Genomic DNA, 144179 nt, shown 5'->3' on the forward strand with positions numbered 1-144179 from the left:
CCACTTATTTGTTGGTTTATTTGAAAGAGAGTGGGAGAGAGAGAAAGAGTGAAGAAAGGAGAGCAAGTGATCTCTCATTTGTTGGCTCACTACCCAGCGTCTGCACAGCCAGAAGCTGGGAATGCAGTCCAGGTCAGTCATAGGGATGGCAGGAGCCTGATTCTGCTTGAGGCATCACTGATGCCTTCCAGGGTCTGCGTTCAGCCAGAAACTGAAGTCACTGAGCTGTAGCCAGAGTTTGAACCCAGATACCCTGAAAGGTGATATGGATGCTCAACCCCCAAGCCAAAGCCTGTCCCCTTGTTATTGAATCTTTAAGCTGGAAGTTCTCTTTATGTTAATTGGTATCATTTTTAACGAGGGAAATTGCAGTCAGTCTATCTAGAAGGGTGAGTACAGGTGGCCAGAGTCCTCTTCTTCCCTATTTCTCAATATCAAAGCTATGCTTTGAAGCCTGCAGAAATTGGCAAGTCAGTGTCCTGTGTTACAGGTGTTCCTCTGGTGTACCTCAGAGACGCACATCTCATAGGGACACGAGAATTCTGAGTCTTCCTGCGGACCGCTGGGGGAATATTTCCTGGGGTTCTGCGTTTGAATACGTGTTTTCTGGTGATGCTGGAACACCCTTCCAGAAACTGGGGCAAGTTACATGTGTCCAGTATATTTTAAGTGGTCGAAAGTATCGCCTGAGTAATACTGTCATCACCATGACATAGGATCCAATTCACTGTGTGTTTGAGGAGTAGGTATCATGCACTCGACAGTGAGAATCTAACAGAGGAAAAAAAAAAATCACTGAGCTTCCACAGTGCCCAAAGATGTTGGTAGATCCCATCTGCCCACATTACAGGACTCAAAGTCATGACTCTCCGTCCATCACATGGGCAGTTTCAGTTGTCAGTGGTTAAATGAACACGTGCCAGGCTGTAAACTCCGCGAAAGCTTAAGCCATCTCTCTCTTCACCATTGCTCTTAAAGCTTAGCCTAGTTTGTAGCACTTGACAGGTATCCCACAGATGTTGACTGAAACGTCGCAGATGCATTAGCTGCGACTCTGTGTGTGTGTTGATGGTGGTGTGGAATTATTGTCCTGTTCAACAGGTGAGGAATAGCTGCTGAAACCGGGATTCCTTGCAGTCCGGATCCTCCTGCCGAGATGCGTTCCTTTCCCGGGGTTGCACCTGTCTCCGTAAGCGACAGCACCCACGGAAGAGCAGCGCGGCAGACGCACAGGTTGAGTCCCGCCTCCGCAACGGGTGGAAGCAAAACGACAGGAGGATGGGCTCAGGTATCCTGCTGTGAATCTAACACAAAGAGGAAGGCGAACTGGGACGGCGATGGCAGGGCTGCGGGTGGGTGGGTGGGATACAAAGGCGACGAAGGCTGTGGAGCCTGGAGTCTAACGGAGACGCGTCCTCGGTCCCCGCTGTGGGTCCAGGAGGCTCGATGAGCGACAGGTGGCGGCCCCGGGGTCTCAGTCCCACCTTCCCAGGTGAGGCGTCCACCTGCGACCGAGGTCCCCTCCAGCAACTTATCCTCTCTTTGAGGCAGGGAGGAAAGAGAACCATCTTTGCGGGAAAAGGGGCTTAGCTCGGGAGAGATTTCCACACAGCCAGCTTGGGCCCTAGCGCCAGCCCTGTGAAACGCGGCTGGTTACCTCCATCGGACCCAGCCCGCCCCGAGACACGATCTATTTCCCCAGCAGCGAAATCCTCGGCGGCGCTGAGACGCCGGCTCTCCGGCAAACAGCAGAACCCAAGGAGGAAAGAGAGGCTATTTTGGGTGTGGGAAGGAGGAGGCAGCAGGGGCGGCGCCGGCGGGCTGGGCGCGGGTGCGCGGGGAAAGCCTCCAGCTCGGGCTGCCACGGCAACCGCGTCCAGGCAACGCGCCCGGAAGGCGCTCGGGCGGCGCGCGACGGCTCGCTTCCTCCTCCCCCTCCACCCCGCCGGCGAGCCGCGAGCCTCGAACCGCTGATTGGGCGGCGCTCCCCGCGGCGCGGGCCCGCAGCCGGGCGCCCCGCACAGCCCCGCGCCTGCGGCCGCCGCACCCAGCCGCGCGCGCCGGCGAGGACATGGGCTGCCGCGGCGCGCCCGCCCCCCGCGCCGGTGAGTGCCAGGTCGGACCGCCGCTGACCTCAGGGGGCAGGCACGCGTGGGGTGGGAGGAGAAAGAGAAGGGGAGAGACAGACAGACAGCGCTGCGTGTGACCCGTGTGACGTGGTGGAAGGCGAGAAGGGTTAACCGCATGCTGACGCCGAGAGATGAAGTTGGGCATGGCATTTTCGCGGGGGCTGCATGCTCGCGGACCCCGCAACAGCTCCTCCCCGCCCCCCGCGCCCACCTCCTGGGCACTGCCTGGGGTGAGGAGAGCTGGCGCGGTGCACGCGCTGCCCTCGGCGTTGCCCTCGGCGTCGGGGCGAGCCAGCCATCCCTGCAGCCAGAGCTAAGTGACCTTGGGCAGGTGAGCCGTTCTGCGCCTCGCAGCCCCTTCGCTTTTTTCCCCTCGCTGGTTTGGAAGGAGGGGCTTGGGTGTTTTTGCAGCTCCCAGGTGCTGTGGTGTCTTATTCTGTGCTTATTCTGCAAGCTGAGGAAGAGCCTCCGGGCTCATCGTGTTCTGCAGGGTATGGGGATACAGGCTTAACCGTGTGTATTCTGCCAGGACTTCCCATTTATTAGTTCTCAGAGCGCCGAAAACAGGGTTCACGTTTTCATGCCAGGCTGTGGAGGTGGGTTCAGAAAGTGGCTTCTTTAAACACACAGACTAAAACCCCTGAGTTTGCCTGCAAGTCAGGAACACACAGAGTGAGTACTTCTCCCCTGCAGTTAATTGATAGAAAACTTTGTGTTTGAACAGGTGAAATCAAAACCCAATAGTGGCAGGTAGCAGCAAGTTAAGTGAGTCATAGCCTCAGAATGTGTGTGTGTGTCTGTGTGTGTGTGTGTGTGCATGTGTGCACACACACACAGACGCCTCTCTCGGCTTAGAATCTGTGTGTGCTAGTGTTGGAAATTCTTTCATCTGGGTAACCCAACTTAAAGCTCAGATGTTTTGCATCCTCACAAGTGGCCTTCTCTGAAATGCAGGGTAAGCCTGTACTCTTCGGATAAGAGGTAGGTTTGGGGGCAGGAAATATGGTCTTCGGGAAGGACCATCCCTACGATGTGCAGTTTAGGTCTGCTTTCAGAACCTATCTGGGTGTGCATGCAAGTGTGTGTGTGTGTGTGTAAGGGGGCTGTTCCTAAGACCCAGTAGGCTGTAGCACCTCTTCTATTTTTGTCACTGGCTGATACTAAAAAAGACAGTCTCTTCCATATTCTGTGTGCACCAGCTTCCCTCTTCTCCCAAGGGAGGGGGAAGGAAGACAGTGTGCCGTCTTCCCAGAGCGTCTCCTTGCCCCTTCTGACTTTCTGCATCCAGTCTACCCTTGACATGCATTCTGATCTCACGTGTTTGAGAATGTGAGCTGGGACTTCTCCGTGTTAATGAATAAGCTTCTGCAAGGTTGTTTGCTTCGGGGGGGTTCATACTCTTTAATGATTTACATGTTAGAAATCTGACTGCCTACAGTCAGTGAATTCCTTTCTGCTCAGGAATTCAACCATGAAACCCTATACACCTGCTAAGGAGCCACACCTGGTTGAACTTGAATCCTCCTTAAGAACTGTTCAGCCCTGCGCCTTTGCCACCACTCACCTGCACCGAGTCCCACCTGGGTCTCAGTGGAGTTTGCATCCTGCAGCCATACTTGTGTGTTTTCCTGTTTTCGTGCCTGAGCCCAGCTCCTCTTTCTCCTGTAGCACCAGCAGCTTTCCTCAGATCACCCTCTGCCGTGCTCTCCCATCGGAGCCATGCGCATTGTGCCTTGGCACCTTAGTGCCAAACCCTCCACCGACGGGTCTGTGTCGCCAGCCGGGTCTCCCCGAGAAGGTCGTGCTGCCTGCTCGTGCCTCCATCCTTCTTGCCTGATTTTCTGGCTCAGCACTTCCCAAACTTGGAGGCTGCTCAGAATCTCCTGGAACATTTTGAAAAACAAGGCTTTGTAGACTCTCAAATACACTAAATTAGAATTGTCAGGCTGGTTGAGTCCTAAAAAAAAAAAAATGCTCATTTTAAAAACAAACCCAAAAAAGAGGAGGAGGAGAGGTGGAGGAGGGAGGACGACAAGAGAAAACAGAGCTCTGTGGATGATTCGGATACACACCCAGGGCTGGGAATCACTTCACTTGATGCTACCGAGAAGTACCAAACAGCCGTCCAAAAATGTGAGCCACTGGCTTCCTTCTCTTCTCTGCCTTGTCTCCTGCCTGTGACTTTGGGGGTCTATGTTGGGACTTTTTCACTCATCAACCTTGAAATCCCTCAACATCAAAAGCTTCTTGGTTCCGTTTCCACTTCATTTCAGCTGCTGGTTTTCTGGGTTTGGTGCTGTCTTGGGAATTTTCTCATTTTCAAGATCTGGAACTTGGACTTCTGCCTATTTTGCAGTTAATGTCTGCCGACTGCACCTGCTTGTAGCCATCATTGAGGACTGTGTCTGGTTAATCACTGGCTGTCTCAATTCCTGAGTTCCCATTCTTCACTCGAAGTGTGTGGGTTGCCACTCCAATTCTGCTGCGTGAACTGCTGCAATCCTTCCTCCTAATGTTATTGGGCTTTTTATATTCTGGTCTTCAGTTACCTCCCCATCCCCCAGCAGCTTGCCAGGTTATCTGGGAGAAAGTCATAAAGCTCTCTGGATTGGTTCCACTGCAGATTTATGCCTCCTCTAATTTCATCTAGGTCATGCTCTCCTATGGAGTATAAGAAAGAAAGTTCACTTTTTATTAACTCTGCCTTTAGACACATTGTCTAATTGTTCCATTGTTTAAACATCTAGTTGGTTCTCTTTCAGGATGTAGCCTTTTGTCATTGATGAGATCAAGAATGTCCCCGTTTGAGCTTTCTGTTCTTCACTCAGTATAATTTCTTAGCATACCTTGCTCCCTATTGCCAACTACTTTCCTCCACTTTTTGTTTGCTGTTTCTCAAAGGAACTTGATATCTGCGAGTCCCTTCTTTGAGATTAATCCACAGACACCGTTCTGTTCAGCTTCTGGACTTCTTCCTTCCTTTATGCCTCTTCTCCTCTCTCTTTTTTTAAAGATCTGTTTCTCTTTTTGTTTGGAAGTCAGAGTGACAGAGAGAGGAGAGACAGAGAGATCTTCTCATTGTTTCACTCCCCAAATGGCTGCAACAGCCAGAACTGGACTGATTGAAAGTAAGGAGCCAGGAGCTTGTTCTGAGTCTCCCACATGGGTGCAGGGTCCCAAGGACTTGAGCCAATCCTTTCCCAGGCAGTGAGCAGCCAGGACTTGAACAGTATGGAGTGGCTGGTACCATAGGCAGAGGCTTAACCTACTAGCCAGGACACTGACCCCTACCACACTTCTTGCCTCTTTAGGGAGCATGCTCTACCCATGATTCCCTGTCTCTGGTTTTCTTGGTTCCATCTTACTCTGCCCTCACTCCACCGTGTGTTAGAAGACCATTCTCATACAAGACAGTGCTGGAATTCTGGTTCTGCTCAGAAGCACTTTCTGCCATGGTGATATTTCCTGTCTGCCCTGTACTCCTGGGGTAGTCAGCCACCACATGTAACTTTTGAATTCATGAAATCTGGCTAGTGTGTTTATTTAAATAGAATTTCAGGCATCCCATGGGGCCGTTGGCTACCTGTCTGGGGCAACACAGCTCCAGACCCTCCTACTTTGTGGAATAGTTGTGGGGATTCTCTTCTCTCCTTTGCCTGCCTACCCACTCTCTCTGGCTTCATCCCATCTTTCTGTTGCACCTGCCTCCTCATGGACTCTGCCAGAGGTGTCATGGCCACATATCTGAACCTCTGCTGTACCCTGCGCTCTCTGATCCTAACCCTGTGTCTGATGCTTCCTGAGCCAGTCCCTTCCCTGCACCTGCTCTCTGGGTTCTTGGTGGGCCTCAGCGGTCTCCTTTTCCCTCCTGGCCTCAAGTCAGTGGGGATTCCCTGAAGGCCTTGGTCTCTTCCTCTCCTGGCCTTCTCTCTTCTCCCTCCCACCCTCACCCTTATCTCAAGGCGACAGTAATAAAAAGGAGGTGGTAGGGGTCACTTTTCTCACTAGTGCATTGTTCTTGCAGTAAGGCAAAGAGCTTTTGTTTTTCAAGATTGATTGATTGAAAGTCAGAGTTAGACAGGGGCCTTCCATTTGTTTGTTGGTTCATGCCAGATGGCCTAAATGGCCCGGGATGGACCATGCCAACGCCAGGAGCTTCATCGAGTCTTCCTTGCACTTGGGCCATCTTCTGCTGCATTTCCCAGGTGCATTAGCAGGGAGCTGGATGGGAAGTGACACAGCTAGGACTTGAACGGGCACCACTATGGGATGCCAATGTCACGGGTGTGGCTTTCTTGCAATAGGGTGAAGTTAGTGCGACTGAAGTCAGGTCCTGCTCGTTGAGGAACCCTGGGCTCGCATCCTTGAGCCTTGCTTTGAATCCTATTTTGCTTAGGCGTTCAGATGTCTGTACACCATCCATGATATCTGCCCTGACCTCTCTCCCAAATTCTGTTCAAATCTGAATTCCCAGAAGCCTGTCTGCTTTGTCTCTGTGTTGTCATTCTGGCTTCCTTAATTCTTTCCCTACTTCCCCTCTTACCCTGTTAACTTTCCATTTGGGAAGGATTCCAATATGTAGACAGGCTGTGAGAGTAATTTAAATTACTCCAACATGCTTTGCAACCAAACTCTGTGAATGTGAACTTTTTTTTTTTATCACACTTGCATTATCTTTCTCAGTCCTTCACATTCTTTTTCTTCTGCATGAGTTTTGCCTTCCCAAACACATACATAAGAATATATGTATACTCACAGGTGCACATAGGAATGTTCTGATTTTCCCTGAGTCATTTCAGAGTTAGTTGTGGATCAGATGCATTTGTTTCCTTTTTCAAAAGAACATTTGCTTTATAACAAGTGTGTAAATTGGTTATTTAATATTGATTCTGTATGATTATCTAGTATGTCTTATTTCAAGGTAAATGATTTTCCTGAAAATGTCTTTTTTTTTTTGAGAGAGAGAAATGTATGTGTGTGTGTGGAGGGGATGTTACACACACACATACCATATACACACATGTAAAAACATCATTTTAGTTTGGGATCCAGTCCAGTACCTGATGCCATGCCTCTTTCCTCTCCTTTAACCTGGTGGTCCCCCTAACAGTTCCCTGGTCCCCCTTCATCACCTTGACACTTACCAGGGTTCCTGGCTGGCTCTTTCATAGAATACCCTTCAACTTGAGCTTATCTGATGACGCTTCTCATGCATGTGGGCATTCCTGGATGATTTTAGGTGTGTCATCTTTTCCCCCTGAGACAGGGCCTTGCACCCTTGGATTGCCCCTTTTATTTATACCTCTATATCCGGTTGTCCAAGGAGGGCTGGGTTGCTCCCTGCGCAATCTCCATCTCTTCTGTGACTCCAGTCTCTCTTGCTTGGGCTGTTGTGGAGTGCAGGTCTCCATGCTCGGCCTTAGCCTGCCTCCCAGCAGCCACATGTGTGCCTGGTGGTTGTCACTAGTGGAGATCCTGCTCTGTGCCACCCTTGCTCATGCCGTCCTGTTTACTTGACTCATTGCTTTGATGATCCGATGCTCGTTCCTTCTGCCTTGCCCCAGTGGTGGTGCCTGGTTGGTGGCACTCAGGCAGCACTGGTGAGCCACTCCACTCGTGTTTGGTGACTTGCTAGGTCCTCTTAGTGAGTTGAAGCTCTTGCAGTATGGGACCCAGCCCTTGTTCAGGACTGCAGATGCTCAACAGGTATTGGTTTTGACTGCTCTAATTTATTGGATTAAATCATAAGCGATGGTGCAGGTGGCCTTAGTTGAATCTTTGATGGTGGGCGGAAGGCCCATCATATCCTACCTCGAGTGTCAGCTGGGTGTTGCCTCAAAATAGTTATCTCCCAGTAAAGTATTGGATACCTTGCAAAGATAGTAGGTGGCATAAATGATTTTTCCCTGATGATATGTTTTTGTTTTTTATTTTTTTCTTTATTTTTCACAATCTTTACATAGTTAATTAGGGCAAAAAGGTTCAAGGGTTACAGGAAAGTGTCTAAGACTATAATTTCCACATTGTTTTTTTTTTCCTGTATCTGAGTAAAGGGGGAGGTAAAGGGAGAAGCCCCACCCAGTCTCCCACCCATCCCAGGTCCCTGATGTGGGGCATGCTCCGAGAGTCTTGCTCAGGTGGCTTTGATAGTTCAGCAGTTATGAATTGCTGCCATTCTTGCCATTCCAAGCACAATGAAGTTGTTGCAGAATCTGTTGACTGGCATAGTCTACCTTAGAGCCTCCGTTTGCCCCGTTTTTCACTGCCAACATATGGCTGGGGTAGTTGATTGATTTGTTCTGTGCTTTGTTGTGATGCCAGGTATCTGAAGGTTCTGATAGACTGCCATATCCTCCATTTTCCCTGATGACATTTTAATTTTGTTACATGTGTCCAAAGAAAGAGCATATTTGATTAAAAAAAAAAGCAGAGAAAACTAACACAACATAATAAAAATGGCCCATCTAGTTCTTCACACCTTAAATGAGCAGTGGAATGTGAGAGACGTTTCTCAGCCATGTTCCTCCGTGTGGAGCCTCCAGCCACCTGTCTCCTCTCACCCCTCCGCTCCACCTCAGCACTGCCTCTTCTTCCTCCGTTCGCTCTTTCTCACCCTCTCTCTTCCCTCTGCCCATTCCTCTCCTTGGCTAAGCAGTTTTTTTTAAAGATTTATTTATTTTTATTGCAAAGTCAGATATACAGAGAGGAGGAGAGACAGAAAGGAAGACCTTCCTTCTGATGATTCACTCCCCAAGTGAGCGCAACAGCCGATGCTATGCCAATCCGAAGCCAGGAGCCAAGAACTTATTCTGGGTCTCCCACGTGGGTGCAATGTCCCAAGGCTTTGGGCTGTCCTCGACTCCTTTCCCAGGCCACAAGCAGGGAGCTGGATGGGAAGTGGGGCTGCCGGGATTAGAACCGGATCCCATATGGGATCCTGGGCGTGTTTAAGGCGAGGACTTGAGCCGCTAGGCCACGCTGCCAGGCCCTAAGCATTTTCATTAATGAATTAATTATTGTTTGAAAGACGGTGAGACAAACAGAAATAGGGAAATAGATTTTCTAACCTCTGGCTCACTTGTGAGTTATCTGTACCAACCAGTGACTGGGCCGGGGCCAGGCAGAAGCCGTAAACCAGCAGCTCGACCGGAGTCTCCCAGTTCTTGAGCTGTCACCTGGTGCTTCCCAGGGTGCATGTCAACCAGAAGTGGAGGTGAGCCGAGACTCTGCTATGGAATGCACAGGTGGCACGCCAGGTCTTACTGCTATACCCTATGCCTGACCCTGCCTGTTGCTTTCTTATTAATTCTTATATTTTCTTCCCTCTCTCTGTATTATGTAGTTTTTGCCTTACTGGGTGTGGTTTTAGGTTCTGTGAGTTTTTAATACAAATGTGGATGATTTTCTAAAAAGGAGAACACTCAGTTGTGTTTTGTTCCTTTGCTGCTTTTCTACCATGGCTCAGTGATCCCAGGTATTTAAAAAATGAAGGTAGCCGTGATGATTCAATGGCTTATCAGATCATCGTTTGCTTGTTTCTGGCCTGCTGGGAGAAATGCCTGGGAGTGTGCCGGTTGAAAAACCCTGAAAGGCCTGCCTTTTTCAGTCTCTGCCAGAGCCACACTGGAACTTGAGGACACAAACCGGATTATGGGATATAGAATTGTGGGGTGACTGGGCTCCACAGGATCCCAGCTCAAGATATATCTACACTTGTGGACCGCCCCCCCCCACCCTTTGGGTTGCCCCCACCCTGGGAGAAGCAGGTCCAGAGCTGAAGGCAGCCGAGGGTCTCTGCTGATGTGTGTCTCTGTGTGGCTTCGCTGAGCAGTGTGTTTATGTGGGAGAGAAAGTGTGGGGGTTGCTTCCGTGCTTTGGAATTGTGCACGTTGGTTAACCAGGAAGATGCTGTTCGGAAACCCCTGGTGCCTTCAGCTTGCTTTCTGTGTTCGGCACAGATTTAGTTTTTCTTCTCTGCATACCGCCCCCCCCCCCCCGCGCTTTTAAGCATCTCTGAACCAGCTTGCTCTCTGTAAATAGTTATACAGTGAATGAGCTGAACGCACCTCATTCCCCCAGATCAGAGGAGCTCTCGGAGATTCCCAGGTGAAGCAGACAGGTGCAGGCCCCTCCCTCTGGGCATCTGCTGCAAGCTGCGCCTTTGCTCCTGGGCTGCGCTCTCAGAGGCACATCCATGGCGACGGGGGAAGGCAGAAGTCCCAGGTAGCATGGCGTCATCAGCGACAGCACTGCCTGCCCCTCCTCTCCGTGAACCCTGGTGCCTTTGAGGGTGTGGGTAGAACGTTCTGTAGGTAGAGAGTTTACATCAGCTTTTAATAATATTTTTTTTTTCTGTTCAAGCGATTGCATTTGGCAGCTTCCCTTTTTAACATTTGGTAATGTGTCTTCTCTAATGCTCGAAAGAGAAGTTGCCAAATATAGCTGTTGATCATACCAGAACACCCTCGGAGTCAGAGTCAGTGACTTTTTTTTTTTTTTGGTGAGGGTACATGCACACGTGAGCAGCTTGTCCCCTGCAGAGTGACCTGAAGCAGTCTGCTCACAGCTGGAAGGCCCCCTTGAGTCAGCTGGGAGGATGTCACTTGGGCAGAACAGCTCAATAATTAAAACGATGGGTCTTCCCACATGAGCAAAACAAAAAGGCAAGCGAACAAACATTTATGAACCTCTGCGAGGAAGCACTATGCTCAGCTTAAAGGCGTTACAGATTCCTGTAGGGGATGGTCGTTGCTGCCCCAAACCAGCTCTGTTGGAGAGAAATAATCCTTGCAAAATTCAAATAACAATAGGAGACTTAAATAGCATTTCAAAATAGTTGTTAATAATAGAACAAAAACCAATCTGTTTCTGCAAGGGTTTGCCATTAAAATGTTAACATTATTCCAAACTTTAGGGAGTGGATTAAAGCAATGCCAGTGGCCACTTCTGGGGTTTCTAGGATCTGTCTCCAAATCCATCTGGAAACGACAGAAGTCACGTGTGTTTGATGGATTTCCTGGGCCCCTTCAGTTATATAGTGAAGACTGCACTGCCAGGAAGGCCACCATTTAAAACATTCTGAAGTTCATCTGTGTGAATCAGAAACACAGTTAGTGGCAGGTGGTTGATGCAGTGGTGAAGATGCCACTTGGAATTCCAGCATCCTGTGTCCAAGTGCCTGGGGTGGAGTCCTGGCTCTACTCCTGGTTCTGGCCTCCTGCTAATGCAGATACTGGAAAGCAGCAGGTGATGGTTCAAGCAGGGTAGGTTGTTGCCACCCACATGGGAGACCCAGATTGGGATCCTGGCTTCTGGCTTGGAACTGGTCTGGCCTCAGATTTGTTGTGGGCATCTCAGAAAGTTGAAGCACAGGTAGATCTCTGCCTGTCTCTGCCTCTCTGCTCATCAGTTAAAACAAAACAACAAAACATAGTCACCCTAACCTTTCCTACCCTCAGCACAGTTTTCTTCTGCAAAGTGAAATTAGAACCATTTTGACAAATTGCATTGCAAGTCTCCATTGTGGGACCTGGTAGATGGACTCACTCACTTTCCCTGGAGCCCAAGGCATGTGGGATGCTTGCTGGTGGCTCCTCTGACCTGCACCATTACAGCATAGATCCAATTCTCTGGGGAGCAGGGAATCCAGGTGTCAGTCACAGTTCTGATGCAGCCGCTCATCTTAATTCTCACAAGAGAGCAAGCCAGGGGGAAAAACTGACGGCAGACTCAGTTTAGCTGAACCTTACGGGCTTCTAAACCCCAAGGTTTGCTTTTTGGTTTTGGTAGCTCTGCATGAGTAGCCTCTGTGTATGTGTGTGTGTGTTTGCTGTTCATTCTTTTAAAAATATGTTTATTTAAATCTTTGTCATTGTGAAAAGAGCATGCTCTACTAAAGTAGTTTGGAAAGCAGATGAAAAGGACACCAAATATCACTGTTTACCATTTGATTTATTTCTTTCCACTGCCTTGAAAAATAATACTGTGAGAGCACTTCCGGTGTTGGCAGTGTTGGCTAGAATCCCTGCCTCAAGCTCTCTGGATGATTGAGGGCTTTCTGGGTCGCTAGGGTTATTCCTGATGGAAAAAATCAGAGTGTTGAGTGGGTAAGCTTTGTCCATCCTTGGCCTTCTGTACAGCTACAAGGACAGACATTCTGTATGAACATGCCTGTTGTCTCAGAGGCCACATAAAGCCCTAATTAGGATGTCCTCAAGTCATCATCACAACTATTTATATCACTGAATATGTTAGCTCAGTGTATTTCTCCCAAGAATGTGAAGGATAAATTACTTCTTAAGGAGACAGAAGTGGCTAGTGCCATGGTTCAGCAGGCAAATCCTCCCCTTTCAAGTGCCAGAATCCCATAGGGGCACTGGTTCACGTCCTGGCTGTTCCACTTCCCATCCAGCTCTCTGCTTGTGGCCTGGAAAAGAACGACCCAAGAGCTTGGGCCCCTACATGTGCTGTGGAAAACCAGGAGGAAGCTCCTGGCTCCTGGCTTCAGAGTGGCCCAGCTCTGGCCATTGTGGCCACTTGGGGAGTGAACCAGCAAATGGAAGATCATTCCATCTGTGTGTCTCTTTCTTTCTGTAAGTCTGCATTTCAAATTAAAAAAAAAAATCTTAAATTTTTTAAAAAGAAGAGACAGGACTTGGTATTTGGTGCTGTTTTAATTTCCGTGGCATACACTGAGCTTTGTTGTGAGTTTGTAGAAGACTCCTGCTGTCAGTGGTGGGTCTGCCTTTGGCCTTACCAATCTGGAGCCATTGGCTTTGGTAATTAGGCATTCTGGACTCAGCTGCACAGCTGCCTTCTTCCCCCTTCTGCAAAAAAAAAAAAAAAAAAGCCACCAAATAGTTTAACCAGAATCTACACTGAGGAGGTAATTCCAACAATTGGACACAAGAACATTGTATGGGAAGAGAGACACAAGGGAGGGAGAAACAAGGCTAAAAGTAAGTCCAGGCACACACCCTTACATGGAGTAGAGGACCGGAGGGGCAGTTAGGAAAATGGGAGAGAAGCAGTTCATTGGTTTCTGTGGTTGTCTTGCCCTTGCCCTGTCCTTGGTCCCCTGTTCTGTCCATGTCGGTTGGTCAGAGTCAGGCAGACTTCTCACTGTGTTGGGGGGAGCAGGATGTGGCAAAAATGGCAGTCACAGTGGTCAAGGATAACTGAAAATTTTGCAGGGTCATGAAACTTAGAAAGTTTTCACACAGCCTCAGTTGAGGTGTCATTGAACAAATCTCTGGGGTCCAGGTCTAAATTGTAGTCTGTTTGGTCCCTCCAACACATCTTTTTAATTTTTCAAACCTTAATGATATAGCTCGTATGTTTATGTTGCATGTGACTTGATAGTCTTTTAAACCATTATTTGAAATAGCTAGGGATACTCTTAAATGGACATACCAGGTCCTAAGGAACTGTCTTTGAACTCTTGTGCTCTTAACTCATAGCTATTTGTGCAAATGGTATTTAGCTAAGATCCCATGTGAAGTATGGATGAAATGGGGGAGATGAGTCACTGTTGCCGTGATTTCCAGTTCTGTGGTGCTAAAGCAGGGCGCGATGGACATCTTTGCATGCCCTGGAGACGTAAAAATTTGGGTCTTCTTCAAATTCTTTTGATCTCCTGGTTCTCATATATTTTATCTTTTTCTTTTTAATTGTGGTTTTCTTTCTTAATGATATTATGGAAAAATTAAGTTTAATATATAACACATTATACATTCAGTTGGTGGTCGCTGCATTACTTTATCTGATTCCCCTCACCCAATCCCGACTTCCCACTTTGAGATAAATATTTAGAGTTTATTATTTCCGTGTTTGTCTTTAGGTAGATTCAGCATATTATTTGGTGTATTGTGATTATTATTATCATTTTGTTTGCGAGGCACAGATTTACCATCTGCTGGGTCCTTCCCCAGATGCCTGCAACAGCTGGGGCTGGGGCAGGTGGATGCCAGGAGCTGGGAACTCCATCCAGGTCTCTTACATGTGTGATATGGGCCCAAGTGTGAGCGCCAGCATCTGCTGCCTTCTAGCATGTGCTGGGCTTGTGAAGAGAGCCACTGTGCAGCCCAGGCACTCCAGTGTGGGATGCAGGATCCCAAGCAGTGCCAAACCTGTTAGGCCAAATGCTCAACACGATGTGGAATATTTTAATTCTGAAAATAGTATCATATTTTGCTCATATCCTTCTTCCGTTTGCTTCTTTCCTTTAATATATGTGTGAGCTTCATTCACATTGGGACTTTGGAATTCTTTTATTTATTTTCATTTTATTTCAAAGTGAGAGAGACAGAGATGGAGAGAAAGAGAGAGAGAGAGAGAGAGAGAGAGAGAGAGAGGTCTTCCATCTGCTGATTCATTCTCCTCATGCCAAAACAGCCACAGCAGGCCAGGCTGAGGCCGGGGTAGGACTTCCAGCTAGGTCTTCCACATGGATACCCAGGATTCAAGTATTGGGCTATTATTTGCTGCCTACCAGGTGTGTGTTAGCAGGAAGATATGTGAAAAGTGGAGTAACCAGGACACTCTGATGAGGATGTAGGCATCCCAGGTGGCTGCTTAACTTGGACTTGGAATTCTGTTTTATTTATCTTCAGCACTGTTTATTCATTTATTATGTGAATTTATCACACAGCTGATTCCTTCACTTGCCTGATTATTCCCTTCTGCCCTCCACAAAACACTTTTTGATTATCAGAAACAGTATTTCCTTCATTATTATTGTAAATATTTCCTTGTGAGCCCATTTAGAAAGTTCCTATTTCTTAGTAAGAGAATTATTGGTTCATGGAGTTTGTGTATCTTCAGCATTATTAGATAGTGAATATTTCTTTTCAAAATGATGTCATTTTCACAGTTCCAGCTGGCTTTTCCATTGCTCTGTGCATATTTTTGGCCAATACTTAATCTCATCAAACTATCTTTATACCAGTCTGATGGACATCAACAATATCTTTTGTGATTTTTCTCCTAGGACAAATTAGGTTTGCTTTATAATTTGCCTTCACAGACCAAAACAGGGTCAATGTTATGAAAAAAAAGAAACCTTTTGAAGTTCTTATGCTTCCTTCAATATCCTTTTGAGATTTTCTAACCAAAACAACCACTTGGAAATTTGTTCAGTGACTTAAAAGTTATATTAACAAATAAATGTTCAGTTCCCAGTGAAAACAGCTGGTGCTGGTGTGGCGTGGTGTCAGTATGCCAGCTGACTACAGTTACCTGCTGAGTATAGGTGACAGGTGGTAGGTCGATCTCTGGTGCTGTGGTCTGATGGCTAAGGGCACATCCCAGGTCACAGCCTTACCTGGGGGAGAGCAGCACGTGAAGTGTGTACACTAGGAGTTGGGGGTCATGGGGACCATCTTACAAGTCTGCCTTTCCGCAACAGGTACCATGTTGTGACCCTCATGTGGGTCTAGGTACATTGTCAGGGCAGTCAGAGATGGCCAGGCTTCGGAGGGCTGACTTGCCCAAGTCCAGTTCCCCTGAGAGGACTATTTCCAGTGTATTAGCTTGAAACATGCAAAGAGGCTGGCAGATGGAGTGCCTGTGTTTGTTGATTCCTTCATGACCTTCCTTTCTATACATCCACATAAGCAGGTAAACGACAGCCAAGCTGATGATATACCCAGGGCAAGAGGGATGGGCAAGGGCATCTGAATGGCTAGTGTTGGGGGCATGAGTGCCACCACCTCCATCTCTCTGCTTCTCCCAAAACTTGGGTTCTTGGAAATACATTTGTGTCTTCATAATCTGTTGTATCTAGATGAACCATGTGGACCATCCCCCCCTCATTCTGCGATCAGAATCTAATCTGGTTGATTAAATGCAACATTGGGAAATGACTTTAATTCATTCATTTAGCCTTGACATTCACTCATCCAGCAAACACGTTGATCAGCCAGTGCGCTCCAGGTGTTCGGGATACAGAATGAGCTTAAACCAATGCAGTGATGCCGTGCTCCATGTCACTTCTAGGAGCACTATTTTTGTCTTCTTACAGTTCAATTGGTTTTAACCTTTAAAAAAAAAGATTTGTTTATTTGAAAGGCAGAGCAGCAGAGAGGGAGGGACACAGAGAGCTCTTCCATCTGCTGGCTCACTTCCTACATGCTTGCTGCATTGGGGTTGGCCCTAGAACCTGAACTCTCTGGGGGTCTCCTTTAGGATTGGCTGGCGACCACATACTTGGGCAGTTCTCTGTTGCGTTCCCAGGCTCACTAGCTGGGAGCTGGATCAGAAGCAGAGCACCAGGGACTTGGAACCAGCATTCTGATCTAGGTTAGGGAACATCTCACATGCAAGCTCAACGTGCTGTGCCACAGCACGGGTCTCTCAATCCTTCATGAGTCCTTGTATTTCAGTGTTAAGGGTTTTACCTAAACTTGAGTTTTGAATGCATTTGGCAGTCCACACCATCTGCTCTCTGTACTACATGAATGGTTTTGTAGAATAAAGAAAAAAGATATGAGAGGCCCAAAAGTTGAACAATTATTAGGAACAGTAGCATGCTATACAGGCGATAAAAACAGCAGTGTCTCCCCTCACCTATTAACATGATGTTCCCAAAGTATGTGTTTTTATTGTTTTAAAAAAGGAAAAGTGAATGTGTCCTAGAGCAAAAGATCTTTAAAAAAATGGAAATAGTTACGGGCCCTGTGTGGTAGCCTAGTGGTTAAATCCTTGCCTTGCATGCACTGGGATCCTATATAAGTGCTGTTTCATATCCCAGATGCTCTACTTCTCATCCAGTTCCCTGCTTGTGATGTGGGAAAGCAGTCGAGGACGGCCCAAAGCCTTCAGATCTTGTACCCACATGGGAGACCCAGAAGAGGCTCCTGGCTCCCAGCTTTGGATTGGCTCACCTCCAGCCATTGTGGCCACTTGGGTAGTGAACCTTCTCTCTGTCTCTCCTTCTCTCTGCAAATCTGCCTTTCCAATCAAAATAAATACATCTTTTTTTTTTTTAAAGAAAAATGGATGTAGTTACAGCATTCAGCAAAATCTGAGTGTTGATTGCATTTTATCTTTTATGTCTTCAGATGGAACCTAACTTTAAAATGTGACTTCAATCACACAAAGCAATTTGCTTCAGCTTACAAAAAGCTGCTTTTTGAATGTTCCAAATTTCTCCGAACAAAATATGTGTGTGACAGAGTTTTCCTTGCATACGTATGATCTGGTCTCAGAGAGCCAAGGATGGCTTGAGTGCAGCTGTAAGCTCGGCTGTTGGGGCGGCCAGCTGCGTGCAAGCCTTGGGGTACCTGCCCGATGCTTTTCCCACGGGACTCAGACAGTAAGCACTAAAATATCTCCTTATATAAAGGACAGAGAATGCTGGTTGGCAGAAAGTTTTATAGAAAGGTTTATTTTTAAATATTTACATGGTTTTATTTGAGAGGTGCATACTGAGAGAGAGAAATAACAGGATGTACATCCTCTGACTAAACCAAAAAAGCCAGTGGGGAGCTGGGACCTCTGTCTAGGTCTCCCTTGGGGGTGGCAGACACTCAACTTCTTGAGGCATCACCGCTGCCTCCGAGTGTCCTGGGGAGCAGGCAGCTGGGGTCGGGAGCTGGAAGTGGACATCCGGCGTGGGGATTCCAGTCTGGGACACAGCATCCCAGCTGCCTGTCATCTTCACTGTTAGGCTAAATATGCACCCCAGATAAAGATTTTGTTTTTAAAGTGGGCATATTTCCTATTAGGTGTGTATGTAGGAACATTAAGAAATAGAAAGGAAGCAGGTCTTCCCGAAGGGTAGCTTGCCTTCCCACCACATTGAATCTGGCCCTTCCCGCCCGGGAGCGAGTCTGTGACCCTCAGCCCGAGTTGGAGACAGCGAGAGAGCGGCCCCCAGCTAGGTTTCCAGACACACCTTCAGCTACTCTCCTACTTTTCACTCTATTTTTAACCACTGTAGAAGGAAATAAGATTTTTTTTTAGAACCATCAAATTACAACCACTTTATTCATAAGAGCTTTGGCTGCCTTTTTTTTTTTTTTAAATTCTGACACCCAGCAGAATATATCAACACTGTATTTTAATAGTGAAACTTTGTTTTTATGTGACTGGCATTCAGTTTCCTGTTTGTCAGTTTATTAAATTCGTATTGTTTTGCATTAAAATCAGTAAGTAAAATACCCAGTGTCCCGCAAGGATTAGTTGTCTCCTGTTTTACTTAAAATATTCATATGTATATGTGAGTATATCTACTTCCTGTCTGCCTCTCCCTTCTTCGCTGAGTTTTCATTTAGATGCTATTTCCTTTAACTAGCATGAGAAACTGACAGTCCGGTTGGTATGTTGTATGTCTTGAGCAGCGTGATTTACTTTTTTAAAACACTTACTTCAGTTTTTCTTTCTCTGCATTGCCTGTCTGTTGCTTCTTAACTCACCCATTTTAAACTAATCAAGTAGAGGTGGTTTATTATAACAATGACTCATGGTACTATCGAAATCAAAATGGCCTGCAACACAGACCAGCTTAATGAAGCCGTAGGCCCGCTTGCCCATTAACAGCATTGGATGATCGGATTTGTAAATTTGTGGGCGTGACAGCCTCAGGGTGGTAAGCCAGCCACAATGGGAAAATTCGGAAACCATGCTTGAGAAGTTATTGAATCTGGTGACTTATTTATTAATCAGTCCTTATTCATTTGTGATATAGATGTACTTCAAAAAGTTCATGAACAGATAGAAGATAGATTTTATTTCGGGGAAAATATTTTTGAAACCCAGACATAGTTTCTTTGTAATATGCTCTTTCTGTCATTCTGTGGCAAGCCCCTCAGAGAGTGCCTCTGCTCTGGCCGAGAATCATGACCTGGGAAACCAAGGGGACTGACGGACGAGCAGGTCCACGTGCGTTCTGAAAGGGCACCGCCTCCGAGCAGGTGTCGGTGCGTGTGGTGAACTCACGCTGTGGGAGCTGTAGGAGGCTCCTGCCGGAGAGCATGTGCAGACCCGATACCCGGAGTACTTGCTGCTCAGTAACCATCTCACGCAGTCATTGGACTGTAGGCTTCCTTTTTTTTTTTTTTATTATTTTTTCATTGGAAAGGCAGATATACAGAGAGGAGAGACAGAGAGGAAGATCTTCCATCCGATGATTCACTCCCCAAGTGAGCGCAACGGGCCGACACTATGCCGATCCGAAGCCAGGAGCCTCTTCTGGGTCTCCCACGCGGGTGCAGGGTCCCAAAGCTTTGGGCTGTCCTCAACCGCCTTCCCAGGCCACAGGCAGGGAGCTGGAAGGGAAGCGGGGCTGCCGGGATAGAACCGGCGCCCATATGGGATCCTGGGCGTGCAAGGCGAGGACCTTTAACCACTTGCGCCACCGCGCCGGGCCCTGTAGGCTTCCCTTTGAGAAAGTCAAGGCAGGTGGGCTTCTGTCGCTCAAGGAGAGCAGTAACAGATGCTGACTCACTCCCCTGATAGTCACAGCGGCCAGGTGTGGACCAGGACAAAGCCTCTAGCCAGGAGCTCCACTCCGGTCTCTTGTGTAGGTGACAGAGGCCCAAGCATTCGGGCCATCCTCCTCTGCTTTCCCAGGCGTGTCTGCAGGGAGCTGGATCATAAGTAGAACAGCTGGAACTCAAACCTATGCCCCACGTGGGTGCTTGTGTCTGCTTTCGAGGCTTAACCTGAAGCAGCAGAACCCACTGCACCACTGTAATCACCCCGGAATAAAGGTTCTTTAGAACGTCTCAACTTGAGCTGTCTGACAGCTTTACAACTGCTAAGATTCTAAATGATAGCGTGCCCCATCCTGGCTTCCTGTTATTGATCAGACATCAGACATCTCTTTGGTGCTGAAACACTTGTTGGTTTACCATGCTTGTGTGGCATGAACTTTCTCCTCCCCCAACCCACAAAATGTAATCTCTTTGAAATTTGAAGCTCTTTGTCTAGGAAGGTGAAATGTTCATATGTTGCAACTCTAAAAATAAAGCACTGATAAGATGGTGCCAACACAACGGTAGCAGTGAGAAGCGGCCTGGGGCTTCAGTGGCTAGGTCAGGACTGATGGCTGAATCTGATCCAGGTTGCCAGGCGAGGGGTGTTTTAAATCAATCAACAGCAGTACTGAGAAACCCAAAGAAACCAAGTATTTTTAAAAGCCTGCAATATTTGTTAAAAGATTTATTTATTTTATTACAAAGTCAGATATATATAGAGGAGGAGAGACAGAGAGAAAGGTCTTCCATCCATGATTCACTCCCCAAGTGGCCATAATGGCCGGAACTACACTGATCTGAAGCCAGGAACCAGGAGCTTCCCCTGAGTCTTCCACATGGATGCAGGGTCACAAGAGTTTGGGCTGTCCTCCATTGCCTTCCCAGGCCACAAGCAGGGAGCTGCATGGGAAGTGGGGCCACTGGGATTAGAACCGGCACCCATATGGGATCCCAGCATATTCAAGATGAGGATCTTAGTCACTAGGCTACTGCGCTGGGCCCAAAATCCTGCAGTATTATTCAGATTTCTAACCAGTGGTGGCAATCGAATCCTTCTATGCAAAAATGTAACTGATTGAAAAGTGAGTGACTATATTTTATAATTCAGTTCTTTTAAAGAAGAATTTATTTTTTATTAGAAAGGCAGATTTACAGAGAGGAGAAACAGAAAGATCTTCATCCACTGGTTCACTCACCAAGTGTCTACAACGTCCAGAGCTGAGCTTTTTTGAAGCCAGGCACCAGGAGCCTCTTACGGGTCTCCCACGTGGGTGCAGAGTCCCAAGGCTTTGGGCTGTCCTTTACTGCTTGCTCAGGCCACAAGCAGGGAGCTGGATGGGAAGTGGAGCTGCTGGGGTTAGAACTGGTGCTCATATGGGATCCTGGCACTTGCAAGGTGAGGGTTTTAGCCACTGAACCATCACATTGAGCTCATAATCAAGTTTTAATGAAAACCATGTTTCTGATTTCTCTTGTGTATACATGGGTTCTTCCCAGTCACAGCCCCACTGATCAAGTTTTTTTTTTTTAAATTTGTTACTGTTATTGAAGATGGATTTAGAAATACTTTCTAGCTTTGCTGTAGACTTTGCTAAATTTCCTGAGATCAGATTGACTCAGGTTGTTCCCTGCAGAAATGGGAGATGGAATAAGCCACATAAAGGAAGTATTTTATTTTTTTTCCCCGCCAGGATTTATTTGTTTATTTTAAAGGTAGAGTTACCAACAAAGAGTTTTCTACGCACTGGTTCTCCCCCAAATGGTCACAATATCTGGGGCTAGACCCAGATGTGAAATAATAAGCCAGGAGCGTTGATTCCTCATATTAGCCGCCCATGTGGGTACAGAGGCCCATGCACTTGGCCTATCTGCTGCTTTCCCAAGGCGCTTTAGCAGGGAGCTGGGTGGGAAGTGGAGCAGCAGGGAACTCGAATCGGCACACCTTTCAGACACTGGCATCGCAAGTAGCAGCTTAGCCCACTATGCCACAATGCCAGTACTTGTACTTCGTCTCTATAAAAAATGCTTTTCCAAGCTTGAGTGTACATTCAGGGAGGGAACTTCGGGGAATGCCGATGAGCAAGCTGTACTGATTTTCTGTATCAAGATTTAATAGTATTAACTTTAGAAGCACTTTGATTTTGTCGTGTCTCTATTTTTTAATTTATATTTGGAAACATTTGCTTTTTTATGTCATGTAGAAGACATAAGACATTTAATAATCTGATAGATCAGCATGTCCATAAAACTTATGAACCACTTTAGTAACTTAATAAGCTTTTGAGGTCAAGTTCTAGATACTAGCTGTTAAATAATTGAATGCGTGTTTTTTCAACAGATGTGAATTATTAAAAAGAAAATGGCCCAACGGAGCACTGTATTTCCTTCTCTTGTCACCGAGGAAAGGTATAATATATGGAAAATATGCATCTAAGGTATACTTTTCTTTTCCACCAATCCTGTGCGGGCTGCTAGAGGCGAGGGAGGGAGAGTGTGATGGTCATTTGAAAGGAACCCTTGTGGCGGTCGCATTGTCAAAAATGGCTTTGTTCAAGGGCAGGCAGTGTCATTGGGGCCCCCTCTCCCAGCTTCCAGTCTGTAGAACACCACAGCCCATTCAGTGACCTCAAGACGTAGAGATGTCAGGTGTGGCCACGTAGGACATTGACCATAACGGTGAAAGTCCAGCTTCTAGAGGCTTGAGGGTAGTGTATTGTTAACTGTTTGAAGTAACCAGCTGCAAACCAAGTTGCCCTCAGGCCAGAATTGGTTCTTGGAAGGCAGTGCTTTTCCTCCGTGATCTTGCAAACTCTCAAGAATCAGGCAAAAAAAATTAAAAAATAAGTAAATAAAATCAGACACCTGTCCCTACAAGTCTGGATTTCCTGGCTCTTTCTGAAACATAAGATGATGTGGCAAAATGGACTTGCGTTCTCATGTGGTCACTGAAGAGTGTCCTTTAGCGGGACAGTGCCCTTCCCAGTTCTCCAAAGTCGCCCATCAAACACCAGTCATTTCTGTCAGCTGCAGGGTCCTGTCCATGTAGGAGCTTGCAGCACTGCTTCTGGGCTGCGGGGAGGGGCATGCCGTGGCATACTGCTAGAAAGCCTGATGTTGCTTACACTGGGGGAGACATTTGTGGGCCCTATTCTCGCTATAGAACCTGCCTCCAGAACTCTTAAGGGAATATTAAGAGAATGGACACAGTTATTTAAAAGCTACTGTCTGGTTCTTTTGGGTAGAAACCCTGAACCACACCCCCTTAGCTGATAGGGACAGCTCATTTGTATTTTCCTGTCTGGGGTGTCTTGCATTTGAAAAAAAAAGAACTACTCTTGTTCCCAGGGAACAGTCCCCAGCCCTCATGTGATCCCCTCCCGCAGGCGAGTTAGAACCATGCCCCGACACAGCCAGTCGCTGAGCGTGGCACCCTACTCATCCGTGAGCCTCGTGGAGCAGCTGGAAGACAGGATCCTGTGCCATGAGAAGACGACGGCCGCGCTCGTGGAGCACGCCTTCCGCATCAAAGACGACATCGTCAACAGCTTGCAAAAGATGCAGAACAAGGGGGGAGGCGACCGCCTGGCCAGGCTGTTCTTGGAGGAGCACATCAGGAACATCACCGCCATAGTGAAGCAGCTGAACCGGGATATCGAGGTAAGGGGAGTGTGAGGTGAGGCCGCTGTGCTGCTCTGCAGCCTGGCCGGAGCCGCCCCAGGTCTGACTGCCCCCTGCCAGACAGGAGCACGCTCAGCCCCAGCCTGCCTGTCTCATTTCTTCCTAACGAAGGCCAAGGCAACGATTTGCACAAAGATCCCAGTTAAGTTTATTTCAGTATTCGGTAGCAGTTACTTTTGATGTTATTTATGGCTCAATCTAAATTTGCGTTGCTGATGATTAAAATCATTTTGCTTTGTTTGGCTCTCGGCGGAGAACAAGAGAGAGCAAGGGGGAGAGGGAGCTACTCAAATAGTTTCCTCTAAAACCCTTCAGGTCTTTGAAGATAGCCGTTAGATCAATTACCAGGTCAGTCTTTGCTTCTTTGGATGAAATGTTTCTAGGTCATAATGATGGCGTGTAACACGGTTTGTCATTCAAGCAATTTAGAAACTGAATCGCTTCTCAGACTCCTCTGTTATTGCCCTATTTTCCCCTGAAATGGGTCTGATCTAAGGCTAATATTATCTATTTTTGGAATCTGTCACTTGGCTGTTCCTGGCTGAGCACTCCCAGGGAGCGCACGTTCTAGTTCAGAAAGCTTTCACTGCTCTGGGGCCCACGTTCTCCCACCCTGCCGTATTAATGTCTTCCATGTGTGGTTATTAGATATACAGATTAAAGATAGATATTATGGAAAACCTTCGTTTCTCATCGTGGGGCGTATGTCAAAATGCTTCTTGAAATTAAGTTGCCTTTTTTTTAATCCACTGTCAGATTTGAATTGTTTAGAAGATTGAATTGTTTAAAGGCAGAATAACAGAAAGAAGGAGGGAGAGAGGAAATCTGGCAAAGAAGGAGGGGAGGGGAAGGGAAAAGGAAAGAGAGAAAGGACATTGAGAGAGGGGGCTCTCATTTAGTGGTTCATGGTTCACTCTCCAAATGCTTGCAGCAGCCCAGGACTGGGTCAGGTTGAAGCCAGGAGCCAGCAGCTCCATCCAGATCTGCAAAAGAGGCACCAGGGCTTCCGGTATTTGAGGCAGCACCTGCTGCTTTGCAGGTGCATTGGCAGGAAGCTAGGTCAGAAGAAGAGTAAAGAGGACTCGAACCTGGCACTCTGATATGGGATGCCAGCATCTCAAGTAACAACTTACCTCACTGTGCTGTAACACCCGCTGTTTGAATTCATTATTTTTTTAAATGTTATCTTTTAAAGATGTATTTATTTATTTGTAAGGAAAGAAAGAGACTGAGAGAAATGTTCCATAGTACTGTTTCATCCTGCTAAATGGCCACAATGACTGTGGCTGGGGCTTGGACTGGCCAGGTCCAAGCCTGGCATCTGGACCTCCATCTGGATCTCCCACATGGATGGCAGGGACCCACTCTTCGGGCTGTCACCTCCTGTTTTCCCCGGGTGCGTGAGCAGGGAGTTGGATCAGAAACAGAGGAACAGGTACTTCGGTAACTCCAGCATGGGATGTCAGTATGATTGATCTGCCCACCACAGTATCAGCTCCTGGACAGAGTTATCGAGATATAATTTGAGTACTAGAAAAATCCACTCATTGTAAGTGTACAGTTAAATCACCTTTTAGTAATTTGTAGAATTGTGTACCATCATCAACAAAAGTTAGTTTGGGGATGTTACTCCCCCCTTCCTGTTCCCCAGTTGACTGTATGCAGGCAGTCCCTACTTGTACTCCTGCAAGGCAGTGGCTCATCTACTTTCTGTCTTGGTCACTTGTTCTGTTTTGTTCCTCTCATGTAGATGGAACTGGTCCATATGGGGTCTTTTGTACCTGGAATCTTTTACTTGTCATTCAGCCAGGTGCCAGCATGTATCAGAGATCTGTAGTTGATGGTTTTCCGTTCATTAATTGTTGAATGTTTGGATGTTTTTCAGTAGTTAGCTATTATCAGTAAAGCTGCTCTCAATGTTTGTGGACAAGCCTTTGATTTGGAAACACATTTTTTTTTAAAAGATTTATTTTTATTATTTTTTATTGGAAAGGCAGATATACAGAGAGGAGATACAGAGAGGAAGATCTTCTGTCCGATGATTCACTCCCCAAGTGAGTGCAACGGGCCGATACTATGCCGATCCGAAGCCAGGAACCTCTTCCGGGTCTCCCACGCGGGTGCAGGGTCCCAAAGCTTTGGGCCGTCCTCGACTGCTTTCCCAGGCCACAGGCAGGGAGCTGGAAGGGAAGCGGGGCTGCCGGGATTAGAACCGGCGCCCATATGGGATCCTGGGCGTGCAAGGCGAGGACCTTAACCACTTGCGCCACCGCGCCGGGCCCAAGGGAAACACATTTTTATTTCTTTCAGGTAAATTAATAAGATTGGAATTGCTGGGTCATGTAGTAAACTTCTGTTTGAGTGGCTCTACCATTTTACAAGGCCATCAGCAATACGGAAGGCTTCCAGATTCCCCCACGCTTGCCATTACCTATCTTTTGGCTTATTGTCATTCTAGCTGATGTGTAGTGGCATCTGTATAATTATTGGTTGTTTGTATGTATTTTTTTTTTTGGTGAAATGTATATTCAAGTCTTTTGCCCATTTTTGTTACAAATTACATTTTTTCTTGGTGGTAAATTATTATTTTAATCGCTTTTAAGTAGGTAATTCAGTAACGTTAAGTACACTTACAATGTTGTACATTCATCACTATTGACTATGTCCAAAACTCATTGATCATCCTCAGTAGAAATTCTATTCCCATCAAATAATAACTCGCAGTCCCCCTCGTCATCTCTATTCTGTTTTCCTTCTCTCTGAGTTTGCACGTTCTAGCTCCCTGTTGTAAGCAGAATTATACAGCATTTGTTCCTTTGCATTGGACTTATTTCACTAGTGTGTTTTTAAAGTTCCTCCAGGTTGTAGTTTTTATCAGCACCCATTTTTCAATTGGGTTATTGCTGTTATTCATTTAGGTTATTTGTCTTACTAATGAGAGCTTTGCAAGCTTATTAGGAGGTTTAGATACGAGACCCTTATCACATACGTGATTAGTAAATATCTTTTTCCCAGTAAGTGGTTTCCATTTTCATTTTCCTCGTGCTGTCTTTTGAAGCACAAATGTTTTTCATTTCAGTGAAATTCAGCATCGACTTTTTTCTTTTACAGGTGATAGTTTTGGTCTTTTGTTTTGAGAATCGCTTATTAGCTCCAGTCACAGAGATTTTCTTCAAAATGTTTAGTTTTTATGTTTAACTCCATGTTCTACCATATGTTAGTTTTTTGTAGATGGTGTGGTGTGGGAGGAGGTGGTCTAAGATTTTATTTTTCTCGTTTGATATCCAAGGAAAATATGCCCTTTCCCCATTTGTCCCTTTGTAGAAAATCAGTTGGCTGAATTGCAAGGATTTATTTTTGGATTCCACTGGTGTGCGTGGTTTCCCTTATGCCAGTGCCGTGGTGTTTTGCTTTCTGGTTTGATGGTGCGTTTGACATCGGAGCATGTGAACACTCCTACTTTGTTCTTCTCAATATTGGTTAGGTTCTTTTCTTGTATATAATGTAAAATCTAATAGTAAAATCAAAATAAAAATTTTTTCTTGGCGTAAAACTTAAGATTAGCTTGTAAGTTTATATCACAAAGTTTGTTGTGGTTTTGAAAGATTGCTCTTTATGCATACATGGCGGTGAGGCTTGCATTTAAAAAATACTTAGTCTTTGAGTGTTTTAAAGAACCAACTTGGGTTTTATTAATTTTTAATATATTTCTGTTTCATTGATTTCAACTTTCTATTACTCCTTTTTTTTCTGCTTGCATTGTGCTTAATTTTTTCTTTTTCTAATTTCTTAAGATGGAAACCTAGGCAATTGATTTGAATCTTTCCCTTTTTATGTTAATGTTGTTGAATGCAATGCAGTGTACCCTTTGCACTGAACAAATTTGGTTTATTGTGCTTTTGTTTTCATTCATTCAGAACATTTTAAAATAGCCTCTGTGATTTCTGTTTTGGGCCCTGTGCTATTTAGAGACACATTGTTTATTTTCCAGATGTTTGCAGTGCCTTGTTTGAGTCCATGTGAAAACATACTTTGTGTATTTTTAATCTGTTCTGATGTTTTGAGATTGTGTTGTGGCTTCCTGCATTTTTACTGATTTTCTCTCTTGTTCTAACAGTTCAGACTTGTATTGCCTGTTTTTCCTTTCAATACTGTCATTTTTTGCTTCATGTATTCGTCACTGTTTTGGTTCATGTTTATAATTACATATAGTTTTCTGATGTATTGATCTTTTAACATAAAATGTTTTTGTCTCATAAGAATTCCTGTTTTAATGGCTATTTTGTTTGACATCAGTATAGTTACTCAAACCCCCTTATGATTACCATTTGCATAGCTCATGTCTTTTAAAAAATATTTATTTTGGGGCAGGTACCATGGTGTAATTTGCCTGTAGTGCCTGTATCTCATGTGGGTGCCAGTTCATATGCTGGCTGCTCTACTTCCAGTCCAGCTCTCTGCTCATGGCCTGAGAAAGCAGCAGAAGATGGATCAAGTCTTTGGATCTCTGCACCTATGTGGGAAACTTGGAGGAAACTCCTGGCTCTTTGGATCGGCTCAGATCTAGCAGGTGCAGCCATCTGGGGAGCAGACCAATGGATGGAGAATACCTTTGTCTCTCCTCTCTGTATAACTCTACCTTTCAAATAAAAATAAATAAACCTTAAGAAAAAATAGTTTGTTTATTTGAAAGAGTGACAGAGGGGGAGAAGGAGAGGCAGCGAGGGAGAGGTTTTCCACTTGCTTGTGCACTCCTCAAATGCTGAAAACAGCCAGAGCTGGGTCAGGCTGAAACCAGAAACCAGAAGTTTCTAATGAGCTTCCATGTGGGTACAGGGACACAGGGGCTTGAGTCATCCTCTGCTGCTTTCCTAGGTGCATAACTGGGAGTTGGATCAGAAGTGGAGCAGCAGCTTGTACATGAGCTAACAACCATATGGAATGCTGGTGCTACAGGCGGTGGCTTTTCCCAGCATGCCGCAACACTTCCCCCTTCTTGGTAAATATTACCACCTTGGTGGCTTGTGGTTCTATCTAGTCTTATGGTTACCAACTTTAGCTATTCTTTGGGTTTTCTCACATGTTTACTAGCGGGAGCGTTCGCCTAGTGTTGCACCCCGATGGTAGTACCTTTATCTTCCAGGTCCTGACGTGATGAGTTTAAAGTCAAGGGCTATGTGCTTGTTCTTAAGGGGAGTACAGTGGATCTTTGCTGCAATGGAAAATGGTGGCATCCATTTCCACTTCTTGCTCACTAAATGTTTTCTTTCCTTTTTGATTTATCTTTCTTCCATAGCATAAAGACAGGGTAGGGCATTGATTGGAGTCCCTTATCAGTCATTACACTTTTTATTTATTGAAAAGGCATAGAGTGAGAGAGACAGAGATCTTCCATCTGCTGATTTACTCCCTAAGTGCCCATCACTGCCAGGGCTGGGCCAGGCTGGAGGTAGGAGCTGGGAACTGCATCTGGATCTCCCACATGGACGGCAGAGCCCACAGTACCCGTAGCATCGTTTACTGTCCTGCAAAGTGCACGTTAGCAGGAAGCTGGATGGGAAGCCGTGCTGGGAAGCAAACCCAGGCACACCGATGTGGGATATAGGCTTTCCAGCAGCAACTTAACCAGTGCCAAGAGCCTGATCTTTATCACCCTTTTAGCTAAAAAGGGTTAGGATTCATTACTCAGGCTAGAGCATGGAGGCTCCAGTCCTGGAATTTAAATATTATGCAGGGACTAGAAATGACCCAAGTACCTGCAGTGCTTGGTGCTAAGTGCCTGTAGTCACTGTGCCTGTGGGAGACTGTCAGCTTTGTGTCTTTCTTAGTCTGGGTCCCTGCCTGGATCCCTGTGGAATGCCTGTACCTCTCTTCCATGTCCCTCTAATAGATCCCATGCCCAACTAAGTTACTTAGAGTCAAGTTCAACTGTGTGCAGGACATCCAGTGGCAGTAGAGGGCGTAGAAGGCTTCCCAGAAGGCTGTGGATAATTGTTGTTGGGAAGGTGATATCTGAATTTGAATAGTCTTTTCTGGTTTTGTGTTTGGGTGCCTAAAGCAGTTTTACCCTGGAATGTGAATAACGCAGAAACCTCAAATTCAGAGCTACACAGAATGGAAGGAGACCCACTCAAACATTTCTGTTTTGAGAAGGGAGGGAGACTGGCTGGGAGGTGGATGGCTCAGCTATGCCCAGAGTGAGAGCAGAGACTGGATCAAAGTGATGGGCATCTGGGATTCCCAGTTTCCATGCTCTTAAGCAGTGACAAAAACACGTGTGATCAACGACATTACAAACACTTCCCTGTTTCCTGTTAGGACATGATGTCCCTGTCTCCACTGTTCACCTGCAGCATCTCCCTTTGGCTGCTCAGCTCAGCTTTGGCTGCTCTGGTGGGTTTCAGAGACTGAAGAAAGGAGCTAGACTTGTCTAATGTGACCATCCCCCTCAGGCCAAAGTGGTGCATAACTCTACCCTTTAACACTTGACTGTTTTCTGGGCTGGTGTCATGGGCTGAATTACCACCTTTGACGCTGCTGTCCTGGCTGCTCCACTTCTGCTCCTGCTTCCTGCTGATGTGCCTGGGAAAGCAGTGGAAATGGCCTCCATCCTTGGGCCCCTGCACCCACATGGGAGACCCAAATGAAGCTCCTGTTTCCTGGTTGGGGCCTGACTTGGCTGTGGTTATTCTGGCCATTTGGGCAGTCAATCAGCAGCTGGAAGATCTCTCTCTCTCTCTCTCTCTCTCTCTCTCTATGTATCAGTCTCTCTCTTTGTAGTTCTGCCTTTCAAATAAATAAATGAATCTTACAAGAAAGAAAATGGACAATTTTTTTGCCATTGTAAGAGTTGGCAGTTGTACAACTCAGGGGTTTTCTCTCTGGTAGTTAGTGGCTGAGTGCTACGAAGATCTAAATAATAATTTGAGGCTGCAACCCAGCCCTTGCTGCTGCCTATATAGCTCCTAAACCCTAGGAAGCCTCCAGACTGCTTCCTCTTTGCCTCTAGTTGAATGCCCTCGCCTGTGGTGTGTTCTGAACACCCAGCTGTCACCATGGCATTGACTGAATAGGACCAGCACTGTTTCTTGACAAGTTCACTTCCCCAGGTGGAGTGTGAGCTTTTTATAAAGCTGGGAAACTTTGTGATCTTTGCATAGTTCAGTACAGGGTCACAGTGTCTGGAGCACAAGGCAGTGGGTGCCAGTCTGTCCCACTGTGCTGCTTCACCACCTTACCTGTCAAAGCATGGAAGTTTATTTCTCACAGTCTCAGAGGTGGGAAGTCCAAGACTGGGGTGCCAGCCTTGGGGACCCAATATATGTGTATGTGTGTGTGTGTGTGGGGCGGGTCTTGGTGCTGCATCCTCAGGTGACAGGAGTCACAAGGGACCTACATTGTGCCCTCCCAGGAGGCAGTGACCCTGGCCTGGCTCACCCCTCTCCGAAGACCCTCCACCTTCATGCCATCACTACAGCAGTTTGGTTTCAGCAGGAGTTTTGCAGAGGGGTCCCCCTTGTTCAAAGCACAGCAAATGGTTGTGAAGCCAGTGTCTGCCTGTTTTAGAATAGAGCCATTGAATAGCACTGCTGTTGGCAAAGAGGGCTGGAAGAGACCCTGAGGCACGTGGACAGAGGACATCCTTTTGAGCAGGTCCAGTGAACAACGTGAGATCCTAGCACCTGCTAGGGGGCTACACCCAAGAGGCTAGACTCCCCCAAAGGCTCCTTTCCCTTTTCTGCTTGGTCTCTTGGGAGTTCTCAAACTTTCATTGTATACACCCGACTCTCGAGTGTGGCAGGGTGTGTGATTCAGCAGGTCTCTTCTCCCTCTGTGTTTTTAACCCCTTGGGAAGAACTTGTTCATGAAACTAGGTATTTCCAGCTTTGGTCCCCCTGGGTGTTCCTCTGCCTCATTATCCCTTTGATGAGCACACACTTGAACTAGGTTAGTAATTAGGGTTATTAGCAAATGTACCTAGGAGTCCAGTCATCAATCATTTAGGGTTTTGCTACTTATTTTTTCTCCATATACAGGCTTTTGAATTATTTACAATGCAGTGAGTTTTAAAGCAATTGCAATTTTGCTGTTTTTCCAACATCTGAAACCCATTTTATGTAATGATTATTCTTGCCTTAACTAGACAGTCCTCTTCTCCGTGTATTTTTGGAGCATGCACATTTTGCCAATGAAAAGATGGTGTCTTGTAAAAGAAGGAAAGCAGTAAAAATCTAATTTTGGCAAAAAAAAATTTACTTTGGATGTTTGAGTGTCTACTTTTTTTATAGCTGGTAATAAGTATAGATCTTGTTAAAGTAACAGCAAAGAAGTCAAATTTAAGATTCTACCATGAAACTCTAATTATATGAATTTATGTATCACGAACAGAATACTTGTAGCCAACATCAGGGAAGTTAGGAAACTTCATGAGATACCAGAGTGGCTATATTGTAGCGAATGTGGCTTAAACATCAGAAATTTATTCTCCACACTTATAGAGACCCAGAAGTCTAAGTTCCAGGCCCTACTGTCTGGTCTGTGTGTGGCTAGCAGAGAGAAGCCAGCAAAAGCAAGGCCTGTGTCCTCCTTCAAAACAATTTTACATCAAAAGTTTGTGTGTGTGTGTGTGTAAAAGACAAAGCAAGAGCAAGAGAGAGAGAGAACGCGCCCCAGCCAGCCAGAAGGCTAGGCCAAAGTGGCCAGGAGCCAGGAATCCAATCCAGGTCTCCCATATAGACGGCAGGATCCAGTTCCTTGGGCCGGGAGCATTGCATTCCAGATTGGCAGTGACAGGAAGCTGGAATTGGGAGCCAGAGCTGGGACTCCACCCCAGTAACTTCAGGAATAACCAGGGGGTGTCTTTACCACCAGGCCAGCATCCACGCCCCCTCCTCTCCTTATGCACGCTGATTCCATTCTGAAGGCTCCTCCCTTAGGACCTAATCCCCTCTCCTCCGAAAGATCTCAGCTAGGCTTCACCCCAAGGAGTTAGGATTGCTGATGATGAATTTTAGGGGAACGCAAACCTGGATTCATAACAATAACATGTGACAATCTTTTTAAGTGCTAACAGGAAGTCTTTCGTTCTAACTCACATACAAATTGGGAGGGTAAGTAATTAGACAGGTGATGATTGCATATGTAAAGCAAAGGGGTGTGATGATATTTCCATTGTATTTCCATGAAGTGAAAGCTGCATTTTGGCTAGATTCTTCCTGAATTTCTCCTGTAAATTGACTGACTTTTCATTGTGTGTGTGTGTGTTTTTTTTACTATAGGTCTATACTTGTTTCTTTGTTCGCTCAGTAAAATTTTCTGGATATTGATTTTGTGAGAATCATTCCTGCAGATAATTTTGTATTAGAAACCTAAAGCTCATGCCTTTCTCAAGCTACAAAGCTCACTTTCAGTTCCTGATAAAGCTAGTCAAATTGTTTATATTTTATAAATAGTTATTTATTTGAAAGGCAGAATGACAGAGCAAGGGAGCAAGATTCTATCCACTGGTTCACTCCCAAAATGGCCCCAGTGGATGGTACTGGGCCAGACTGACGCCTGGGCCTGGGACTCTATCCAGATTGCTCACAAGGGTGACCAAAATGCAGATGCTTGGGTCATTGTCTGCTGTCTCCAGGGTGTGCATTAGCTGGACGCGTGCGTGAGTGAATGTGGAAGCTGGACTCGATCCCGGGCATTCTCACATCCTAAGTGGTGGATTACCTCACTGTGCCACAGCGTCTGCCCCTAAGTAAGGCAAAAGTGTGCCTCTGGACACAGTCATATATGGGAAAAAGTTACATGAATTGTCAAATCATTTACTTGTGTGATCCTCAAAAACTAGAACTCTTAATTTTTCCATCTTTAGCACCTACTGCAATGTCCAGCACTTAAGAGGAACTCCCTAAGTGTTCAAGCTCTAAAGTCATCGAGCCTTCCAGAACCCTGTAATTATTGCCCATAGTTTTAAGCGCTGATTCCAGTATCAGCAAAGATGACTTTTCTGTACTGGTACACAGTAGGTGCTTGATAAATGTTGTGTGGAAGAATCTGTTGTTTTAGTACATCGCCACCAATGGCTATTCCATTAGTCTTTTGCCTTGTGATGTGGAATATGTCATCAATTATTTATTCCTTAGAAACTTTCCACAAATTATCATTATCAATTTAGAAGAGGTAATGTAGTTAACTATGAATTATACATGTGTGGATTATCCATACTGACTTTGACTTAAAGATATCATCAGTATCTGGTGGGCGGCTCTCCGTGTTCCTCCAGTTTGATGGCTTGGGATGCAGTTTGCACCCCCCCATCCCCTTGGACATGAGGTTTTTGCAGAACCAGGGAGCAGTGTTTGCCCTGTGGCTGGCTAGAATCTGTAAACCTACTGCAGGTGTCCACATTCCTAGACCTCATAATGTCTCGCTGGTTTGGCGTGTTAGTGTTAACCTATGAATTATGGGAAATTATAGCACACCTTCATCTAATTGAGTGGACTGCACAGTCTTTTTAATTTAATAGTTTGAAAATGACTACTCAAGAGTTTCCTGAACGCAATGAAGGCAGTGTTGGGTTTTCTCATGCCAAAAAGGGGCATAGATAATGATGTACGTGTAGACTTGGACTGACAGACAGGTGCTCTGCTTCAGTGGGCAACCAACACTGCCAATGAATGGGAAGTTCTGGTACCTGCACTTTGTGTGTGTTACCTGAAAGGGAATTTCAACCTGGCTGAGTGGTCTGCATCCTTTGGCGCAGGCGCAGAGAGAGTCTGATGATTTTCATTCACGTTTGTTTTAACTTACTCCCTTGACCTCAGAGGGAGAAGACTGTGAACTGATTGAAATTTTGAACTGTTGATAGTGGATTTTCAAGGTAAATTAACACACTGATGTTCTGTCCCATCTCCTGTACATTTTAGCTGCTCTGTCTTTGAGGGCTTGATAGCCTAGGGATACCAGCGAGCGATAGTCTGTGAGCTTGCAAAACTAGTTCCTTTAACATGGAGCTAACTAGATCAAACCCCTAGTTTGCCACTGAGAGGAACCAGGATCCTAGGAGTGAGCCAGGCACACAAGGCATCTGTTTCGGCCCTACTTCACATTCTAGTGGGGGTGGGTATAAATAGTAAACCCTAAGTAATCAACGGAATGGTAGCTCACTGTGTCACGTGCTCAGATAAGCGAATGTGGTGCAGTTACTAAGGTGACAAGAATCAAGACTGCAGTGGCAGAAGAATTCAGCCAAGCTACGGTAGATGAGACACATAGGGAGAACATTCCAGATGGAAGAAAATTCCAGGGCTGTAAGCAGAAAGTAGTTTGGTGTAGATGAGAAGGATCATCAGTGGACTGCTGAGTCAGCCCGGAGAGCCATGCTGAGAGGATTGGAGTTTGAACGTGGGACACTTCCAGACCTGTTTGTATTTCAGAAAGGATCACATCAACTCCTGCATGGAGAAGGAATTGTCAGGAAGTAAGAGTGGAAGCAGGGAGGCCACCTGGCAGCCAGGGAAGATTTGCTGGTGGCTTGGATGGGGCGAGGGGTGGGGACTATAGGTAGAGATGGGCATGGATTGCAGATTCACTTTGGGATAAAACTGACAATTAAAAAAAATCTTTTAAAAAAGTAGTTATTTAATTGAAAGATAGAGGGAGACAAAGAATGAGTGAAAAATCTTTCATCTGCTGGTTCACTCCCCACGTGGCCACGACAGCCAGGTCTGGAACAGGCTGAAGCCAATAACTCCATCCTGGTCTCCCTTGTGGGTAGCAGGGGCTGAAACACGTAGGTCATCTTTCCTGCCCCTTGAGGCCCGTTAGCAGGGAGCTGGAAGGAAAGCAGTGCAGCCAGGACTTGAATCAATGTAGCAGTATGGGATGCCAGTGTCATGAGCTGTTGCATTTTAATCACTGCACCAAATGCTTGTTTCTCCAGGGAGTATTGAGCTGGGTGGGGAAATGTAAAGTTAGGCAGGATCCCCACCTCTACTGGGCCCTCCGCTGCTGCAGTTGAGCCTTTGCCTAGGTGCTAGTTGATGTGCACTTCCATTTCCAAATCCTTCTATGTAGGAAGGGTTAGAAACAGAGAGGAACACCTTCTTTCTTGGTCTTTGCTCAGCAATGCTGGCCTGTCTAGGTGAGTTGGAGTCCCCAGGGTGCGGATTCCATGACGTAGTTCACCGAGGTTCAGGCTGTGGTCCCTAGTGTATGTTGTGTTTTGAAGAGAGGGTCTTTACAGATAGACTGGCCTGTGCTGTGGCGTGTTGGGTAAAGCCATCATTGCCTTGGATGTTAACATCCCAAATGAGTGCTGGTTTGTTTCCTGGCTGCTCTGTTTTTCATCTAACTTCCTGAAATGGCCTGGGAAAGCAGCAGAGGATGGCTTAAGTTCCTGAGCTCCTGCATCTACCTGGCAGACCCAGAAGAAATTATTTTTCTTCTTTGAGATTTGTTTATTTTTATTGGAAAGTCAGATCTACAGAGAGGAGGAGAGACAGAGAAGATCTTCTGTCCACTGATCCACTCCCCAAGTGGCCGCAATGGCCAGAACTGAGCCAATGCAAAGCAGGAGCTTCCTTCAGGTTTCCCACGTGGGTGCAGGGTCCCAAGGCTTTGGGCCATCCTTGACTACCTTCTCAGGCCACAAGCAGGGAGCTGGATGGGAAGCGGGGTTGCTGCTACAAAAACTGGTGTCCATATGGGATCCTGGCACATGCAAAGTGAGGACTTTAGCCACTAGGCTGTCACGCCAGGCCCCTGGAAGAAACTTTTAGCTTCTGGCTTTGGATTGTAGCCATTAGTCATTTAGGAAATGAATTAGCAGATGGCAGATCTCTCTCTCTTTGTTGCTCCCTCTTTCTGTCTCTCCCTCTCTCTTGCTTACTGTAACTCTGCCTTTCAAACAAATGAATGCTCCATTAAGAAAAGGTGAAGACTTGGAGCATCACACTTCTCAGTGCACGTGAAGTATGTTTGCAGTGTGAACTTGAGCTGCCCTGCAGCCTTTGCTGCTACAGTGGAGCCTCCTGAGGGTGTGTTGGTGCTCTGCACATAGTAGGTGCTCAAGAAATAGTCTTCTGAGTTGACAGTAATGTCATGATGTCCTTAAGAATGTAATCTCTCTTCTTTTAAAGCTTTATTTATTTTTATTTGAAAGGAATCTTTACAGAGTGGAGAGACACACAGAGAGGTTTCTCATCTGCTAGTTCATGCCCCAAATAGTCATGATGGCTGGAGCCGAGCTGATCCAAAGCCAGGAGCCAGGAGCGTCCTTTAGGTTTTCCACACAAATGCAGGATCCCAAGAACTGGGTCATCCTCTGTTGCTTTTTCAGGCTCTAAACAGGGAGCTGGATGAGAAGCAGAGCAGCTGGGATGTGAACCAGTGTCCATATGGGATGCTGGTGCTAGCGGGTAGAAGAATAGCTTGTTGAATCAGAGTGTTGGCCCAAAGAGATAATCTTACAAGTAAGCACATTATGTGACAGATTGTTCTGCAACAACACATTGGGAAGCAGTGCCAACCTTACAGAGGGGTTATTTGTTCAAAAGCTTCATTCTGGAATTCCTTCAATGGGAAGCTTCTGTTTTCACATGGCTTTTGAGTAATGTGAACACTATGTTAAGGCCAGATATAATTCTTTTCTGTATTCTGCAGAGCACTTCTAATACAGTGCATTATCCATCCGCGTAAGAATTGTGAAAGTTAAATGGAGTTATTTCTAGCACAGAATTAAAAAAATCGTGTTTTTTCTTGGTTATAAAAGTAATGAATGCCCATTGTTGGCAACACAAAAAAGAAAAGTAAGCCATAATCCCACTCTAGAGATAAGTAAAACAGTCATATCCTAGTGTTTTATGAGGCTCTTAATACATAGCCAGAGTCCTGCTGTGTGTTTATTTTATGCCCACTCTTTCTGCTTAATATTAAATTGTACACATTTTCCTTTGTTTTAAAAAGTCCTCCATGATTGTCTTAACGTTGGTGTAATAATACACCTTATAAAATACTTGGTCTGTGTCTCGTACTCTGAGGGGATCCTTGTGCAAAAATTTTTTTGGGTCTTCTTATTATTTTCCTTAAGATTAATTCCCAGAACTAGAGTTCCTTGGCCAAGGGTTATGAGCACTGGAAATATATTTTGTTGCATCTCTCTCCAGAATTGTAGTAGAATATGCTGGCTGCCTTTTGATTTTGACATATTCTTCTTATTATAAATAAAAAATATTTGGTTCTTGAATAAGTGAAATGCTATGTTTTTCTTTTCCTAAAAAAAAAAAAGCCTAGACCATTTTTTAAAGAGTGGTTTTAGATTCACTGTTGAGCTGAAAGTACAGAGAGTTCTCCTACACCCCCTCCCTCACACACAGCCTCCCCCTCTCGCAACATCTTGAGTCGAGTGGTTCATGATAATGGTATGATTTTTATTTCCTGTTTTTTTTTTTTTTTTTTTTGCTTACCAGCAAGGTCGAACCTTTAAAACATGTTACTTTATTATTTTTAGCACCTCTTTTGCAAGTTGCTTTCCACTTGCCTTGCTTAGTGATTGAAAAACAGCTCAGATAAAGAAGGGTTGGCTATAGCCATTGCTGTTTCTTGACTACCTAGTGAGGTCTTACTCCAGGAGTAGTCTGCAGGCTGTACACATTTACACGCCTGGGCTTATGTCCCAGCTTTGATTTTATGGGGACGGGGCTTGGGGATTTGTGTCACAGCCTAACTGCAGATAGCTTTAAAAATCTGTGATTGACACCGTGGCGTGGTATGGTATATCTCCTTCCTGCAGTTCTGGCATCACATATGAGTGCTGGTTAGTGTCCCAGCTGCTCCGCTTCCAATCCAGCTCCCTGCTTACGGCCTGAGAAATCAGCTGAGAATGTCTCATGTTCTTTGGGCCCCTGTATCCATGCGGGAGATCAGGAAGAAGCTCCTGATTCCTGGCTTCAACTCTAGTTGTCGCAGCCACTTGGGGAAAGATCTAGCAGATGGAAGGTCTCTCTGTCTCTCCTCTTAACTCTGCCTTTTAAATAAAAATAAAAATCTAAAAGCAAATTATTTAAAAATCAAGGTGACAGATTCGCTGGTCTGCTCATCCTGCAAATGGCTGTGACAGCCAGGGTTTGGCAAGGTGGAAGCCAGGAGCCTGGAACTCTGTCCCATCTCCCAGATGGATGGCAGAGACTTAAGCACTGAAGTGCTCATCCGATGTGTCCCAGGCGTATTTGCAGGGAGCCGGATCAAAAGCAGAGCAGTCGGAACTCGGACAACCACTCTAATGTAAGGTGCAGGGTTTTTAGGAGGCAGCTTAACCCACCGTGCCAGAGTACCTGCACCAGCTAGGAAATATTTATGCACATAAGCAGTGGTTGGAAACCACTGGTCCTTTGCCTGGTTATGTAAAGATTGGAGCCATTTCTTACAGGGAGTATAAATGTTTCTTTGTATTACATGTAGTGAATAGGTGTGACTTCCTATTTGGAGAGCTGGCTCGTTCACCAGCTTCTTTTCAGAGTGGGAGAGTGCTAGCGCCAGATTAGTCAGAGCTGAAGTTCCCTTGCGGGAGTCTGCTTAGATGACTAACATTTTGTCATTCACAGGTGATTGTAGCTGGTTAGCGTTCTTCTTCACAGAGCAGGTTCATTCAGAAAAAGCTAGAAATGACAGCAAGTAACAGAGAGATCTGGGGATTCCAGAATTCTTCAGGTGTAATAGAATTTTTAAAAAAATGTTTGTTTGAAAGGCAGAGTTAAAGAGGGAAAGGCAGAGGCAAAGACAGAGATGTTTGATCTGCTGGTTTATTCACTAAATGATTGTAGCAGCCAGGGCTGGGCTAGGCTGAAGCCAGGAGCCAGGAGTTTTCTCTGGGTTTCCCATGTGGGTGGCGAGCACACAAGCACTTGGGCCACCTTCCATTGCTAGCAGAGCAGTTGGGACACAGACTGCCACTCATGTGGATTGCCAGCACTCCAGGCGTTGGCTTTGTCCACAATGCCAAAAGTACCGGCCCCTGTAAGAGATTTTTCACTGTCACTGTTATGCTGCTTGTAACACCAACCAATTTTACAATGACAAAAACCAGAACACTAAAATCCCTAATTTTTGCTGCTTACAAGTTTGAAAATCCTAACAGCTACATGTAAGCATACTTTTTTCTGTAGGTATGTCATACTTACAAAAAAAAAAAAAAAAGCGAAGATAAAGGAGAAAGATAGTTAAAAGATAGTTAAGAAGAGTACCAAAGAATTTAGGCAAGTATAATTATGTTGTTTCTAATTGGGATTTCTGCTTATGTGCCAATGGGCCTACACAATGTCAGTGGTTGAGGAGCCGTCTGATTTCTAGAAATTAATTGTAACAGGCAGGTCTATTCCAGAATGAATCCTCAAGAAACTCCTAGACTAGTGCAGGAGGTAATGACTCTCTTCCCATTCCTAGTACCACCTGCCCGAAGGCCTAGATGGGATGGGGCTGGAGACACAGCCAGCAGAGTCCCATCCCCGGCCAGCTGTATGGTGAGGACATAGGCCCCCCTGCCCAAGGAGGGACTGTGGCAGGCAGCCTCACTGTCCTCACTGTGTCTGGGCTTGGTCCATGAAGAGGACAAAATGCGATGAGGGTGCCTCCTAGTGCCTGCACACTGGCCCTGCACCCTCACTAACTACAGCTCCAGCCCACACGTTCTTTCCACCATCAAGACTCAGGACTGGTCTGCAAGAGACTCCAGAGTGCGGAGGCAGACAAGGCTTATCACACATGAGGAAGGCCCAGGAGAAGTTGTACAGCCTCAGATCAGGCATCAGTGAAATACGAAACAAAATAAAACAAAGCCTAAATATGTTGGAAATCCAGTTACAGCATCAAAGACCTTTCTTGAACTTTAAGTTTTAAGTCTGAGAAGAATTAGAGGTGATTCTTTGTTTGTAAGGCAAAGCAGGCAAAGGGAAGGACATCAGAAAGAAAGTGCCTTGGTGCAGGGATCCACGGCCTCCAGCAAATAGATCACCAGAGCTCTGGAAGGAGAGGAGGTAGAGGAGAAATGTTAGTTACATAGAAGAAGGAATTGTACCTGAGTTGGAAAAGAATCTGAAACTGTGGAATGAAATCATAATGAAAGTCAAGACCCCTTAATAGCCTTTCATCATTATAACGAAATAGCCAAGGTTGGGTACGCATAGAGAATGGAGGGTTGCTTAGCTCATGCTTTGGAGTTTCAAGGGGATCACACTGTTGTCACCTTGGCTCTGGTAAAGGTCTTGTGGTGGACGTGGCACCTGTCAGGAGGGAGAGATCACATGATTAGACAGCAGGCTCTACAGTTCCATTCAAGCACACGCGCCCGTTGACCTAAGCCCCTCTCCGTGGGCCCACAGTATCTCCCAATATTGCCCCTCCGGGAGCCAGTCTTACAGGACATGGCCCTTGAAGGAACAAACCACATCCAAAGATGGAGAAAAGAAAAATCTTCCAGGCTTGTAGACACTATTAGCTAAGGTACTTCTAGAGGAAGAAGCCCCAGACTTAGCCAGAGCTAAGGAGAGGAAAGGTCTTTTTTTTTTTTTTTTGCTAATTCTTTCTTCTACCCATTTCCCACTTGCCCATTCATGGCAGACTCAGAGGATCTTCCTTCCAAAGTATCTGTCCCAGGAAAATGCAAGAGAAAGAACTCTAGCTAAAATGCAATGCATCTGGACACAGCTCCGAGTTAGCAGTAACAACAAAATAAAACCAAAAAAACAAGGATGCAGAGATCCTTAGAGAAACGACAGTAGAATCTCATGGAAGTGTATAATGATCAATGCCTGGAGCTACGTGACAAAAGTGTTAAGAAAGGAAAACTATTGAAATGCAGGAAATGTGCAAGCACGTTTTTATTAATAGTCCATCCGGAATTCTTGCTGTAGTTTCAGCAAATGCAATTGGGGGTTGGGGATGAGAGAAGGGCAAAAGGGGAAAACAGTCAAATTCTTCCAGATAAGTCGCCTGAGACTGAAGGGTGATGTGGGCAGGTATGAAGGGTGCTGAGCAAAAACAGAGCCGGAAGCAGTCAGGCACATGTGTGGAGCTCATGGAATGACGACGAACTCTCCCGCCTCCTCTAGGATCTGAAGGGAAGAAAAAGGTCGAACTGGTTGGACTGAGCAAAAGGAGAGGGCGCAAAGATGACCAAGAGCAAAATCGACTGTCGACATAAAATAAGCTGCAAGGATAGCATAGAGGGACAGAGCCCTGTAGTGTTCTGGGAGAGAACTTGTCACTGGAGCCTGCTTCCCTGGGTTCAAGTCCCAGCTCTGGCATTTGTGAACTTAGAGCAAGACACTTAACTGTTGAGAGCTTGGGGATAACAGTACCTCCCTCAAAGGGTGTTACGAGGATTGACTGAGTCAAGGTGCCCAAAATGCGGGGAACAGGGCTGTGTCCAAATTAGACAGCAAGCAGGGCTGTGTCTTAGTATTTACTTATTTATTTTTAGTTAAGCATTTATTTCAAAAAATGAATCATGTTTGCAGTGTAGAGTAAGTCTACAGTATTGCCATGCAGAGTTAATCATAACGGGATAACACTGTCTGGAAACAAGCTGCCTTCCCTGTTTATATTTCCTTGTTTCTGGATATAATTGGTGACATGTACTGTTTAAGCATGCAACTTTTTTTTAAAAATAATTTTTTAAATTATATTTTTGACAATCTTTACATACTTAATTAGGGTAAAAAGGTTCAAGGGCTATAGGAAAGTGGGTAAGACTATTATTTCCATATTGTTTCCTTCATGTTTAAAGGGGGGTATTAAGGGAGAAGGCCCACCCAATTTCCCACCTTCCCCAGGTCCCGGATGTAGGGTATGCTCCGAGGTTCTTGCTCAAGTGGTTTTGATATTGCCACAGTTAAGAACTGCTGCCAATCTTGCCACTCCAAGCACTATGAGGTCTTTGAAAAATCCACTGGTTGACATGGTCCATCATAGAGTCTCTGTTTGCCCCGTATTTCGTTGCCAACATATAGCTGAGATGATTGATTGACCAGTTCTGTCTTCTCTCTTTTCTTGATTTGGGTTCTGAGTCCAGCATTTCGATTGGAGAGATCCCCAAAGAAACTTTGTTTGAGGTTTCTCAAACCAGATTCTTGTATGTACTAGCAAGCACAGTGCCTGGCACAGTCCATCGCCCTGATCAGCTGGTGGTTGCAATTGCTGGGTTGGTTCTGTTTCCAGCCCCAAGTTCCACTGGAACCAATGGGTGTTGCAGTCCAGCCTGGTTCTGCCCAGCACATACTCGGCCCTCACATAAACCAGTGGGAGCTGCAGCCTAGTTGGAGCGACCCGCAACAACCCCCACCAGGCCCGCCCCCTACCCTGGTTTGCCAGTATGTGCAGCAGTAGTCCAGTCTGTCCCACACCCCATTCCACCCCAGCTGCTGTCCTAGTTTTATGCCCTCCTGTGGAAGTGGTAACCCAAGAGGGAGGAGCCCACTATTTCCCTCCCAGGCCTCTCCCACTCCCAGATTATACTCTCTCCAGGTAGTTCTGTGGTTTGACTTGACAGAACTAGCCCCGAGTGCCAGCTTCTGCCAGCTCAAGCATGCAACTTTTTAAATAGTAAAATCTACAACAGATTCCTGGGCATAACAAAAATATCTTGAAAATATATGGCCATTTGAGGTATAAAATAACAAGAGTAATAGGATTGCAAAACTATTGAAGGTTTATAAATGGTCAAAAATAGTTATGCTTTTCTGAGTGTCTAATTATACGTTAGTGCAAACACAAAATGCTCTCAAAGCTAATGGCTGCACATCTCACAGATTCCTCAAGAGGTGCAGAGAGGGTCGTGTGACCTGAACCCCCATTCTCGGTTAATCCCTCCCAAGCTATCGCCCACGCCTCCTGACTTGCTCTCTGTAAAGTGTCCTCTGGCAGGTGTTTGGCTGAGTGCGTCCTCAGGCGGGTCCTTTTTGCTTTCTAAGTTCATCCAACGGTTGTGCTGTTTCAGCAAGGCTCCTAGTGTTGGCTGTGTATTGAGCATCACCTCCCTGGGGTGTTAGGAGAACGGGTTCACACTGCTCAGCCCTAACTAGCTTCCACTTCTCCCAGGCTACTCTCACAGGTGCTCACTCCAGTGTACTTGTCAATGGATATGCCAGGAGCTATGATGAATATGGTTGTCAGTAGCTTTTTCTGATTTTGTTTTTTCTTTTGAATCATCTAGTGGAAGAAACTGGGTTGTTTTCATGATAACTGGATCATTCCACACTAAATCAAGTCGAGCTGGACTGCTTTCATTTTTGCTGAGTAATTGACTAAATCCTGGGGACAAGTTTTCTCGGGGAAGGGGGGGGGCGGATTCCTTTGAACCACAATGCACTCCCTGGCGTTAACTTCATCACCACAATGCACTCCCTGGCGTTAACGTCATCTCTGTTTTGGTTGGAGTGCTTGATTTGGGATTGGAAGGCAGTAAAGGCAATGAAAACCCCATGAAAGCCCTTTCGCCTTATTATTGATAAAACAACAGCTGTATTGGTATCAGGTAAGGTACAACTTGACCTTAAAAGCACTTAACAGGATAAGCAATGTTATATAATAGAACTAGCACTATATACCATAAATTGGGTTGCAACAAATACATGGATCAGATACTAAATAGATCAAATAAAAGGTGTTAAAATGTCAAGAACTCTTGGTGGAACTCTTTATGCTTTGCAAATTCAAAATCCCCCCATCGCAGCTGGAAAGGTCTTACAGACTCAGGAAAATGTGATCTAGAGAAAGTAAGAGAAAAGTCTAATAGGCAGTATTTTCCCTTTTGTTCCTCAGACAAAAAATTCATATATTTGTGTGTCTAAGGAATTAAATTCACAGGCAGGTGTTTCTCATTGCAGTGAGGTGCCCACAGTGGCGTGCTTGGGTTCCATATCAGGCGTTGGCTTCTGACACCAGCTTCCTGCTGGTATAGATGCTGAGAGGCAGCGGGGCAGGCTGAAGTCATTGGGTCATTGCCACCCACATGGGGAACCTCACTACTGGCTCCTCCTTTTGGCATTTGGGGAATGAACCAGCAAATGGGGTCCCTCTCTCTCTGCCTCTCAGATGAATAAATTTTTTTTATAAAATCTATTTCATTTTATTGGAAAGTCAGATATACAGAGAGAAGGAGAGACAGAGAGGAAGATCTTCCATCTGATGATTCACTCCCCAAGTGGCCGCAGTAGACAGAGCTGAGCTGAGCCAAAGCCGGGAGCTTGGAGCTTCCTCAGGGTCTCCCATAGGGGTGCAGGGTCCCAAGACCTTGGGCCGTCCTCAACTGCTTTCCCAGGCCACAAGCAGGGAGCTGGATGGGAAATGGGGGTGCCGGGATTAGAACTGGAGCTTGGAGCCTGGAGCTTGCAAAATGAGGACTTTAGTTGCTAGACTACTGCATTGGGCCTTCATATAAATAAATTTTCAAAAAAATGGATCAATCATAAGCCTCAAATGTGAACATATTTAAAAAATTAAATTTCTGATAGGCTATGGTTTTTATCATAGGCAAATGCATTTGTAAGTAAATAATCTGATGCCAGAAAACGAAACTGCTTGAAAATAAAACATAATTTTAAGTAGTTCTTTGGATACCTAGATATTCTTAGTGTAAAAAGGAACTAAAAAATAAATATAAAAATAAGAAGACAGGCCTGGCGCGGTATACGTATATCATATCATGTATGTGTGCAGTCCCCATGTTCAAGTGTCTGCTGGTTCCAATTGCAGCTTCCTCCTAGTGCACTTTGAGAGTCTGCAGGAAGGGCTCTGGTGCTGGGGTCCCTGCCGCTCACATGGCAGATGTGAACGGAGTTGGGCGCTCCTGGCTTCAGTCTGGTCCAACCCCAGCTATTACAGCCATTTGGTGGTAAACCAGCACGTGGAAGGGCTGTCTCTCTGTCTTTCAAATACATTTAAAAGGGAGGAATGGAGTCTTCATTGTTAAGGAAGAAACAACAAAGAAAAATGAACTGTGTGTGTAGTTGGTAAATTAAGAGGCTTGGTTGGGGAGTGTTCTCCCTCCCTCCCTGTCTCTCTTGCTCCCCCTGTCTCCCCTTCTATCCTCCCCTCCCTGCTCTCTCCCTGTCTCTCAGCACCCTGAGTTTTTTGTACGTGGGTTTGTCAGATGACTTACAGTGGAGCCTCTGTGTGGAGGTATGTGTGAAGCGCTCTGTTCTGGCGTTTGTGGCTGCAGTGAATTCTGAGCTCCCCCCTCTTGGGTGTCTTGTGTTGCTCAGGTACTCCAGGAGCAGATCCGGGCCAGGGACAACATTAGCTACGGAACTAATTCTGCCTTAAAGACCTTGGAGATGCGGCAGCTCTCAGGTTTGGGAGATCTTCGAGGAAGAGTGGCAAGGTAGGTGTGTGTGGGGGCTGTGCTCGCCTGCAGCTGCAGTGACAGATTTGCCAATGAGCTTGGTTTGTTTCTCTCACACGTGACTTCTCAAAAGATCGCATCGTACCCCATGCATTGGCACAATCATTATGTGCTAGTTAGAAATAGGGTAAGATAAACCTGTAACACACAAAGGAGCAACAACAAAAAAAGTGTATCTTTTAAGCTCAAAATTTTAAATCCTTTTTTCAAAGATTTATTTATATTTATTAGAAACAGGTATACGGAGAAAGAGAGACAGAGAGGAAGATCTTCCATCCACTGATTCACTCCCCAAGTGGCTATAATGACTGGAGCTGAGCAAATCCGAAGCCAGGAGCCAGGAGCTTCTTCTGGGTCTCCCCTCGAGGGTGCAGGGTTCCAAGGCTTTTGGGCCACCCTCTACTGCTTTCCCAGGCCTCAAGCAGGGAGCTGGATGGAAGCAGAGCGACTGGGATTAGAACCGACCCCATATGGGATCCTGGTGCAAGGCGAAGACTTTAGTTACTAGGCTACCGGGCCAGGCCTGCTTAAACTTTATTTAAAATAACAAGAACAATTTCTGGTTTGTTTGATTGTTTGTTTTGGAAATCAGAGTGGCAAAGGGGCTAAGCTAGACTGAAGCCAGGAGACTGGAACTCCATCTGGGTCTCTCTGTGGATGGCAGGACCTAAGCACTTGGGGTCATTTTTCCCCTGCTTTCCCAGGCTCATTAGCAGGGAGCTGGATCAGAAGCAGAGCATCCTGGGCTTCAACTGGTGCTCTGGTAGGAGATCCCAGCATTACAGGCAGCAGTTCAACCTGATGCAGCAGAGTGCTGCATGTTATGGGCTTATGGCCCCATCAGCTCCATTTTGGCAAAGGATATATTCATGAAGCGGAAAAAGAAATTTCTTGCCTTTTTTTTTTTTAAATGGTATCTATTCCTCGCTTTGTGCATATAAACTGGGCAGGAGAAGTCAACACTGCCATGATTTTTTTTTGTGTTTCTGTGCTTGGAGCAGGTGGTGGGAGAGCTCACTCAGCTGACCCCAGTCATTTGGTAGGGAGCATCATGTTTATTGAATCCAGGGATGCACCGTTGGAACTTAAATTACCCATGTGTTTCCATGTAAATCATCTTTATTATGCTTTCTAGGAGCACTGGTTTGAGATAGATAGGCAATTTAAAAAAATCTTTTACCCCAGATGATATACAAAATGCTTTTCTATCTCCCCAAGGCGTGTTGTGCAGGCAGGCATCACTGCTTAGCCCTGGGGGCTTGTGTGACATGGACAGTCTCAGGGCCAGCCCCCAACTGCTGGGTTATCCGCATGGCCGTGAGACCCCCGTGTCCTCATGCATGTTCCTGTGGAAGAGCACTGTGCAAAGACAGGGTTGAGGATTATTTCTGTGTGGATGCGACAGAGATGTTCCAAAGCATTTGTGGGCCTCTTCTGCCCTCTGCTGCTACTTTCAGCCAAGCACGTGAAGATGCTGCTGGAGAATAGGCTCTTGGGGAGGCCTTGTATTCTTTGGGGAGTGAATGTGTGAGCAAGAACTGGGACTCACGGCCCCCGAGCAGAGAGGAATAGCTTTACAGTGTGTCTGCACACACCCACGAAGGGCCGTGAGTGCTGAGGCTGTGTTTGGGTTTACTGGCTAAGGACTGGTCTTGTAGGACTGAATGGACCACTCTCCTGTGATTTCCTATCTTCATCAGATGAATTCTGGTGTCCAACCCATGACCCTCAGGGATGGATGCTTGCCTCCTGCCCACTGTCTTCCCTCACACTGTGTCTTTCAGCAGGGAGCAGCTGTGTGTCATTTCCTGACTTGACTGTGCTATTCCATCACATGCTGTTCTTAGATCCCACGTGCTTTTGCTCCTTGCTTTCCAACTTCCTGTCAAATCTTTTTTTTTCCTTAAAAATTTTGATTTATTTGAAAGGCAGAGTCAAAAAGGGAGAATGAGCAAGAATCTTTCATCCATGGGTTCACTCCCCACATGGCCACAACACCAGAGTTGACCAGGCCAAAGTCAGGAGCCTATGCAATATCTACAAGAGCACTCAAGAATAGGGTGTGGGCTGGGCTGGACCACAAAATCCACTGTCTCATATGAACACTGAAACAGAGGGGACAAGTTATGCCAGGTAAGGGCCTAGCACCAGTTAGCACATGAGAGATCAGGTCTGGGAGTGGGCCTAGTGCGAGAACTAGGGTAACTTCCCTGTTGGGCCGTAGCTCCCACTGGTGGGCATGTGATTCAGGCCTGGGTGTTGGGCAGGCCAGGCAAGGCAGCTCTACCAGTTGGCACATGTGTGGGTTGGTTCTGGGTGGTGGCGAAATGGGCAGGGCCAGGCCAGCCTTTGCTCACTGGCACGTGCAGGAGCCAGACTGGAGTGAGAGTCATACTGGACTAGGCTATCAGACCTACTGGTTTGCATGAGCCAGAAATTGGGGCAGATCAGACAGGGCTAGGCTGTAGCATTCACCAGTGAGAGTTGTGGCCAGCGGTGGACCAGGCCAGGTCAGGCTGCAGCATCTGAGGGCAAAGGCAAAGATGGGGGATGGGTAGTGCCAGGCTGCGTCAGAGCAACTCCTGGCACATGCAAGATCTGTGGCTAGAAACAGGCCTGGTTGGGCAGCTAAGGGGATGTCCTGGCTGGATTGTAGTTCCCACTGGTGCAGGAGCTGGAATGGGGGCAGTGATCTGGCCAGGACATGACTGCAATATCCCTTGGCATGGGAGTGGATTCGGTTTAGAGTATGCCAGACTGGGTTAGGCTCCAGCACCCACTGGTTCTGGTGAGAGCCAGGGAGGATATAGGATAGGCTAGACTAGGTCTTGGCACATGCTAAACCATGTATGAGCTATGTCTGGGCATGGACCAGGTATGGCTGGGCTGTAGCACCCAACAGTAAGAACTGGAATGGATGTGGGCCCCTTGGGCAAGGTTACTGTTCCTGCCAGGACAGGAGTTGACTAAGTCAGCCTGGGCCAAGGATCCACTGATGTGCGTGAAATCTGCCTCTGGAAGGAGACCTGATAGAGTAGCTTGGGGAACACCTTTGTCAGGATGCAGTCCCTGAAGGTGAGAGCAAAAAGCAAGGCTGGGAATAGTCCAGACCAGGCCAGGTTAGGGTACCCCTGGCATACGTGTGGCTCAGGTCTGGGGGCAGGCCAGCCTGGGCCAGTTTGTAACACCTACTGGCCTATCTGAGAACCAGGATGGATACAGGATGGGCCGGGTTGGGCTACAACAACAGCCAGTTTGAATTAGGGCCAGGACTGGAGGCTGGATGGGCTAGGCTGTATCACATGCCAGCATGAACTGGAACTGGGAGCAGTCCTGGCTGAGCCAGGCTGCAAAACCCACTGGTGGATGCTAGGTGAGGCACAGCTCTTACCAGCACATGTAAGTCCCAGGGTGAATCCGGTAGGGGGACTGTAGGGACTCCTCTACTGGACCATTGCTCCCACAGGTGAACATGTGAACTGGGACTGGGGACAGACCAGGCCAGGCAGGACTACAACACCTGTTGACCTACATGTGAGCTGGGTTCGTTGACCTACATGTTGACCTGCATGTGAGCTTAGTCCATTGGAGCCTTTAGAGGACATCTAGCACCACAGTAGAGAATGGAGGGCAGAATAAATTGGACAACTACCCCAGCCAAACACTGAGCCAGGCTGGGCTACGTGAGCATATGAACTGGTACATGCATGAGCCAGGCTGGCTGGCTGCGCTTTGCTGCAGCATCAGCTGGCAAGTTCTGGGACTAGGGATAAGACTTGTCAGACTAGACCGTAGAACCAACTAGAAAGTACAAGATCCTAGGCCAGGAATGGGCCCAGTAGGGAAATTGTAGGCACCTCTCTGAAGGGCTGTAACTCTTCACTTGTAAACATGAAAACCAGGGCTGGAGGCAGGCCTGGCTAGATAGGAGGTGGCATCTGCTGGCATGAGTATGGGCTGGATAATAGGGTTGGTTGGGTTGAGCTAGGCTCCAATGCCCATTGATGTGTATGAGAGCTGAATGGGATGTGGGACAGACTGGACCCAGACAGACAGACGGTCTGCTGCACATACTGGCAAACACAGGAAACAGGGCTGGGAGTGGACCTAGTGGGAGTTACTGGGTGTCACTCCAACTGGGCTCAGTTTCTGCTAATGTATGGGTGGACTAAACGTATGTGGGCAGGATTGGGCTAGGGCACAGCATCCATTGGTTTGCATAAGAGATGGGGCTGGAGACAGAATTGACCCAGCAACTGCAACCACCAGTGTGTCTGTAGGCTAATGTGGGCAATGGGCTGAGCAAGCACATGCAAGAGTCAGGTCTGGGGTCACCTCAGATGAGATTTTTTGGGGGATCCCCTCAACTGAATCACTGGACTCAGAACTCTAAACCATGGGGAAAAATGCAGAATCTGTGGTGTGACTGTGGAGTGCATGTGTCAGATCAGACCTCCTCAGGGGCTGTGATGGAGGAGTGGATGGAATAGCCAGATGCACGTGGAAGATATGGCAGCCCGTTGGAGCCTGTAGAGGACATCTAGTACCACAGTAGAGGATAGAGGGCAGAACAAATTGGACAACTACCCCAACCAAGCATTGACAGCAAATATCTGTGCAAATGGAGACTCTATCAGCTAATGGACCTTGGAAGGATTTCCTCATTCTTCAATTGGCAAGACTGACAGCATTTCAGATCTATTGAAACCACTTGAGCAGAACCTTTGGAGCAAGCTCATATCAGGACCCTGGGATGACATCAGGTGGCTGTCCCCTATCCCCAGGTACTGATATGGTTAGGATGCTGGGTATGGCTTTCCCTTTCTCTTCCTCTTCCTCTTTCCCCCAGATACAGGAAGAAAGAAAAGGAAATTTAGAAACAGTGGTCTCATCCACTTTCTCCTAACCCTCAACCTTCCCACCCTAATCAGTAGTCCACATGAGCATGCATCCTTCTCAACTATGTAAACGTCATTGAAAATAAAGTTAAGAACAAAAATAAAATAAAACAAACAAACAAAACAGTCAGGAGCCTAGAACTCTACCTGGGTCTCCTGTGTGGATAGTAGAGTCCCAAGCACTTGGGACACATCTGCTTTCCCAGGTGCATTGGTAGGGAGCTATAAGTAGAGCAGCTGGTCTTGAATTGGTGCACATATGGGCTGTCAATGTTTCTGGGAGTGGCAGGGTAACCCACTGAGCCACGATGCTGGCCTCCTTGTTCATCTTTTGATCAGTTCAAATGCCACACCTCTGGGAGTTGTTCTGAACATCCCCATCCACCAAGCCTCTCTGCTCTGTGGTGTCTACCAAGATGGAACCAAAGACATAGAAGACAGTACCTGCCTCCGCCCAAGCCCGAGCATAGGCCGGAAGGTCCAGAGGGCTGGGCTGAGTAGGGTCCACAGCTCCTGAGAAGAGGTCCACATGGCACCCATCACCCACCTTCTGGCCACCAGAGACACTGCAGTCCTGGTAGCACTCCGCATGTCCTCGAAAAAGCATGCCCCAGGGAGTCAAACTTAACCACTGTGATGTCATCAAGTTCACCAGATCTGCCACAAAGAAGTAGGAAACAGCAACCCTCTTGTGTTCCTTGTGGATGTCCAGGCCGGAAACCAGCTGGGAAGAAAATCTGCGAGATTGACCTAGCCAAGGTCAACAACACACTGATAGGCCTCGAGGTGGGGAAAAGGCATGTGCTCACCTGGCTCCTGCTCGTGATGCGGTGAGTGTGACCAGCAAAATTGGGAACATTTCAACTGAGTCCAGCTGGCTAATTCTAAATATATCCCCCCCACCACCACAACAAAAAAGAAGAGAAAAAAAATCACTGTCACAGGACCAAAAAAAAAAAAAAGCTATAGTTCCTATAGTTCTTATTTGTGGAATTTAGGTTTCAGACAAACCCCAGCTGGTTCAGAGCAGCTGGGGGCTGGGAGTTCAGCGGTACAGGCAGAGTGGGGCGCTCAGGAGAGCTTTAAGGATCTTTCCAGCCACTTTAGTTGCAGATGGCTTTAAGGGAGGGGCTGAGGGGACCGCCTGGCAGAGAGCGATGGTCAACCAGCCAACTCAGGGGCAACGGCAGCGACACGAGCTTCATGGTGTTGATTCTGGTTCAGACGGAGAAATGGTCTTAAAATACTTCTAGGAACCTTACATTGTTCCTTCTCTGCCACAATCCTCTGTGCTTTGTTTCCTGGCTATATTTGTCTTTCCCCTGGAACGCTAAGGAGGTTTTGACTGTTGTGAATTCCCATGGAATAAAAATCCTCCAGCGAAGTTCTTGCTTGCCTTCATTGATTATGCAATTGTATTGGAAGAATATGAACTTTCAAAGTGATACTCCTAAATGACTAAGATGTCATATGATTTTATATTTTGTTTAATATCTTTGTGGAGTCATTTGTGATATAATTAATAGGAAGCAGTTCCTCAGTCTTCCTCTTAGATGCAGCTTTGAAGGGCAAAGCCAGGTTCTCCACTGGGGAACACATTTATCACATGGAGTGTAGGATACACTAAACAAGACTTGATCAGGCAAATTTCCCATTACATCTTAAAGGAGAGTTCAAGGAGGGTATCTTCCTTGTTCCTTTTCGGAATTTGCCCAAGACTCAGTAGCTGCTCCTTCCTGTGTCTGTGTGCTGAGGCAGGTGCGCAGGTTTCCTGGTACGTGTGTATTGGAAATCGTACGAGGAGCCGTTCAAGGATGGCCCAGAAGGCCAGTGATGACGCCTGCCCTCCTTCGTCTCCATTTTCTTGTGTCCGTATGAACCACTTTAATGAAGTAGAATTCCCAAACTATGTAAGTCATCAAAGTGTACAATGCAGGTGTTTTTTAGTATATTCACAGTTTGTAAGCCATTGCTGCAGCATATTCTAAAGTTTACAAAAATATTGTCATTTCAGTTTGAAATAGGGGAGGGAAGAGGCAGACAGATGGACAGGAAGATATCTTCTGATCTGTGTTCACCCTTCAACTGCCTACAACAGTCAAGGTGCAACCAGGCCAAAGCCAGGAAGTGGGAGCTCCATTTAGGTCTCCCCCGTGGGTGACAGGGAGCCAATTGCATGAGCCATCACTTGCTGCGGCCCTGGAGACACATCACCATGAAGCTGGAATGGGAAACAGAGCTGGGTCTTAAATGCAGGCACTCTACTATGGGACGTGGGCACCCTTTACCACACACACACACACACACACACACACACACACACCTTGGATATATTTTTTAAAGATTTATTTATTTTTATTGGAAAGTCAGATTTACAGAGAGAAGGAGAGACAGAGAGGAAGATCTGCCCACTGGTTCATTCTCCAAGTGTCCGCAATGACCAGAGCTGAGCTGATCTAGAGCCAGGAGCTTCTTTTGGGTCTCCCAAGGTGTACAGGGACTCAAGGCTTTGGACTGTCTTCTACTGTTTCGCCAGCCTGCGAGTAGGGAGCTGGATCAGAAGCGGAATAGCTCAGACATGAACTGGCGCCTGTATGGGATCCCAGCGTGTGCAAGGTGACAATTTAGCCACTGAACCGTTGTGCCAGCCCCCTATATATATTTTTTTTAATCTTTGTGACTTTATACCTGTTTTATTCATCTGGTATAATCTATATGTTTTCATTAGGGAATCAATATAAGAACATGTGTTCAGTCAACTATGGTTAACTGAAAGACCAAGAACTTTTGAAATGTGCACCATTTTAATACGTAGTGATTAGCTAGCTGATTGGCTGAATCTTACAAATTATTAGAGAGGCCACCAAACACTGGCACAGTGTCCAGCCTTTATTCATGACTGATAAACTAGAGATCAGTAGCACTTAATTTTTCCCTGCATTTTGGAGATATGCATTCTCATCTTTTTAATCAACATGCTGTTTTTGATAGTGAATTGCGAATAGTTTGTGCAGTTTGAGCGTAAGGGTATTTTCAGTATCTTTGTCATTAGGGAAGGGCTCATAAGCTTCTCTCAGACCTTGGTGCATATCTGCTCCTTAAGGAGTACATTCTTAATGCTTCCAGAAAAGTATAGATTGGAGATTGGTCAAAAGTGTAACTGGCACAGGCGTCCCCTTCCCATGTGTGGTTACAGCAAGTTCTTTAGCAAATTCCCAACTAATCTTTTGAGCCCTTTTGTCTCAATCAGTGGAATCATAAACAAGGGCAGGTGTCAGATGTAATCACCATCACTAAAAGGAAAATATACACATTAGCTGAATAACATTTTCATCACAGTGGCATGAGAATTTTTTTTTTTAAATTCTAGACAGTGTGGCATTTGTTTGGAGAGAGAAAGTTTTTACTATGTCCTACGTTTGTGTAATAGTATTTGACACACCCTAGACACTCTATAAATATTTATGAATGAGTGAGTTGTGGACCGGGGCTGCAGCTGCTGCCTCCCTCTGCATGCTACCTTGTAGACAGTGACTCTATCCCGGGTCCCTAGCTAGGGCCTCCTCATAACCCAGCCTCATTTCTAGTTCATTCCATAAAATTACAATGCACTCTTTGTACATAGCTATTAACTGAAAATTTTGCTTGTATAACTGTTTTATTTTTATTATGAAAGAATCACATATCTTCCTTGTAGACAACTTGCACAACTCAGTAAAGGATGAAAAATGAAATTGACAGTGATCCAGGGATGGCCAGAATGTTCTGTGTTCCCTTGTAAAATTGTACTGACTGTACGCATCAAGGTTCAGATACAGAGAGAACACTGAAGGAAAAAAAAAGTGTCTAATCATTCTGGAAGAATCCATGTATACAACCTCTTTAACCTTGCCACCAGTCGTCCATGGTTCTCCCATGTTTGTGAACATCAGCTACTTCCTTTGAATGTCTGTCAACAAAAGAAAAGGAAAGGAAAAGAAAAGAAAGAAAGAAGGGAAGGAAGAAAGTGCAAACAAACAAAATGAATGTCTGGCCATCTCTTATGCCAGGCAAAATTTGAAGTCTGCCATTTTTTCTTGGTCCCTTCCGTAGTGTATCTGTACTGCTAGGTGGATGTCTACATATCAGCGGTCTTTTGCAAGCAGGTACCAGCATATGGGGTGTGTCCACCTGAAGCCAGACCTGAGTTGTTCTCCCTTGGTCCTCCTGGTCATCAGGAACTCTTCCAGAAGGCATGGATTCCTGTAGAAGTCATAGGTCGGGGTTAGAGGGCAGGCTCAGTAGCAGGAGTAGAGGTCTCGGAAGCCCAGGCCCCTATGCCATACCTGTGCCAGGGAGCCTGCCCAAACCAGGGAGCCTGCCCATCCTTTTGCCATGAAGAGCGGTGATGCTCATCTACCCACCTTTATGACATGGTGTGTTCATAGTGGCCTGTCCCAATGTCCCCTGCACAGTCATTATGTACTGGAACCCAGCAGTCAACAGCTGCATTGCAAAGTTGGAAATGATTGTGTTGGAATAGGGCCTGACTCTTTCAAATTCCTAGGAGCCCATTCTTTCATTCTGCTATGGGCCATCATACACAGCTCATCTGCTGCGCACACTCTGAACACGACTGGATCTACTGAGCTGCAAGACCCACGGGCAGAGACACCTTTGCCACAGCCCAGGTTGGCTGCAGTGCCATCCACCTGCACCTCGGATCCCCACTCAAAGCATCCAGCCTTACCAGTGATTTGATAAAAAGGACTAAATATTTTTAACTATGGCAAAAGCTGCTTCTTAGATCCTGGGAAGCCTCTGACTTTGAAGGGTGCAGGGTGATGCAGAGCCATAGGGCTAAACCAGCCCAGTAGATGTGCTTTTCTGGAACTGGGCTCACCATGTGCACACCATTCTTGTAGACATTGTGGAACCTTGGATTCTCTGATGGTTCATCTAATCTTAATTAAGCATCATCCCTGTGTGTTAGCTTAGACACCACAATGAGGGCAGCTGTCGGAACCCATTCCTGCCTGTTAAAAAGAACAGTGGATAGCACAGTTTCCTTGCGGGGTGCTTTGCATTTCCTGGCAAGTCAGGGAACATCTGTGCATGTCGGTAAACTTTAATGAGAAAGGGCTCTGTTCTTTGCCTGGACAGATGTGATGCCAGCATAGCCCGACTCTCTGCTGAGCACAAGTCGACCTATGAGGGGCTCCAGCACTTGAACAAAGAGCAGCAGGCTGCCAAGCATATCCTGGAAACGAAAATCAAAGACGCGGAAGGGCAGGTAGGACACGTTGCGGGTAGATTTCAAGAACAGGTAACTTGCTGTTAGCTAAGATGGCGTGCTGTTGGTCATTTCTTGAGGGAGAAGGCAGCTGGGGGTTCTGCCACCCAGAAACCCTTCTTTCTTCTGTTGTACTACAGTGGCCCTTGCCGTGTCTGATAACCAAGACACCTAGAGTTTCCCACACAGTCCTACTTGTAAAGACTGTTTCTTTTCGAGAGCAATTTAGTGTGTTCCAGAAAGTCTGAATTATATGTCCCAAACTGCCTCTGGCGTGTGTAAGTGATCCAACCTTCTGTGATGTACCACTCACGCCAACTTTTGGTTCAGGATATGGTCACTGTGTTCACTGGGGCTCACCACAAGCCAATTAAAATACATACACAAGTCCATTCTAAGCGACATACTTTCCTTTGGAGCTGACACATGTCATGTCAGAATCATTTCCTATCATCACTGTTTCAGAAAAAGCAGACTTTCCACAGAGGGTTAGTTTTGTTTATTTTAAATTTTACTAAGCAGATAAGGGAGACAGGCAATTAGAAGAAAGAAGTGGGAATGACCACATTCTATACATTTTATTTGCTAGTGACCTACTTGATGCAGAGTTAAATCTGAAACCTTAATGGATTTTTTAAAAGCTTAATTGGAAAGTGAGATATACAGAGAAAGAAAAAAAAAAAACAGAAAGAGATCTTCCCTCTACCAATCTACTTCCCAAATGCCGAAAGTTAGCAAAGTACTGGATTTGGCTGAAGCCGGCAGCCTGCATCTCCATCTGGGTCTCCCGTGTGGGTCAGAGGGACCCAGCTACCCGAGCCGTCACTGCCTGCCAGGGACCACGTTATCAGGAAGCTGGGATTGGAAGCTGAGCCAGGGCTGCATCCGAGGCACTGTGAGATGGGGTGTAGGTGACCCATTGTGTTGAATGCTTCCCTCCCCATGCCCTTTGATGGATTTTGTAAGCAGTAAAGTTTTATTTTCTCTGTCTAGCAGCCACATTCTGGGAGACATGTCCAGGTTGGGAGGACCGTGTTTTCAGGCTTAGGTAGAAGTAATGGCTGAGCAGGAACTGGGCTTACCTCTCCAAGGACCATAAAGTCAAATGATCAGTGTAGGATGGCTATTTTGACAGTGCTGTTGGCCTTGGCCTTTGAGGGATGTGTGAGCAAGAGAATGGAGTTGACAAGATGAGATTTCCACTTGAGGAAATCAGATGGAATTGAATGCCACGGGTAGCATATAGCCATCTTAATGTTTTCTAAAATTACATTAGGAGAGATCAGATACAATGCTCAACAGCAGGGTCTCTTTTTCCAGATCTCTCAGCTTTTGAACAGAGTGGATTTGTCAATATCAGAGCAAAGCACCAAACTGAAAATGTCCCACAGAGATAGCAACCACCAGCTCCAGCTCCTGGATACTAAGTAAGTAAATCAGTAATTCATTAAATGAACCCACTGTTTCTAATTTGTTACAGTTTGTTCTAGTTGATGCTCTGTGAGTTGTTTTCCTGTTGGTTTTTGTTTATTGTAAAGTGCAACCAACAATGGGAGCAGGAAGGCAAGTGTATTACCACTTGTCCATCATATTTGCCGATTTCAGAGACTGCATGGTTATTGAGTGCTGGCTAGGGGGCCTGTGGAGAAAGTTATGGAACAAAAAATGGAGTGTTCCTGGAGTTGACAGTCTATGGCTTTGATGACCATTGATCAAGCCATGAAATAAAAAAAAAAGTACCTGTGAGGGCAGGAGCTGTGGTGTAGTGTGTTAAGCTACAGCCCGATACACTGGCATTCTCTGTGAACACTGCTCCATTTCGGATCCAGCTCCCTGCTAATATGCCTGGAAGAGAAACAGAGGATAAACAGAGAACCTGGGCCCCTGCCACCCATGTGGGAGACCTGGATGGAGTTCCAGGCCCTGGCTTTGGCTTGTCCAGCCCTGCCTGTTGTCGTCTGGGGAGAAGCCCAGGGAATGTAAGATCTCTCTATATATATCTCCTCTCTTTTTTTTTAAGATTTATTTATTTATTGGAAAGTCAGATATGCAGCGAGGAGGAGAGACAGAGAGGAAGATGATTCACTCCCCAAGTGAGCGCAACGGCCGATGCTGTGCCAATCCGAAGCCAGGATCCAGGAACCTCTTCCAGGTCTCCCACATGGGTGCAGGGTCCCAAGGCTTTGGGCCGTCCTCGATTGCTTTCCCAGGCTACAAGCAGGGAACTGAATGGGAAGTGGAGTTGCCGGGTTTAGAACTGGCACCCATATGGGATCCTGGCACATGCAAGGTGAGGACTTTCACCACTATGCTATCGCTCTGGACCCTACCTTAAACAAAAAAGATTTATTTATTTTTATTTGAAAGGCATTTTTAAAGAGAGAGAAAAAGAGTCAGAGAGAGAGACCTTCCATCCATTGGTTCACTCCCCGAAATGGCCACAATGACTGGAGCTAGACTGATCCAAAACCAGGAGCCACGAGCTTCTTCTGGATTTCCCACAGAGGCCCAAGAACATTGGCCATCTTCAACTACTTTCCCAGGCATCTTCAACTACTTTCCCAGGCAGGGAGCTGGATCATAAATGGAGCACCTGGGATTCCAAATTGAATGCTAGCACTGCGGGTGTGGTTTAACCTACTATGCCAAAGTACTGGCCCTAGCACACTGACTTTTTAATTCCATTTGTTGTAAACTTTCTGAAGTCTCCTATATTGTTATTATTAATGGTGGTGAGTGCATTTTGATGGAAAAATACTTGGCTGTAGTCAGCTGAGTCACGGTCCCCTAACCATCTCCACATCCTGATCTCTGGAATCTGTTCATGTATCATTGTATATGGCAAGGGAGACCTTGTAGGTGTGATGGAATTAAAGATTTTGTGATGCATAAGTTATTCTAGGTTTTCCAAGTAAGCTTGATGTGATTATTAGAGTCTTTCTAGAGGGAGGCAACAGGGGGCACCGTCAAGAGTGAAGGCCGTGTGAGAGCACCAGCCTCCCATGAGAGCATTGGTCCGAGTCCTGGCTGCCCCACATCTGATGCGCCTGGACAAGCAGTGGACAGTGGCCCATTGCACCCAGGTGGGAGACCTGGAAGAAGTTCCAGCCTCCTGATTTTGTAAAGCTCCTGCTGTTTTGGCCATTTGAGGGGTGAATGAGTGGATAGAAGATCTCTATCTAAGAAGTTGCGTTCCTGGTTCCTGGCTTTAGCCTGGCCCAGTCTAGGCTGCTCCAGACATTTAGGGAGTGGACCAGTAGAGGGGAGATCTCTCTTTCTCTTTAAATCTGCCTTTAAAATACATAAAACAAATGTCAAAAAAGGACACAATCTAGTCCTTACACTGATGTAGAGCTAGATTTCACTTTATCCACGTGGTCTGGAATAAAAACTCACATGGTTAATTTATCTTAGGATCATGCTGCTCTGTGGTTGCCTGATGTGCACGGGAGAGCTGATTCAGTCCTCAGTCTTCCCATCCTCCCACCGAGAACGTTCAAAGAATACACAGTTAACTCTCACCGAACACACCAGGAAAAAAGCTATATAAGCACCAGTCAAAAGAAGCAGCAAATAGCAGAATCAGATGTTAAAAGTCTGCTCTAAGTGTAAGCATTATCAGATACCAGAAGTGTGCACGTGTGTGCACATGTGTACCAACACAGGCTTTCAAAGGATAACTGAAAGCAAAATATAATGGAAAGCAAGAGCCATGGATGTGTGTGTGTGTGTGTGTGAGAGGGAGAGACAGAGAGGTGTTAAACAACAGATCATATGCAGCTGAAGAGAGGATTAGTGAATTGGGAGAGAGACCTGAAGAAGTTAGCCCAGTTTACTACAGGAGACAGTCATAGGATGGGAAAGAAAGATGTGGGTTGCAGAAGTTTCGAGAGGCACATTAATGCTCCCTGTCCAGGACCAAAAGGCATCTGCACTCTGATTTCTGGAACATGTGCTGTGTGGACTTTGCAGAGATGATTACAGTTCTAGACCTTGAGATGGGGAGTGGAGGGATAGTCAGCTGGGGCCCGTCGGGTCATGCGTGCTTCTTACAGTGGAGTTGTTCCCAGCTGAGGTCGGAGGGATGACTGAGAGGAGGGATCAGGGAGACACCTCAGTGGCCGTATGGTGGACTTCGGGGAGTACATGAAAGAGAGCTTTTGTAAGACTGGAGGGGAGAACAATGGGGAGGGGAGGGAACGTGGGGAAGAGGAGGCACTCTAGTACCTGTTAAATGGTGTCCTAAAATAAATTTAGAAAGGGGGGGAGCCCAGCGCGGTGGCCTAGCAACTAAAGTCCTTGCTTTGAATGCACCAGGATCCCATATGGGCGCCGGTTCTAATCCCAGCAGCCCCACTTCCCATCCAGCTCCCTGCCTGTGGCCTGGGAAAGCAGTTGAGGACAACCCAAAGCCTTGGGACCCTGCACCCATGTGGGAGACCCAGAAGAGCTCCTGGCTCCTGGCTTTGGGTCGGTTCAGCTCCGGCCATTGCTGTTGCTTGGGGAGTGAATCATCAGATTGAAGATCTTCCTCTCTGTCTCTCCTCCTCTCTGTATATCTGACTTTCCAATAAAAATAAAATAAATCTTGAAATAAAAAAGAAGAGAGATTGAAAGTATAAGAAGGACTAGAGCTGTACTTGCTGGCTTTGAAACCATGAGCCAAGCCTCGCAAGGATCTCGGCCCTGCCACGGCCTGCTGGTTTTCTAGGGTTGCTTACCAAATGGGTGGCTTAGGATAACAGAAATGTAGTCTCACATGTTTGGAGACCAGAGGTCTGGTGTTAATGCCCTGAAGGAGTTTTTGTCTGACAAGCTCTGGGGGAGGTCTTTCCTGGCTTCCTCCAGCTCCTGGTGGCCCCAGGCATCTATCTCCTCTTCTCCCTGTGGTCTTGTGGTCTTGCCTAAGGACTGCCGTCGTTTTATTGAGAGTTTGCCCAAATCCTCCAGCAACATGATTTCTTCTTGAGATCCTAACTATGATGGCTGCAAAGATGCTTTCCCCAAACACAATCACATTCAGATGTTCTAGAAGTGAGGATGTGGATGTAGCGTTCAGCTTGCTGCAAGCAGCACAGAAATGCCCGTGGTCAGCAGGGTCATTGGGCTGTGGGTTATGCTGCCAGCAAGTGGGAACAGAGGTGGGAAGGTGGATTATGCCCCCAGAGCCCCCAGTGAAGATGCAACTGAGCTGACGCCCTGATTCTGGCTTTGTAAGACCCTGATCACGGCTGAACCTCAATTTCTGACTTAAACAATTGTGAGATAATGAATGAATTATTATTATAATTGAGGCAATTTTTGATAATAAAAATAGAAAACAAATATGAGAGGTGAGAGTAAGAAAGCCTAACCCATGCTAATCAGAACTCAATAAGGAGCTAATAGAGGGAATGGGAGGGAAGCAATATGAGGAGATAATGATGCATATGGGATTGATGAGAGACAACACCCCATGTATTCTAACAGAGTAAGCAATAAAATACATTTAGTGACATCAGAGTTAAACTGCAGAATATCAGACATCGAAGCTTTTCCAGTATAGACAGAAGATTGTTAATTTCTCAGTAGTATTAGGGCTGCCAAAAGAAGATAGTTTAAGGATTTAAAAAAATTTTTTTTTCATTTATTTGAAAGAGAGAGAGAGAGCTCTTCCATTCCCTGGTTCACTTTCCAAATGCTTACAGCAGCTGGAGCTGAGCCAGGCCAGGACCAGGAGCCTGGAACTCTCCAGCGTGAGTAACAGTGTCCAAACTAATTGAGCCATCCCGAGATCTTCCCAAAGTGTGTGGCTGTAACTTGATACGGGATGCCGGCGTCCCAGTGCTAGTGCTTTGCTGTACCACTGCCCCAGAGCTGTGTAACACCTTCAGAGGCTGAGGCAGAGTCATCATTGACCCAGGAGCAAAACGAAGACATTTACACAAGTAAGAACTGTCAGTTTACTAGAAAACCTTCACCACAGGTATTTTTAATAGATTTCAGGGAAGAGGGAAATAATGCAAGAGCAAGCTCTGAGCTCAGTAAAGAATACAGTGAACCTTGGACAGATCTAAACTATAGGAGAGTCTAAACTGTAGAGTACAAAGACATCGTAAAACCGAAATATGGGCCAAAAACAACAAGTAAATTAGGACGGAGGTTTGTGAAACTAACTAGTAGTCTTTGGAGGGCAAAAGGGTATTGAATCACTTTAGATAGATCAGTTAAGTGTGAATAGTATGATTTCTATTACCAAAAAAAAAAAGTGTGAAAGCAGCTAAAGTCCTTGTCTTGAATACGCTGGGATCCCATTCGGGCGCCAGTTCTAATCCCAGCAGTCCCACTTCCCATCCAGCTCCCTGCTTGTGGCGGGAAAGCAGTCGAGGACGGACCAAGGCTTTGGGACCCTGCACCCACGTGGGAGACCTGGGGAAGTTCCTGGATCCTGGCTTCAGATTGTCGCAGCACCGGCCGGTACAGTCACTTGGGGAGTGAATCATCAGAGGGAAGATCTTCCTCTCTGTCTCTCCTCCTCTCTGTAGATCTGACTTTCCAATAAGAATAAATCTTAAAAAAAAATTGCACTGGGCAAAAATTCATATCAGTCTTGCACAAGTGTTGGCAAAGATTCAGGGAATGGGGGGTGTTTACACAACTGACGACAGGGTGAAGTGTGCAACCACCTTGGCAAATAGTCTGGTAGTTTTTGGTTCAGTCGTGTGTTCTCATATCCAATAGACTCTCCTTCATCTGTGAGCAAGACACGCTTGCATATGGCAGTATTTTCATAACAGTGTTGTTTCAAATAACAAGGATGCTAACCTCAGACAGATACAAATTGGCACCAACACAAGAATGGGTAAATGATGGTGTACTGATACAGTGACTCAGAATTGAAGGTGAATTAGCCAGTTATACACACCAGAATAGGTGACTTTCATGGACATCATGTTCAGTGATAAAAGCAGCCGGAGAAAACTCACTTTGGACTGCTGTTCCATTTATGTAACATTTAAAAACACACAACACTGAAAACTAGGTTGTTTTGGAACTCAAACCAAATGGGGTAAAATTAAAAGAAATAGTGCATTCCGGCTATTTCTTGGGAATGAGGTGGGGTGACTGGGGAGTAAACTTGGGGCTGCTAGGGGACTAGTAATATTCTATATGTTAATCTGGCTGGATCAGTTAGGGTACTGACTAGCTTCGGTGCTGCGGCTCCCACATAATGGTGCTAGGGTCAGGAGTCCTAAGTAGGTGACACAGCTCTGACTGATGGCTCACTGTTTTCTGGGTTATTCTAGACCTTGCCCTTGGGTCAGTGAGAGTGGTGAGGGCAGAAGCTTGTGTATAAATGTGTTGCCTTTGTCACATCCATGCATTTCTCATTGTCCTACTAATTGTGTGGCTGCACTTAGCAGCCAGGGAGGCAGGGAAATATGTCTGACTAGGTGACGGTGCACCTGCTTGATCTGAGGGCTTCTCAGCAAGACAGAAGAGAGGAGACAGCAAAAGGCAGTTCATAGCTCCATCATAAGGAATGTTTATGGTCTTACTATTAAAGTCACACCATCTGTGTTAGGTTGTTCATAACTTTTATACACATCATAATAAAACAATTTTTTAAAAAGATTCATCTATTTTTATTGCAAAGTCAGATATACGGAGAAGAGGAGACACAGAGAGGAAGCTCTTCCATCCCTTGATTCACTCCCCAAGCTACCATGGTTTTGAGCCAATCTGAAGCCAGGAGCCTGGAGCCTCTTCCTGGTCTCCCACATGGGTGCAGGTTCCCAAGGCTTTGGGCCGTCTCCAACCGCTTTCTCAGACCACACGTAGGGTGTTGGATGGGAAGTGGGGCTGCTGGGATACAAACCAGTACCCATATGGGATCCCAGTGTGTGCAAGGTGAGGACTTTAGCCGCTAGGCTTCCCTGCTAGGCCCCACATTAAAACAATTTTAAGTAATTAAGGGAAGCAGAATTATGGAATAGTCATGTTAAACAACTTGTGAAATATTTAGAAGAGTTCTTAAAAATTTTTTTTTCCTTTTGATTTAAGTTAGGAACTATCCATAATGAGTCAAGAGAAATTTGTGGATCATTCTTTATCATTATTTGAGAGGCAGAGGCGCAGAGAAAGAGACAAAAAGAACTCCCACCTGCTGGTTCACTCCCCCAAATACCTGCCAAACTTGAGGCTGGGCCAGGCTAACGTTGGGAGCTCAGAACTCTATCCAGGTCGCCTATGTGGGTGACAAGGACCCAGCTGCTTCTGTCTCGTAGGACCCATATTGACAAAGTTGGCATTGGGACCGAGAGCCAGCAATCAAGAGCAGGCACTGAGAGCGGATGCGGGCATCATACCCACAAGGCTGCACTGCTGGGTCCAGTCTGTTGAGATAAAGGGAGCCAGGCTGCAGTGCCGGGAGATAAGAGGAAAAGGAGGAAGAGTTGAGGGAGGCGGGGGAGCCTGGAAGAGCAGATCCCTAGGTGGGAACACCGTGGACTCCGGGCACTGCAAAGATGAGCACCTGAGCAGCTGTCACCCTGTGTGATCTCAAGGACCATCGTGCCAGCTCCCCAAGGTGGGAGGTGTCATCGGTGTATCCGTCCAACTGTCCCTCCTTCCCAACCTCGTGCCCAGTGCGGTTCAGGTGGAGTTGGTGTGTAATCAGGAACCCGATAATCATTGCACTTTATGGGCATTTTATCATGTGTCAGTGGAAAAGAAAAAACAGAGGAGGAATCTGATACCTAAAGAGTCTGATTGTTTCATGTCATTTAAAAAGTATTTTGTGTATAATTTGCTAATTTTCTCTTCCAGATTTAAAGGTACAGTTGAGGAACTCAGTAATCAGATTTTGTCTGCACGGAGTTGGTTGCAACAGGAACAAGAACGAATAGAAAAAGAGCTTTTGCAGAAAATTGACCAGCTTTCCTTGGTTGTGAAAGAAACCAGTGTAGGTATTGAGATTTAGTAATAGTTGAGTAATGTTATCCAGTTGAAGCCTCCACTGTTTGACCAATGCCTGGTGACTTACCAATGACCTATTTGGCATCACTTAAACCATTTGGTGGTTTCCTGTGTTAGAATCCTCTCTGACGTTTTATATTCTTTTTAAAGAGATAGAGCATTCTGGTTTGTTTTTGGTTTACAAAGGCCAAGTGGCAAATTCAGTGCTTTCTGTTAAGATGACTTTACATTGTATACCTGCCTATCTCAAAGCTGATAATAACCGGCTTGGTCCCAGTTTCCTCTGGCTTCATGCTGCAGTCTTGCTTCTCACCAGTGTTAACCAGATCTCTCCCCAAGACCCCTCCACTGCAGGATAACCATAGAGGGCGGTGTCACACGGCACCTGCAAGCCCAATCCACCACGTTCTGTCCACTCTGCCTTTTTCCTCCCCCCGCCCCACCCTGCCTGTCTCTCCCAGAGCCTCGGTGTGCAGAACTGCTCAACAGCCGCATAAAGAATGCCTTCCCTATACGGTATGCAAAGTGGCAAGCAGATTTTTACTGGTTTGGGTTAGTTAGCATGACCGTTTCCTTCCCCTTTCTCTTTTCCTGCACTGCTTCTTCCTGTGGGACTTTAACCTTTCTTTCTTTATTTATTTTGCATTTCTGACTGTTCTCTCCAGGTGCAAAGCTGCTGAATTGTAGAACTGGCGTTGATAGCTGTCAGGAGACTCCAAAGCTTGCCTGTTGACGCAGATCTCATGCAAACCAGCCATGGGAGAGAACATGTTTAATGTTCCCGCTGTTTTCTTTTAGTATTTTCCCATATTTTCATCATACTTACTGACTGATCGACTTTGATTCATGTTAATTCACTTGCAGGCTTTGGGGTCTCTGTGTCCACTCTATTTGTACATGTAGATGGGCTTAGTAGTTAATAGCAAGCCCTAGGATAGTGGTGGGTTTAAGAAGACAAGTTTCACATGGAGGAAGGCAGAGGGTAGGTAATGCAGAACTAATGTGATGTCTTTTCAGGCCTCAATGACCTGGGATGCTTTTTGTTTGACTTTTTTTTTTTTTTGCCAATCTAAAGAGGTACCCTCAACTTCCTCATTTAAGGTAGCTGCTAGAGCACCAGCCACTGGGTCTAAATTTTAGGACCTAAAGGCAAAATAGGAAGGAGAAAGCATATTTCTCATCTGTCTCTTGGCTTTTGTTTAAAGCTGCCACAAGTTCACCCTCACATCTCATTGGCAAGAATTTAGTCACTCGGCCACATCAGACTCTGGAGACGGTGGCAAAGTGTCCTTTATTCTGGGTGACTTCAGACTAAGCGGAGAGCTGGAGCTGTGTGAGAGAAGAAAGGAAGAGGGGGCGTGGGGATGGGCCATGGCAGCTGCCGTGTGATTGCGCTCCCTGTAGGTTGTGGCTCGGTGATGTCAGAGCTCAGACACACGCAACACGTGTTCTCTTTGAAGTAACCTGGTGCAATTCTCTTCCTGGATCCCAGGGAGCCAGCGAGAAGGACATGGAGAAGAAGCTCAGCCAGATGTCAGCCAGGCTAGACAGAATAGAAGAGAGCCAGAAGAAGACTCTGGATGGGCAGAGAACAAAGCAGGAAGAGGAGAAGGTGCATGGGCGAATCAACAAGCTGGAGATGCAGATGAGTGAGGACATGAAGGAAATGAAGGCGGAAGTTCATGCTGGTAGGCTCCAAACAAAACACTCATGTGGCATCTTTTCTATTTGGTTCCTGGACCTATTAATTGCTATCTCCCCACTACTTCCTACAAACCTGGCTAATGGTAGTAACAGGGAAATCTCCTTAGTTGGTTTTCGAAGTAGCTGTGCTCTAGTGAATCCACTTTCTTTTTTTTAAATTTAGGTACGTTGAAGAGCCACCTAGAGGGACGGGGAAACAAACTAAGATTTCTTAACTTGCATTTGCTGCACATTTTCCTTAGTGCCAATCTTTTTAAAATTTTTAATAATTTTTAAAATCATTTGAGGGACTGACATGGTGGCATACAGGCTAATCCTCTACCTGTGGTGCTGGCATCCCCCATGGGCGCTGTTTCTAGTCCTGGCTGTTCCACTTCAGATCCAGCTCCCTGTTTATGGCCTGGGAAAGCAGTATAGGATAGCCTAAGGCTTGGGCCCTTGAACCCACATGGGAGGCCTGGAAGAAGCTACTGGCTCCTGGCTTCGGATTGGCTGAGCTCCAACCATTGTGGCCATTTGGGGGAGTGAACCAGGATATGGAAGCTCTCTCTTTCTCTGTCTCTTCCTCTCATCCTCTCGACAACTCTTTCAAGTAAAACAATAAATATTTTAAAAGCATATTTGAAAGGTAAAGAGGCATACAGAGAGTGTCAGAAAGATATACTGAGAGGGTTCTGATCAGATACACACGGAGACTAGGACTGGGCTGGGTCTTCCAGCAATATCTTATGTACTTGAGCTATGGCCACCTTCCCCCGGGGCCCATGATAGCCTGGAGCTTGATCAAGAGCTGGGAACTGAACATGGGTACTGCCGAGTGCAACATGGGAATCTAAACCACTAGGCCAGACCCCTGCTGTGTGGCAGAGCAGGTCAGGGCCCATGCCACGCTGTTTCACGGGCACACGTAGTCTCTGAGGGGCTTTTAGAGGAGTTACATGATCCTGTTTGGGTGCCATCCTGGCAATGAATGATTTCCATCTACTTGGACTTCAGCAGGGTCATTCATTTACTCACTCAGAGGAGCGTAGGAGAGCTGACCTCCAGTTCTGAATGGCCGGGGTGAAAGAAGGGATTGTATTTAGGCTCCAAGAGCAGGAACGCAGAGCTGACACCAAGAAGGGGAAGTTACCCGCAGACAGATGGAGCTTGCTGCGGGGCCAGCGTGTCTGTCTGCCAATGGGTTCTGAACCACACTGGTGTGTGCGTGAGCTTGGGAGCTCTTTGGACCTGGAGTCGGCAAGTGCAGGCTGGCTGAGTGACATCAGGAAGACCAGCGTGTCATGTGAGAAGAGGGACTGCGTTATCTGCCAGCTCCTCCTTATCCTGGGACTCCATGAGTTTCCCTTTGTGGAGCTGTTCTATTTTGGCCACATGGAAAGAAAAGTAGCTATTTAAATCTCAAGAATAATTTTTTTGTTACTACTGAAAGTTGATTTTTTTTTTAAAAAAAAAGTAGGAACTGTAATTAAACTTAAGAATTGGGGAACTTACAAAAATGAATTTTCCTTCTGGTGTTTTGTGGGGTTATCAAATATGACATTTGACTACTTCAGTGATGCTTGTAACATTTCCTATGTAAATTTCTCATTAGTGATTCAACATACCACTGAAATGGTTAATATTTAATTTCTAATAAGACATGTAAATTTATTTTGTAAAATTAAAAGTGACTTTTATTGTGGCCGGTGCCACGGCATAGTAGATTAAGTTTCTGCGTCTGGTTCTGGCATCTCATATAGACGCCAGTTCATGTCCCAGTTGTTCTACCTCAATTCAGCTCCCTGGCTGTGGCCTGGAAAAGCAGCAGAGGATGGCCCAAGTTTGGGGGCTCCTGCACCCACGTGGGAAACATGGCCATTGTGGCCATTGGGGAGCAAACCCGCTGAGGGAGGATCTCTCTCTTCTCTAACTCTGCCTTCAAATGAAAATAAAACTCATTTTTACAAATGTGTCTTTTAATACAACGAAAATACATTTCCCAGTGAATTATCAATTACAAAAAGTTTAAAGTAAATGTTCGGAAATTTACTTTTCAAAGTAAAATTTTTCTTCTCTTTCCCAGAGGTCATTGTATATTTGTTTCTATACAAACAGGACATTTATGTACTTTTTCAAGGGAAAGCACATGCCATATGTGCTGACTTATGACCTGTTAATTTTTAATAATAATAATATGTGCTATCTTTTCACATTGGCAAAACATTTTTTTTCAGAGTTTGTTTGATTTGAAAGGGAGAGAGAGACAGAAACCTGTTATGTGCTGATTCACTCCTTGCGTGTCTGCAGTAGCCAGGGCAGAGGCCAGTCAAGAACAGAATTCCAGAACTCAGTGCAGGTCTCCCCTCTGAGTGGTTGGGACTCAAGCACCTGTCACCTGCTGCCTCCCAGGATGCTCCGGTATGGGAGCAGGGCAGGACTCCAAGCCAGATGTCCCGGTATGGGATGCGAGTGTCCCAAGTGGCTTCGTCAGTGCTGTGCTGCATGGCTGTCCCAAAAACATTATTTTTAATGAATCATTTTATACCATTTTTTTTTGAAGAATGGTTCCATAATGGAAATATTCTGAGAGGAAAAACTCTAAAATTTAGTAATGAAGATGAGACTATTTTTAGAAACCAGGAAACTTTTTTAAATTTAGAGAAGTGGTAGGAATGGTCCAAAAATTCATGATTTATTTTAGTTCATGAAATTTTAATAATTCGTGCAGTCATTGGCATTTTGGAAATATGGCTAAATAGCTTCCCATTCTCCCTATCATGGACCTTGGTAACATCCATTTTATTTTCTATCTCTATATATTCAACTTTTTTTAAAATTCCACAAATGAGATCGCGGAGTTTTTCTTTCCATGTCTGGCTTATTCCAGTTAGCACAGTGTGTTGTGGATTTATCCTGGCTGTGGTCAAGTGACAGGATCTTCTTCCATCAGGCTGAACATCTTGTGTGCTGCAGAATGGGTCTGTAGTTGGACTTCTCGGTGGCTGTCTCTGTGTTGGTGACGTCATTCCTGCAGTGATGCCCATGGCTTGGCTCCATGCTTGGCCCCTGTGAATAATGTTCTAGTGAACGTGGCAGTGCAGATAACGGTTCTAGGACACGGGTGATTCCAACATCAGCTGGGTGTAGACCTTAGCAGCGGGCTGGCTGGATGACGGGGTAGTTCTAGTTTGGATGTCCTTAGGATCCTCCCTGCTGGTTTGCAGTGGGTCTTCCTTTCCACAGCTCTGCCGGAAGTGTGCCGGGGCTTCCTGTTCTTCTCATCCCACCAGCCATCCTGACAGGTGGGGTCTGGGGTCAGAGCTCACGGCCCACGTGACTTGCCTTGCCTCTAGGATCAAAGATACAGAGCACTTTTCCGAGTGCTTCGGGCTGTAATCCCGAATCAGACAGCGTCTTTAGTTATCATGTTTCCCTATGTAATATTTCATTGTGTATTAGATGCCAAGTTTTAGTGACCCTGCCTTTTTTTTTTAAAAAAAGATTTATTTATTGACTTATTTGAAAGGCAAATTTGGGTAGGGAAAGAAAGAGAGAGAGGAATCTTCCAGTTCCTGGCTCACTCCCTGAAGAGCCACACTGGCCAAGGCTGAAGCTAGAGTCTGGAACTCCATCTGGGTCTCCAGTGTGGCCGACGGGGCCCAGACACTTGGGCCATCTTCACCTGCTTTCCCAGGGGCATTAGCAAGAAGCTGGATTAGAAGTGGGGCATCCAGCTCTTGAACTGGCAGCTGTACGGGATGCTGGCACTGTAGATTGCAGCTTAACTTGCTATGCTGAAACACTGGTCAGACCTTGACCTTTTTGTAGATTAGTTTGGTTGTTTTGGACATAATCCAGGTTGCACACTTTGGGTAGAAGTGCCATAGAACAGATGACCCGTCCTTCTAGGGGGTCTTTATCAGCAGGTGCATGCTGTTGCCTTCCCCCATTAGCTATGGTTAGTGTGGCATCTGCTAGGTTCCATCATTGGAATAGTTCCCCTCACTCCCTTGTCAGTAGAATCCTGTGGAATTACTGAACTCTGTCATTTCCCATCACACTTTTTAGCATCTGTTGATCATTTGTGCCAACATTGACTTGAAGCTATGGAATCTCCTATGGCATTTTTTTTTTTTAATTAACACTTGTGAAATTTGCCTCTCCCTAAAGGGTTTACAGCCATCTATGAAAGCATAGGATCCCTCAGGCAAGTTCTCGAGACCAAGATGAAGCTGGACAAGGACCAGCTCCAGAAGCAAATCCAGCAGATGCAGAAGCCGGAAGCTCCCGTGTGAAGGAGCAGGGACAAGGACCTGGGGGCGGGGCGGGGGGTGGGTGATGTCTGCCAGCGGGGCTAGGAGCAAGAGACCTCTGTGGCCAGGCCGTTGCTACATTCAGCACTGTTCACCCAGGGCGTGCATGCGCCAAGAAATGTGTTTTCATGGGTCTAAATGTTTCCTTCCCCGCCAACCCCGGTCTTGAAACGAATCTCTCTTGAAACGTTAAATACATGGTCTGCCACTTTATCCCACCTCTCTAAATGCAGTGCCACCCTCTTCCCCCAGGTGAAAAACAAAAAGGCTTTTGTCTCCTTCGTTTTATGAATGAAAAGACTTCACCGTTTTTCTCTGATGCTCCACATTCTAGCCAAGACCAGTTGCTGTTGTTTTTTTTTTTTAATGTCCTGATGATGCTTTTTTTTTTTTAAATTAAGAAATGAATGAGTGGTCACAGGTGTGTGTCACTCCTCACCCTAAATGAAGAGAACGTGCCAAGGGAGTCCAATTCAACTTGGAGTCCGTGTTTCGGTTTCACTCTTGTATGTGCGTGTCTTATATTGATTATCTTTCTGTATCTCTTTTTTGTCTTTTGTAAGGGGAAGAGATTTAACTCTTGGGGAAGAAACTCTATCATTTATATAATGAAAATAGTTTAAAATTGATAATTGCCATAATACTTGCAAATTCAACAGAAACTTAAGACGCTTAGATAAAGCAAGGCACAACATCGGACCACAGATCAGGTTTTAATATTTAAAACTATTTTTGAATTATCCACAGCCTATATAGTGATAGCCATACAATTAGTGATGAATTGCACAATTTCTTATTCATCAATCAGAATGTACGAATTTTTTGGCTTGAAGGTCTTTCTAAATGTTTCCCAAATTGGCACCAAGTGCTAGGTTTCTATCCACCTGTTAGAACTGTACCCTTGTGCCTTGGTTTTGTCATGTCAGTGCACTGCACCCTACAAGAGCTTTGCAGACAAAATAAGCAGCATGATAATGCATCAGAACTATGATGTAAAAATGGGATCCTATGTATTTTTTTAAATGTTCTTCAGATTTTATCACTGTTAAGACATGTTCGGTATTAATGGAATAGAAATTCCTACTTTTGTATGGGATTAAGACTCAAATTGATACTGCATTTATAACACTGTCAACAGATTTTCATCTTGCACCACTTTGTAGATAACGGGTGTTTTATTTTCAGTCTCTATATCTGCTTAGTCTTGAAAATTGGCGACAGAGCTGCGTGTTCATCTGTGTGTGTAATAACCCATAGCAAGGTGCACTGTGTTAAATTGAGAGGTTACCCTAGGACAAAGAATAGGAATATTTAAAAATTTCAAAAGACTTTTTAAAAAAATTTGCTTGTTTGCCAAGGACTCAGGAAAAAAAAAACATTTTCTATTTTTAGGATAAATCATAAATAGAATATAGAACTGGCAATTACTGTTTACCCATACAAAATATGCTGCTGAAGTGCACAATATTTTACCATCCATCGCTTGATAAATAAGAAAAATTTTGTTTTTTAAATTGGGACATGCAAGGTTATGTAAGGAATATGGCATCCAACATGTTTTCCTTATTTCATTCCAGAGCTTTTCATCTCCATATAGTGAGGCTACTTAGATTAAACAAACAGACAAACAGAAGCTGAGGCTGTTTGGCTGTCTGAAAGTGAATTGCTTTTTGTGGTAGCGTGAACCACGTGTCTTGTAGTTCTCCCCGTGTATGCACAGGCTCAGCGCAGTGGGCCACGCCCCTCCGGCGTCTTGCTCTGAGGTCTCCGAGGCGGAAGGATCAGCACACCCGGGCAGAGGCACACAGGCGACAGGGCCTGATGCAAAGCAGGGGATGCTTGGCTGTGGGCTGGGTTTCTCAGGTGCTTCTGACCTTACCAGGCCCCTGCCGTGAGCTACCGTGAGCTACCACCAGAGGGCTCCACTTGGCTACTTGTTGGATTTGCCTGGGGCAATTAGATGCTGAGCTGTGGTGGGACCTGTGGAATCAGGGTCTCGCAGAAGGTCGAGGGAGGCCCGCCCAGGTGACCCCATGAGCAGCTCAGATGGGGACCCGCCACGCTCCAGAAATCTCACCAAAGCTTAAATGAGAATCCGCTTCCCTGTTTTTTCCTTTCCCAGAAATTTGCAATAAAAAGAATAAAATTTCCAAACCAATGTGGTGTATGATTTTTAAGTGGAAACTTAATGAGATCAAAGGCAGTAGGAAAGGCTTCCCTTGGCCTCTGCGTAAACCCGCTGGCGGTTGTGATAGAAAGCGCTGGTGTCCCTGTGGGCGCTCTGGTGTCTGGGGTTTCCCTGGGAGCTGCCCCGCCGTTGATCTCGGGGGTGGCAGGGCTGTCTGCAATGTGCCAGCTGAACATGTCTAGCCATGTGTTGTGTGCCTGTTCCCCGTGGTTGTGAACTCCTGTCATTTTAAAAGTGACTTGTTCAGTCCTGTTCACTTCCCTGTTTTGCAGATAGGAAAACAGAATCCTAAAGGTTAAGCTGTTGATGACCTAGAGGTTAAGCAGTTTGCCCCTGTGTCTACAGCACATAAATTGGAGTTACGATTCAAACCGGGCAGCCTACAGTCCACAGTCTCGGGGTCCCCCTGAGCACTACACTATGACTCAACGCCCTTCCCCTCCTCATGTAACTGACCAGCTAGGCCAGCAGCCCAAGCCCTGTCTCCGCAGAACCCAGCTTATATTTCTGCTGTCTGCTTCCTTTTGCCTTATTTTTTTTTTAAGATTTGTTTTATTTATTTGAAAGGTAGTATGTCAGAGAGAAGTATCTTCCATCTGTTGGATCATCCCCAAATGTCTAGAGCAGGTGGGGCTAGGTCGGGCCAGAGCCAGGGACTCTGCTGGATCTGCCACTTGGGGGACAGAATCCCAAGCATTTGTGTCATCTGCTGCTGCTTTCCCAGGCGTATCAGCAGGGAGCTGCGAATGAAACAGAACAGCCAGGACTTACACTGGCCCTGTGGTCCTGGGATGCTGGCATCACATAAGTGGTTTAATTTGCTGTGCCACTATGCCAGTCCCTTCCTTTTTTTTTTTTTAATATTTTAATTCTTTGGGAGGCAGAGTTAGAGAGAGGAGGAGGAGAAAGAAACTGAGGGAGGAGAGAGAGCTTTCATCTGTTGGTTCGCTCTCCAACAGCCAGAGTTGGGTCAGGCTGAAACCAGGAGCTTCATCTGGGTCTCCCATGGGGGTGGAGGGGCCTAAACATTTGAGCCCTCTTCCTCTGCTTTCCCAGGCACATCAGCAGGGAGCGTGATCAGCAGTGGAGCAGCAGAGACTTGAGCCAGTGTCCCTAGGGGGCGCCTGTAGCACAGGTAGCAGCTTAATCCACTATGCCACAGTGCAGGCCCCTACTTTTTGTCTTGTAATGTCCCAGGTCTCAGTACCTAAAGGGACAGTCTTCCTGGCTTCACCCGGGTCACATGACTTCCTTTGGTTATATCCTTGGAGGCGGAAGAGGTCCGTCGATGTCACGGGATTGTAGGGTCACATGACCACCTGCCCTCAGTGCTTGCGCTGCCTGAGGTTTGGGCCGTGGCTCGGTCCTCTGAGAGACGAGTTGTGTTGGGTAGGTAGAGAGCACGGCGGAAAAGCTGGCTCCACCCAAACTGTGACCATCCTCTAGGCGTGCAGGCTGAAAGCAAACAGGGAGAATGGGGCAGCACCCGCCACGCCCCGGAAACCCGGTGAGAACTGCGATGTTCCCGATCCTGCCCTCCTCGGTATGACTTTCGCGTGACTCCTGGCTTTTCTCAGCTGCAATTTATATTCTGAAAGATTTCTTTTGCTCATTTAAAAGACTGGATTAAAGCAGGAGAGATCTTTTATTCACGAGTTCACTCTTTAGATGGCTGCAATGGGCTGGGCTGAGCTAGGGACTCGGAATTCTGTCTGTCTGTCCCACTTGGGAGCAGGGACCTGTGTGTTTGAGCCACCTTCCACTGCTCTTCCAGGTGCTTTCGCAGGAGCTGCATTAAAGTCTAGCCAGTGTCTATATGGGATGCCCACATCGGTAACAGCAGCCTAACTTGTACTACGCGTCACCATCCCCCTGTCATCATCATTGAAAAGGGATGTGGAGGGGAGATACGGGTGATGTGCCCCAGGATGTGTGTAACAGCTATCTATATTCGAGTCCACAGCGGTCCACTGTCGGCTGGGGCCACATGGGAGAAGTGGCTCTAACATCCAAAGGAAGTGCTAGTCCAGCCTGAGCCACAGGAGGGCAGTAGAGACTAGTTGGATAGAAACGAGACCAGACCGGGGACCATCCTGGAACACCAGGATGCCACGCTGGCTGGTTAGAACTGGTGCAGGCAGGGGCAGCCCCAGGCCAGGGCCGGGAAGGGGCAGGGTCTCCTGGAAGGGCCTTCCCTGAGAGGTTAGGCAGGTGGGATCAGAGGTAGCGGAAACGACAGCTCCAGGTCAGAAGGGGGCAAGGCTGATGTGGTACCGGGGGGTGTACAACTCCAAGTGGAGAAATGACAGCCACAGCAGATAGTGCCATGGCCTACGTGGCCAGCTGGCCTCTGAGACAAACTGGGAGCTCCCGTGGAGGCCAAGTGCACTGATTCAAGAGTGTGCCTTGTGTGCCCCTGACCATCACCTCCAAAATGAGGAAGAAATGCAGCTGACTAGAGCCTCACGGGATGGTGGCATTAAAAAAAATAAGAAGAAAACTCACTCCTTTAAAACTGTCCTTCAGTTACTCTGATTTTATGTGACAAGAGATGCCTTCCACCTGCTGGTCCACTCTCTAAATGCCCACATATGCCAGGGCTGAGCCAGGCCTGCGCGAGGAGGCTGAGATTCAGCGTGGTCTCTCCTAGGTGGGTGGCACTGATGCCAGCCACGTGAGCCATCCTCTGCTGCCTCCCAGGGTGCACGTTAGCAGGAAGCCAGCACTGGACCCCAGGCATTCTGAAGTGGCATGCGTCAGTCCTAGGTGGCATCTCAATCACGGTGGCCACCTCCCACCCCTGAGCAGGCGCTGAACATGTATCCTAGTTGGCACTTCTCATTCTGTTTTCTTATGGTCCCACTGATCTCAGAAATTCCATTTTGTGTCCTACAGGAACCCTAGAGGTCAAGGACCTTTCCAGGCATCCAGATTCGCCTGTTAAAATTCTAGCTGGATCTCTACAGGGTCAGTTGCTGGAGTTACTCCCAGTTGTCCCTTCCTGCAGGCAGCTGTCCCCTCGTGGGGTCTGTGGGTCTGTGCTGGACTTGGTTCTCATGGAGAGAACAGCAGAAGTGATGATTCTTTGCTTCTGAAATGAGATTATAAAAAGACCGTGGCTTCCTTTTCGCTCTCTTTCTCATCACGTTCACGGGTGAAAGCCAGCGGCCCATGCTGTAAGCCACCTGCAGAGAAGCCACTGGTGTGGTTCAACTCGGAGACCCTCCACACGGTCGCTCCAAAGGAACTGACCCTGTCCATTCATCCCATGGGCATGAGCTTAGAAGTGGCTCCTCCTGCCCAAATGAAGTGTAAGCAGGGACTCTGGCAGACCTGTGTACACACGTGTTCTTGGCAGCATGATGCCCACTAGCTTGAAATCCATTAACGGATGAATGGGGGCAACATGCAGCACGCACATGTAATGAACTATGATCCAGCCTTGGAAAGGAAGGCAGTTCTGGTGCCTGCTGCCACTCAGATAGACCTTGAAGACATCATCGGGGTAAAATAGGCCAGCGATAAAGGGGCAAATACTGCGTGACTCTTTACCTGAGATGCCCAAAACAGATGTATAGAAACAATCACTTGGTTTCTAGGGGCTGGGGAGTAGCAGGTGGGGAGTGAGTGCCTCCTGGAAACAGGAAAGGTGTGAAAGCTGTGGAGGCTGGAGGTGCTGGTGGCCCAACTCAACACATGGGAGGCCATGAGCTGTACGCACTTAAAAATGGTGATAATGGAAGATTTGTCTGACCTCCACTCCCCACCCGTGACACACCCACGAGGGGTGAGAAAAGGAAATCCCTCCACCCGCACCCCAGTCCCGAGCTGAGCCTTCTGGTGAGGCTGCGGCTCCAGAAGCCTGGCTGGTACCTCCTGACGGCCTCACCCTTGTTCCAATCTCTGACTCACAGATAGCAACAAATGCTTGTTTGCTTTAACTGAGTCTCCTGTAGGGTAATCCATGATATGAGGCGATAGATATTAGGACTGGGAACCCCAGAAGATTATGTAGTAAAAGGTCATTTTGGGGTGTGCCCTAGGTTACACAAGCAGGAAATGACTGTGAGGAAACACACTATACAGCGGCGTGTCACAGCTGGCATTTCCAAGGCTTCTAATCTGCTATGCACTGCTTTTCCACTGTATGCACAGAGAGAAGTTCATGACTATTCAAGATCATCCAGTGAGGTCACGGAGGAACGAGGATGGGCATCCAGTCCAAAGCTGGGGCTGCCGTCTGGCTTTGGGATAAGAAAATGGATGCCCGAGACAGGAAGGGGTTGGCTGGACTGCTGACCCACAGCTCTTTGAAGCAGAATGCTGTGTAGGCCCCCCACTTCTCCAAGGGCAGTCAGCGCAGCCTTGGCATTGCCTGGGAAATGGGTGGGAATGCAGATTCCCAGGCCCCACCTGCCCTCCTAAGCCCCAAGCTCTGAGCTTGGGCTCAGCCATCTGTTGTTAAAGGCAACACGTCTTGCAGCTGATTCCAAGGCAGGGCAGGATTAGAGCGTTGTCAATCTGTGTTGCACCATCTAACGCAGTAACGTTTAGTCATGTGAGACCTTGGTGTTTTTTTTTTTTTTCTCCAAACAGGTCAGAGGTCTTTATTTATTTTTGGCTTTTTTATTTTATTCTTATTTATTTGCAAAGCAGAGCAACACACACAAATATACAGAGAGGAGGAGAGACAGAGAGGAAGATTTCCCATCCGTTGTTTTACTCTCCAACTGGCCTCAACGGCCAGAGCTGCACTGATCTGAAGCCAGGAGCCTCTTCTGGGTCTCCCACGTGGGTGCAGGGGCCCAAGACTTTGGCCCTTCCTTTACTGCTTTCCCGGGCTACAAGCAGGGAGCTGGAAGGGAAGTGGGGCCATCGGGATTAGAACTGGCACCCATATGGGATCCCGGTGTGTGCAAGGCGAGGACTTTACCATGCCAGGCCCGCAGCCAGGAATTCTACTCAGGTCTCTACATGGATGGCAGGGAGCCAAGCACTTGAGCCATCGTGTGTTGCCTTCCAAGGTGTGCATTAGTAGGAAGCTGGATCAGAATTCTAGGCTCTCTGACTTGGGATGCAGGTAGCCCGGGGAGCAGCTTCACTCGCTGCACCACAATGCCTGCCCCTCTCTTACTTATTTTGGGATCCCTGGTTTGCCATAAACTCTTAGGGGTCTAGTTCCCAGTGGACTGGGTGGCCCTCCATCCATTCTCGCATGGTGTAGCTCTAGGGGTGGAGCAGCCTGGAGCTGCAGCGGAGCCAGGTACCTTTGTCTTTGGCCTGCTTCTGTTTCTGGGCATCTTCCTTCTCGTACTCTGAGAAGCAGTTCTGGCTGCCGGAGTACTCGCCGTGCTCTGCTTTTGCGTTGACTCACTTGGCATGGGCTCTCCCCTTCATGCATCCGCATCCGTGCCAATAGCATGCTCGCATCTCCTCCAGCCTTGTCACTGTGCATGCCGAGGGCATTCGTGTGTGAAGATGGCCTGGTCTCTTGATGGATCTGCAAGCAGGGAGAACGTTCTGTTTTCCAGAAGGCCCAGGGAACATGTGTTAGGTTCCTTTTCTCTTTCCCTTCATGTTCCTCGTTTTGGTAAAATACAGGAAGATGGTGGTTCCAGACCAAAGTACATGTGGTATTAGAATTGAGATATAAGCCAATCAGAGGAAATCCAGTTTTAGGGGCTGGTATTGAGGCATGATATATACAGCCATATGGGTACCAGTGTGGGTGCTGACTGCTCCACTTCTGATACAGCTCCCTGTTAATGTGCCTGGGAAAACAATGGAAGATGAGCCATGTGTTTGGGCTCCTTCCATCCATGTGGAAAACCCAGCTGAAGCTCTGGGGCGCCCAGCCCTGGCCATTGTTGCTCTCTGGAAAGTGAACCAGCAGATGGAAGATTTCCTCTCTCTCTCATTCTCTCTGTAACTGCAACCAATTTTCCAAACAAATCTTAAAAACAAACAAAAAGAAAAAGGAATTTTGCAAGTTGTGCTCCTAAATTGCAGTAACCACATTTCAGGTGCTCAGTGGCATGTGGGAAGTGACTTTAGTATTGTCCTGTGTGGTTGTGTAACATTTCTGTGCTGTCAGGCAGTTCTCCTGGGGAGCAGGCATTTGGCCTGGCAACTGAGCTGCTGGTGAGGCGCCCTCACCCCATTGGGAGAGCCTGGGTTCACGTCCCAGTTCGGTTCTTCCATCTCACTTCTCGCTGTTGTGCTTCTGGGGAGGCACCAGGTGCTGGCTCAGGTCCCTGGCATCCACATGCAAGAGCTGAGCTGTGCTCCCTGCTCTTGGCTTTGCCCATGGCTGAGCTGGCCGCTGCAGGCATTTGGGGGAGCCGGGTCAATGGAGAGAGCTCTGTCTGTCTCCGTCCTTTTGTCCCTCAACAGACAATAAATACAATCCTGTCGGGCTGTTAACTTCCTCCCGTTTGAATTCCAGGCCTGTCAACAACCTTGTGTCTTCATCCATGAGCCTCAAATGAGCTTTGAACTCACAACTTCCTTCCAGCTTGGTCCCTCTCATAGATGCCTTCCCAGGCCTGTACTGATAACATGCTGTCCCTAAGCGAGGTGTGTAAGCTCCAGAGATCTGCTGTACAGCCCTGTACCTATTGTCAACAATCATGTATTGTGCACTTCAAATTTGTTAAGAGTGTAGATTTCATGCTGTGTGTCCTTCCACAATAAAATGCAATTTTCAAAAAGTTTTTTTTTTTTTTAATTGTATCTGTCAGTTCTGGTCAGTAGATAAAAGTGCCTGGAAGATTGTGTGGAGAAGATTCCAGACTCTACAGGAAGAACCAGGGTGTGTTAACCCTGGGGAGGACAGTGGCCTGTGTGCTGAGTGGCTGCCAGGAGTGCCCCTGGGTGTGCTAGGTGAGCAGGAGGCCTGGCAAGGGGTTGCTGGCAGGGCCCTGGACTGGTCCTGAGGCTCCCTGGCAGGCCTTGTTAAAGGTGAGGCAGAAAAAGGCACTCACCCTGGGAAGTTTAGAGGCCCCCAAACTCTGTCATTAAAATTGTATACAATAAGTTTTTAAGGATTTATTTTTATTTTTATTGGAAAGGCAGATATACAGAGAGGAGGAAAGAGAGGAAGATCTTCCATCTGTTGATTCACTTCCCAAGTGACCGCAATGGCCGGAGCTGCGCTGAGCCTAAATCAGGAGCCAACTTTTTCTGGATCTCCCATGTAGGTGCAGGGTCCCAAGGCTTTGGGCTGTCCTTGACTGCTTTTTCAGGCCACAGGCAGGGAGCTGGATGGGAAGTGGGGCCGCCGGGATTAGAACCTGTGCCTATGTGGATGGGAGCCCAGTGTGTGTAAGGTGAGGACTTTTGCCGCTAGGTTACCACACTGGGCTCAATTGTATACAATAATTTAAGACAATTATTTATTTATCTGAAGGGGAGAAAGAAAGAGACCAAGGTCTCCGATCCATTGGTTCACTCCCCAGCTTCCCACAACAGTCAGAGCTGGACCAGGGCAGAGCCAGAAGGGACCCGTGTCCTTGAGCCATTATCAGTTGCTTTTGGGAGTGTACAGGAAAAGGAAGCTGGTGTTAGAAACAAAGCTGGATCTCAGATCAGGGACTCCAATATGGGTTACAGCCCCCTTTTAATCACTCTACTAAATGCTTGCCATTATTTGGTATAAAGATGAAAAGAAAAAGATTAGTACCAAGTATGCCTGAGGCAGGTGGGCCTTTTACGCAGCCATTACGGTGGTGCTGTGGATACCCATGTCCTGTATTGGAGGGCCTGGGTTCAAGTCTCTGCTCTGCTTCTGTTCCAGCTTCCTGCTGGTGCATACCCGGGAAGCAGCTGCTGAAGGGCCCTGCCACCCCCGTGGAGTTCCTGGCTCCTAGCTTCAGCACAGCCCCAACTCTGGTGAGCATTTGATGGAGTGAACCAGTGGATGGAAGATCTCCAACTGTCCCTCTGCTTTTCAAATAGAAAAACATTTGCAAAGTTCACAGCAAGCAATGTGGTACAGCAGATTGGTTCACTGCTTGGGATGAGTGCTGATCTGAGCCTGAGCTACCTGGCTTCCAACCGAGTTTCCTGCTAACAGATCCTTAAAGGCAGGGGTTCAGGCCCCTGCTACCCAGGTGGGGAGTGCAGATAAGCTTCTGCTTTTCACCTGTCCAGCTCTGGCTGTTGTGGACACTCAGGGGGGTGAGCCAGTGCATGGAAGAGACCTCTGTTTTTCTTTCTCTTTCCTTCGCTCACTTATTCCTTCAAGTTGATGGAAAAAAAACAACAACACATTTTTTTAGGAATGTGAAAAATTGCATGATGAATCAAATATCAAATCCCGAGGGACAGACCTGACTGTTGTGTTGGTCTTAACGCTATTTTTTTGGAAATGAGGTTCAAGAAATAATACATATGCCTCTACCAGGTCTTGATATGCAATCTTGTGTAAAAGCTGGAGAGCTTCTTTATCATAATTTTCTGGGGGAGAGTAATTTTAAATTTTGAAAACCTTATCCTAAAACATTCACGTTGATAACAGAGGTTTTAGCTGTCCGTTCCTTCTATTTCACGTGTGGGTGGCTGCTTTACTCCCCTGGTCCAGATGTGTCCTCACCCCGACCTGGACGACGTGCGGGGCTGAGTTCAGGGCAAGGCTTCTCAGATTGCTTTAGGTGATCTCGCCTCTGTTTCTAGCCCTAACTGCCACGTTGTGTTGCATTTTCAAACTCGTGACTCAGTTCTTTTTGGAATCAAGTTGGGCCACAAATACAGCAAAGATCCGACTCTCCCAGGATCTGTCAGGCATCCCGTGATTTGTGCGGGAGGAGAGGAAGGGGAGCGCATGTGCGGGGAGGCTGCCTGGGATCCCACTGGATCCCACTGGATCCCACTGGATCCCGCCTTTGCTGCCACCATCTGGAAGCAGCGGAAACGTGCAGGGAAACAGCTTCACTGGCTAAGGCAGGAAATGGATTCTTACACAGGTTACAAGTGGGCTTTTCAGGGATGTACACACCGTGGTGTGAGAAACAGGTTAGAAGTGCAGCATCAACACCCACCCCTGAACAACCGGACAGTATCCTGCCTGTATGGGGTTTTCATTCTGGCAAAGCGGGGGAAGGTAAGCATGTAAGCGAATAGCAGGTTTGGTGGTAAGAGCTCTGGGATGAGCTGGCAAGGGCCAGGACAGGAGGCAGAGTCAGAACTGACGAAGGCTGTGCCAAGCAGGTGTCTTCTGAGCCAAGACTGAATGGAGAGGATGGTGGGGTGGGGGGCAGAGCCAGACTGCTGGCTGGGAGAACTCTCCAGGCAAGGAACACGTGCAAAGGCCCTGGGGGCAGAGCAGGGCTTCATTTAATGGTCAGATCAGCCAAATGTGTGGAGCACACGAACTAAACTTTATGGGTGATGGTCAGAGGCGGGAAGGCATCCTTAGAGACCAAATTGGGTCCGCATCATGTTCCTGGACCCTCTCCTCACCGTACCAATGCCTCCCATGTTATCATGGCATTTGTTCATTCATTTGAAAGGGAAGGGGAGAGAGAGATGGCCCATCTGCTTGTTCACCCTCTAAATTCTTGAAGCAGCAGGGACTGGGCCAGGCCAAAGCCAGAAACCTGGGATCAAGGTGGGTCTACTGCATGGTGGCAGAGACCTAACCACTTTAAGTTGTGTTCGCAGGAAACCGGAAGGTGGAAGTGGGACCCACGTCCACATATCCCGTGTGGAATGTAGGTCCCCAGGCAGTGTCCTAACGGCTACCCATGCACTGTGTTCTTTCTGTGTCCCTTCCCCCCTCTGCACCCTCAAGATTGATTTATTAATTTGAAACTTGGGGTTACAAGGAGAGAGAGAGATCTTCTAACCACTGGATCACTCCCCAAGTGGCTGCAACAGCCAGGATTGGATGAGTCCGAAGCCAGGAGCCAGGAGTTTCTTCCAGTTCTCCCATGTGGTTGCAGGGGCCCAAGCACTTGAATTGTCTTCCATCACTTCCCCAGTTTTGTTAGCAGGGAGCCGTATCAGCAGTGGAACAGCCAGGATTTGAAGCAGCGCCCATATGGAATGCCATGTCACAGGTTGTGGCTTACTCAGCATTGCCGCAGCGCAAGCCCCTTCAGTGTGGGCTTAAAGATGTTTTGTACTGATGCTGGCATTGTGACGAGGTGGTTGAGCCGCCTTCTGTGGCGCGCTGAGCGCTTATTCAGCTGCTTATCTGGGGAGGGATGCAGGCAGCCAGGGCCAGGCTCCTATCACTGTCCTGAAAGAAGTACACAGGAAGAATGAGGAAAACACATTCTTCTCCCATTCTTCTCCCAAGAGTGAGTTGTGGTGCTTGCCTTGGCACATTGACATGCCAACTCTCGCTCTTTTTTTGTTTTGTTTTGTCATGGTTCCATACGCTCAGGAATTTCCCCTTCCACCCTCCCTAGCCCACCACTTCTTTCTACCCCCATATTATTACAGTAGTATAGTCCTTCAGCAACAGTCTCGAGTCCATCATTCTGCTACTTAATACTGTGAGACTGTGGGTATGGGCAATGGTAGAAAGTCCAGCATCCTATTGTCAACATATATTTAACAGTTTCACTGGGACTCTGCCCTTCCCAACCCCCACTGATCCCTCAGCCATCTCAGTAAGCTCTGCCTCTCACGGCGCCCGCATTACTGTGCTTGCTAAGGTTGCCAGACGATACCCTCAGGTACCGTTTGAGTTATCCTTACTGAGCAGCTCTGTGCTTGGGGCTGGGGTTTCTGTGGCCCGTGAAGCGGGCTCATCTGCACGGAGTGTTCTGCGCTTTCCTCTTGAACCTGGAAAGCCACTGTTGTGACGGATATGCCAATCATGCAAAGTGAGACTAGCATCACTGTCAGCAGTGGGCTCCCGCCCAGGTTCAATTACAGTCGCCTTATCAGATGTCCCGCCCATGTCTGCGGAGATGCTCCACCTTGCAGACGCTCTGACATTTCACCTTTCCTCTAATGAGCACGAGCCAGTGCTGCCGGTTGTCCCTTGTACCTGCTGTCCTGGGGAGCTACTCTGCTCCCGCTGGGAGCCAGCTAAGGGCCACGTGGTGCATTTGGTTGCTGTGTTTCATATGTTTTTTTTTTTTTAATTTTTCATGATATGTTCTAGGCTCTAGAAAAATTCACCTGACACTGAGTTTCTAAAGGCTCAAACTTCTTTATCTTCTGGATAAGTACCCACGTTCTGAATTTGTTTGCATCTCTGTGTTAAGTCGTACGTAGCCTGTTCCTTTGTGTGTTTTTCTTCCCCCTGAAAGTGGAAGTGAAACCCACAGGCTCAGTTAAGTACTTTGGTCACCCCTCTCCCAACCAGGAGACGGAATCTCTGGAGCCATCCTTAGTGAAGATGCTAACCTTGGTGGTGAGGGGAAGGTGCTGGTGGTCTCATCATTGTGATATTTCACTTATTGCTTCCTTTCCGGCAAGCAGTTAGAAGGGATTTCTTGCACAGTGTGAATATCCACTCGGTGTTATTACTGTTATCCCTAACCCGAACCAGTGTCTCTATGCTCATTTTGTTCTTTCTTGCTCCATTTGTCAGTGAACCAGCTATATCATTTTTTTTAGATGTTGACATAATCTATCTCCTTTTAAAAATATATTTATTTATTTTTATTGGAAAGTCAGATTTATAGAGAAGGAGAGACAGAGAGAAAGATTCTTTCATCTGCTGGTTCACTCCCCCAGTGGCTGCAACAGCCAGAGCTGAGCTGATCCAAAGCCAGGATTAAGAACCCTCTTCCAGGGGCCTGGCGCTGTGGCCTAGCAGTTAAAGTCCTCCCCTTGAACACCCCAGGATCCCATATGGGCACCAGTTCTAATCCCAACAGCTCCACTTCCCATCCAGCTCCTTGCTTGTGGCCTGGGAAAGCAGTCGAGGACAGTCCAAAGCTTTGGGATCCTGCACCCACATGGGAGACTCGGAAGAAGTTCCTGGTTACTGGCTTCAGATTGGCACAGCACGGCCAATGCGCTCACTTGGGGAGTGAATCATTGGACAGAAGATCTTCCTCTCTGTCTCTCCTCCTCTCTGTATCTCTGACTTTGTAATAAAAAGAAATAAATATTTAAAAAAAATTATTAAAAAAAAGAACCCTCTTCCAGGTTTCCCATGTTGGTGCAGGGTCCCAAGGCTTTGGGCCGTCCTTTACTGCTTTTCCAGGCCACAGGCAGGGAGCTGGGCAGGAAGTGGAGCAGCTGGGATATGAACTGACACCCACATGGAATGCCTGTGCTTGCAAGGCAAAGATTTAGTCATTGAGATATGCTGGGCCTGACATATCTATCTCAAAAATTATGGGTTAGTAGTTTTATTTTTATTTATTTGAAAGGCAGTGATGGCACAGTGAGAGAGAGAGAGAGAGAGAGAGAGAGAGAGAGAGAGAGAGAGAGAGAGAGAGAATCTCCCATCTACTGGTTCATTCTCCAAATGCCCACAGCAGCCACGGCTGAGCCAAGTTGAAACCAGGGGCCCAGAAATGCAGGTCTCACATGTAGGCGGCAAGGACTGGAGTGCTGGGACCATCACCTGCAGCCATCTGTGTTGTGCATTAGTGGGAGGCTGGAATTGGAAGCCGAGCAGGGAGTGAAACTCAGGCACTGCAATATTGGAATCAGTGTCTTGAGTAATGTCTTAACTGCTGTGCCAGATGCCCACCCCTGCTCTATGAAGAAGTGGGGACATTCTGTTATACCTTACGCTTATTTGTTTTAACATGGTTTATTGGAGCTGTTGCTGTGGCATATGAGGTAATACTGCTGCCTTTGGTGCTGGCATCCCATTCAGGTGCCGGTTCGAATCCTGGCTGCGTCACTTCTGATCACGCTCCCTTCTGATGTGTCTGGAGAAGTAATGGACGGTGGTCCAAATGCTTTGGCCCCTGCACCCACATGGAAGATCTGGAAGAAGACCCTGGCTTCAGCCTGGCCCAGCCCTGGCTGTTGCAGCCATCTGAGGAGTGAATTAGCAGACGGAAGACTTCTCTTGCTCCCTCTCTCCTCTTTCTCTCTTCCTCTCCCCATCCCCACCCATTGTAACTCTGACTTGCAAATAATATATATTTGAAACAGAGATCTTGCCTCTGCTGCTTCATTGCCTAAATACCTGCAGCAGGTGGGGCTAGCCCAGGCCAAAGCCAGGACCCAGAACACTGTCCAGGTCTCCCCCATGGGTGGCAGGGTCCCAGGCTCTTGAGTTATCTTTTGCTGCTTTCCCAGAAACGGTGGTGGAGACCTAACTACAGGGAGCTGCAGCTAAACCAGAGCAACTGGGACTCAACATGACCCTCTGGATTTGGGATGCTGGCATGATGTGTGGTGGCTTATTCTGCTATGCTAAAATGCCAACACCTGCCTACCTTTTTTATTTTAAAGCATTTATTTATTTCTTTAAAAACAAGAGAGAAGGAGAGAGAGAGGAGACACCAAGAGAGATCTTCCATCTGCTGATTTGTTTCACAAATGGCTGCGATAGCTGGGGCTGAGTCATGCTGAAGCCAGGAGCCCAGAGCTCCATCCAGATCCCCCACATGGAGGGCAAGGAAGTCACACACACTGACAGGTAGCTGGATGGGAAGTAAAGCACTCGGAATTCAAACTGTCACTCATGTGGAATGCTTGCATTGCAGATGGCAGCTTAGCTCACTGCACCACAACTCTAGCCCCAGGGCTTCACTTGAAGAAGAGTTAACCACTATCCATTCCCAGGCCCTTGAGAGAAAGCTCTTACCTGAAAGGAAAGGTGAGGTTTCGTAGAGGTAGCCGGAAGCCCTCCATGCAGTTACAATGGAAATACTGAGAGATTGAAATCAAAGGGATAAGACAAGGATCAGCCCAGGAAAGCAAACATCCAAATGGACTGGTTTCAGGAAGAGGGATGTCGAGGAGACAAAATCCATCTTGCAGGATTTTAAGAAGTGAAAAACGAAGGCTCCCTTGGAAAGGTGATATCATAATAGCCACAAAACAAAGCAGTTTTGCACAAACACCCATCACTTTGATGTTTGCACCATCGAGGATCCACGCAGAACAGTGCAAGCTTCCCCGGAGGAAAATACACATCAGGCAGAAAGCACCAGTATTCCATTGCAGACAGACTCCCCCAGGGCATCCCTGAAGCCGGGAACAGGGAGCAGTGTCCGTAAGGGCCTGGGGGGAAAGAATCCCACCTTGGGATTCTAGGCACAAACCGTCAGAGCAGCATTGGCCAGAACTGAGATGGTTTCTGATGTGCGAGAAGGCAAGTTTAGCTTCTTGGCAGTTCCTGAGGCAGAGCAGAGGATGTGCCTCACACCAATGAGAGAATGCACAGAGAAAGGAGCGCGATCCGGGGGCTCGGGAGACCGCCCAGCAGGAGAGGGCTCCTGGACCGTGGTCCGGCTGGGCCACCTGCTGCCGTGTTAAACCAACACGCTCAGAGAAAGGCTGGCCCTTCCTCCCTTACAGCAACAGAAGCACAACACATGAGAAAAGCTGTGGTTTTTATTTCAAGATCGGAATAAATGAATCTAATTGAAATGGTTCAATCTGAGTATTATGATAATGAGGCAGTGATGTTTAGAGGATAAAATAAAGCTGTATAATGTATAAACTATCGTGTGTTCTGTAAAATGTATTTTTCTTATCTTCATTCAGTGACTCACTAAATATGTTGGTACAGTTTTTTTTACATAATTTCTATTTTATTGGCAATAAGGATATAAAGGTTTAAAATATAATTATATTAAAGTACATCAACATTCAAATTTATTTTCATAAACTGAGTATTAAAACTGAAGCATTCATAACATTTTTCCTGAAATATTAAGTTATTAAAAGAAAAGGCAAAATATATTAAAGTCTATAATATTTTTACTATAAAACTTATTTTTGAAAAGGTTTATTTATTTTTATTGGAAAAGCAGATTTACAGAGAGAAGAGAAAGATCTTCCATGCACTGGTTCACTCCACTAATGGTTGCAGCGATCAGACCTGAGCTGATTCAAAACCAGGAGCCAGGAGCTTCTCCAGGTCTCCCAGGTGGGTGCAGGGTCCTAAGGACTTGGGCCACCCTCCACTGCTGTCCCAGGCCACAAGCAGGGAGCTGGATGGGAAGTGGAGCAGGTGGGATTGAAGCAGCACCCACATGGGATTCCAGCACTTGAAGGTGGAGAATTAGCCAGTTGAGCCATTGCGTTGGGTCCCATAAAACTTATTTTTTTTTTTAAATTTATCTATTTATTTTGAAAGTCAAAGTCTCCGAGAGGGAGAGACAAAGAGAGGTACTTGGGCCGTTTCAAAATGATAATCCTTGTTACCTGGACAGGCATGTCTTCCCCTAGTCCGTGGTCGAGTTGAAGGACTCATACTTGTCCCAGTTCTTCAGAATGCCTGATGGCCGTCCGATGAGGCCCTAGGGAAGACTTGCAGCTCGCCTCCGGCTTCCAGGGCTTCCTGCACATAGTAGGGAAGCTTCTTATCGCTTCCTCCCTGGAAGCCACAAGCAGTAGTCCCAGATGGGCTGTGAGTTAGTTGCTTCAGTTTTATTCATTAATTCTTCTGAAATGCCTATCTTTGGAATGGAAAAAACTATTCCATTCTAGCCTCATTCCAGCTCTCTTTATATAGCTAACCTATCAACTTACTGAGGCTGTCACTAAGTGGAGCAAGAAGCTAGTATTTTTTACCTGCTTAGTGTCCTCAGCGTCTTCAGTAATGATCATCTGATAAGTACATAGGGCTTTGTAGTGCTTAGAGCACTTTCCCTGAGAGCTTTACTCCTGTGGTGTTGTCATTCTCATTCTCAGATAAAAAAAATGGAAGTTCCTCACTTCCCTTAAATATCTACTGTATGACATACACTTAAAATACATAGTATTTAATTTGGACAGCAACCCAGTGAGTGAGAAATTTTAGTTTCTTCCTACCTCTCTTTCTTCCTTTCTTTTCTTTTTTTTCCTTTAAAATATTTATTTATTTTTATTGGAAAGGCAGATTTACAGAGAGGAGGAGAGACAAAGATCTTTTGTCCACTGGTTCATTTCCTGAGTGGCCGCAATGGTCAGAGCTGAGCCAATCATAAGCCAAGAGCCAGGAGCTTTTCCAGGTCTCCCACATGGGTGCAGGGTCCTAAGGACTTGGATCATCTTGTACTGATTTCCCAGGCCACAAGCAGGAAGCTGACTGAGAAGTGGAGTAGCCAGAATAGAAACCAGTGTCTAGATGGGATCCCAGAGAATGCGAGGTGAGGATTTAGCCACAAGGCTATCGCACCAGGCCCTGTTACTCCCTTTTTCTTTTTTAAAAAAGGATTTATTTAGTTACAACATTTACTGAGAAGCAGGGAGAGACAAAGAGGCAGAGAGATTGTCCATCTACTGTTTCATTCCCCAAGTGGCTGTGATAGCCAGGCCTGGACAGCGAGAGACCAGAAGCCAGGAGCCCCACATGGATCTCCCAGGTCCACAGACCGTTAGAGCTGCAGAAGTGGGGCAGAAAAGAGCTACAGCAACGGAGTCTGGTGCTTCTTCCAAAGGTGAGACAGTTTGGATAAGACACAGCAGTTCCTCATCTAGATGTTTCCTCCAAAGAACTGAAAACGCATTCACACACCTTATGAGATTATTCTAGAATAATTCCTAATAACTAAAAGGTGGAGACGACGCAGTCACCCAGCAAATGATGACAGCTGAATAAAGCGTCTATTCATACAACGTCTTCTCTTGCTCGCACAGCCTGCTTTTCTGGGGCTTCTTCTCACTCCTCTTCAGGTTTCCCTTCTAGAACGGGCCTCCCCTTGTGCTGCGAGGGCCTCGGTGAAGCTAATTGACAGAACCCTTGTCTACCAGCAGCTGACCCTTGCCCAGTGTCATCAAACTCTGACATCTTAGCCAAGCAGCCCAGGGAAACCATGGGCCTGAATCCTCGTGATAACACTTGGAAGTTTGCAGCCAACGGTCCAGGAGCCGGCCGCCTTCCTACCCTTCAGTTTGGGTACAGTTTTCTAATCTGCCCCTCTCCTGTTTAGCGTGGGCAGACTTGGTTAGACAGGAGTTGTTTATACAAGGGGCCTCACCTGTTTTAGGTTACGCAGAGCGCTTAGCAGTCACACCAGCCGCACCTGCGAGCTATAGCCTCCGCAGTCACCGGAGGCAACCAGCCATGGTGGAGTCTGATGCTCTGGGCACTGCGCTGCTTCTCACTTCATTTCAGTCCTCAGTAAATTTGACACGTAAGTACTATCTTGGCTCCATTTGGCATGCTAAGGCCTGAGCACAGACAAATTAGGTAAATTTTCTGAGGTCAGGCAGCTAAGGAATGTGGAAAGTAGGATTCAAATCAAGGTCTGTGTGAGTTGAGACTAGAGCTCCTAGCCGCGATTCAGAACTGTCTCCAAAAGGAGCCAGCCATATGTGACTGGCTGCCTAGAGCAAAAGGGACCTACGGCTGCGTGGAAATGTTCAGGGTAACAGGGCATACCCTGCGTTTGTAAGGCAACACTGTCCAATGTGGGGCATGCGCTTTCAAACTCTGTAGCCGAGTTCTCAGTCACAGCCGCACATTGGAACTGTCTAATGCTATAGTTTGAATAAGACTGGCTTCCAGAACTCCTGTAGGCTTTAAAGCCCCGTAAGTCACAAGTTAATGGACGGAGAGGGTCCAAGCTTCGTGTGGCTGTGGTGTGGAGGAGGTCGGCCTAGTGGAAGAAGGTCCTTTGGGAGACAGTTCCTGGAGTTTGCTGCTTTTTCCAGTTAGCACCGTATGCTGACCCTCAGCCAGGCATAGGGCATTCTCCAGCCCATGCTGCTGTGGTTTAAACAGGATGCTGCAGATATTTGAACTCACTCATTTGAACTCCTTTACACATTCATGGATTTGAGAGGGTAGGAGTGATCCAGCTAATGATGTCTGAGAGGTGGACCCAAGGGGAGGTGAGCCCCGGGGAAGTGAGCCCCAGGGAGGTGGGCCCAGGGGGAGGTGAGCCCGGGGAAGTGAGCCCAGGGGGAGGTCCTCAGCCTCTGAGGAGTGTGGCCCTGGGAGGGTGAGCACACCTGAGGGTTTGCTGTAAAAGCCCAGCTGGGTTTCACTGCTCTCCGCCTCCTAGCTTGTCACGTGTTTCGTTCTGCACTTGCTCGCCATGTTGACCTTACTCGCCATGTTGGCCTCTGGCCTTGCTAGACGACTGAGCCGTCCCAGCCCTCCAAATCTTGGACTGCGAACTTCCAAAACCGTGAGTTAAATCTGCTTCTGTCGCCAGGGGCTTGTCCTGGTCGTTTCATGGTGATAAGATCAGCTTGCTGATACAAGTAGGAAGGTTAGAAACCCTGATGTCCAGCTCACACCTGATGTAGTTGGCTAGGAAGGCAATGGGCCTTGGAGTTGCTTTCTGATGTCCTCGGAGCTGCTCATAGGCCATTGTGGCTGCGACTTCTCTCATTTTTCGAACATTTAAGGGTATTACTGTGCGCCTACGGAGCTTATGAAAATGCAAGGTTCTGTGTGAAATGCAAGGCCTGGCTTGGGGCCTGGGAATCATGTCTCTAACAAGCTCCAGGAGGTTCTGAGTGGAGAACTGACTCCTGCTGAGAAATCACTCACTATGCACAGCTGCAGGCCAGGGCACTGGAGCCACCTGGGCGCCTGCTAGAGTCTGCTCTGCCTCCCAGGCCCCACACGAGGCCTTCAGAGTCGGAAAGGGGACGCCAAGGGTGGTATAGGTGATTTGTCCGCAGGTTAAAGTAAGAAGCACGGTTTGAAAGAACAGTGATTAACGGAATGAGTGAGTCCAACATAGAAGTATCTGAGCAAGATGGAAGAGGGGAAGGAATTCTGGATTCCCCTGGAAAGATTGCCCAAGGGCGTCTGAGGGATTGACCTTGTGTGGTTCTAGGAAACATGGAGTGGTCAGGAGGGTTCTGCTTAGCCCCAGCAGCTGGGCTGGCCTTCCCTGGGCACTACACGGAGCTATACTTGCAGTTTAGATAGGATCGTGTTGGGTCAGTATTGTGTTCCCTCGTTGTTGTGAAGGTTTAAGTTTTATGGGACCAACATGACCAGGTGCAGGGTTACCTGGAGACCGATGCTGGGCACGCCCCCTGCTTCCAGACCAGACGGATTTTGCATATTGAGCATCCAGGTTCATTCTTCTCTTCTGGACTTGCCTTTTTTTTTTTTTTACCTATTTTGTGCTGGTACGTGAAATTCTTTGAGGCAACCTTGAACTTTCTTTGGTCAAGAAATTTAAAGACCTGTTTCCCAGGCTTCTAGGCATGTGGGTTTGCCTGGTGAGTTGAGCTGAGTTGGCGCCTGAGCTTGAGTATTTGTGTGATGGAGACGGTCAGCGCTTGAGGGCAGACCTACCCAGGGAGGGCATTCTCCATGGTCATGGCTGTGTTTGGGTAAGGGCAGTTCATGGAGGGTCCCAGGGTGTGGAATCACAGTGAGAATGAGCTGGGTGCCATTTGGCCTTCTTTAGAAACAGCTTAGGGAGTCATTTTGCTCAGAGCTGTGAGACCCAGGACACTTGCTGTTGGAGTAATTAAGAAGGCAGTTCTGTTTCCTCTGCTGCTTTAGGAGTTTGTACTCAGTGCTTGCTGTAGCCCTGCTCTGGGGGATGCTCTTGACCTTTCCATCCATGTTTTAGAGCAGAACTAAATTAATGCCCGTGGAAGAAACATTCTAGAGACCAAGAGATCTTTGCCATGAAGTGTTTTGCTGAGCTATGACTCATGCTAGCCAGGAGGAGAAGACCTGTCCCTGGGACAGAGTCCCTAAGTCACCAACAGCAACAGGGACAATACCCACTGGATTGAAGAAACCAGGGTATTGTAAAATGAAGATCTGGGGAGAAGAAAGCTTAAATTGCTTCATCAGAACCTACAGTGCTTACAGAAAAAAGGGTTGGGACAGTATAAAACAAATGTATTGCACTGGAGGGCCACCTGAGGAAGTTCTTGGGCCCCTTTGGTTGGGATTATAGGCAGAATGCAATGCTACTGTAATTGTCACATCACGGACTTGATGGTCTTGAGTCAGGGTGTCAATATAGCTTGGGAAGGTGGAGCTTGTTCGTTGGCTGGTTCAGAGCTGTTAGCTGCCTTTTTTTTTTAATATTTATTTTATTGGGAAGGCATATTTACAGAGAGGAGAGACAGAGAAAGATCTTTCATCTGCTGGTTTACTTCTCAGATGGCCATAATAGCTGAAGCTGAGCTAATCTGGAGCCAGGAGCCAGAGCTTTTTCTGGTTTCCCATGTGGGTTCAGGGGCTTAAGGAGTTAGACCATACTCCTCCTCTTTCCCAGGCCACAAACGGAGCTGGATGGGAAGTGGAGTGGCTGGGATGTGAACTGGTGCCCATATAGCATGCTGGTGCTTGAAGGTGGAAGATTAGCCAGTTGAGTCATTGTGCCGTCACCTAGCTAGCTTTTTTTTTTTTTTTAAATAATTACATTGTATTATGTGACACAGTTTTATAGGCACTGGGATTCCCCCACCCCTGCCCAAACCCTCTCCCCATTGTGGATTCTTCCACCTTGTTGCATTACCACAGTTCAAGTTCAGTTGAGACTCTTTCATTGCAAGCATATACCAAGCATAGAGTCCAGCATCTTATTGTCCAGATAAGTTCAACGGCTTGTTGGGGAGACCCTCTCTAGTCTGAAGGTAGAGCCGGCAGAGTATCATCCCGATCAATTAAAAGCCCCTAACATAACATCAGCAACAATTTATAACTTTATGGAATTAATTGACATAATATTAAGTAACCAATATATTAAAAAAATGCAAGTTCTTAACCACATCCTGTGACTACTTCATTGACATTTCAATTTTAGTTTATATACAACTGGGTTCTATACATCTTAAAATGGCTATAGATTACTGTTCAGTTGTCTCGTGTCTATTTTCATTATAATGTTTAGCATTTTATAGCTTTGAAGCGTAATTTTGCTGAACCTGGCTTTTTTTGGGTAGTCTAGACTGGCTTATAACTCTAACAAGACATATGTCAACAGTTTAGGTGCAGAACAGTTTTAGGAGGGGTGTGCAGAGAAATCCTCAATACCCTAGTGAGGAGTGACTAATCTTTGTGTCCCACCTAGTAAGGTATAAGTGAATCCACGCTGACCGTTTCCTGTCTGATTCTAAGCTTTCCTTGTTGTTCTCTGTCTATTCTAGATTTTGTTTTGTTTGGTTATTTGTTTGAGGGGTGTCCGGAGCGATCTTGATGGTCATTGCAAGAGAGGGTGGGGACCCCAAGTTGGAACCAGGCGAGGACCAGGGAGAGCTCCCCTCCCTAGTCCCAAAGGAAGTTTACTGTTCTGTTTCTGCGGACTGCTTAGGGCTCCTGGCTGTCGTTCTGATGCCCTTGGATCCTTATTTCCCCCATATGTCTACATTTTTATCTGTAATTCAATTTAGGATGTGTGTGAATATTTTTGCTTTAACCACTCTGCTCGCCTCTGTGTAGGGGAAGTGTGGTGATCTCCTCGGGCACTGCCCTGAGTTTTCTGTTTCCCTCCTGCTCTTGGCAATGGGGACTATTTAATTTCATGGCCTTCGTTGGGTTAACCGTACCACTGCTGTGTATCAGGGAACACGGCCACAAAGTCTTTAAGCAAACACACTTACAGAGAAGTTTGTGAAGAAGATTCACTTCCTGTGTTTTTCTAAATCAAGGAGTGGTTGGCTCTTGCGGTGTAGCCAGAGTCAGAGGTGTCCATTAGATGGTTAAATCAGGTGTGGTCATTTCTCGATGCCATAGTCAAATCCCTCCCATGGCATCCTCCAAAGCACCCACAGTGATCTGCCAGCCCCTGCGTGCTCCATCTCAAGTTTTACCAGTTGTTCACTCCTTAGTATTTCTTCACACACACTTGTATTTTACGTTGATCGTGTTAGCACATGTGCAGTTCTTCTAATAAAGCAAGCAAGCGTCAGCCATTTGCCCAGAGACCCGTGTAGTATGCTCACTGTTCTCAGGTCATTATTACCAAGACAGTCTCTCTGGTGTGGCCTTCCCTGACTCTACAAAAATTGGTTTTTTCTAATACTCCTGTATTCTCCAATGCTTTATTTTCTGCTACATTTCCCCATCTTTCAGAACATAGCAGTTAGTTTCTATTACCTTTCTGCTAGAATGTAAGCTTCTAAAGGCAAGATGTGCTGTTGGCTTCTTTGTGGAGAACACAGCCAGGGGTTATAAGATGCTGAAAATACCTATTGAAAGGTTGGGGGAATGGGTGGTGTTTCCAGCACATGAATGTCTCGTGAGGGATCAGTTATATAACAAATGGGTGCAAAGATGGAACAGAAGCAACGGAGGGTAGAAAACTGAGACATGCATGCTGTTGCTAAAAGCATTAAGTTTATGTTACATTTTAATTTTTGTATTACATAGTTAATTTATGTATTTGAAAGTCAAAATGACAGAGGAGAGAGAAAGATCTTCCATCCACTGTTCCATTCTCCAAATGGTTGCAACAACCAGACCTGAGCCAGCCCAAAGCCAGGAGGGAGGACTGCATCTGGACCTCCTGTATGGATGGCAGGGGACCAAGCACTTGAGTCATCTTCTGCTTTCCTGAGCATATAAGCAGGCACTTGGATCAGAGCAGCTGGGTCTTAAAACTGGTGCCGGTTTGGGATTCTTGTGCCGTAAGCCATGCCTTAACCCCCTGTGCCACAATGCTAATTCTAATGGCAATAATTTTTCCAAAAAGATTTATTTTCATTGGAAAGGCAGATATACAGAGTAGAGGAGAGACAGAGAGGAAGATCTTCCATCTGATGATTCATTCCTTGAGTGGCCACAATGGCCAGAGTTGAGCCAATCCAAAGCCGGGAGCCAGGAGGGTCCCCAGGCTTTGGGCCATCCTCAACTGCTTTCCCAGGCCACAAGCAGGGAGCTGGATGGGAAGCGGGGTCTTCAGGATTAGAACTGGCACCCATATGGGATCCCTGTGATTGCAAGGCAAGGACTTTAGCTGCTAGGCTACCACGCTGGGTCCAGTGTTAATTTTAAAACATCAGTTAGTAACAGTTACTAAACTGTCCCAGCTTAAACAAGGCCCACCCACAGATTGTGAGTCTGTCTGCATATTGTTCAGACCAGCAGGTGTGCAAAGCCTGGCCCTCGTTTGGACTGGTATTAGTAGGTAGCTCTGTGGGGAAATGGGAAGTTATCCTTAAGGAATCTTGTGCAGAAAATCTGTGAAACCTGTTGCTGCCCGTTCTGAAGACACATTGAGATATTGTTCACTAATTGTCTAAAGAAATTTTGGGATGGCATTGGATGCAGTGTTTGAGATGCCACTTGGGACACCTGATCTGGCCTCAGAATGTTCCCTGTTGGCTTCAGCTTCCTATTACCGCACACCCTGGGAGGAGGCAGCTGATGTCTCAGACACTTGGGTTCTGCTCACCTGGGTAACCTGAGCTGAATTGAGGGTTCCTGGCTTTAGTCTGGTTCAACCCTTGATGCTACAGGCATTTGGGGAGTGGACCAGCAAATGGAAGACCTCTGCATTTTCAAGTTAAAAAAATATATATAATAAATATATAAAAATATATTTATAACAAACATATTTATATGTATTATATTTATATTCATATATAAATATTTATATATTATATAATATATATATTTTAAAAGAAACCTTCTCATGTACTACCACATCATCTATTGGTTGCTGAAATAGCTTATTTCTTCTTTAAGTGATGTAGACCCTGGGTTTCCTTTTACTGGTTTTCAGCTAGAAAACTTAGAGCTGTATTTGTTGTCCTTTATCTTAAAGGCAACTTCATTATCATAAATAGAAAACACAAGAAGCAATTGTTTTGGACTTAGCTCTTGCTAAGTTCTGGATGGTTGTAACCATGTGTACACTGCTGGCAGCTGAAAGCCCTTCCTAATAATTAATGGCCAAGCATGGCGTATGTCTGCCCATAAGATCCTCTTCCTCTTGCGTTAAGCACTCATGTACATGCCTATGTGCACACCCTTCTTCTTTAAAAAAATTTTTTATCCTTATTTTTGATGTTTACATAATTAATCAGGGTGGGAAGGATCAAGCATTAGGGCAAATTGGGTGTAATCATTGTTTCCAAATTTTCTATTTCTTCTTCCTGTATCTGGGGGAAGGGAGAAGGGGAGAAGCCACACCCAGCCTCCCAACTGCCTCAGTACCCAGGGGTGGGGGACGGCCTCCTGATGTCAACCCAGGTTCCTGATGTGGCATACACTCTGTGTGCCCCAAGTGGTTTCAATAGTTCTGAAATGCTGTCGAGTTCGCCAATCAAAGGATGAGGGAACCCTTCCAATGTCCATTGGCTGACACTGTCTACCTTAGAGCCTCCATTCACCCAGGTTTTTACTGTCATCATTTGGCTGGGGCAGTTGTCCAACTGTGCACATCCTTCTAATTTTAAAATGTACTCAAAGTACATACACTGGTTTATTTAGGCTGTTCCTGCCTTTTGGCAGATGGCTGAATAAATGAGTTCAATAAGGTATTACATACACTTAAGACCAGAATTCAGTTCAAACAAGTTATTAAGCACTTACTGTATACCACATGGTAGGGTCTGGGTATGTAGCAACCAAGCAAATGATCTCTGTATTCATGGAATAAAATTTGCTGTGGGTAGAGATGAGTAACAAGCAAAATACAGAAATCGAATACATGGACAAGGTGAACCAGGAAAGGTGCTAAGTTGTGTCTTTGTGGAAGAGGGTAATTTTACAGCAAGTGATTTACCAGCCAAAGTTTTATTGAGAAGGAAGCATTCACAGAACTGGGGAAGAACCTCAGGTTACAAAAGAAATCACTGGAATGAAAATGGAGTTACTTAGGCCAATCCTAACAAAATGAAGTGGGGAGATATTCAAAAGAGGTTCTGACACATGATTGCCTGATAACGTTGGACACAAAAGAGTCTATGAGAATAGCAAACTCATTTATACGAAAGGTACTCAGACAAGGACATCTGCCTAACACTTGCTTGTTCAGTTGTAGATTAAAAGCTCCATGGTTAATAATCACAGTGGCCAAAGATGCTTGTTCAGAATTGCTTGATGTCATCCTCTTTTATTTTTCATTTTTAAAATTTTGATGATATTTACATAGTTGATTAAGGCTCGAAGGGTCAAGGGCTATAGGAAAGGGGGTAAGACCATTGTTTCCATATTCTTTTTTCCTTCCTGTATCTGGGAAGAAGGGGAGGGACAAAGGGAGAAGCCAATTCTAGCCTCCCAACCATCCCAGGGTCCCCAACGTGGGGCACTGCTCCGAGGGTCCTGCTCAAGTGGTTTTGATAGTTCAACATTTCTGAATTGCTGCCAATCTTGCCATTCCAAGCACAACGAAATATCTCCAGAATCCACTAGCTGACATAGTCCACCTTGGAGTCTCCATTTGCCCAAATTTTCACTGCCAACATTTGACTGGGGTAGTTGATCAATTTGTTCTGTCCTCTGTCCTCTGTTGTGGTACCATGTATCCTACGCACGTTCCAATGGACTGCCATATCCTCCATGTGCACCTGGATATGCTGTCTACTGCTCCGTCTGAGCCACTGTGGAGGCTCAGCTTTGACATGTGTACTCCATGGCTGACCATGAAATCTGCACTTCTCTTCATGGTTGGGGTTCTGAGTCCAGCAGTTCGATTGGGGGCATCTACAAAGAAACTCTGAGGTGATCCCAGAGCTGGTTCTTGTGTGTGCATGCCAGTAAAGGGTCTGGCACAGACTGTCGCCCCAATCAGCTTATGCATATGCTGGTGGTTGCAATTGCTGGGTCAGATCTGTCATCCTCATTTTAGAAAATATTTTTATTTATTTAAAAGTAAGAGAGGGGCAAGAGGGAAAGAGTGAGAAAGAGAGCAAGCACGTGTTTTCATATTGTGGTTCACTGTCAGAATGCCCACAATGGCCAGGCTAGGCCAGGCTTAAGTAGGTGATGGAATCCTTATGGGTGGCAGGGGACCAACTACATCAACTGCTGCCTCGTAGGATGTGTGTTAACAGGAAGTTGAAATGGAAGCTGTGGAACCAGGCCTCATACAGGGATTTCAATATGGAATGTGGGCATCCCAAGGCACCTACTCCCTCCCTTCATTTTTGCCCTCAAAAACGTTCCTTTCCCTTGGCCTCTTTGAATGCACCTTTAGTTAGCTATGGAGTGATGCTTTCCTTTGCAATGCTCTACGTTCCCAAATCATTCCATATATATTTATATATAATATATACTTACATAGTTTTTTTTAATGTAGAAGATATGTTTTGTTTGTTTCATTATTAACAAGGTGGTGGGCACCCGAGTGCAGAGGCTGCCAGGAGAAAGGGTGTCTGGGAGAGTCGGGAGACTCATGGAGGCAGCCAAAGGGGCGAGGACAAGAGAAGCTATCCATGAGTCGGAAGAGCTGGAGGACCAACGGGGTAGCTAGCACAGGGAATTTGATGGAACAGAACTTGCCAGAAGGCTGTGAATGGAGGAAGGAAGTTATCAAACTGTGTACCTTGTTACTGCCTGGTAGAGACCATTTGGGACCAGGCTTCAAGAAGACAGCCCAGTTAGATGGCAGTAAGGTTAGCTTGTGCAGGAATTGGGCTCAATTTAATCCAAAGACATGAGAATGCTTGACGGATGAGGGTGAGGTTGGGGAATGATTCCGGCTACCTACCTTGTGTAGCCTGTGGCAATAGTGTGAGTGTGTGATTATGAATTTGCTTTTGAACAACATCTTGGAATATGATAGCAAAAAGGACCCAAGACCCTGTCCAGCCCAAACCTTGCCATTTTAGACCTTTTGATTAGACGATGAAACCAAGGATCCGGGAACACGGATGGTGGTGCTCACTGCTGTGGGTGAGACTCTGGTCTGAGCCCCTCCACGCTCAGTCCGGCGACCCCCCTGACTTGTCCATGACCTGTGGGAAGAGCCCTGAGCCTGGCACTGGAGGGCAGGATTCTGAGTCCATCTCAGCTCCTGGCTGAGGGCTCCCTGAGTGCCCCAGGTTTGAAGAGAGAGATTTTGTGTCTTGGTTTTTAGGTCACAAGGTGAATAAAAGCAGAGCTAAGGTTTTCATTCTTATTCTAGTGACATTTTCACTAATCCACACCCCTGAGATAATTTCCTTTGATGTGGTAACTCGGACTTTTCTGCAAACAATACACCCACATTTAAGTAAGGATCAATATGAGTTTAACACGAAGGAGAGATTTTATGAATTTAGGAGAGAGATGGATGAAAAACTGGTTAGCTTATGATTTGTGTTCTTCCTTCTTGTTTTTTTCAATCTGTGCCTCTGACCCAGCTGCAGTGTTTCTGTTCCTCTGTTCCTGTTTCTGTTCCTCTGTTCCTCTGTTCTTACCCATTAAATCCAATGTCATCACAACCAGCTGAAACAGCGTGCCTTCCTAGTAAAAAATATTAGCATTGTATTTATATGGGACAAGGCTTTGCAACTAAGAATAATTTAGTGGCAATGGGAGGGGAATACAGGAATGAATTTATTGTGTTATTGTGGCAGCAGCCTGAGAATTCAGAATGTGTCAGTTTGGTCAGACCCTCTAAGTCTACACGAGTCCCAGGGCGAGCAGAAAGACAAGGGATCTGTTAGGGACACATGTGCGGGACCAGAATATTAGCAAGACATCTGTCGTGTGCTTTAAAACTGGCTTCCGGCAACCAGGCTTGCTTGTTTCAGCTGCTTGCTACCAAGCCTAGTCTATGCAAGCACCTGCTCACTGGATAGCTTAACATAATTAATGGTGTTATTGTTTCTCCTAAAGGTGCCTGGTAGTTAGGAGGCTGCAGGTGGTCCTCCTTCTTATCCTTAGATTAGCACTCAGCTATAAAGTTTTCCCTGACAGCCCAGGCCCCAAACACATGTCTTTTACAACCCTGGAAAGAGAGTGTTCAACCTTGAGAAGATAAGAATTTCTGATGGTTCTGTCTGCTCCACCCCCACCTCCCTCCCACTTTGTCACATTTGTTCATGCCAGTGTGACTTTATAAAATTGTTTTTATTGGAAAGGCAGATTCATAGAAGGACAACGATCTTCTATCTGCTAATTCCCTCTCCCTGCCCCAAGTGGCCAAAGCTGAGTCCATCTGAAGCCTGGAGCTTCCTCTAGGCCTACCACATGGGTGCAGGGTCATCCTCTACTGTGTTCCCAGGCCACAGGCAGGCAGCCATGAACCAGCACCCACATGGGATCCCGGCACATGCAAAGCAAGGACTTTAGCCACTAAGCTGTTGTACCAGGCCCACCAGTGTGAGTTTGAAAGTGCCTCACGGCAGCCTGTCAGGGTAACTGCTCCCCTCTCCCACATGTGGTGGTATGGAACAGTCCGCCAGCCGATGAATAAACAACCCTGAGCTTCTAAGAGTTTGCTCTGACTCATTTTGGGGATAGAAGCTATCAGCTCGCAAGATTACTTGATCATACTTGTAAACTTTTTGGTCTACATAATCTTCAGACTTTGAACTTGCAACCAGAACTTTTTGGCTAGCTTTAGGGAAATTCACATTTTCCTCTGAAGGTTTGGTTATTGGGGTTGGTGAGACAGTGATAGTAGATAAATAAGAAAAAACTATTAATAATTGTTAACATGCATAGACACAAGTGACTTATGAAAGGGCCATATGTAATTCACAAGGTCAGATGTTTGAGACTTAAATAACCTCTTCATTAAGGAGAGAGAGTGGGGGATAGACGCCAGGTTAAAGAGCAATACACATCTTTAGGGGAAATGAATGAGTCCAGAGAACCCAAAATGCTGGGGGACGGAGTTCTTCCGGTTTCAATCTCTTCCTCTGTGAGCTGACTTTTATCTTGCTTGGTTAATGGAGTGTCGGTAGGTTGACAGCTTCGTCTTTTGGTGTGGATTGAGTATTGATTGAGGTAGATGATGAGCTTAGAGAAAAACGCTTTCTGCCCTTCCAAGTGGGGAGAGGACCCCAGATGGTGGAGAGACAAGAGGGAGAGGGAACTGTGAAAAGTGACTTGAATGTCGGCCCTGAAGGCCCCTGCCGTTTGGGACCTGGTACTATTTTATGTGTCTTCCCCTAGGTCGGCTTCCCTAAGATTTGTGTGCTTTTCAGGTTCACTTTCTGTTCTCTGTCAGTCTGCTGTAACTTTGTAGCCCTGTTCGCGCTGAGCCACTGTAACCTCATGGCGCCTTACCTGACGACCCCATCCACCCATCCCTCGCGGCCTGCCCACCTACCAATCCCTCACGGCCCTGTGATGCGCATCCTTGGACACACGCACACACTCACACTCTCACCCCCCTCCCACTTCCCCTCTCTCTCTCTCATCTCTCTCTCATCTCTCTCTCTCTCATTCTCTCTCTCTCTCTCTCTCTCTCTCTCTCTCTCTCTCTCTCTCGTACCCCTCTTCCTTTGGCGTGCTGCCCTACCCCCACCCAACTCTTCACCCATCCTCTTTCATCTTGCCTCCTTCCCCTTCCTTGCAGTCCCTCCTGTCACCGTGACAGGAGCCCACTCCCTTCTCCCTCTCCCTCTGCTCCAGTCCTTAACCTGCTGGAATAAAGGACCTCCTAGATTTCTTACTGTGTCTGATATTTTGGCTTCCTGTGGCAAACTTATCCCTAAAAAGGACTAAGAGCTGCCTGAAAGTGCTAACAGCAATGCCAGAGAACCTCTGCTCCAAGCTGTGTCTCCAGTCTGGCATGTCCAAGAGCTACACTTACAAGTGCTGCTCTCTCAGTTGATGAATTGGCAAGCCAGGGACATGGTACTAACTGGCACCCTGAGACTGATTCATTTCTTGGGAAACACTTTCATTAAGCTTTAACAGAAAATCGATGTGGCTTTTCATTTTCATTTAGAACAGAATTCATTGCAGGTACACGGAAATGTTACTTTTCCCTTGCAAGTCAAGGCACAGAATGAGTTTAACTTGAAATGCTATCTTCCCAGCAAAAATTCTTCATCTTGCTCTGGAATAGTCAAATTAGGATACTAAATAAAACTACACAGTAACAGCAGATTGTTCAGAACGTGGTCAGGAAACAGTGGGTTGCATTAAAGGGAACTTATTAAGTTGGGTCTGCATCTCACTTATTGACTAAGCTGTATTCCAAAAGGATTGAAGATTAAGTGTAAAAATGAAAGTCTTGAAGAAGCCGTGGTAGAGTTTGTTTTTATGTCTTGAGTATAGAAGACATTTCTGGTTATGACTCAAGCCAGCATCCAAAAAGAGAGCGTGTGTAAGTTTGATCATACTAAAAACACGCAAATCTAAGACAATTGGTGAAACAAAATGTATGTCATGAAGAAAAGTTAAAAAAAAATCAGTGGCAACATGGGAAAAAAAATAGCTGCAGCTCATACCACAGACACAAGAGGTCTGCTTCCCAAAGATGGATGAACTAGAGAGAGGAAAAGGATCAAAAATCAAAGTAAGGGTGCTACAAAGAATGTGAGCACTTTACAGGAAGGAAATAAAAGTGGATATTCAAAAACAATTATTCCTTTGAAAGGTAAAGAGGCACCTCTGATGCTGGTTGCCTGGTTGCCGGCAATAGGCAGGGCTTCGGCCATTTGAGCCATCAGCCGAAACCTCTCAGAATGTGTGCTAGCGTTAAGATAGAATCAGGAATGGAGGTGTGTCTCCAGGCACTTAGACTTGTGAGGCTTTCCAGTAAAATAAATACATAAAGATTTATTTTATGTTTTTATTGGAAAGTCAGTTATACAGAGAGGAGGAGAGACAGGAAGATCTTACGTCCATTGATTCACTCCCCAAGCTGTGCCTATCTGATGCCAGGAGCCAGGAGCCTCTTCCAGGTCTCCCACACCGATGCAGGGTCCCAAGGCCTTGAGCCATCCTCTGCCGCTTTCCCAGGCTGTCAGCAGGGAGCTGGGTGAGAAGTGGAGCAGCAGAGACATGAAGTGGTGCCCATGTGGATGCCAACAGTGCAAGGCGGAGGAGTAGCCTCTGCGCCTTGGTGTCACCCCCGAGATGGGTCAGCGGTTGTGATGCCTCCAGCTTTGTTCTTTTTGTTCAAGATTGGTTTGGCTGTTGAGGGTCTGTTGTTCTATATGAAACTGTGTTTGATCTAGTTCTGTGAATGATGTCGGTGGCATTTGGACGGTGATTTTACTGAATCTGTAAACTGCTTTGACAGCAGGAACCTGTGAATGGTATTCTGCCAATCTGTGAACAGAAGAAGCTTTTCCATTTCTGAAGTGTCTTCTTCAACTGCTTTCATTAGAGTTTTGAAATTTTTCCTGGGGGAGTCTGTTTCATACTTGTTAAATTTATTGCCAAGTGGTTTTTGTAGTTATGGCAGATGGGTTTGTTCTCATTAGGGCTTTGGTGGGTTTATTATTGATGTATAAGAATGCTGCAGATTTTATGTGTTGATTTTTGTATCCTACCACTGAATTGATTTATCCTTTTTTTCTCCTTTTGAAAAAAAATTATTTACTGGGCCTGGTGCAGTAGCCTAATGGCTAAAGTCCTTGCCTTGACCCACCCCCTCCCTTGCTGGGATCCCATATGGGCACCAGTTCACATCTCGACTGCTCCAATTTCCCATCCAGCTTCCTGCTTGTGGCCTGGGAAAGCAGTAGAGGATGGCCCAAAACCTTGGGACCCTGCACCCACACGGGAGACCCAGAGGAAGCTCCTGGCTCCTGGCTTCAGACTGGCTCAGCCCTGACCATTGTGTCTACTTGGGTAGTAAACCAGCAGATGGGAGATCTTTCTGTCTTTTCCTCACTCTATAAATCTGACTTGCCAATAAAAATAAAATAAATCTTAAAAATTATTTTATTATTTTACTGGAAAGTCTGAGAGAGGGAGGAAAGAGAGGGAGAAACAGATTATCCATCTACTGGCTAATTCTCCAAATGGCTGCCATGACCAGAGCTGAGTTTGTCTGAAATTGGGAGCCAGGAGATTCTAGCAGGTCTCCCACGTGGGTCCAGGGGCTCCAGGACTTGGATCATGCTCTGCTGCTATCCAAGGCCCAGAGCAGAGAGCTGGGTCTGAAGTGGAGCAGCCAGGATACAAACTGAAGTCCACGTGGGATGCTGGAAATAATATATAATTTATTTGTATAATTTTTAAAGATTTATTTTTTTTATTGGCAAGGCAGACTTACAGAGAGAAGGAGAGACAAATATCTTTTAATAATTTATTTGTATAATTTTTAAAGACTTATTTTTTTGTTAGCAAGGCAGATTTACAGAGAGAAGGAGAGACAGAGAAAAAGATCTTTTGTTCACTGGCTCACTTCCCAAGTCACCACAATAACTGGAACTGAGCCAATCCGAACCCAGGAATCAAGTGCTTCTTCTGGGTCTCCCATGCGGGTGCAGGGTCCCAAGGCTTTGGTCCATCCTCGACTGCTTTCCCAGGCCACAGGCACGGAGCTGGAAGGGAAGTAGAGCAGCCGGGATACAAACTGGCACCTACATGGGATCCCAGTGCATGTAAGACAAGAACTTTAATCACGCCTGACCCAATAATATATAATTTCTACATTGAATAAAACTAGAAGCCAGCAACAGAAGCTTTCCTGGAAAATCTTCATTTCTTACTAATTTATGAAGGGTTTTTTTTTTTTTTTTTAGCTTGTTGGGGGCTCAGAAATGTGGTGCTTTGATTAGTTAAGGCCTGCTCCGAATCCCATCAGGTTCCCTACTGATGGAAAGACTTGGGGCAAAAGATGCTCAAATCCGGGAGTCCTGCTACCCCTGTGGGAGAGCCTGGTAGAGTTCCTGGCTCCTGGCGTCAGCCCCCAGCCCTAACCATGGTGGCCAAATTTGGGAGGGAGCCAGTAGATGGAAGACCTCATTTTCTTTGTCTTTCCCACTCTGTCTCTGTCACCTGTCCCTTCAAGTAAATGTCTTTAAAGAAAAAATAAAGTTTACTGGGTGAAGAATTTTTAATTGTTATTTTTTCTTTTTTCTAAGAACTTGAGTGTATCATCCATTCCCTCCTAGCCTATATGGCTCCTGGTGAACAGTGTCACTCTAGTGAGGATTCCCTTCAAGCTACTCGGTCCTTTGGTCTTGCAGATTTTAGAATTTCTTCTTTGTTTTGTCTGGCTGTAATGTAACAGTGTGGGTATTTCTTGGTCATGTCTGTTAGAGCTCCTAGAGGCCCTGGTACTGGGAGGTTCATAATTCTGTGAGTTTTCAAGGAATTATTTTACTGTTAAGGTTTTCTATGCCTCTACTTCTTATTTCCCTCGAGGATTCCCCAAATCCCAGTATTTGTTCAGTGGTGTCTCAGAGGCTGTCTGTTAGTTTTTGAAAAATTTGAGATGTTTCAAACAACCTGTCTTCAAGTTCAGGTATTCTTTCTTTTGCTTAATCTAGTGTCGTTAAGACTTTCACATGTATTTTTTAAAGCTTTATTTGAGAGAGGAAGAGAGAGAGAAGCAGATCTTCCATTCCTTGGTTCCCTCCTGAGGTGGCTCCAACAATTAGCGCTAATGCAGGCCAAAGCGGGCAGCTTTGACTAAATCTTCCACATGGATGAAATGCCCATACGACTGGGCCATCTTCCAGTGCTTTCCTAACCATTAGCATAGAGCTGGATTGAAAGTGGAGCAGGGCCCAGCGCGGTGGCGCAGTGCTTAAGTCCTCGCCTTGCACACCCAAGATCCCATATGGGCGCCGGTTCTAATCCCAGCAGCCCTGCTTCCCATCCAGCTCCTTGGACGACCCAGAAGAGGCTCCTGGCTTCGGATCGGCATAGCATCGGCCCTTGCGCTCACTTGGGGAGTGAATGATCAGATGGAAGATCTTCCTCTCTGTATATCTGTCTTTCCAATAAAAAAGATAAATCTTAAAAAAAAAAAATAAAAAAAAAAAGAAAGTGGAGCAGCTGGGATAAGAACCTATATCCACACAGAAAGTGGGGTCAGAGGTAATGGTTTACTCACTATGACACAGTGTCTGCCCGTCAGTTGTATTTTTTTTTACTTGACCTACTGTCTCCTTCATTTATAAGATTTCTGTGTTGTTCCTTTGAGAAGCCCTGTATACATTTGCTGAATTCTCATTGATATCACATACTCTTTCCTGATTTCACTTAACTCTGCTCTTAAAACTCCTGAGTGGCCTTCCTGTCAGTCTTTTTGTCTGTGTCTTGTTCTTTGTAATCTGATACAAAATTGTGTTCCTTTTAAAAAATATTTCTTTATTTTTATTGGAAATGCAAATATACAGGAAGGAGGAGAGACAGAGAGGCAGAACTTCCATCTGATGATTCACTCCCCAAATGGCTGCTACGCTGATCTGAAACCAAGAGCCAGAAGCCTCCTCTGGGTCTCCCACGTGGGTACAGGATCCTACGGCTTTGGGCTGTCCTCCACTGCTTTCCCAGGCCATAAGCAGGGAGCCTGATGGGAGGTGGGGCCATGGGACACGAACCAGTGCCCATACAGAGTCCTGGCATAGGCAGGGCAAGGACTTCAGCTGCTAACCTACTGCACTGGGCCCTATTGTGTTCCTTTTGTGGTGTCCCATTTGCCCTCTTCTTGTGGCCTTGTGTTGGGATTTGCGTATTTTTATTGCTAAGTCAAATGGACTTAAGACATAACAAGGCACCAGTAGCCAGGCTGCTGTCCCTGCTGGGAACATTGTTTGCGGCTGGTTCCCAGGTAACAGGAACGGTCAGGAACAACAGGGGGTCCAGGAAATCGTCTACAGGGCCTCAATAAGGAGGGAATTTTCCACATTCAGGTCATTGTTGGAATAGTGATTAACAACCCTATTGTTTGCGGTTCCCTTGTATAGATTACATTCTGTGTGGGAATGTATCAAGTTGTTTAATCAATAATCGAGTCTTCTGGGAGGTCCTTAATTTTAATGAAGTATTATAAAATCCTCACTATGATTGATAGCTACACCTAAGTCTGTATTGTTTAGCCTGCATTCAGTGCACATACTGACCCTTGTAAACAGCATGAAACCTGTGACCCAACTGAGGTTTGAGCTTCGGTCAGCTCAGGCAACTGCTGATTGCCTCTGACTGCAGTGCCTCAGTTTGACCAGCTGAATGATTTTTGTCTTTGGTTTTTTAAAATCAGACTCTTATTTTTTCAGTTAACAGGCAGTTTTCTTGTTGTAGGGCTAGTTCTTGGTATTATCTGAATTTAATGCTTTCAAACTTTTTGCAAAACTATTTCCTAGTCTGTCTTTTCACAGTCTTCCCTCCCCACCCTCTGATTTATTTATTTGAAAGGTAGAATCATCTACCTTGGATCATCTATCTGCTGGTCCTGGGGCTGGGCAAAAGCCAGAATCCAGGAACTCCATTGGCCAACTCCTGCTGCCTTTCCAGATGTTAACAGGAAGCTGGGTTGGAGGAGGAACAGCTGAGATTTGAACCAGTGCTTATATGGAATGTGGGTGTTGCAGGCAGCAGGTTAATGCACTGCGTCACAATGTTGCCCCCCCCCCTTTTTTTTTGGCCTAAGAATATTGTTTGGGCCTGGCACAGTAGCCTAATGGCTTAAGTCCTCTCCTTAAATGCACTGGATCCCATCTGGGCACTGGTTCGTGTTCCTGCTGCCCATTTCTCATCCAGCTCCCTGCTTGTGGCCTGGGAAAGCAGCAGAAGATGGCCCAAAGCCTTGGGACCCTGCACCCACGTGGGAGACCCTGAAGAAGTTCTGGGCTCCTGGCTCTTGGTTTCAGATCAGTTCAGATTCGGCCGTTGCGGCCACTTGGGGGGTGAACCAGTGGATGAAGGATCTTTCTGTCTTTCCTTCTCTCTGTAAATCTTAATTTCCAATAAAATAAATCTTTAAAAAATATTGTTTAAGGGTCAGTTGTTGAAGGGACTGTTTTCCTGTTGCATTGGTTTGGCACACATATAAAAATTCAGCTAATAAGTGACTTTTTCTGGATTCTTCTGTTCCTTCGATCATTTGTCAATTACATGAATATTATACTGTTTTGATAACTGTAGCTTTGTAAGTCTTGAAAGTATGTACTGTTAGCCCTTCAGCTTTGTTGCTCAATTCCAAAGTTGTTTGTGGCTACCTAGGGACTTTGCTTGAATTTATGAAGTTTTTGACTAGATTTTAGAATTACTATGATCATTTTACGGAAAGAAGTTGAGATTCAATTGAGATAGAGTGCATAGAATCAACCTCCACGCATGATGCTCAAACGCAGGTGACATAGATGGTGTGGTTCCGAAGGACTGTATTATGAGAGTATCTAGGGATATGTTAGACATCTTAGTTTGTGGAAGTTCACTCTGACCTCACAATGATATGAATGCTTGGCTGTGTTTCTCAGAATGTGTAACTACTGCTACGTGGCGCATGACTGTATGAGACTATCAATGTGGAAAGCTAACGTTAGTTGGTCTTTTTTATTTCCACCCTTTTGCTGATAACATTAAGACCTTAAAACCATTTCAGTTAATTTACATCCCACATGGCCTGTTATTGCTGCCAAATGTCTTCGTAATACATGTGTTTAAGCCCCACAACATGTTAGTATTCTCTATATTTATTTATATGTACTGGTTCTAATTTTTGCTGTTTTATCCTTCATTTTTGTGCTTTCCTTTGGGAGTGATTTCTCTTGCCTCAGGAGGCTCTTCGGGATTTCCATTAGCATGGTCTGTCATGTTCTGGTTTTTGTTTTGGTCTAGACATTATTAAGCTTTTATTCTTGAAAGAGGATTTCACCTTCTTTGAGAAACTCCATTTTCTTCTGATTTCAGTCATTGAAGTTGACTTGTTAGCTCTGAGTCTGACTGGTCTTGGAAACAAAAGTTTTATCCTCAGGATGCTTTTGTTTCCATTACATTGTTTATGACACTGTTTCATAGGCTCCCCGTACCTTCCCCCCTTGGTGTTTGCAGTATTACAGTTCAAATCCAGCCATGCTTCTTTCATTGAAAGCGTGTACCATGCATAGAGTCCAGCATCTTATTGTCCAGATATTCAACAGTTTCTTGGGGAGACCATCTCTGATCTAAAAGCAGAGCTGGCAGAATATTGTCCCGATCAACTAAGAGCCATAACATAACATCAACAATAGTTTACAATATTATGGAGTTAATTGACATGGTATTGAGTGACTGGTATGTTAGAAAATGCAAGTTCTTAAGCGCATTCAGGATGCTTTTTTAGATTTGGGATTTTACCCTTTCTGTTGTCTTTCTGCAGTTTTCCTACCATCTGCATTGCTTAGGGTCTCTCGTGTTCTGCTTGAAGGGGTGAGATACGTACACTAACTGATTTTGGAGGATTCTCAGTAATGTCTTTTTGAAGGTTGCTGCCATTCCACTTTTCTGTCTTCTAGAAATACAATTAAAATTAGGAAAGACAAGTTCCCTGTAACTTTCTTTTGCCTCTGTTTCCATACTTGGACGCTGTGTTTTCCTCTGCTTCAGGAAAGGTGTTGTCCTGTAGCCAGCTCATATTGTGAGAACCTACTGTTAATTTTAGTGAAAAGGAAAGCTGTGAAGTGGTTGCCAAACCATTGATAACTTGAAATGGATCACGATTCAGAGTATGTACACCACTGGAATCGACTACTCTACCAATACACCGTTATTTGAGACTTCTGGTTTGTAAATAGTCTTGTCAGCACTGTCTGATGAGAAACCTATTGAATTCTTAATCATAATGATTGCATTTTTCTTTCAGTACTTGAATTCTAAGTGTGATTTAAATTTTTTTTCCAAGTTTCCAGTTCTCTGCCAGGTATTTAATATTACGATGTTGCTGTTAGTCTCCCTGGTGCTACTTCCAGCATCTGAAGTCTTACTGGTGCTTCGGTTGGTTTCTGTGTATATATTCTTGTACATAGGCATATTTGAGTATGTTGCTGTTTGGATTTCTTTTAAAGATTTATTGATTGGACAGGCAGACTTAGAGGAGAGACAGAGGAAAAAGATCTTTACTGATTCAGTCCCCAAGAGCTGATCTGATATGAAGCCAAGAACCAGGAACTTCATTGAGTCTCTCAAGCAGGTGCAGGATTCCAAGATTTTGGGCTATCCTTGACTGCTTTCCCAGGCTACCACCAGGGAGCTGGATGGGAAGCAGGGCTGCTGCGACAAGCATGGGTGCCCATATGGGATCCTGGAGCATGCAAGGTGAGGATTTAGCCACTAAGCTAGTGAGCCAGGCCCACATTTTTCTTTTCTTTCCTTTTCCTTTTTCTTTTCCTTTTCCTTTCCTTTTCTTTGTTTAAATCCATTTGTTGAAAGAATCTCCAGACTGGGTTTCCATTTGCCTTGGGGGTTACCTTTGTTTCCTTCTCGAGACTACTTTTCCGGATGCGCCAACCGGAAGCATGCTGACCCTAACTCTTAACTTGTAGCATAGCCACGTGGGCCTGGGTCCAATCACGCAGGGCCTTCACCACTGATCAGGTTCTCCTCCATTGTTACACTGTGCCCCACAATCCTCAGAGCTTACCTCTGGTGTCTTCCAGAATCTGCAAATGATACCTGTTGACTTGAAACTTCCCCCACTTATAGGGTACTTGGCTGGATCCTCATCCTCTCCTAAGTCATAGCCAAGTGATCTTTGGGTCACTTTTTAAAAAAGATTTATTTTTATTGGAAAGTAAGATTTACAGAGAGAAGAGACAGAAAGATCTTCCAACTGCTGGTTCACTCCCCAAGTGGCCACAACAGTTGAAGCTGAGCTTATCTGAAGCCAGGAGCCTGGAGCTTCTGCCCAGTCTCCCATGTGAGTGTAGAGCCCCAAGGCTTTGGGCCATCCTCTGCTGCTTTTCCTGGCCACAAGCAGGGAGCTGGAAGGGATGTGGAGCAGCCAGGACTTGAACCAGCACTCATGGGATCCCAACACAAGGCTACCGTGCCAGCTCCCCCCCCCCCGCCCCCCACTTTTTTTTGGTTACTCTGTAGCTTTTAGATGGCTTATGCAGATTTTAAGTGTTTCTCAATAGGAAGGATAGTCCAAATAACCACATTTGCTGACAGTTTCATTATGATTACAGTTTCGAATGTATGAATTACCTATTTAGAAAATTAACAGGTCTTTTAAAAAAGGAAGCTAGTGTTCTGGACTAACTCAGTTGCATTCCTTTGAATTTCCTGAGTAAACTCTTGTTGGCACTAAGTGGTTGTCCAAGTCTAGAAATAACACGGGAATTAGTTGACTTTCCACAACTGATGACTTCTGGGTCATTTTAAAATTTTTACTTGGTACACAAATGTTATTAAAGTCTATATATTCAGAATGGGGTAGCAGATATGTTATTTAATGAGGTCTTCCTTTGCTTATAATGTGTTGAATGTATTTTTAAACCCTCAACCCATGAACACAGAATGCCATTAATGCTGTAAAGATATCTGAGAAAGTTTATGGGAAAATGGGATAAGAAAAAGATAAGGCTTGTTGTCCCTGAACTTGTTCAACATTCCTCATAAATTACACACAGTTTCCCTTTAAGCTTGATTGTGGATTATGATCTTGATGATTAAATTGTTGCTGCAAAAAAAAAATAGCTGAAGATGATATGGAAGATTGGACTGAATGATATTTGCCCGAATTTTCTTTGTAATTCATAGAGATGCTCCAATACCACCTTCTTATGGTGTCTTACAACAACAACAAAAAAATTTAGAAATTTGATTTGTTGGGGAGTAAGGAAGGAAATGTTGAGTTTTATTTTACTGCAGATAAAATGGGATGAACTACAGTCAGCATCGCTATGCCTGCTGAACTGATGAAGATCCCCCAGAGTGAAAATGCCGGTGCTCTGATACCCCTGACACCACGTTATCTGCAGCGTTCATGGGGAATCTTCTGCTCAGAAAGATCTGCAAAGCTGAGAAATAAACGGCTGCTTTCTCATCTGGAAGCATTCCAAATTTAATACCTTTCATCAGCTTTCCTGGTTGAATGATTATAGGAGTGGACTTTTTTTCCATACCACTTCCTTTACTAAGGGCTCTGTCAATTGTCTGAACTTGGGAAAATGTGCCACACATACGTAATACTCTTATTATTCATTGATAGGGCATAAAAACATAAAAATCACATGCTGTACCACTGCATAGTTCTGAATTTGTTTAGTGGGTTGGGTTTATGGGTGCACAACAATGTTCAAAGAATGAGAAAATGCTTGCATAAGCACAGACACTTAATCCTTAAATAGACCGTTATAAATTGATGCTAATATACATTTCTGTTCTGCCACAACTCTCCACAAAGTTTGAGTCTTAGATCTTGAAATCGGAGCCTAGATGTGCTTCTGATTTGCATAAGTAGCAGCAGGCTGCTACTACTTGTAACATTGTGATATGCTTGCAATCTTTTTTTTTTAAAGATTTATTTTTATTATTTTTTCATTGGAAAGGTGGATATACAGAGAGGAGAGACAGAGAGGAAGATCTTCCGTCCGATGATTCACTCCCCAAGTGAGCGCAACGGGCCGATACTATGCCGATCCGAAGCCAGGAGCCTCTTCTGGGTCTCCCACGCGGGTGCAGGTTCCCAAAGCTTTGGGCTGTCCTTGACTGCTTTCCCAGGCCACAGGCAGGGAGCTGGAAGGGAAGCGGGGGTGCTGGGATTAGAACCGGCGCCCATATGGGATGCCGGGCGTGCAAGGCGAGGACCTTTAACCACTTGCGCCACCGCGCTGGGCCCGATATGCTTGCAATCTTGATTTCTTTAGTATCTCTGACATGAAAGTTTAAGTTCAGGATCAGTGAATATGGGATAATGATGGGAGGCAGCTGCTGTGGTTTTTATGTAACCCATTCGTTTTGAACTTTGTCACTCAGGTGACTTGTATAGTGCTGCAAATTAAATCATTTCTCTTGGATTCTTTCAACAATTCTTGCACTCTGAGCGTCAGTCCTTTAAGATTTGCAAATAATCTTGAGCTTTTGGTAATTATGCTGTGGTGATTTTAAGGTGCTTTTCTTGTTTTTAGGAAATGCAAGCTGAAATATTTAGAGATTGTAAAGGCAAGTCATGTAGTTCAGAAAGCAAATAAAATATTACACAGTAGAGAGCAGCTTTCCTGACTTATCTGTAAGTCTCAAACTGTCAAAACGTTGAGAGTCACATCTGCAACCTAGAGATTCCGATGCCATTTTTTCTAAAGATTTATTTTTCTTATTGGAAAGGCAGATTACAGAGAAGAGGAGAGATACAGAGGAAGGTCTTCCGTCTTATGGTTCACCGCCTCCCCACCCTGCCCAAGTGGCTGCAATGGCCAGAGCTGAGCCAATCCGAAGCCAGGAGCTGGGAGCCAGGAGCTTCTGGGTCTCCCATGTGGGTGCAGGGTCCCAAGGCCTTGGGCCGTCCTCGACTGCTTTCCCAGGCCACAAGCAGGGAGCTGGTTGGAAAGCAGGGCCTCCAGGATTAGAACCAGTGCCCATATGGGATCCTGGTATGTTCAAGGCAAAGACTTTAGCCACTAGGCTGTCGTGCTGGGCCCAGCCATTTTAATGCCCACACCCTGTATTGGGGTCCTGGATTCCAGTCTTAGCTGTATTACCAATTCTAACTTCCTGTTAACACATAACCTGGAATAAATGATGACTTAAATCATTGTGTCCCTTACACTCATTGGGAGACCTGGATTGAGTTCCTGGCTTCGGGTTTGGATCTGGCCCAGCCCTGGCCACTTAAGCCGTTAGGGAGAGGACCAGCAGATGGGGGCTCTGCTGACTGTGTCTGTTTTCAAGTAGGCAAAAAATAAAAGTTAAAAAAAGCTTTTAAGAGATAATCCCTTTAAAATGCTTTAGGAAGGGAGTGACGACAATCCAAATTAAGATAAAAATTCTGCTATAAATATAAGAACAGATACAAGGACACTTATGCTGCCCAGAAGGGGCAGGCACGCTTACACTGGCCAGCAAAGTTCAAGATGCCTACAGAGCAGTAATGCCTGGCCATGCCATGACTTCTGCTTTGGCCTAAAGGCCACTTGATATAGACTGCGAGGAGCTGATATTGTTGGTGGATACTGGGCTTCTACTTTGTGTTCAGTGATTTCTCTGCATTGCTTAACTTAACCCTGAAAAAATACTTCTGCTATGGGAATATATATACATATATATATGCATATATACATATGCATATGTGTATGTGTGTGTGTGTGTGTGTGTGTGTTAGAATGGAGAAAATACAGTATTGATATTGAAAGACAGGATTGGTAGAACCTGGTGATATGTTGGCACAAGAACAGAAGTTGTGTCAAGATTAACTGCTGAGTTCGTTTTAAAAGCTACTAGCTATGTACTAAAGGGAGATCTGGAAAAGAAGTTGATTTGATTGGGAAGGGAGATGGTTACTGGAAGGATTATAAAGAGATTAACTTTGGATATTTATTTCTTAAAAGATTTGTTCATTTGAGGGACTGGTGCTGTGGTATAGTAGGTAAAGCTGGCAGCATCCCATATGGACACTGGTTCAAGTCCAGGCTGCTCTGCTTATAGTTGCCTTCCTCTTAATGGCCTGGGAAAGCAGCGGAGGATGGCCCACGTCCTGGGGACCCTACATGCATGTGGGAAGCTAGAAGAGGCTCCTGGTTTCAAACTAGCCCAACTCTAGCCACTGTGGGCATTTGGGGAGTCAACCAGCAGATGGATGATCTCTTTCTCTCTACCCCCCTCTCTCTATGTATGATTTTCAAACAAATGCATAAACCTTTTTTTTTTTATTAGAAAATCAGATCAGACTCACAGAGAACAGAGAGAAAGATCTTCCATGTGCTGGTTTACTTCAGAGCTGAGCTGATCCGAAACCAGGAGCTGCTTCTGGGTCTCCCATGTGAGGGCAGGGGCTCAAGGCTTTGGACCTTTCCTAAGCCCAAGCAGGGAGCTGGATGGGATGTAGAGCAGCTGGGACACGAACTGGCATTTGTAAGAGATCCTGGTGCTTGCAAGGTGAGGACTTAGCCATTGAGCCATGGCACCAGGCCCATAAATAATCTTTAAAATTTTCTTGAATTATTTGTTTGAAGGCAGAGTTAGAAGGGGAGAGAGAGCGAGCGAGCGAGAGAGACAGACAGACAGACTTGTGATGACACTTGTTCCTTCTTCAAATGGCTGCAACAGTGGGGGCTGGGCCAGGCTGAGGCCAGAGATTTCTTTCAGATTTTCCACATGGGTACCCAAGTGCTCTGGAAATGGACTGTCTTCTACCTCTCTTACAGGTCTGTTAGCAGGGAGCTTGATCAGAGGTAGAGCAGCCAGGACTTGAACCAGTACCCACATGGGATGTTGGTGGTAAGGCTATGCCACAATGTCAGCCTCAGCTTCAGACATTTAAATGAATGTGAGATTATCTTAGCAGAGGGAAGACAGACCCGAATTCTGTAGGAGGGAAACTGAAAACTGAAGAAATTTGTCAGAGAATGAGGAGGTGAGAAGGGTTTGCATGAGACAAAGTGATGACAAACTCTGGGAAATGTCAGTGTTGCCACATGAGAAGGGTTTTCAGGATTTAGCACCAAGGTTGCAACCTGTGTCCCAACCTCCAGTCAGGGCTTTCCCCAGAGGCCATGATGCCCTTGGGAAGGGAATGAGAGACCGTCTCAGGAGTGAGAATTATTGCTCAGTGGTTGTGATGCATCTCAACTAATGGAAAGGCCGAGCTTGGAAGTCATACAGGTGCTTTATGCACCTGAAGGAGCTTCAACAAACGGTGGGAAATGAAGGCAAAGATACTTGATGTAAAGCAGTTTGACATCCACACAATACCAGACATCTTCAAAGAGTTTGTGGAAGATGTATCTAATGGAAAAAGTTGACACAGACTTCACCTTGTTTTTAACCAAACAGATAAACATTGTTGAAATTGCTTTTTCCTCATGAATTTTTTGTATATGTGCATTGAGGATCCAAGGTTACTGAGTATTGCGTCATGTTGAACTTGGGCAGTCATGCTGGGAGGTTGTAATCATGATGGATTATGATTATGCTGGAAGCATTGTAAAGCCTTCTTTGGAAAGTTTGGGAATTATTTTCCAAAGTGAATCAGTCAATGCTGATCTTTGCTTTCTTCATTCTTGCTTCAAAGCCCACACACTGGATAGTTAGTACTTGTAATCTCTTAGGGACAAATAGTTCTTTAAAGCATGCATGTACACAGAGGGACATAGATAAGCCCAATTGAAGACATAAAATTACAGAATATTTACTTCTCTGGAACAATAGTCTTCAAACAAGGTGGGTGTAGCAGGAACTTTCTGAGTGTGTACGAGTCTGGAGAAGCTTAATCCCAGGGGTCAACATTCACAGCAGTACAAGGTTTACTGATGCTCTGGTTGCCAGAAAGCGTGTCTTTTCCACGTGTTTCCAGATCTCTCCTGGGGCTGCCCTCCAACCCCTACCCCTCTGGCAATGAGGACCTTTTTGTTTCCCTTCTAAGAAATAGGCAAGGTCATTGTGGTATGTCTGTTACACCCTGATGTTTCTTAGCTCCACACTGTTAGGGCTATAGGATCAAACCTGGCCAATGACTTAATCAGGTAATGATTGACTCAGTTCAGAAATTGTATAGGCCCTTATAATACTTTTTCCTCTGCTCTAACACTGTCATTCAACTTGATCTAACTGATGGAACTTTAAACTTTTTTTTCTTAAATAAGTTTTAAAAAACATTTGATAACGTTTATTTGAAAGGCAGAATTATAGAGTGAGGGAGACAGATCTTCTATCCACTTACTCCCCAAATGCCTGCAATGGCTGGAGCTGATTGGGTCAGAACCCAGGAGTTTGGAGCTTCATCTAGGTCTCACGTGGGTGCAGAGGCCCAAGCACTTTGGCCATTCTCTGATACTTTCTTAGGTACAAAAGCCAGGGGCTGGATCAAATATGGAGCAGCTGGGACAAGAACTGGTACCCACATGGGCACAGACAGGCTTAGCTTACTACACAACGGAGCGGTCCCTAACTGATGATTATTGAATTCGATAACAGCATAATACCCATTAAAACACGTGATTTTCATTTTTTTTCATAGATAGACTGGTATAGACACAGAGTTTTCCCATTCCTCTCCAAATATCTGCAGCAGCTGGGGTAAGGCCAGGCTGAAGACAGACCAGAATTCAGTCTTGGTTTCTCATGTGAGTGACAGGGACCCACAGATATGCTGTCTTCCAGGATGTACATTTGCAAGAAAATGAAAAGGAAAGTAAAGGTGGAACTTGAACTTGGGTACTTCAATACAGGCAATAGGCATCTTAATTGTTGTGCCAAACACCAGCCCCACATGCTCTTTGTAAATGCACATGGAACAAACAGTACTATGGACCATATTCTGTGTCATAAGCTATTCTCAATGTGTTTCTTGACCACAGTGAAGTTGTGTTAGAAATAAGCAATAAAATGTTAACTGGGAAATCCACGCATATTTAGATACTGACATCAGTGCTCCATAACTTCTATGTGAAAGAGGAAATCTAAAGTGAAACTATGGGACCCTTTCAAGCAAGCAAAAGTGAAAGCATATCAATCCTTCAGTGTGGCTAATGTAGTTCTTAGAGGGAAATTTATAGTCCTTGGGGCATCACTATTTTAAAAAAGAGGAAAAGTCATAGGTCAATCACTTCAGATTTTTAAAAATTACTGTTTTTTTAACTGAGTCATTTTTTTATTCATTTTAGTGGGAAGTCAGATTTACAGAGAGAAGGAGAAACAGAGACAGATCTTGCATCCACTGGCTCACTCCCCAAGTGGTCATAATGACTGGAGCTGAGCCTATCCAAAGCCCGCAGCCAGGAGCTTCCTCTGGGTCTGCCACGCAGGTGCAGGGTCCCAAGGCTTTGGGCCGTCCTCCGCTGCTTTCTCAGGCCACAAGCAGGGAGATGGATGGGAAGTAGAACAGCTGGGACACAAACCAGTGGCCCTGTGGGATTCTGGCACACACAAGGCAAGGACTTGGGCCACTAGGCTGCCATGTTGGGCCCAATCATTTCAGCTTTGACTGTAGAAATTAGAAGAAGAAGAAAATAAGAATGGAATGAAGCTTGCAGAGTGTGAAGTGATAGGAGTGGTAAAGATTAGGCCAAATCACATGGGCGGAATCTGAGTTAACTGGTTTAGAACTGTGGAGTCAGTTGAAACTGCTAGGAGGAGCGGAGGGCAAGTTGATATTAATTTCAATCAATTAGTTCTTCCCACATTAGCAGCTACTCCTCAGTCCACCCCAGCCCTACGGCAAGCAGCTGTGGCTGTGGCAGCTGGCACGGAGCTTGCAGCAACCAGGATGGGATGAAAGGAGCTTTCTCTTCAAACGGGGTTGGGAGGGGGACCTCATTAGTTGGAAATGGAATTAAAAAATAAAGAAAAAAAACAAGTGCAGCCTTCACTTCAATGTAAGTCTCATCAAATTCAAGGCATGCCATTTAGTTCATCTCTAAAGCACCAAGGGTTCTGGAAATTGAATCCTGTCAAGGCGGTCTTCTCAACATTTTTAGCTGAAGTCCAAAAGTGCCTTTTAAAGATTTATTAAGATTAAGAAACAAACAATTTGGTCAGAAGGTGCCATATCAGGGCTTTAAAAAGAATGACTAAAAATTCCCTTCAAAACTCAAACAAAATTGTCCTCATTTGATAAGAGAATGGGCTGGAGCTTTATCACTGCAGAGAGGATTTTTTTTTTTAAAAAGATTTCTTTATTTTGAAAGAGTTACAGAAAGAGAACGACGGCTGGTTCATACCCTAGATGAGCACAAAGAGCTGGGTCAGAAGTGGTGCGGCCAGGACACCTCTCTGGAATGCTAGTGTCACAGGAGGCAGGCAGCTTCACCCTCTGTTCCGGGCCCTCTTTGCTGACACACTTGGAAGAAACACAAGATGGCCGAAGTGCTTGTCGGAGTTTCAGACTCTTGGCTTTGGCCCAGCCCTACTTGATGCAGCTATTAGGGGAATGAACTGATCCATCTCTCCCTGCCTCTTCTCCCCTCCCCTCCCTTCCCTCTTTCTCTCTCTCTCTCCCCCTCTTTCCCTCCCCTCTCCCTCTTCTTTTTCCTCTCTCCCTCCTTCCCTCCCTCCTTCCCTACTTCCTTCCATCCTTACTCTCCCCACTCCCTCCATCCCTGCTTCCCTTTCTCCCTCTCTTTTCCTCCCTCTCACTCTTTCTCCTCTTTTTTAATCCGCGCCCCAGGTCTCTTTCTCTCTATATATACATATTTGAAAGCCAAAGTAAGTAAATCTATCTTGAAGAGCGAGTAGAATCTAAGGGAAGTTTGGGACACTATCAACTTGACCAACATACATTTTGTGGAAGTCTGAAACAAGAAAGAATATTTGAAGAGATTATGGTGGGAAGCATCTAACATTTAATGAGGGGCTTGAATATAAACATAAAAGAAGCTTAATAAACTTCAACTAAGATGAACTCAAAGAGAATTATGAACTGTGACAATTATAAATGAGTTCTTGAAATACAAAAACACAATCCTTTTTTTAAAAGATTTATTTTTATTATTTTTTTATTGGAAAGGTGGATATATAGAGAGGAGAGACAGAGAGGAAGATCTTCCGTCCGATGATTCACTCCCCAAGTGAGTGAATCGATGCTATGCCGATCCCAAGCCAGGAGCCTCTTCCGGGTCTCCCACGCGGGGGCAGGGTCCCAAAGCTTTGGGCCGTCCTCGCCTGCTTTCCCAGGCCACAAGCAGGGAGCTGGAAGGGAAGCGGGGCTACCGGGATAGAACCGGCGCCCATATGGGATCCCGGGGCGTTCAAGGCGAGGACCTTAACCACTGCACCACCGCGCCGGGCCCCAAAAACACAATCTTATTAGAATCCTATTTATGCATTAATTTTTGTTGGGAAGTGACAGAGGGGCTGGCACTAAGGCATAGCAGGTAAAGCTACTACCTGAAGTGTTGGCATCCCACATGGGTACCAGTTCAAGTTCTGATTGCTCCACTTTGGATCTAGCTCCCTGCTACTGCTCATGGGAGAGGCAGCTGAAAAAATGGCTCAGTTGCTTGGGCCTCTTTATCCATGTGGGAGACACAGAAGAAGCTCCTTGTTTCAGACCAGCCCAACTCTATGGGTATTTGGGAAATAGACCAACAGATGGAATCTCTCTCTCTCTCTCCCTGAAACTTTACCTTTCAAATAAATAAACAAATTTTTTGAAAAAGGAAAGTGACAGGGAGAAACAAAAATACCCTGTATCCACTGGTTCACTGCCAAATGCATAGAAAAACTAGGGTGGAGCGTGTGAAGGTCAGGAGAGAGAAACTCCTTTTGGATTTCTCACATGGGTTTCAGAAACTAAAGTTCTTGATTCATCTTCCACTGCTTCATGGCCACTTTAGTAGGAAGCTGAATCAAAAAGCATGGAATGGGCCCTTCACAGTAGCCTGCTGATTAAATCCTTGTCTTGCATGGATCCCATGTGGGTGCAGGTTCATGTCCAGGATGCTCCACTTCCCTTCCAGCTCCCTGCATGTGGCCTGGGAAAGCAGTCGAGGACAGTGAAAGCCTTGGGACCCTGCACCCATGTGGGAGATTTGGAAGAAGCTCCTGGCTTTGGATGAGCTCAGTGTTAGTTGTTGTCACTTGGGGAGTGAGCCAGTGGATGGAAGATCTTTCTGTCTCTCCTTCTCTCCATAAATCTGACTTTCCAATAAAAATGATATTCTTGGGCCCAGCGCGGTGATGCAGTGGTTAAGGTCCTCACCTTGCACGCCCGGGATCTCATATGGGCGCTGGTTCTAATCCCGGCAGCCCCGCTTCCCTTCCAGCTCCCTGCATGTGGCCTGGGAAAGCAGTCGAGGACGGCCCAAAGCTTTGGGACCCTGCACCCGCGTGGGAGACCCAGAAGAGGCTCCTGGCTTGGGATCGGCATAGCATTGGCCGTTGCACTCACTTGGGGAGTGAAACATTGGATGGAAGATCTTCCTCTCTGTCTCTCCTCTCTGTATATCCGCCTTTCCAATGAAAAAATAATAAAAAAATAAATCTTTAAAAAAAATGATATTCTTTTTAAAGCATGGAATAACCATAACTCAAACCAAGCTTTCTCATCTGGGATAGGAGCATTCCAAGTATCAGTTCAACCTGCTGTATCACAATCCTTTCCCAGGACAGAGAGTCTTGGAAGCAGAAAGAAAGAAGCAGCTAGTCCTAGATGAGGGAGATTCAATAGGATCAGCAGATTTCTAATCAGAAGTTGAGATGTCTAATCAGGGTGGACATTTAGCTTAGTGGTTCAAAATTCCACGTCCCACATCAGAATGCCTCATTTGGTCACTTGGTTTTCTCCTTCTTTCAGGTAGTATTATAATTCTTCTTTGTTCTCTTTAGTTAATATTTCTTCTTCTTTTTTTTAATTCCTAGAAGCTTTTGTGATCCTATGCAAATTTCAGTTATTTTTTCTTAGTTCTCTGAAAATTGTTATATAAATTACATTAAATTGGCATATCACTTCAGTATGGAAATTTTAGCAATACCAGTTCTTGTCATCCATGAGGGATGTCATTCCATTTCTTTGTGTCCATTTGAGTCTCCCATGTGCATGGCAGGGACCCAAGTATGATGCCAGGGTATCAAAGTTTTTGATTTGCATATGTTGAACTATCCTTGCATCCCAAGGATGAATCCCTCTTGGTTATGGTGAATAATCTTTTAAATATGCTGTTGGACTTGTTTGCTGATATTTTGCAAGGATATTGGGCTGCAGCTTTTTTCTGGTTGTGATATGAGGCTAATTCTGGTATCAGATAATAGAGAGATTTCCTTCTATTTCTTTTGAATGTTTTAAGATGAATTACTACTAGTTCTTCAAATGCTAAGTAGAATTTAACAGCGAATTTATCTTGTTCCTTTAATTTTAACTTATTTTATTTAAAAATATTTACTTAGTCAAAAGGTAGAATGACACTGGGGGTAGATAGATATTTCATTTGCTGGTTTACTTTCCAAATAGCCACAATGGCCAGGTTTGGGCTAGGCGGAAGCCAGGAGCCAAGAACTCAATACAAGGCTTCCACTTGGGTACAGAATCCCAAGCATTTGGGCCATCATTCACTTACTTCCTAGGCATCTTAGCAGGAAGCTTGATTAGAAATAGAGCAGTGAGGCTTGACCTGGTTCCCCAGGGTATCACAAGGAGTAGTTTAAATAAAAACAAAACCATCAAAATCCATGAGAGAGAATTTCTGCTGATCTTTGTTGTGAGATGTGTCTCATTGGCTACAGATAAATAGGTTATTTTAATCCGGTCTACTAATCTGATATTTGTTTAAATGTGTTTAAGCCATTTGCATTCAGGGTTAATATGAATGGGTAGTAACTTGGTCCTGTCCTTTTTAGAAATGGGTTGCTCATTGTTTGATTTAGTCTTCGTTATTTTACTGGGATTTCTTCACATTTGCCTTTGGTGTTTGTAGGTGCTATTACTTTTCTCTGTCGAGAGCATCTTTAGGTATCATTTGTAGAATAGTTCCAGAAAAGGTGTATTCTTTGAGCTTTTCTTTGCTGTGGAAGATTTTTTTTTTTTGTCATTTTCGAAGACAAAGGAAAGCTTTGCTGGGTACATTATTCTGGACCCACAATTTTTTCCTTTTAGAATCTGGAATATGTCGCTCTGTTCTCTGCTGGCCTATAAGATTTTTTGTGAGAGGTCAGCTCTGAGTCTGATTCCCATTTCTCTATAGGGAATGTGCACATTTAAGGATCTTTTCCTTATGTTCAATTGATGAAAGTTTGATTATCATGTGTCTTGGTGAAGATCGCTTTTGATCAAGCCTGTTGGGAGTTCTGTGCCCCTCCTGGATGTTGTTTCCCAATTCGTTCTCCTTATTAGGGAATTTTTCATTTATTATTTCATTGAACATATTTTAAACCCAACTTTTCTTTCTGTGCCTTCTGGAACTCCCATAACTCTTACATTTGGCCTTTTAATAATGTCTCTTAATTCTTGAATACTTTTTTTTAGCTTGACCCAGCTCTGCTTCTAGCTTTTTGATTGTTTCCCCATTCTGACAAGAAATATCTTCCAATTCTGAGATTCTTTTGTCTCATTCATTCTATTATGGAGACTTTCCACTGATTTTTTTTTTAAAAAAGATTTATTTTTATTGGATAGTCAGATATACAGAGAGGAGGAGAGACAGAAAGATCTTCCATCCATTGATTCACTCCCCAAATGGCTGCAATGAGTGGAGCTGAGCCAATCTGAAACCAGGAGCCTCTTCTGGGTCTCCCACATGGATGCAGGGTCCCAAAGCTTTGGGTCATTCTCGACTGCTTTCCCAGGCCACAAGCAGGGAGCTGGATGGGAAGCAAGGGTGCTGGGATTAGAATTGTCTTGCATATCGGATCATGGCACATGCAGGGTGAAGACTTTAGCAACTAGGCTGTCGTGCTGGGCCCTTCACTGAATTTCTAATTTGCTCTATCGCGTCCTTCATTATCAATAATTCAGCTTGATTTTGTTCCAGTATTGCTATTCTGTGTGTGACATATTAAATTCCTTGAACTCCCGTTTGTGCTTCTCATTGTTAAGAAGCTTTATAATAAGTTTTGTAAATTCTGTATCTCTCATTTTCTTGATATATTCCTCAGTTAGGTCAGATTGGCAAAGGCTTTTGCTCCTTTGCATGGGAGTCTTCAGTAATATTCAGTGTGCTTCTGTCTCTTCTTTTGCTCTTGGTCTTTGTACTTCTGGTTAGCAGAATCTTCTCCTTAGGTCAGGGTTCTAAACTGTATCATCCACATATCTACAGCTCATTTTACTTATTGTGGTTGGTACACAGCTCTTTGCAGTCACTTATGCCACTCCTTTCAGCAAGTTCCAGGTCTGGGTTCTTATGTTAGGCTTCCAGGATGGTCTCCGTAGCCCAGCTCCTGGCTCACCGCTCTCCAGTTCCTGTTATCCCATGCTGTGGTTGTACCATTGTCTGTATAGCCTTTTTCCCACTTCTGGTTCCCTAATTTCCAGAATTAGGTAGACACAAGGTATCCTATGTCACTAGGTTGTTGGTGATGACCTTGCTGGAACCTGCTGGCCACTAGGTCTGAGGGCCACCTGGACCTATTTTGACCCGTACAATACCAAAGTTATTATTTTCCTTGTGGGACCAATACAGTTCACTGAACTCAGTGAGTTTGCTCCCAGTTCAGCAAATGAGCACAGCCTTCACCACACTGAACAAAATGGCATTTGATGTGCCACTGTTAGAGTTCTGGGTCTGCTGGCCATTAGGTCTGGGAGCTACCCACACCTATTTTGGGCAGAACTTGAAAGGATGCCGTGTTGGTATAATGCACTGAGCCAGAAATGAGTTTGCTCCCAGCTCAGTGCATGCACAGTCTTGTCCCACAACCTTTGCCTGCTTACACAAAATGGAGCCTGATGTGGCTCTGATGAGGGTCTGGATTGTGAGATCCACCCTGTTCCTACAATGCCTGTTTGAGGTCTGCTGCTCTGTCTCTGCTCCTGGTTGAATCCAACAAATCAGCAGGATGGGCAGTTCTTTGCCTGGGTTCACCTGCTGAGCTCCAGTGAACTCCCCTTCGCACCTGTCTGCTGGTGGAGCTCAGTTTGCTGCTCACTGACTGCCACTGGGTTATCTGGTCATGGCATCACCACACCATTTTCTCTGCTGCTTTCCCGTGTCCGTCAGTCTCCTGGTGTCCCCTCTGCCGTCGGCCTGTCCTCTCCTATTTTCTGTAATGTGCCCTCTCTGCTTCACCCTGGCTAATAATTCTCCATCTGTTTAAGTGTGTCTTACTGTATTTCACCATCTTGGTTCTCCCTGGCATGTGTTCTTGAGGTAGAACAACTGGAGCTGCCAGGCATCGCTGGTCCAACCAGTTTATAAAAGAACTTGTCATTTTACGTAAAAGTTAAGTGTCCTTCCCAGTCACTCCACCACCAAGTGTGCTGTTTTTTGGATTTGTATATGAATTTTCATAGCAGCTTCATATGTAAGAAATCCAAACCAGGAAACAATCACAAGGTCCGTTGATGTGTGAATGAGTAAGGAAGCTGTGTTATACACAACCAAAGCGATACCACTCCTCAGGAAAGGAAGGAATTATTGAGAGAATATGGATTATTTACTCTTATTGGAAAGGGGGATTTACGGAGAGGAGGAGTGACAGATTCTCAAATTGCTGGTTCAATCCCTAAATGGCTGCAATGGCTAGAACTGAGCTGATCTGATGTCAGTAGCCTCTTCTGGGTCTCCCACATGGGTGCTGGGGCCCAAGAACTTAGAAGATTCTCTGCAGCTTTCCAAGGCCATTAGCGATGAGCTGGATTGCAAGTGGAGCAGCCAGGATTCAAGCCTGCATCCATATGGGATACTGCCACTGCAGGTGGATGATTAGCCTGTTGAGCCACTGTGCCAGCCCCAATACGTATACATTTAAATAATCATGTGGAGTGGGAAACAAAATATTCATGAAATAAAATATTCGTTTTTTTTCTATAAAACTCTAGAAAATTCAACTTGATCCACAGTGACAGAAAGCCAGAGATCTGTGGTTCCCTCTGGCAGAGGCAGTACACAGGGACAGAGACATACCCCTGTCTCCACTCAGCCAAAGTGCAATCAGAGATTCATGCTGTTGCAACCACAGTAGCCTGAGGGATGTTACAGGAAGGCTACAGATTCTGCCTTTGAGATGGATGGTTGCCTGCTTAGCAAGTCAAAGCTGGTCATAGGTTAGGGGAAGGCATCAGTTGCTCTTCAGATGGGCCTCACCACCACACGCTGCCTTGCTTTTAGAGACCAGCTCTAATGTAGGACCCTAGCTGCAGTGGGATGTGAACCCATTTCCATGAATAACTGAGTCTATAGTCCTCCTGTTTGGACCTGAGCAGGTCTCTGTAAATGGTGTTATGTTACAAGGCTGAGTCATAAAGCTTTGGTTTCTCTTTTTGTCTGTGGGGACCCTTGCCGTTGGAGTCCATCCGCCACGTTGTATCTCGGGCTGTAAGCTGAGGATGCAGGCAGATGTTCTGTGCAATGATGTTGGAACCTCAACCCACACCAGCAACAGTTGCCTTTTGTATTGGTGTCAGAACTTCCAGATGATTTCCGTCCTCAGCCAGTGGGCCTCGGAACCGAGACCCATACTTCATGGAATGCTCATGGAGATGAGCGGACCCACAGAAGCTGTGAGCAACAGTGGCTTATTGTCATCTTTAACTTTTGGTGTTGATACACAGCAATGGATAACTGAAACAGGCCTCCAGCTTCTTTCTTTGTCACTGTAACTTACACTGGATTCCTATCTCCTAGAAGTGGGAGTGAAGTGTGAGAGCCAGGCTCACGGTGGTCATAGTCTAGCAGCAAGAGGTCCCAGGAAGAACAGAGCAGGTAGGCATGAGAGCATCTTAGAATCTGGGTCCAGGAAAACATTAATGGTTTAATTAAAGCCACTCTTAAGGAGGGGCAATGGCAAGACAGCTGGCGGACTTTGGCACTGCATTCCAAGAAGTTCAGGGAGAACGGAGGTGGAAATGAGACGGTAGATCGTTAGATTCACTGCTCGCCACATTAGATTGGCCAACCACCAGGGAAAGATTAACTCAGCCGAATATATAAGAAGAATTTAGATGGCCTTTATTTCAGGGAACCACGGTCACGGGCTTCCCTTCCCCGTGCAACAGAGACAGACGTGATTGAGTGGGCTGCAGAGGAAGAAGAGAGTGGAAGAGATGGGGAGGGGGCTTTTTAAACTTTCCTTGACATGGAAGCCAAAATGGGGGTCACCTCAACCCTTATTTGGTGGGGGGATAGGGGTCTGTGCCCCTCACTGGGGCAACAGTGGTTTCACAGCCTGAGGGTCCCGCCAGAATTCTGCCATCGGAATCATAAGTTTCAGTAAACTGAAGTTGGGGAATAACAGAGCAAGGATCAAAGAGCAGTATAGCCTGACCAAACTGGTGCTTCTAACCACTGGCTACCAATAAGTGTAAATGAGGACTCAAAAGAAGACGTGCAGCCCAACAGTCTTTTAGACTGTTAGCACCTCACCTACAACAGTTTCTAGGCCTTGGAGGTGGGGCACCCAGGAACTCACTGGGAGAAGGAAGAAGCAAAAAGAGAAATGAGGAACCAGGTGCCTTGGGGTGGTCATTTGTTCGACTACTGCTGCCTGGGCTTTCCAAGCACTCTGGGTGTGCATCGAACACCGAGAACACCTGCCACACAGGATGAAGCCCATTCCTTAGAGAACAGTCATCATTACTCAGAGTTCCTCTGTAGTATTCAGGTCTATTCTGTTGACCTGGAAGTTGAGTGCTGGTAACTTCTAGGACAGGGAGCATAATGATTCAGTTGAAATTGTGTGGCATGGCGTGGCTCGGCTCCCTCACCAGCCTGACCCTCCCAGTCCTTGTACAGGCAGGTTGTTGCTGTGGTTGCCTTCAGCCTTCCCTGTAGTGTCAGACTTATTTTGTTTTGGGCATCTCTCCACACAGCCTTGTGGTTCCTGCTTGCGGAAGCACTGTTTTTGTGCTTTCCGTTTCTGCATCCATATGGTAACTTGATCACTTCCTCTTAAGCCCCAACCGGCAGTCATACTGTCTGCTCTTTAGGCTTGCTGTAGCCACCCAAAGCTCCTGCAGGTGCCCAAGATGTTTAGGCCCTTAGGCTTGTCCGACACTCTGTCCCTCATAGGCATCTGAGAATCTCTACTTTCCCGGCGAGTGACTCATGCAGTGTCTGGCCTCATTGTATCCTCATGTCCTGTCCGTTTTGCAAGTTGCTCAAACGGGCCCCCTTGCAAGACCCGAAACTACAAACTCTGACGTATCCTCCATCGCTGAGCGTTTGCCTTCTCCATATCCTCCATCCTCCTAAAACTACTTGACATGTGCATTTCAACTTCGGTTCTAGGCCTGCCTTTCTCTCCCTTCCAGTACCTCATCCCTTTAAGCCACATTTGCTTTCCTAGGCCAACCTTGCTCTGCAATCATAAACTTTCTCCTTTATGATTGCCTTGATCTTTGAGAACCTAGTCAATTTTCAACCTCAGGTTATTAAAGCTGCAAGTCTCCTTACATGCACCTGAGGTGACTAAATTATTGCTGGCAAAGCCAAAAATCAATAAAAACATAAAACCACATTGCTTGACTTCGTCATATCAAAGCTGTGTGATTAGCCTTTATCTGAATGTCAAATGTTGTTAGAGGACTTTTAAAAAATGTATCACTCTTTTTCATTTTTAAAATTTCTTCTCTTTTTCTTCCCTGATGTTTGCATAATCCTTCTTGCGGCTTTATTCTCCCAGTCTCACTCTTGCTTGTGCTATCATTCTCACTCAACGATTTAAAATTCTATTTTTAAAATGATTGGTTTTATTTGAAAGGCAGAATTACAGACGGGGAAAAGTCAAAGATCTTCCGTTATTTTATTTCTCAACTGACTGCAACATTTGGGGCTGGGCAAGGCTGAAACCAGGAGTCGGGGACTTCATTCAGGTCTCCTATGTGGGCAGCTGGCGCTCAAGTGGCTAGGCAATCTTCCACCTTCCCAGGTACTTTGGCAGAGAGTTGGAGCAGAAGTGGAGTAACGGGCCCGGCGGCGTGGCCTAGTGGCTAGAGTCCTTACCTTGAATGCACCAGGATCCCATATGGGCACCAGTTCTAATCCCAGCAGCTCCACTTCCCATCCAGCTCCCTGCTTGTGGCCTGGGAAAGCAGTCGAGGACGGCCCAAAGCCTTGGGACCCTGCACCTGTGTGGGAGATCTGGAAGAGGTTTCTGGTTCCTGGCTTTAGATTGGCACAGCACCAGCCGCTGCACTCACTTGGGGAGTGAATCATCAGACGGAAGATCTTCGACTCTGTCTCTCCTCCTCTCTGTATATCTGACTTTGTAATGAAAATAAAATAAATCTTTAAAAAAAAAAAAAAAAGAAGTGGAGTAACCAGGACTTGAACCGATGCTCTGCTATGGCATGTTGGTACCACGGTGGCATCTCCACTTGCTGTTTCTACAATGCTGTTCCCTAGTCTTCCACTCTACAGAGGATTATATCGTGAGCTTTTTTGCCCCTCATTAAAATGTCAGTGCCTTGTCTTCAGTGGCCTCTGTCTCAGAGGATGAAAAATCCCGCTCTTGTCCAAGACCGTCCAGTTGGCCTACGTGATTTGCTTCTATCCATGTTGGCAATAATCATCCCTTTTCTATCATTTCCTAAATTCTCCCCTATCCTCACGGGTCTATCACAGTGTAACTCAGTCATCCTCATCTTTAAACACAAGCAAACCAGCAAAACCTTTTACCCACTTGTCTTCCCATCACTCTTCCTCACAGCACACTGCTTGAACTTTTGCTCAATATCTATGTCATTCTAATTGTACAATAAATTCTTTATTATACTTGCTGAGCACAAGGAAGTTTATCAATTTTTAAATTGCCAGCAAATGTTTGCATTGGTATAAAAAAACAAGGAAGCAAAAATAGGTTTCATTGCCAGTAGTATTTTTTGCAGGTGTTTACTTCACAAAGGCTGTTTAGACACAGCAATCACTGGTGAGGTTGCATGGTTGGAAAGGATGAGTTTTACTTTCAGGTAGCAGGTGTTTTGAGCTTCAGTAGTAGGAGAAAGTGCAATAGCATTAGTGTTGCGTTCAAACCAAGAAATGGGAATATCAAAAGGCCATTTCCTTCTAAAGGTTAGATGAATTGGCTACTTCATTCTGTAATTCAGTAAGTTGTTATTTAAGTGTTTCTGTGGGCAGGGCACTGCCCTTGACACTGGGTTCAAAGTAAAAGCCAAATAAAATCCCTTCCCTTCTGGCCAGGGAAGCCCTTTCCAGAGGAGGGAAATTTGAGGAGAGACCTAAATGAAATTAGGGATCAAGAATCAGGATATGCCGGAAAGAGCACCAAAAGGAGGGAAGGCACATGTGCAAAATCCTGAAGCAAGACGTACATGTCAGAGTGTTTAGAGAATAGTCAGGATTTAAATATGGTTTGTCCCCAAAGGTGTGAATGCTATAGACTTGGTCCTCCATGTAATGGCATTGAGGGGTGGTAGAAACTGTGAAAAGTGGAGCTTAGTGGGATGAATTAGGTCATGAGGCACTATCCTCTGGCCAAGGTAGAGATGTGGGTGAAGCCCTTAGGGATTGCATTAGTTGCCATAAGAGTGTGTCGCTATAAAGCAAGGCCAGCTGTGTATTGTTACTTTTCCAGTTGCACTGCTGGCTGATCTCACACATGCGGCCACCAAGGGATGCCATAGCCTTCTCATGCCAGGGCATGAGTCCCCGTCAGATATGATGCTTGGCTGTGGGCTTTTCAACTTCAGAAACTATGAGCTGATGACACCTCTTTTTCTTATAAAGGGTTCCTTCTCACGGATTTTGCTAGAGGAACATGAAATGGGCTAAGATAGGAAAAAGACTAGTGAAAGAGTAGCAGAAACAGGCCAGAGAAGGAACATGGTCATAGATATTGTCAGGAGTGGGAAAGTGAGGCTGGGCTAAGAGATCATGCATATGTATGAGATCAATTTGCAAAGCCCAACTGCTGCTAAAGGGATTGAAACATAGTTTGTTAAGGTGGAATTGACTTGTTTTGTTTATCTTATATATCACTAAAATAAGACTATATTCTCATAAGACCAGTGTCCATCCAAGCAGATCCCATAGGAATGTCATGACAAAGTCCCTGCACACTTGGCAGAGTATGACAGCCTGTAATTATGATAGAAGATGATGCCTGCGCATTCAGACACTAAGCGAGAATTTTCTCTCTGGGTTCCTGTTGATCATTTGAATCTGCATGTAGTGTCATTGGGCATATTGAATTTGTAAATCTAGAGGATTATTATTTGCATGCTATTTATGACATCTAAGTTTTCCCTCTTGCTCTGAAAGATCACCATGGGGCTGATTCTGTGATATAGTGAGTAAAAGCACTACCTGCAATTCCAGCATCCCATCTGGGAGTTGGTTCATGTCCCACTTGCTCCACTTCTTATTTAACTTCCTGCTAATGTGTCTGGGGAAGGCAGCAAAGAATGTTCCTAGTGTTTGGGCCTCTGCACCTACATGGGAGACCTGGATGAAGCCCTTGGCTTTGGCCTGGCCCAGGTCTGGCCCTTGCTGCCATCTGGGGAGTGAACCATCAAATAGAAGATCTCTTTCTTTCTCTCTCTCATTCTGAATTCTGACTACACACACACACACACACACACACACACACACACTCTCTCTCTCTCTCTCTCTCTCTTTTATTTCTTTCTCTTTCTTTCTTAAAGATCAAAACCATAGTCAATTTGGAAATGTGTTTTGCACATGGCATGGGGTATGGCTTTATACTCATTCCTTCAAGATGGAGAGTCAAGTGTGGTAGGTGAGCTATGCAGTGGGCCTCTTGCAATGTATCAGTATTCAAAAGTGAAAAAATAATGAAGTTTGAGCCTTCATTGCCCTGAAACTACTTATTCTTATTTTAAAATCTTATTTTTAGTTTTATTTGAAAGGTGGGGGAGACAAGACGGCAGAGACTGAGCTCCCATCTGGAGTGTCTCTCCTGCTGCCCACAGCAGGGGGGGTTTGGGCACACTGAAGCCAGCCGATCTGCTTCACAGGCTGTAGGGCCCCAAGTCCCTGGGCCATCATCGCCTGCTGCCTCAGGACGTTGTAGTTGGGAATGGATATTCCCAGCAGTGTCTTAACTTCTGGGCCAATCACCAGTTGTTGCTCGTTCATTTGAGAGAAAGAGAGTGAGGGTGCCCATCTACTGGTTCACTCCCCTACATAACTGTAAGGTGGGGGCTAGGCTGAGACCAAAGTCAGGAACAGAGCTCAAGTCTCCCACCTAAGTGGGCAGGAAATTTGAGCCATTTCTTTGTCATCCAGGATCTGTATTAACGGGAAGGTGAAGGCAAGAGCAGGAGATGTAAATCAAACCAGAATATTTATGTGAAATGCAGGCGTGTGAGCTGCTACATTTGACCCCGCATTTCCCTGAAACCTTTTGAAGAGCTTTCTAGCTGCAAGGCGTTATGAAGGAGACCAACATGGATGAGATGTGCTTCCCCTGCCAAGGAACGAATATGCGACCAGTGAGCAGCACACACTTTTACATGCTCTTGCCTGCCTCCTTTGCTGGACCGTCAAATATTAGGTCCAGAAATATTTGGGGGGGGCGGATTGCTTGTTTTTTTCTTTTTAAATAAACTCTGTAACTACCGGTTGTGGCCTCTTCTTTCCATCTCTTTTGATGAGACTCAAACTTCTCGTCTCCCAGGTTTATCTGCCTATTCCCTGTGCTGCTGGAATTCAAGGCGAAGCACATTAGCTGGCTACCTCACTCACCTGTTACTCTTGTATTTTTTAATTTTTAAAAAAGATTTATTTTTTATTTTTAAAGGTACAGTTACAGATAAAAAAAGGGGGGAAGCAGAAAGAAATTATTTGCTGGTTCATTCCCCAAATGGCCTCAATGGGCAGAGCTGGGATAGTGCCAAGCCAGGCACCAAGAACTTCTTCTGGTCTCCCACATAGGTGCAGGGGTCGATGGCTTGGCCATCTTCTGCATTCCCAGGTACATTAGCACCGAGCTGGATCGGAAATGGAGGAGCCAGGGCACAAACCAGTGCCTGTATGGGATGCTGACTTGGCAGGTGGAGTCTTAATTTACTATGCCTAGTGCTAGTCCTCTCCATTTCCAATTAGTTTGGACTACAAGTATTGTAGGCTAAGTATCTTAGAAACAACAGAAGTTTCTCTTTGATAATTCTAGAGGCTGGGGCATTCAGTATCAATTTCAGATCAAGATTTGGGGTTAATGAGGGTCACTTTCTGGTTCACGGAGGATTCACGTTGTGGAAGGGATATGTCAGCTGCCTGGTGGAGTCTCCTTTGCACAAACACTTAATCCTGTTTGTCAGGACTCTCATATGTTACCGTCTGAAGTTCATATCTCTTAATTCCATCATCATGAGGTGTGGTTGTTCCTACGGATTTGGACAGGGCACAAACGTTCAAAGTGCCGCTTCGTATCTAAGTTGCTATGGAGATACTGGAGTTGGTGTATCCAGCACAATTTCATTCAATCCAAACCCCCTTTTCTGAATTGAGCTGGGTGTAGTCCTTCATTGACGGGACTAGTCAAATAGCAACTTTCGGCAATTTACTACATATTCCTATGCCTCTAGGTTTCTCATCTATAAAATGGAATATGAATAATAGCTTCATATGACTGCAATGGATAGCCTGTAACAAACATGCGGTTAGTTTCAGCACGACAGCCTTTATTAGCAGGACAGTAGTACCTGTCACAGCCCTTCAAATTCTGAGAGCACTTGGTAGTCAGTGGTCATTTTTGAATGACCAAATGATGACTTTGGGGTCACAGCTTACCTACTGCTACTTCTCCAGCGCCAGAGTTTTCTTCAGAGGGAAAGGATAGAAGTTAAGTTAGAGCTCATCAGAAGCAGCATTTCTAGAACTCTAATTGTTTTCTGTTCTAAGGTTGAAATTTCTGGAAGTTCAATGTTACTGTTCTAAGGGCTAATATTTATTGTAATTAAATCTAATATTTATTGTAATTATGTGAAGTAGAAAGTCATGGTTGAGGAAACCAAGGGGCAGAGAAGTTAATAACTTATTTAATCAATCATGCCACAAAGAGGTAGCAGTCTGGATCTGAGCCCAGTCTTCTGTCCCCTGCACCTTTAATGTCAAGTACAGAGCAAGGTGGCCATGCCCTGCAATGGCCAGGATGCTGAGTCTCCAAGGAGGCTGTGTCCAAAGTCATGAGCCCTGTCTTGCTGGGCGTAGTTACTCTTACCACTAGAGCTTAGGTAATGAGGCTGGCTTTAAAAAATATGTTATTTTATATTTTTCTGAGATAACATTTTAAAATTTACATTATAGTCAAGGGCTTAATGGTGCTGCTAAGTGAAGAACTCAGCAAAAGGCTGTAGCCCATGAAGGGCTGTAACAGTAATAAAATAAAAATCTGTACAATTTGTAAATTTTAAAATGTTCACAAACCACTAATAATGTATATATACACAATGAATATAAATCAGGTATTATGAATACAAATCTATCATGTGCAGCAAAATAATTGGAACAGGAGGAAGTCATGTTGAGCAGAGTCAGACACAGGAAGACAAATATTGTATGTTCTCCATTATATGAGGTGATGAAATTTGTGGGAAAAAACTGCCATGTGTATCATTTTTGTAGCAAGTAGAGTGTTTTGTCAAAACTTTCTTAAACATTTACCAAACATACTGAGAGAGGTGGTGTATTTCTCAAATGCCTGCAGTGGCCAAAGCCAGGAGATGGAGACCCAATGCAGGTTTCCCATGAAGGGACAGAGACCTAACTACCCCAGCCATTGCCTGCCTCCCTCACAAGCTGTGCATCAGCAGAATCTAGACTCGCAGTGGAGCTGGAACATCAACCCGGGCATTCTGACATGATACAGATATGTGCCGAGCAGTATCCTAACTGCTACGCTGAACACCTGCCCCCTCTCACCTTTCAAAAGGGTTTTCAAGGTACATAAATTGCATGCGGATTTCTAAAGGCTGTATTGCAACTGGAATTTATGACTTATGAGTCTCCCAACCTTACTTGAGGAGTCTAAATTTGATTTCAAATATAGTACAATGCATGTATGCTCTACACACCTGTATCGGCTCTTCTCTTGAAAAAGAAATTTACTAAATACATATATCTAAATGCTAAATGTTATAACCTCACTGTATGAAAAGTGATGTTTCTAAAGTACCTACTGGAAGCTGTGTGCTGGAAAGAACCTTGGCTCAGTGGCTGGTCCCGACTTAGCTGCCTCCACAACTTTGGATGCACCGTTTTCAGCAGTGTGCGAGATACTGTTTTTCCCCCAAGCTAAATTAGGGACCAGCAGATGGCCAATCCCTTCATTCTACTGAGCCCACCTGAGTGGCTCAAGTCAACTCTGTCCAAATTGAGGAGTGGCTCAGAGCTGGCATAGCAAGACCGTTCCTCTTGGGACATTTCTCTCCTGCCTCTATTTCCAAGGGCAACTTTGCTGTGGGCTTGTCTACACACTGTCCCTTCGCCTCTCTATCTCTCAGAGCATACCTCACGAGTCTGTGGCTTGTGCTCTTCCAGAGGTCAGCCATGGCCTTGTAGACTTGGGCACCTTCCCAGCTGAACCTGCCACCCTGCTTGGCCTTGCTTTTGAAATGCCTTCCCTAAGTTCCTAAGACATAGTGTTCTCTTGATGTTATCTATCCACATGCTTCTCCCAAGGGTCTCCTTAGAGTTCTCTTTCTTCATCCTTCCTCGTGTTGATCTGCGGTTGTATCTGGTCTCCCCAGGCTTTGTGCCCCACAGCTCCTCTTGCCCTTGCTCTGGCTCAGGTCTACACGCTGGGCTCTAAATCTCTGCTCAATCCCTCACCCAACACTTCACGTGGATTTCACACTACCCTCTCCAATGCCACGTTTCCCACGCTGCTAGTCATCGCCTGTGCTGCTTTGCGTTGTGAAAGGCATCAACATCCACCCAGGTGCCCAAGTTTGACATCCGGGAGTCAATTCTTGATGTTTTCCTCTACCATACCCAAGCCATCACAAAGTCCTGTCAATTCTTCCTCCTATCTCCAGAATCTGTTGTCCCTGTTCTCAAAGTCAGACAATACAGGGGTTAAAAGCAGAGTGGGATAGATTTTCACTGGGGTATTCCTGTTAGGTGGTTATGCAAGTCATTCAGGATCTCTAGATATCAAGTAGCACCATGCTCATGGACTCCCAAGAGGGTAAATGATCAAGTTGCAAACTGCTTGGGACTGTGTGCCTACACCAATGTTGGTTGTGTCCTTCCTTCAGGTCTTTTTATTTCCTACTATGAGCTAGTAGTCCAAGACATTTTTATCTGGTCTCCCTGCTTCTGGTTTTACTCTAGGAGTGTTCCCATCCAGCAAACTGATGGGTAATTCTGAATCCTGTGTTGTGTACTCTCCAGTTAACTGCAATTAGGACAAGTCCAAAATCTTTAGCTTATAAAAATATTTCAGGAATCGGCTGCCCATTCAAGCTTTCAGCCCAGGCCCTGGTGATTGTCCCAACTAGATCTACAGACTTGTACTCTGCACTGTTTAATGCTACACCTTCATTTTCACCTTGGCACATACTGTGACACTGTCCTTCCTTTCATCCATTACCTAGTGAGGATCTCCTTTGCCTGATGAATGCTTCAGATTCCAGGTTAGGTTGCTTCCTGCAAGATTTCCTTCATCTCCATCCCTTCTCCTGAAGTCCTCCGAGCAAAAGCCATATTACATATAAAGCTTGTGTGCAGAGCACAGACTCTTACCTACTCAGAGGGAATACTGTCTTCTCATCCCCAGTCCCTGTGACACCCAGACGGCTGAGATGGAACATCTGGGGGGAGTTTCTTTAGAGATGATTTGAATCTTCATGTTAACTCTTCATCCTCTCCTTCCCTTAAGAAAATCTGTTGTGAGGATTGCTTTTACAATTTCTCTGAGTTCCACATTTATATATAAAAATGCTAAGAATTTTGCGTGAGGATTTTACATCATCCAAGACTGAATTTTTCCATCAGTTCCAGGAGTCCTTAGGTTTCTTTCTATGTGCTGGCATGTCATCTGCATCCTGCTTTATTATTTATGTATGCTTTTCTTTCCTCTCGTGCCTAATTGTTCTGGCTAAAACTTCCAGGACTATTTTGAATAAGAGAAGTAAAAATAGACACTCGTGTCTCGTTTCAGATCGTAGAGGAAATGCCTTTAGCTTTTCCACATTCATTGTGATGTTGGCTGTGTGTCATTACAGTTTCTATTATGTTAAAGTGCATTTCTTCTAATCCCTAATTTCTTGGTTTATATTTTTGAGTGTCAAATCTTTAGCAGATGCCGTTTCCGCAGCTGTTGAGATACGATTTTTGCCCTTCATTTTGTTGATGTGATGCAATCTATTTTTGACTTTGCATGTGTTGAATCCTTCCTTCATCCTTGGAATAAACATTGCAATCAATACATAATGATAGCTTCAGTTCCCTAGTATTTTCTTGAGAATTTTGGTATTTCTGTTCATCAACAATATTGGTCTATAGGGTTTTTTTGTGTGTGTGTGTGTAAGATTGAGTCATTCCCATTAGAAAGATTCACAGAGAGAAGAGACACAGAAAGATCTATCCACTGGTTTACTCACTAAGTAGCTGTAATGGCTGGAGCTGAGCCAATCCAAAGCAAGGAGCCAGGAGCTTTTCCAGGCCTCCCGTGAGAGTGCAATGTCCCAAGGCTTTTGGCCATGTTCTCATTGCCTTCCCAGGCCACAAGCGGGGAGCTGGTTTGGAAGTAGAGCAGCCAGGACACAAAGTGGCACCCAGATGGGATCCTGATGCATGCTATGTGAGGACTTCAGTCATTAGGCTCCCACATTGGGCCCTGGTCTATAGTTTTTCTTCTCTGTTTTTTGGAATCAAGGTAATACTGGCCCCAAAGAATGAGTTTGAAATGTCCCTTCCTTTTTCATTGTTGGGAATAGTTTGAGAGAAACCGGTGGTAGCTGTTTTTTTAGGAGTTTGGTAAAATTCGGGAATGAATGAAAAGTAAGAGCCACATGACAGGATAAAAATGAAGAGATGGGAGGAGGTACAGAAGGCGGGCATTTTGAGAGAGTAATGATGTCTGACGCATGGCTGTGGGAGGACCAGAATCCTTACACTGAGTCAGTGGATGCTCTTGAAGGCCTTGTGCCACAGTGTATCATTGACGCACAAGATACTGTCATTTTGAAAGACCATGTCAAATCCAAGCTGCAGATGTCATCTTTTTAATTTGAAAGGACCCAAGAAAGTTGGATACATTAAAGACTTACAGTGCTGATGTGGTGGCTCAACAGCCTAATCCTCTACCTGCTAGTGCCAGCGTCCCGTGTAGGCACTGGTTCTAGTCCGGATTGTTCCATTTCTAATCCAGCTTCCTGCTTATGACTTGGGAAGGCACTTGAGGATAGCTCAAGCCCTTGGGCTCCTACAAACACATAGGAGACTCGAAAGAAGCTCCTGGATCCTGGCTTTGGACAGACTCAGTTCGGGCCATACTGGCCATTTGGGGAGTAAACTAGTGGATGGAAGATCTCTCTCTGTCTCTCCTACTCTCTATAGATTTGCCTTTCCAATAAAAATAAAAATAATTTTTTGAAGAGGAGACTTGCTTACTATGAACAAAGAATTGAAATGATTTAGAAAAGCATTCGATGAAGCAAACTGAGGCTCAGGACACCTTTCTGAAACATTACTATCTTCTGGGGAAGCCATGTATAATGGAGGATTTTCACAATACTGTCCTGATAGCTAGATATGTGGATGACAGGTATAAAAACAGTCTTTAGCCGTTATTTTCATGTCTTCAGTTTTAAGAGATTTGAGATTTTATTTATTGCCTTTATATGGCTATCCTTGAATTATTTATTGGGTTGTAAAACTACACACAAGTAATGTACCTGGCAAATCATGCAATTCCTTTTGACTTTGGACTGTGTCATTATATCTTGTATTTATGTGTGAGATATAACCGTGCCATTACAAGCAATATTGTAGCTGTTCAACATAGGAAACCTAAATGACCTCTTTGACTATGATGGCTGAGATAGCACTTCATGTTATCTATAATTTTCCACGATAGTCGTCTAAGAGATTATTAAAGATAAGAACTAACTTTGTTTCTTTTAGGATAATACAGGAAAATAAGTTTCCTAAGAATGTTTGCCTTCAAAAAATGTTTAAATTATGCTTCAAATAATCAGTGATTTTTTTGAGAAACAAACTTTCATGTGAATGCATTTGAAGACTTTTTTAAAAAAAAAATTAGAACCTTTGGGGTTTTATAAGATGCTTTTGGTTAATATTTAGAACTCATTTTCCCAAATCAGAGTAAAGTTAAAAAAAAAAAACCCACTTGCACTGGCAGGAGTGACACTGCTTCAACAGGTTGTGGCAGGATTAGCTTTAGAGGTAGTGTTTCATCAACATTGGTAAGTGCTTGTTTGTTGTAGAAATGTGTATGTGACTGAAACCATATGTGATTATGGACACCCTTTGTGTAGTTCAGGATATACAGGTTTGGTGTGTGTGTGTAGCTTATTGTATTAAATTGTTATTGAACCTTGCTTAAAATCAAGATTAAAATTATGCTTAAAGAGATTACTGTTACTCTGTGAAGTTGAACTTTTGGTGTACTGCTTACAAAACTTCTTAAAGTTGTAGCACTTAAGAAAATTTTACTTAGCTCATTGGGATAATGTATATATATATATATATATATATTTTTTTTTTTTTTTTTAAAAAAAGATGTAATTTTTGGAAAAAAAAAATCAGGAATGAAGCCATCTGGTCCTGGCTACCTCTGTTCAAGGCGAGGACTTTAGCTGCTAGGCCACGCTGCCGGGCCCTTTCTTAACTTTTTAATTTGATTTAGAGTGCTTCGTCTCTAAGATTTCTCTTTGCTCTTCGAGATTTCTGCTGATTTCTCATTTGTATCATGCACTGAATTCCTAACTGAATTTGTCTATTCTCTTGTAACTCTAAATATCCTTATAAATACTTTTTTGAATTCTTTATCTTGCATTTTGCAAGTTTCCCTTTTGAACTCTGATGCTAAAACATTTTGTTCCGTCAGGAGGCATCATATTACCTTTGTTTTCATATTACTCTTGATTCTCTATTTATAACTTGCATATGGTAGATCAGATGTTTCTAACACTTTAAAGGCTTTTTTCCTGAATCTGTTGTCATCATCATCTCCTCCTCCTTTTTTAAATTTTTTTTTTTCGCTTTTGATGATGATTACATGGTTGATCAGGGTGGGAAGTATCAAGAGTTAGGGAAAAATGGGTGTGATCATTGTTTCCAAAACCTCCCAAATGCCCCAGTACCCAGGGAGGGGAACTGCCACCTGACATCAACCCAGGGTTCCAATGTAGTGTATGTTCTGAGGGTTCTGTCCAAGTGGTTTGGAAATAGCTCTGAAATGTTGTCAGGTTTGCCAATCCAAGCACGAGGAAGCCCTCCCAATGCCCATTGACTACCATAGTCGACCTTAATTCTCCACCCAGTTGTCACCGTTCGGCTGGGGTTGTCCAATTTGTTCTGTTCTCCTCCTTTGCTATGGTACCTATTTGGCTGCCATATTCTCCATGTGCATCCACTGCTTTGCCTTTTCCACTGAGGAGGATGTGTTCTTGTAGGCAGACCAAAGGTCCTAGGAGAGATGACCTGGGCCCCACTGGACCCTGTGTCCTGTGGCCTCAAGAACCCAGCACCTACTACGTATGCAGGCCAAGAGACTCTGGTCAGGTGACCTGAGCTCCACTGGGTGCCCCCACCACACCCCAGCCTCTGGGAAACATGAACCCGGCACCCATAGTACAGGTGAGCCCATTGACCTGGCCAAACAACCAGGGCCCTCCTGGGCTGCCACTCCTGGGACTCATGGACCTGGCACCCACTGACACCTAGCTGGCATGGCTTGCTTCTCCTCAGCATCTACCATCACATTGCACAACCTGGCTCAACCCAGTCTGCCCCCAGTTCCAGCTCCTACTGGTGAGTGCTACAGCCTAGCCTACCCAGCCAGATACCTGTCCTGGCCCTAATGTGAACCGGCTGGTGTTGTGGCCTGACTCAGCCTGGCCTGCACCCATCCTGGTTTTTACATCTGCCAGCAGATGTTTAGAGCTGGCCCAGCCTGTCCCCAGACCTGACCCACATGTATGCCAGTGGGTACTGTAACCTGGCATGGTAAGCTGCTCCTTGCTTTGGTTCCAGACAAAGGAGTTTCCCAAGCTCCTCTATTGGGTCTTCTCCCAGTGGCAAATTTCACCCACACCAGTAGATTCTTGACCCAGGTTGACTTTGTCCACCACTTATCCTGGCAGGAACAGTGGCCTTGCACAACCAGCCCACACCCATTCTGGTTCTTACTGTTGGGGGTTGCAGCCCAACCACACCTGATCCACAGCCAGACACAGCTTATATATAGTTCAGCGGGAGTTGAGACTTAGTCCAGCCCATCCTACACCTACCTTGGCTCTTGCAAGTACCAGTGGGTGCTGGAGTCTAGCCCAGTCTATTGTTTCCCAAACCCAGTCCACCACATCCATACCGAGGGAGGCTGTATCCATGTCCAGGCCAGATTGCTGCCCCTATTAGCGGGGAATGTGATGGGAAGTGGAGTAACCAAGACTTGAACTGATTTCCATATGGGATGTAGACATCTCAGGCAGTGGCTTTGCCGGCTATGCCACATTGCTGGCCTCAGTGAAGATGTGTCTTTAGGTGATGGTTTGACTTTAATTTCAGTTGAAGGCTGATGTATATTAGCCTTATAATTTCTTCACTGAAATTAGTGCCATTGGTGGCATAGGCTCCTCTAAGTCTCAATAGACATGTGTGTGTGTGGGGGGGGGCAGTGGCGCTAGCCATGGTTGTGGTGGTACCAGGCCCAAGAATGGAATGGGCATGCAGCTGCTCACACTCAGCAAAGCTGCAGTGGGTTCAGGGATGGAGCCAGGCTCAAGTGTGAGGTAGGCGTGGTACTGGTGTCTACCAGCGACAGCATGGATTCTGGAAGGGAGGCATTACAGAGCTGGGCCCAAGGGTGGATGTGCATGACTGTCTATGCTCATCAAAGCGCAGGTGGAGTGGAATGATAATGCCAGTCTGAAGGGCAGGGACATACAGTCCTCTGTGCCACTGTGTGCTGCCCCACAGGGTAAGAAGGGATTTCAGGAGAGCAGTCCTAAATCTGCAGAGGGAAGTAACACCACACAAAAGGTCAGGGAAGCAGGACCTGCACTACTGTGCTGAAACACATGTCCTGTGTAGTATAGAGGGTGCGTGAGCCATGGTGATGGTGTCACTCTTGCTGTCCTGTGTAGTATGGAAAGGTGCTTGGGCCGCAGTGATGGTGTCGCTGTTGCTGTTGACTCCAGTTGGGTTTGCGAGGCTGCATTCCTTTGTCCTGCTGAGGTATCGCCTCTGTGAGCCCCAGGGGCAGGCAGGAGCTTCTCCCTGTAGATCAGCATGGATGCTGGCAGGGACTCCCTTTATATGATGGCACCTCGCTGCTGGAGCATGAGTTCTGAGTGCTGGGGTTGAGTTCCTTCTGGAAAGTGGGCCTACTTTGCCTAGTGCTGGCAGCTCTTCTTGCTTGGCCACACATCTGTGCTGATTGTGGAGCTCTCTTGCTACTGGGCTTGTCCGAGTGTCCCTGAAGGTGAGGTTTGTTGGGACTGTCCCCTGCCTACAGGTGCTGGCGCACTTTGTCATTACCAATACCGCTGTCCCAGGTCTCTGTGTCCTGTGAGATTTCTATGTTTCCCTTTCTGAGCTCCCGTATTCTCCCTCAGGCCCTCACCTTGAAATGCAACTATTTATTTGGTACTTTGCTTCTCCTCCTTGGAGGAGGAGGAAAACCCTAGGGTACTTGCATTCAGATGGTATTGGTACTCCCTGGGCATGTGTGGATTATCCAAGAGAGGTGCAGTTTATGAGGCTGATTTGTCCATTGCATTCTGCAACTGAGGGGACATCCTTTAGTAACTAAAGGGCCTAAAAATCACAGTTCCTAAATTTGCAATGCAAATGAACCTAAAAATACATTTTAGGCCAAAATTGATGATAAGTGATAATGGTAATATCAATGGATAAAAACATGGCATTCGTTTCAAAGTGTTTCTTTGGCTTAGGTAAGCAAAACAGCAAACCTATGATGGAGGCAAAACTGAAATTACCTCCGCTCTACTGAGGAGAAACTAACAACTTCGACTGAGCAGTGAATCCCAGAATTCGTCAGAGAGCATGTGGCAGGTGCATGCTCTGACCTGTCAGGACTGGTAAGGGAAGTGCCTGGTAGAACTTGATCCTCAAGAATATGTCCTCAAAGAATAAGTGCATTCATCTAAACTAGAGCCCAGTATAAAACACTGGGGTAAAACAGGTTGTAAAATAAATCTTTGACCATTGCACTAAGCTTGAAAGGCAATGATAAGATAGGGTCAAATACAGAATTTCCTGGTTGAGATTTGATAATACAAAGAACTGGAATACCTTAGGGTTGTTTTGGAACAAGATTCTATCAGGAAAAACACTGGCCTCGTCTTGGAAGTGAGGCACTAAGATTGTTACACTGAAAATCAGGTTAGACATTGGAACAAGCATTGTGTTATAGTAGGTTAACCTTTGCCTGTGACACCAGCTTTCCGTATGAACACCTGC

General features: G+C 45.7%; 1 protein-coding gene across 2 annotated transcripts; it reads left to right on the forward strand.

Annotated features, from left to right (window-relative positions):
- The first annotated feature begins 1990 nt into the window (after nt 1-1990).
- On the forward strand, nt 1991-70898 carry FAM81A (family with sequence similarity 81 member A). Of its 2 annotated transcripts, XM_040969504.1 has the most exons (9): nt 1991-2105; nt 21945-22041; nt 22990-23263; nt 45535-45653; nt 55715-55844; nt 57165-57271; nt 64653-64788; nt 66295-66490; nt 70659-70898. In XM_040969504.1, the coding sequence occupies exons 2-9, from the start codon at nt 22022-22024 to the stop codon at nt 70781-70783; spliced, it is 1107 nt and encodes a 368-aa protein (XP_040825438.1). In that variant the 5' UTR covers nt 1991-2105; nt 21945-22021; the 3' UTR covers nt 70784-70898. The 2 variants fall into 2 exon arrangements, with proteins under 2 accessions (XP_040825438.1, XP_040825439.1); XM_040969505.1 differs by lacking the exon at nt 1991-2105 and having other exon boundaries at nt 21959-22041; nt 64653-64792; nt 70659-70745.
- Nucleotides 70899-144179: the final 73281 nt, after the last annotated feature.

The sequence above is a fragment of the Ochotona curzoniae genome, unplaced genomic scaffold (assembly GCF_017591425.1).
Source record: "Ochotona curzoniae isolate NIBS_2020 unplaced genomic scaffold, NIBS_Ocur_1.0 scaffold_4701, whole genome shotgun sequence".
Taxonomy (NCBI): domain Eukaryota; kingdom Metazoa; phylum Chordata; class Mammalia; order Lagomorpha; family Ochotonidae; genus Ochotona; species Ochotona curzoniae.

Coding starts and splice junctions, on each gene's coding strand:
- FAM81A (XM_040969504.1), top strand. CDS start 22,022: ATGGAAAATATGCATCTAAG. Junction 22,042..22,989: donor ATGGAAAATATGCATCTAAG/GTATACTTTTCT, acceptor CCCCTCCCGCAG/GCGAGTTAGAACCATGCCCC. Junction 23,264..45,534: donor AGCTGAACCGGGATATCGAG/GTAAGGGGAGTG, acceptor TGTGTTGCTCAG/GTACTCCAGGAGCAGATCCG.